This window comes from Oncorhynchus gorbuscha, linkage group LG08 (genome assembly GCF_021184085.1).
Source record: "Oncorhynchus gorbuscha isolate QuinsamMale2020 ecotype Even-year linkage group LG08, OgorEven_v1.0, whole genome shotgun sequence".
NCBI classification, from domain to species: domain Eukaryota; kingdom Metazoa; phylum Chordata; class Actinopteri; order Salmoniformes; family Salmonidae; genus Oncorhynchus; species Oncorhynchus gorbuscha.
This window is the reverse complement of record NC_060180.1, coordinates 46,037,610-46,181,788: the sequence shown is the minus strand read 5'-3', so window position 1 is coordinate 46,181,788 and position 144,179 is coordinate 46,037,610. Positions and strand designations below refer to the sequence as shown.

Here is a 144,179-nt window from a genome sequence, read left to right as displayed (position 1 = left end):
TTTTTTTCTCTTCTCCAGCAGGTGGTCAATGAGAGAGTGTCGAATTTGGTTAACAAAAACATTTATGAATTTGCTATGTGTGGCTTATTTGATCAAATAGACGTTTTGTAATACTTAGATTGTTACGTGTGTACTAATATAAGTAGGACACGTGACATCCCGGCAACATTGAGAAAAAACACTTTATATCAGATGTGTGCCTGTTGTTCCCATACATATCTGCCCACTCATTGGCTAGAATGGTCCCACCTGATATTGCCTTCTCCCGACAGTCTTCCATTTCTTAAGAATCTTTTTAAATTGTTAGAGCGGCCACTTAAGTATCTGATCAATATAATGGATGATCTGTGATCATGGTGATTCAGGAGTATCATTAAAACAGGTTGATATGCCCCACCAACATTAGACAACTATACAGAAAGCCCTTAAATTGTATAAATAAGTAATTAAATCAATGATGAGGGAATTAAATGACCACAGATATGGTGGCATAGCAGGAAGTTCTGAATGTCATGAACCAAGAGCCGGTGAGTTCGAAACCCAGATGAGGACATTGAACAATAATTACAATATAAATAAACATGCACAATGTAATCACGTATGTTAAATACTGTGTGAAAACACAGTAACAATGTGTAATAAAACACCTTTTTTTGGAATGGAATGTTCTTCTAACCTTCTGAATACTGAACACATGAATGTTCTTGCAACGTCCCATGAAATGTGTGTAAAACATTAATAGTGTGTATTCTGAGAACATGGCAACCATGTTCTGTGTTTGTTTGGTGGAATGTTGATGGAATGTCCTGATAATCCCTCAGTAAACTGGACGCATGGACTGATCGTATACTACAGGAAAGGTGAGCTTCCTACCATCCAGGACCTATATACTAGGCGGTGTCAGAGGAAGGCCCAACAAATTCTCTAAAACAATGTTGGAGGTGGCTTATGGTAGAGAATTAACATACAATTCAATAGCAACAGCTCTGGTGGACATTCCTGCAGTCATTCTTGCACTCCCTCAAAACTTGAGACATCTGTGGCATTATGTTGCGTGACAAAACTGCGCATTGTAGACTGGCCTTTTATTTTCCCCAGCACAAGGTGCACCTGTGTAATGCTCATGCTATATAATCAGCTTCTTGACATGCCACACCTGTTAGGTGGATGAATTACCTTGGCAAAGGAGGAATGCTCACTAACAGGATGTAAACACACTTGTGCACAACATTTGAGAGAAACAAGATTTTTGTGCTTCTAGAACATTTCTGGGATTTGAATTTCAGCTCATGAAACATGGGACCAACACTTTACATGTTGCATTTATATTTTTGTTCAGGGTGATATGATATGTTACTTTACATTAGGTTACATTACATTAGCCTCATACACTATAATACAAATTGTAGGATGTATAGTGTGCTACGTCATTTGACCTGTTGACCTGATATGTTTTTTAGGTTGGGGTTAAGGTTAGGATTAGTGGTTGTGTTAAAGGGTTAGGGGAAGGGTTAGTTAACATGTTTAGTAGTTGCAAAGGAACTAAAAAGTAGTAAGTTGTCAATTAGCTAAAATGCTAAAGTTGTCCGTGATGAGATTCGAACATGCAATATTTGGGTTGCTAGACAATCGCGTTATTCCCTCCTTTCGGCTTTACCTTAAGTAACCTATTGTCCATACCAAACGTAACACATCATACTAATTTCAGTATCCTGGATTTACATTTAAATGAATACCTGGAAATGAATTATGCCTACCAGAAATGGTCTACTTTCAGCACCATGAGCTGTCCATTTCTCAATTGATTGTGCCACGGCTGCTGCTTTAAGTTTCATCACCACAATATAAGTTAGACGAATCTGTTTTATTGTGAGGTCAATTACTCTGATAAATATACATCATGGGCAAGAAACATATTATGTTTAATAAAATCTATTACAAGTAGTAGCAAGCTATCAAAGCTAACCTCCTTCTCATATTCACTCTGTCCTTCTCAAACAGAACAGAAGATAGACTATAGACTAGTCCGCTCGCAAGATTAGGCCTAGTCAACAAACCTTCAGAAGACGCGTTTGAGTCTCCTGCTGAACTGCCACCGTAGACCTACACAGCACAGCCAATGGTTAGACAGCACACAACATTTTTTGAACTTCAAGAGCAGAGCAGGCCGGGGCTCAGGGTTGGAATGTCCATTGCAGTGTGTAGCGCAGCCTAGTTGTATTTACACCATCCCTGCCGCTATCTCAGAAAGATAACGTTGCCCTGTGCCTCTCCGAGCATGCACTTCGTAACCTATTGCCTATGGACCATTTGATTGAGACCACGTGAAATAGCCTATAGGTGCACTTGATATGCTGAGAGTCAGAGATGAGGGGCGGCAACTAATTCTAAAACACTGAGAAATATAGACATTTCATAAATTGCAAATGACATGACCTTCCCTCGGACTAGACATAAAAATAACTAAACCCTCCCTTTGACTGAAACTGAAAAAGCATGACCCTCCCCCATTTTCTCCCAGGTAATCATTCTGTGCATTTTTAACCATCTCTGAATTATATTTCACTGACACGTGTTGTGTCCATGTCTGTTCTTAGCAGACACCTTTGTATTGTATTGTGGTTTACTTTCAGAGGCCAGATGCAAAAATAAAGGTTTATTTTTATGTGCTGAAAAAGCTCTGTTTGTTGGCATTTATTCATCTCGATACAAAGTATTTTAATGCATTCTAATTTAACATCACGTGCTGACAACATTGACAAGAGCTGTGTGCCACAGACTTTACTGGCTTTCTTGCACTTGTGTGGTGTAGTTACATCTAAACGAAATGAATGGACACAGGCCCAGCTAGTAATTCTAGCAAGAGATAACGTTTTTGTAATGTTACACGTAAAGTTCTCCTAATGTTTGAGTGTCCAGTTTTCCGTTAGTTAGTGGAACATTCTATCTTTATTAGCAAAAACCTCCTGAGGAACTTTTTTGTGTGTTTTAGTGTTAAAGGTAGGAGAACATTCCCTTAAAGTCAAGCAGAACTTGTCTAGAATGTGGTTGCTATGTTCTCAGAATATATACAACATTAATGTTCTAGACAAGTTTTATGGGACGTTGCAAGAACATTCCTATCAAATCAAATGGTATTTGGCACATGCTCGGATGTCACGACTTCTACCGAAGGTAACTCCTCTCCCTGTTCAGGCGGCGCTTGGCGGTCGGCGTCGCCGGTTTACTAGCCGCCACCGATCCCTTTTTCCTTTTCTGTTTGTTTTGTCTGTGATTCTTTTCACACCTGGTTTCATTTGCGTTTATTTCTGAGCACTGCTCGGACACCTCGTGTGAGTCGGCACCAGGCTCACCCAGAGCCCCCTGTTGGTCAAATGTATGTATTGATTGTTTTTCCTGAATTTTCCCCTCTTTCTTGGCATAAGGCGCTAGTAGATTCAGGCGTGCCAGGGAATTTTATTGACCGCGATTTAGCACACAGGTTAGGGATCCTCCTTGTTCAGCTTGACAAACCCTTCCCAGTGCACGCCTTAGATAGCCAACCATTAGGGTCAGGGCTAGTCAGGGAAGCCACAGCTCCACTGGGCATGGTCACGCAGGAGGGTGGTCCTTCTGTAGCTCAGTTGGTAGAGCATGGCGTTTGTAACGCCAGGATAGTGGGTTCGATCCCCGGGACCACCCATACGTAGAATGTATGCACACATGACTGTAAGTCGCTTTGGATAAAAGCGTCTGCTAAATGGCATATATTATTATTATATTATTATTATTATTATTATTATTATATTATTATTATTATAGGGTCATTAGGAGAGAATTAGTCTCTTCCTCATTGATTCTCCTGCATTTCCGGTGGTGCTGGGGATCCCCTGGTTGGCCCGTCACAACCCCAGGATTTCGTGATAACAGAGGGCTTTACAGGGGTGGTCGGAGGAGTGCTCAGGCAGGTGTATAGGAGTTTCCATCGGTGCTACAGCGGTGGAGATTCCAGACCAAGTCTCTACCGTGCGCATTCCCTCAGAATATGCGATTTGGCTATCGCCTTCTGTAAAAAGAGGGCGACCCAATTACCACCTCATCGACGAGGGGATTCTGCGATAAATCTCCTGGTAGGCGCTGCACTTCCCAGGAGTCACATGTATCCCCTGTCCCAGGAGGAGATGGTGGCTATGGAGACATACATATCTGAATCTCTGGGGCAGGGGTACATTCGGCCCTCCATCTCACCTGCCTCCTCGAGTTTCTTTTTTGTGAAGAAAAAGGAGGGAGGGCTGCATCCGTGCATTGACTATAGAGGTCTAAATTCCATCACGGTGGGGTATAGTTACCCGCTACCTCTCATTGCCACGGCAATTGAGTCATTTCACGGGGCACGTTTTTTCACAAAACTGGATCTCAGGAGTGCATATAACTTGGTGCGTATACGGAAGGGAGATGAGTAGAAGACAGCGTTTAGTACCACATCCGGCCATTATGAGTACCTCGTCATGCCGTACGGGTTGAAGAATGCTCCAGAAGTCTTCCAATCGTTTGTAGACGAGATTCTCGGACCTGCACGGGCAGGGTGTGGTGGTTTACATCGATGATATTCTGGTCTATTCCGCTACACGCGCCGCACATGTGTCTCTTGTGTGCAAGGTACTTGGGCGACTGTTGGAGCATGACCTGTACGTCAAGGCTGAGAAATTCTTGATCTTCCAACAGGCCGTCTCCTTCCTTGGGTATCACATTTCCACATCGGGGTTGGTGATGGAGTGTGACCACATTGCAGCCGTGTGTAATTGGCCAACTCCAACCACGGTAAAGGAGGTGCTGCAGTTCTTGGGGTTTGCCAATTACTACCGGAGGTTTATCCGGGATTTTGGGCAGGTGGCTGCTCCCATTACGTCACGGCTGAAGAGGGGCCGGTGCGTCTGGGATGGTCGGCTGAGGCAGACAGGGCTTTTGGTCGCCTGAAGGCTCTTTTTACCTCGGCTCCCGTGCTGGCGAATCCAAACCCCTCTTTGGCATTCATAGTGGAGGTGGATGTGTCCGAGGCTGGGGTTGGAGCCGGGCTCTCCCAGCGCTCGGGTACGCCACCGAGCTAAACTATGACGTGGGGGATCGGGAGCTGCTGGCTGTTGTCAGGGCCCTGAAGGTGTGGAGACATTGGCTTGAGGGGGCTCAACACCCTTTTCTCATCTGGACTGACCACTGTAATCTAGAGTACATTCGGGCAGCAAGGAGACTGAACCCTCATCAGGCAAGGTGGGCCATGTTTTTCACCCGATTTAGGTTTACCATATCCTATAGACCAGGCTCCCAGAACACTAAGGCAGACGCACTGTCCCAACTATATGATACGGAGGAGCGGGCCATCGATCCTGCGCCCATCCTCCCGGCTTCTTGTCTAGTAGCACCTGTGAGGTGGGAGGTGGACGCAGACATCGAGCGAGCATTGCGTGTTGAGCCTACTCCAGCACAGTGTCCAGCTGGACGGGTGTATGTTCCGCTGGAGGTTAGAGACAGGCTAATTTGGTGGGCTCACACGTCTACCTCCTCTGGTCACCCGGGGATTGGTAGGACGGTGCGATGTCTTAGTGGGTACTGGTAGTCCACTTTAGCCAAGGACGTGGGGGTTTATGTGGCCTCCTGCTTGGTGTGCGCTCAGTGCAAGATTCCTTGGCACCTGCCCAGAGAGAAGTTACAACCCCTTCCCGTTCCACAGCGGCCTTGGTCACACCTGTCGGTTGACTTCTTGACCGATCTGCCACCGTCACAGGGCAACTCCACGATCCTGGTCGTTGTGGATTGTTTTTCTAAGTCCTGTCGTCTCCTCCCTTTGCCCGGTCTCCCTACGGCCCTACAGACTGCGGAGGCCCTGTTTACTCACGTCTTCCGTCACTACCGGGTGCCTGAGGGCATTGTTTCTGATCGGGGTCCCCAGTTCACATCCAGGGTGTGGAAGGCATTCCTGGAACGTTTGGGGGTCTCGGTCACCCCGAGAGTAATGGGCAGGTGGAGAGAGTGAACCAGGATGTGGGTAGGTTTCTGCGGTCGTATTGCCAGGACCGGCCAGGGGAGTGGGCGAAGTACATCCCCTGGGCAGAGATGGCCCAGAACTCACTCCGCCACTCCTCTACGAACCTGTCGCCCTTCCAATGTGTGTTGGGCTATCATCCAGGTCCTGGTACCATGGCATCAGAGCCAGACCGAGGCTCCTGTGGTGGACGATTGGGTGAGACGCTCAAGGGAGACCTGGAAGGCTGCCCACAGGTACCTTAAACGGGCCGAAGGGTGGCAGAAACCTGGCCCTCCGCCTGCCCTGTCGGAAGCTGTGTCCGCGGTTTGTTGGGACATTTTGAAGTCCTGAGGAGAATAAACGAGGTCCGTTATAGGTTACAGCTCCCCCTTATTACCGTATTAACCCCTCGTTTCATGTGTCTCTCCTCAAGCTGGTGGTGGCTGGTCTACTTCAAGAAGATGGGGGGAGCGCTGGCGTATGTAGTTCAGTCCATACTGGACTCGAGGCATCGGGTGGGGGGCCTTCAGTACCTCGTGGATTGGGAGGGGTACGGTCCGGAGGAGAGATGCTGGGTGCCGGACGTTCTGGATCCACCTATGCTAAAGGAGTTTCACCGCCTCCATCTGGATCGCCCTGCGCCTCGTCCTCTGGGTCGTCCTCGATGCCGGCTTACCGAAGGTAACTCCGCTCCCTGTTCAGCAGCGCTCGGCGGTCGGCGGCCCGGTTTACTAGCCGCCACCGATCCCTTTCTCATTTTCTGTTTGTTTTGTCTGTGATTCTTTTCACACCTGGTTTCATTTGCATTTATTTCGGTGTGTATATAAGGCACCTGTTGCCTGCCTTAGTTCGTGCGGGATTAGACTTGTGTGTATTGCGCTCGATTGTATTTGATGTTTGTTGTTTTCACTATAATTCACGTGTATGTAAAGTGTCGGGAACTATGTTTGTTCCTCCGTGCGTATGCACGAGTTTCTGAGTATTCGAGAGTGTAGTTTTGGGATTTTTGTCTGTGCCATTTTTGTATTGGTGGATTATATTATTAAACACGCTTCTCAGACATCCCTGCTCTCCTGCGCCTGACTCCTACACCTCTCACCGAGACGCACGTTATCACATCCGAATACAACAGGTTACCATGAAATGCTTACTTACAAGCCCTTAACCAGCAATGCAGTTCAAAAGATAGTTAAGAAAATAATTACTAAATAAACTAAAGTAAAAACAGTCAAATAAAAACAAAGTAACACAATAAAAATAACGAGGCTATGTACAGGAGGTACCGGTACCGAGTCAATGTGTGTGGGTACAGGTCAGTCGAGTTATTTTGTACATGTAGGTACAGTAGGGGTAAAGTGACTATGCATAGATAATAAACAGCGAGTAGCAGCAGTGTGTGTGGGGGGGGGGGGGGGGGGGTCTCAATATAAATAGTCCGGGTGGCCATTTGATTAATTGTTCAGCAGTCTTATGGCTTGGGGGTAGAAGCTGTTAAGGAGCCTTTTGGTCCTAGACTTGGCGCCCAGGTACTGCTTTCCATGCAGTAGCAGAGAGAACAGTCTATGACTTGGGAGACTGAGGTAAAGGAACTTGAAACTCTCGACCCGCTCCACTACAGCCCCGTCAATGTTAATGGGGGCCTGTTCAGCACGTCTTTTACTGTAGTCCACGATCAGTCCATGTGTCCAGTTCTCAGAAGGTTATCAGGCAGATGGCAGGCAACGTGTATGGTGTCGTGTGGGCAAGCAGTTTAAAATGTCAACATTGTGAACTGAGTTCCCCATGGTGGTGGTGGGGTTATTGTATGGGCAGGCATAAGCTACCGAACACAGAATTTAATTTTATCGATGGCAATTTGAATGCACAGAGATACCGTGACGAGATCCTGTGGCCCATTGTCGTGCCATTCATCTGCCGCCATCACCTCATGTTATAGCATGATAATGCACGGCCCCATGTCGCAAGGATCTGTACACAATTCCTGGAGGCTGAACATGTCCCAGTTCTTCTATGGCCTGTTCTTCCACACTAGACTAGTCACCCATTGAGCAACTTTGGGATGCTCTGGATAAATGTGTACGGGGGCGTGTTCCAGTTCCCGCTATCAAAGATTCGCACAGCCATTGAATAGAAGTGGGACAACATTCCACAGGCCACAATCAACAACCTGATAAACTCTACGTGAAGGAGATGTGTCGTGCTGCATGAGGAATATGGTGGTCGCACCAGATACTTACTGGTTTTCTGATCCACGCCCCTACATTTTCCAAGTCCTGTATTCTCAGTCCTTGGGGCGGCAGGTAGCCAAGTGGATTGATTGTTTCAATGTCATTTGTTAACATATTGTGACATGGAATCTATGTGGAAAATACATTTTATTTCACAGGAAATATGTCATCATTGTAACACATTTTAATTATAGGAAAAACCTTGTATAACTTACACTTTATAGACAAAAGTATGTGGACACCCCTTTAAATGAGTGGATTTGGCTATTTCAGCCACACCTGTTCCCGACAGATAAAATCGAGCGTACAGCCATGCAATCTCCATACACAAACATTGGCAGTAGAATGGCCTTACTGAAGAGCTCAGTGATTTTCAACGTGGCACCGTCATAGGATGCCACCTTTCCAGCAAGTCAGTTTGTCAAATTTCTGCCTTGCTAGAGCTACCCAGGTCAGCTGTCAATGCTGTTATTGTGAAGTGGAAACGTCTAGAAGCAACAACGGCTCAGCTGCAAAGTGGTAGGACACACAAGCTTACAGAACGGGACCGCCAAGTGCTGAAGCGAGTAGTAAGTAAAAAGAATTGCCTATCCTCGGTTGCATCACTCACTACCGAGTTCCAAACTGTCTCTGGAAGCAACGTCAGCACAAGAACTGTTCGTCGGGAGCTGGGTTTTCATGACCGAGCAGCCGCACACAAGCCAAAGATCACCATGCACAATGCCAAGCATCGGTTGTAGTGGTGTAAAGCTTGCCGCCATTGGACTCCGGAACAGTGGAAACACGTTCTTGAGTGATGAATCACACTTCACCATCTGGCAGTCCGACGGACAAATCTGGGTTTGGCGGATGTCAGGAGAATGCTACCTGCCCAAATGCATAGTGCCAACTGTAAAGTTTGGTGAAGGAGGAATAATGTTCTACATGCTACAGCATACGATTTCTGACATTCTAGATGATTCTGTGTTTCCAACTTTGTGGCAACAGTTTGGGGGAGGCACTTTTCTGTTTCAGCACGTCAATGCCCCCCCCCCATGCACAAAGCGAGTTCCATACAGAAATGGTTTGTGTCTAGTAGAAAGCCTTCCCAGAAGAGTGGAGTAACAAAGGGTGGACCACATACTTTTGGACGTAGTATATATTGAATTTTTACTTGAAACCATGTCACATTTTTTATGTTGTATCTAATGTAATGAAACAGGCAGGGAGCAGGTCTCGAACCCTCGACCTTCTAGCCCAAGGTCCGGCGCGCTATCGACCCAGGGTCGTTACACTATTTTTCCGAAGAAAAAACATTACGCTTGGTAGCAACTCTTACTGGAGTTTTAACTAAGGCTAGTCATGTTTATCTTTGATACTTATCACTGACTACTACCAATGTGTTATCATGAGAATGATTATTATTCTTTAACTTGTACGTACTTTTGGTTGAGGTAGAGATGTGAATCCAAAATATCAATTATTCATTTTTAGACAAACTAGATATTGATTTATGTTTGGTTGTGAGCACAACCAAATATCAATCATCTTCTTTTTGGATAGTTCCATCTGTCCCACTGACTTAGACTGGCTTTCATTTCCGTTTGTCCTCAAATTAAGAATTGATATGTTGGAGTCACGTCTCCATCTCAATTAAAAATTGAAGTTAAACCACTTTAAATGCACTTTTTGTTGTGTTCTCAACCAAACACAATTCTGACTTTTGTAAGACAGTAAATAGCCCAAGGTTATCTTGCAAACTAATGTAACAGTATTTATTCAACCTTAAAAGAATTACCACATCCGTGGCCACATTTTGAAGTTAAATGTAACTGTAAATGTATTATGGTGTAATCATGGAAAGTCTGCATGTTCAAGATAGCATGCCAAGGCCGTAGCTCTGTGGAAATCTTCACAATTGTTCTAAATATATGCTCATAATCTCAAACGCATTGATCGCTTGTATAATGTACTTTTAATGTAATCTCAACTGTAATCCAGGCCATTTTGGCTTTTTAATTTTTTTAAATTTAACCTTTATTTAACTAGACAAGTCAGTTAAGAACAAATTCTTATTTACAATGACGGCCTCGGAACAGTGGGTTAACTGCCTTGTTCAGGGGCAGAACGACAGATTTTTACCTTGTCAGCTCTGGGATTGAATCTAGCAACCTTTCGCTTACTGGCACAACGCTATTCGATGAATTGGTTGTGCTATTAGATGAAGTACAGTGATAATACATTAAGTTAAATATCTGACACTGTATTCCCATTTGAACCTTGGGCTAGATCAGTGGTGGAAAAAGTACCCAACTGTCATACTTGAGTAAAAGAAATGATACCTTAATAGAAAATGACTCAAGTAAAAGATTTAAAACATATATTTTTTAAGTAAAAGTAAAAGTCTAAAAGTATTTGACTATTTTCCTGTCCTGCTAAGCATTCAAAATGTAACAAGTACTTTTGGGTGTCAAGGAAAAAGTAAAAAATACAGTTTTTTCTTAAAATGTAGTGAAGAAAAAGTCAAAGTAGTCAAAAATATAAATAGCAAAGTAAAGTAGAGAGACCCAAATAAACTACTTAAGTAGTACTTTTACTTAAGTACTTTACACCACTGAGCTAGATCCCGGCTAGATCCCGGCTAGCCGACAGCCGCATAGTGGTTGTTTTGGTGGTATCTCAGGTGGAACTGCTTTAGAGCTGTCAAATCCACAAGGAGCTCCCGGCATCATACCAAAAGTGGACATTGCCATTGGCTGCACAGAGTCACATTATGAGAAATCTCATGCAGCCTTGTTTACAACCCACTGGGCACACATTGGTTGAATCAACCTTGTTTCCACAACATTTAAATAAAATGGCATTGAACAAACGTCAGGGAAGGAGGCATGGGTAGGCCTGGGTGGACACCCCACCCACAAATTAATTTATGCCTTTATCCCCTGACCAACGTGGAATAGACATTGAGTTGACATCTTTGCCCGGTGTTATTAAGTACGCACACTGGAATGTGAGATCTAATCTACTCCTCGACTGAGCTGATAGAAATCCTCATTATTTAGATTAATGATTAAATTGACTTTTTCGTTCTGAACTTCTAACACGAGTGGGACGGGGTGTTGCTTCGTGACAATGACCACACGAGCAGCCGCTCTGATTTGCCAGCTCTAAAGCAGTTACACCACTACAGCAAAAAGTCCAAAGAAAAAAAGGAGGTAAGTGCAGACGAGGGAGGGGGGAAAATGAGAGAGGGATAGAAGGAAGAGAAACGAGAGACGGATGGGAGGAGGGGAGAGAAAAATAGGGAGAGGGAGACTAGTAAAAGAGGGAGGGTTTTCTCATTAATTCAGCAAGCCATTCCCTTTTGACTTTTTCAGAGCCTGCCCCCCTGTCATTATCAGCAGAGGCCATATAAATGCAGCCTGTTGATGATGTTTTTGAGTTCCACTGACACACCACACTACATCCCATCTCCGAGAGGAACATCATAGGCCCAGGTTGCAGCCAAGATGAGAGAATTCAAGAGCAAGGCTTTCTGGAGGGCCGTACTGGCCGAGCTCGTGGGGATGACCATGTTCATATTCCTCAGCATCTCGGCTGCCATTGGGAACTCAAACAACACTGCTCCTGACCAGGAGGTGAAGGTTTCTCTGACTTTTGGTCTGGCCATCGCCACGCTGGCCCAGAGTTTGGGCCACATCAGTGGAGCCCACCTGAACCCAGCAGTGACACTGGGCATGCTCGCCAGCTGCCAGATCAGTGTGTTCAAGGGGGTGATGTACATCGTGGCTCAGATGCTAGGCTCTGCACTGGCCAGTGGTATTGTCTATGGAACCCGGCCAGAGGGAAATGCTGCACTGGGGGTCAACGCTGTGAGTGGCACTTTTTGTTTCATGTTTTATGTAATGCAAATTTAGATATATGTGGTTTATGTGTGTCCTTTTCAATTGAACAATTTACTGGTGTTTCAGTAGAAATGTTGGCTTTCAATTCCATTTTATGGGAAGTGTTTGATCAATTCATTTCTTGATCAATTAATATTGCATCTCATAGTCGTTGGCCGAGAGTAATGCACATGAACCTGCGTGCACTGCATTGATAAATGAGTTGATTGAACTTAGTTTAATTATTTTTAAAGGGACTCAAACGGGGTGCCATTCATGGTTGATTAGAGTGTGCTTTGATGCACCGGCTGCAAATAGTTGACAAACAGAATCATGTGATGTTGTTTATGATCACACTAACGCGTACTCAGCGTAGGTGCTTCTGCTGTCCTCTAGCGAATATAGGGTGTACTGTTGCATGGTAATTACTTTCCCATGCATGCAGAACCTCCACACCTCCTATAGACACAAATGCATGTTATATGTGATTTATTGAGCTATTCATATAGAGGATCATCATATCTATTTGCATTAAAGTAATTCAGAAGTATTTAAATTGGGCATGAGCAAAGTCTGTGAGAATATATTATCAGTGATCGACATTTATTTTAACCGTGTAAAATTTCAGTGAGTGAGAATAGTAAGACATTCAGACTTTGCCAAATTAGAGTTAGACTATAATCAGCCCGTTAGAAGTTTAAATGAAAATGTTTCCTCCTCATCCTCCACTTCAATAGAGAAGCTTTTGCTTTGCCAGATATTTACAATGGGACGTGGCAGTTGAGAAAAACATAACGCTTATCAACACTGACAAATTGCTTTTGTTCGGCTCCCCCTTTTGCCCTCCTCATTCCCTCTCGTAGCTAAATGGTGTCTCTGCCAGCCAAGGCGTTGGCATCGAGCTCCTGGCTACCTTCCAGCTTGTCCTGTGTGTCATAGCTGTTACTGATAAAAGGCGGCACGACGTCACCGGCTCTGCCCCCCTGGCCATTGGGCTCTCTGTCGCTCTGGGACACTTGGCAGCCGTAAGTAACTTATAGCAGTTTGTAAACGAGGTAACTCCTCTAAAACACACATCTGTTTCACAACGATAGATTTAGCAACAGTATTATTATGATGAATCGCCACTGAATTAAAAAGCTACATTTTACTCAGTGGAAAGGTTGAATCCATTTAATTTGCCCCTTAAGCCTTAGGCCTAACCCTACAACCATGTCAGAAACGATCATTTCCACTGATTTCACATCCGATCTTCTCATCCCTCATATTGACTTAATACATGTCTCTGTTTTTTGTTGTTGTTTTGCAGATCAGCTACACTGGCTGCGGTATCAACCCTGCCCGATCCTTTGGACCTGCTTTGATCATGAATGATTACACAAACCACTGGGTAAATTGGAGTGGAGCAGTGTATTTAGTGTGACATCAATGTCATGACCAGTGAATTCAATAAACCTCGAAAATGATTGCCAAAGCTGAGGTACTTTCAATAAAGTAGTTACTGAGTGACAGCATCGCTATTGTTTCATTGTACGGTCCAAGTTAAGATAAAACTATTGAGAACAAAGTTAAAGTTAACCCTGAAATATTTGTCTTTAATCTGTTCTTCCATTGATTAATCGATTGGCTTATTTGCACCTTGCCAGGTGTACTGGGTGGGGCCAATGTGTGGAGGTGTGGCAGCTGCTCTGGTCTATGACTTCCTGCTGTACCCCAAGTTTGATGACTTCCCTGAACGCATGAGGGTCCTGGTCAGTGGCCCTGTGGGAGACTATGATGTCAATGGAGAAGACACCGCAGCAGTAGAAATGTCATCAAAGTAGTATTGTGAGAGAAACACCATAGAGTGTATAGTACCTTGGATATCTAACTATACTCCTGTAAAGAAAACATTTACATTTCCTTTAGAATGGGAGCAGGGTATTTGTTATTTCAAAATACTGATCATGAATTTGAAAGAATTCATTACTGAACTACCGATTAGTATCCAAAATGAACTTAAGTAGCCTATTCACTAACATTTATTAAACATATTTCTTTATACAAGAGTTGTTGGAACATCTTGCTCTTTGTTAAAATATTTCCCCCATCAGTATTCTATATACTGTACAGAGTCATTTGTTTTTGTATATTTTCTATATTACTGTTTTATGTATAAACATTTTATTTCTTGATGTATAAAGTTTATATTTCTGTTTGCAATCTTGAATTGTCTTTCACTTTTGTAAGTAAATAAAACACCAGATGTACCCCTCCTGGCATTTTTCTCTTCATAAACTGTATCCGGTCTATAACAGTGCCCTTTTTATTTTCATTTTATCTCCATAGTACGTAGAGCCAAGACCATTAATTTGGAAAACACATAAACAATTTAGGTGTTTCTCAGAGGGTGAGGGCCGTGGAGAGATACAGATAAAAATATTTTCACTAGCAAAACATAAGATAATAATAATAATATATGCCATTTAGCAGACGCTTTTGACAGCAACACCTGTGATCAGGTTACATTACATTACATTTAAGTCATTTAGCAGACGCTCTTATCCAGAGCGACTTACAAATTGGTGCATTCACCTTATGACATCCAGTGGAACAGTCACTTTACAATAGTGCATCTAAATCTTAAAGGGGGGGGGGTGAGGTTAAGAAACAGGAACCTTGCCATCATCAGTCCATTTCCTTAACTCAAATCAAACTTTGTCACATGCGCCGAATACAACAGGTGTAGACCTTACCGTGAAATGCTTACTTACAAGCCCTTAACCAACAATGCAGTTCAAGAAAGAGTTAAGAAAATATTTACCAAATAAACTAAACCAAAAGATTCTAAAAGGCAACACAATAACAATAACGAGGCTAAATCCATGGGGTACCGGTACCGAGTACCGAGTCAATGTGCGGGGTTACAGGTTAGGCATGGTAATTTATACATGTAAGTAGGAGTAAAGCGACTATGCTTAGATAATAAACAGGGGGGTCAATGTAAATAGTCCTGGTGGCCATTTGATTAATTGTTCAGCAGTCTTATGGCTTGGGGGTAGAAGATGTTAAGGAGCCTTTTGGTCCTAGACTTGACGCTCTGGTACCACTTGCCGTGCGGTAGGAGAGAGAACAGTCTATAACTAGGGTGGCTGGAATCTTTAGGGCTTTCCTCTGACACCACCTAGTATATAGGTAGGATGGTATGGTAGGAAGCTTGGCCCCAGTGATGTACTGGGCCACACGCACAACCCTCTGTAGCGGCTTACGGTCAGATGCCGAGCAGTTGCCATACCAGGCAGTGATGCAACCGGTCAGGATGCTCTCGATGGTGCAGCTCTAGAACTTTTTGATGATCTGGGGACCCATGCCAAATCTTTTCAGTCTCCTGGGAGGGGGGGTGGATTGTCGTGCTCTCTTCACGACTGTCTTGGTGTGTTTGCATTGGAGTCATGCTTGGCCACATAGTTGTGCGTGAACGGGAAGTACAGGAGGGGACTAAGCACACATCCTTGAGGGGCCCCAATGTTGAGGATCAGCGTGACAGACGTGTAGTTGCCTACCCTTACCACCTGGGGGTGGCCTGTCAGGATGTCCAGGATCCAGTTGCAGAGGGAGGTGTTTAGTCCAAGGGTCCTTAGCTTAGTAATGAGCTTTGTGGGCACTATGGTGTTGAACGCTGAGCTGTAGTCAATTAACATCATTCTCACATAGGTGTTCCTTTTGTCCAGGTGGGAAAGGACAGTGTAAAGTGCAGTAGAGATTGCGTCATCTGTCGATCGGTTGAGGCGGTATGTGAATTAGAGTGGGTCTAGGGTTTCCGGGATGATGCTGTTGATGTGAGCCATGACCAGCCTTTCAAAGCACTTCATGGCTACCGACGTGAGTGCTACGGGGCGGTAATCATTTAGGCACGTTACCTTCGCTTCCTTGGGCAAAGGGACTATGGTGGTCTGCTTGAAACATGTTGGTATTACAGACTCGGTCAGGGAGAGGTTGAAAATTTCAGTGAAGACACAAGCCAGTTGGTCCGTGCATGCTTTGAGTACGTGTCCTGGTAATCCGTCTGGCCCTGCAGCTTTGTAGAAATGTGGTAAAATGGATTTAAGTTTGCCTGCATTAATGTCCCTGGCCATTAGCTGCGCCGCCCCTGGATGAGCATTTTCTTGTACGCTTATGGCTTTTTACAGCTCATTGAGTGTGGTCTTAGTGCCAGCATCTTTTAGGTGTGGTAAATAGACAGCTACGAATAATATAGATGAGAACTCTCTTGATAGATAGTGTGGTCTACAGCTTATCATGAGATACTCTACCTTAGGTGAGCAATACCTCGAGGCTTCTTTAATATTAGACATCACGCGCCAGCTGTTATTGACAAATAGACAAACACCCCCCCTTAACGAGAATGAGTTATCCTCTCTTCTGGGTTCTTTCGAATCCACTGTGTGCATGGGTCATGAGTATGTTCACTGGACAACCCAATCTGCATTTTATTTGGTTACAAAAAATAAAAACAGAGTGTGTAAGAGAATACAGGATTCAAAACAACTATTTGATTGTTAACCATTGTTAAATTTTTATTAAAATGTTTCCCTTCTTTGGGTGGGATGAACAAGAAATCTGAGGTGTGGGTTTGACTGATTTCTCATTCTGGCCTTGTACAATGAGTATCTCATTACCATAGTTACCAAAGGCGGCAGCGTAGCCTAGTGGTTAGAGCTGTTGGACTAGTAACCGGAAGGTTGCAAGTTCAAACTCCCGAGCTGACAAGGTACAAATCTGTTGTTCTGCCCCTGAACAAGGCAGTTAACCCACTGTTCCTAGGCCGTCATTGAAAATAAGAATTTGTTCTTTAACTGACTTGCCTAGTTAAATAAAGGGGGAAAAAAATTTAAAAGCACCAATTGATGGGTGGCTAGAGAGAGCTAGAATAGTTATGGGTGCATGGCTCACCACAATATTGTGTATCAACAGATAAATCATTTTCAATCAACGTAATTAACCTTAATTCAATATCATTAATTGAAAATATGATTGGCTTTATAATAAGAGAAAGGGGAAAGACATTCATTTCATAGTCAAGGCATTTCAATTGGCTTGCTCCTCACAACCCTCATGTCTGGTCTATGCAGCACATTTCAATTGGCAACAATACATGAACGTTTCAGAAGAAAAACTCAACGGAAAAAGACGGTGGGGCAATGGTCATGTTCCCCTGCTCAAATGTTGCTGACACACACCAGGCCTTACAACGCCTGGACAGATATTTTACATATCAGCTAACCACATATTGTATAGCAATCTGGTGTCTGACGGCACAGTTGATGACATGGCACGCAACCATTGGTTGATGCGTGCAGCGTATGAGTAGGGGAATGCGGCCATTTATATCACCTGCCCAATGATGTCTAATCAGTGATTACTTCAAACAAAAGGGGTAAGGAAAGGTGAACTTTCAAATGATTTTTTAACTCTATGGCATGACTCTCAGCTGATTCCAATTAAACTCCAGCCAACCAATGTACTCAAAATTAACTGTTGGATGAGATGTTAGCTGCAGGGCTGAAACTTGTGAGGGTGTATCTTACAAATGTAGCATACCAGCTTCAATAGTGCTGCGTAATACCATTGACCTAGTGCCCATATGAATTGGCCCCAACTATATATATGTGTTTTATATGGCTAGTGCTATAGTGTTGGAAGTCAGGCCAAAAACCACAGATTCAAATCAAATCAAATTTTATTTGTCACCTACACATGGTTAGCAGATGTTAATGCAAGTGTAGCGAAATGCTTATGCTTCTAGTTCCGACAATGCAGTAATAACCAAAGAGTAATCTAATCTAACAATTCCACAACTACTACCTTATACACACAAGTGTAAAGGGATAAAGAATATGTACATAAAGATATATGAATGAGTGATGGTACAGAACGGCATAGGCAAGATGCAGTAGATGGCATCGAGTACAGTATATACATATGAGATGAGTAATGTAGGGTATGTAAAACATAAAAGTGGCATTGTTTAAAGTGGCTAGTGATACATGTATTACAACAATTTCCATTATTAAAGTCGCTGGAGTCGAGTAAGTATGTTGGCAGCAGCCACTCAATGTTAGTGGTGGCTGTTTAACAGTCTGATGGCCTTGAGATAGAAGCTGTTTTTCAGTCTCTCGGTCCCAACTTTGATGCACCTGTACTGACCTCGCCATCTGGATGATAGCGGGGTGAACAGGCAGTGGCTCGGGTGGTTGTTGTCCTTGATGATCTTTATGGCCTTCCTGTGACTTCGGGTGGTGTAGGTGACCTGGAGGGACAGGTAGTTTGCCCCCGGTGATGCGTTGTGCAGACATCACTACCCTCTGGACAGCCTTAATGGTTGTGGGTGGAGCAGTTGCCATACCAAGCGGTGATACAGCCCAACAGGATGCTCTCAATGGTGCATCTGTAGAAGATTCACTTGGTGTTAGTAAGTTAAGTGTGCTGCACGTGATTCCAGTCTATGGGATTAATGATTAGTAATTGAAAGGGTGGCGTGTGATGTATGCGCCATACATTTGAAAATTGAGTGTCTTTTGGGGAATTGCTGCTTCAAATTTAAAAATGTATGCAATTCTAACGAGGGACATCCTCTACAATGTTTCTCATAAGATAATTTACATTGTACAATAGCCAAGTTATTTGAAATGACATGTAATTGGTTTTCTTATGGAACAATCGCTCAGGCCTCAGTACAGGAGTTCCAATATGTTGACAAGATTTAGATTTCTAATTTCCTTCAAGATGTTAGCTGTATATTAGCCCTAGATCGTGACTCTGTTCCATTACATTAGACATAAGTCATTGGATGAAGGCATGTTCTGTAAGGGGGGAGTTTTAAGAGCACAGACGCTCAGTTTGAACCTTAACGTGCATTGATTGTGTTGCGCTTTTGGAAGCATAAGGACCTTATCTTTCATATATGACAGTGAGAAATCATTTTCAAAAAGGGTAAATTGATACAGAATCGATTCACGTTTTAGATGGAGTAGCTTACAGGTCCTGCACAGCCACCCTATTTCCCAAATAATAATATATGCCAATATATGCCATTTAGCAGACACTTTTATCCAAAGCGACTTACAGTCATGTGTGCATACATTCTACGTATGGGTGGTCCCGGGGATCGAACCCACTACCCTGGCGTTACAAGCGCCATGCTCTACCAACTGAGCTACAGTTGGTAGCAGTTGGTAGCTCAGTCAAAGAGCCTTTGAATGACCAAAACATTACCCATAATATTGGTACACTATTAAAATGCTCAGAATTAAAGAAACACTACCTTTTCTCTCATCTCTAAATATCAGGAAGCCTGAAAGAACAGGCTGGGTGGGCGGGGAGCTTATAGTCATGAGCTCGCCTTGACTGACAGCTCTTTGAAACACCCTTATTGTCGTGAGCCATGTAATTGATGACAAGGTAAAAAATGTGCCACGTCATTCCGAGACCAAATATACTGATCAAAAATATAAAACGCAACATGTAAAGTGTTGGTCCCATGTTTTGAGCTGAAAAATATCTGAGAAATGTGCACATATTTGTTTACATCCCTGTTAGTGAGCACTTCTCCATTGCAAAGATAATCCATCCACCTGACAGGTGGGGCATATCAAGAAGCTGATTAAACAGCATGATCATTACACAGCTCCTCCTTGTGCTGGGGACAATAAAAGGCCACTCTAAAATGTGTAGTTTTGTCACACAACACAATGCCACAGATGTCTCAAGTTTTGAAGGAGCATGCAGTTGGCATGCTGACTGCAGGAATGTCCACCAGAGCCGTTGCCAGAGAATTTAATGTTAATTTCTATACCAAAAGCCACCTCAATGCTGTTTTGATTCGTACAATTTGTAACACTCATCTCCTGCCCTAATGCTTGAAAAAAAGAAATCACACAAAAGTGAATTTCTTCGGCTTTAGGAAATGCAACCAACTACAGAGATTGATGGGGAGGGGAGCAGGAGAGGAGGGGGACCCATGTACCCCACTTCAATCAAGAAAGCTTCAGTCACCCATCTGGCATTGGTCACCCCCAAGATTGAAGAAAAGAGACAAATCCAGCTATGGCCTCCTCCTGGGCAGACAGTGGTCCTGGGATGGACAGCTTGCACAGCTTCTCCACATATGGCACTGGACCAAGGGTGACCTCTTTGAGGAGATCCAGGAGCCTATCAACGTAGCCTGTAATGTTTTTGAAAAGGGAAATGTTTGATAAATGGGTAGTTAATTGTATGTACTGGTCTAAGTTATGATGCTATCAATTTTGAAATATGCAATCTTTGGTTGAGCACTTTTTGGTAACTTTTCAATGTTTCTATTTGGAATATGTGTGCCTGAAATGCTCAAATGACTTGAAATGATCTGTCTTCACAGGCTTCACAGCATATCCCCTTTACCTTGGGAAAGCTGATTTTGTGTCACAGCATTCCTGCTGCGATGGTTGCCTGAGAAGCTGTGCAGACAGTAAATGACAAATACTAAACACAGCAACTGCTTTTGTGTCCTGAGAGTTGAGACTCAATGTAGGGAGCTTAGGGATGGATGGAGGAAAAAAAACATATAGTGACCATCCGGTGTGTTACAGAGAATATACAGTCCACAAGTCAAAACAGCTACGGCCACAGCTAGGTTATTTCCAAGCAAAAGACTGCCAGCCTCACAGTAATTGGCAGTTCATTAACATAAACACATGTAGCATTCCCAGGCCTGGAGATGCTGAACGTGTTGCTGTAACACACCTGATAGCGCCTCTGGAATATCCTTATTATTTAAAAAAGCCCAATAAATCCATTTAAAATACACCACAATAGATCTATTTTAGGTCGGTGTAAAGACATAACAGAATAAGAGTTGGCCTACTCTCTGTTATCTGGCTATGCTCCATTCCGTAGGCTGTAGGCTAGTTCCTTTAGCAGACAAGATATACTCAGGTCCTGTGCCTTTATTATATACTATGATTTTATAGTAAGAAGAATATAATTGAGCTGAATAAAAATAGAAAGTATATTTTTCCCATTCTGGAGCATGTGTGCATATGAAGTGGTCATTTGAAACAGACCCTATGCTCTAGACGTAGAGTTACTTGTCAACTTCAGTTGTGAATGATACAAACCTTCAGATGTCAGCAATTTAAAAACATACAGTTGTGTATATATAGTGTATGTGGACACCCCTTCAAATGAGTGGATTCGGCTATTTCTACCACACCTGTTGCTGACGTGTATCGAGCACACAGCCATGCAATCTCCATAGACAAACATTGGCAGTAGAATGGCCTTACTGAAGAGCCCAGTGACTTTCAATGTAGCACAGTCGTAGGATTTCTGCCCTGCTAGAGCTGCACCGGTCAACTGTAAGTGCTGTTATTGTGAAGTGGAAATGTCTAGGAGCAACAACGGTTCAGCTGTGAAGTGGTAGGCCACACAAGCTCACAGAACGGGACCGCCTGGTGCTGCAGTGTGTAGTGCGTAAAAATCGTCTGTCCTCGGTTGGAACACTCACTACCGAGTTCCAAAATGCACAAGAACTGTTCGTCAGGAGCTTAATGAAATGGGTTTCAACGGCAGAGCAGCCGCACACAAGCCTAAGATCACCAGGCGCAATGCCAAGCGTCGGCTGGAGTGGTGTAAAGCACGCCGCCATTGGATTCTGGAGAAGCGGAAACGGGTTCTCTGGAGTGATGAATTGCACTTCACCATCTGCCAGTCCGATGGACGAATCTGGGTTTGGTCCCTTAGTCTGGGTTTGTCTCCCCCCCCCCCCTCTTGGATGCCAGGGGAATGCTACCTGCCTCAATGTTGGTTCGGGCTAGGACCCTTAGTTCCAGTGAAAGGAAATCTTAACGCTACAGCATACATTGACATTCTAGATGATTCAGTACAGTTTGGGAAGGCCCTTTCCTGTTTCAGCATGACAATGCCACCGTGCACAAAGTGAGGTCCATACAGAATTGGTGTATCGAGATCTGTCTGGAAGAACTTTATCGCCCAACATCAGTGCCCGACCTCTCTAATGCTCTTGTAGCTAAATGGAAGCGCCCGCAGCAATGTTCCAATATCTAGTGGAAAGTCTTCACAGAAGAGTGGAGGCTGTTATAGCAGCAAAGGGGGGATCAAGTCCATATTAATAAACTCAAGCAAACAGCTAAATTTGCTTTCTAAAACAAATAAAACAACACCTAGCCCCTCCGCTAGCTGACCTAGTTGTAATGTCTGTTACATTGAAAAACATTGAGTTTGTCCTGCAGTATGTTGGTGGTTTTGTTTTGGATATATTTCAAACCTAGGGTTCTTACATTTTCTCCTAATAATATTTTAGTATTTTTTCCCACATATAAATACAGTATGTTTTGTTATTAAGTAATATATTTCAACACTTGTAATTATTTATTTGAACTTTCCTGGACTGAAAGGCCTATTGTCAGCCACAAATCTGTATGGACTCAACTCAGTGTAATGTTCAATAGAGTACCTCATTGACCTCATTACATCATATGTCCATCATCCAGGAAACACCACCAAACAGTAGTTGGCATCAATTAACCTTGACTTCAAGGTCATCAGAAGTATGGCACAGGTCCTTTTACTATTTGAAGAATTAGCTGGATGTCCCATGGAGTCATTCCAAGGTATCTACAGTAACAACATGAGGATGAGGATCTGATAATGGGACATTAAAAGGCTATACATTTTGCACCAGAAAATGAAAGATGATTCCAGCATGGAGAGGATACCCACTGTGGAGAAGATACCCACTGTGGGGAGGAGATCCAATTGTCAAAAACTGGTTGAATTAACATTGTTTCCACATTTCACCCCCCCCCCCAAAAAAAAAAATATGTGATGAAGTTGAATCCATGTGGAAAACTCATTTGGAGTTGCAAAAAGTCAAAAGTAAGGGCATTCTGTATGTTTTTTTTTCACCAAACTTTTAACCTAAATCCAATGACATGGTGTCATTTCACGTTGAATTCAGAATGACTTGACAACTCAACCCAAATGTAAATCAAAACTTGACGTTGAACTGACGTCTTTGCCCAGTGGGTAGGGAGGTTGCATTTTTGTTATGGGTATTTAATGGTCCCTAGCCCACACCCTGGGCCTGCGCTAATCATTGAGTAACGACCAAATTACTTTAGCTTTGCCTGTGGAGTCAATCTGAACAGATAGGGACGTTGGACTGGAAGTAAATACATCCATATCCAGCCAGTGGCCCCAGTGAATACTAACTAGTAAGTTATTCTTGGCAGAAGCCCCAATCAGAGGCAGGAAAAGCTCTGTGCTTGAATAAACATCCTCTCGTTGACTGCTCCTATTATTTTACTCTGTGCGCGGGGGATCATTAACCTCTAATGTTTTCAACCCAATTACTATTGGAGTCCCCTGGAGGATAGTCAAATGGAATAAGGTGTACAATCTAGCATGTACTGGATGTGTCTGTTTGTTCTACATCTCAATTGGAAACAAGACATCGCAGTCTGTTACGGCAACGCCGCTGACCGCAAGGCTGTACGGAGGGTGGCACGCTCAGCCGAACGCACCATTGGGTGCCCACACTGCCTGCCCTCCAGGACACCTACATCAGCAGGTGTCGCAGGAAGGCCAATAACATCATCAGTGAACTCAGCCACCCGAGCCACGACCTGTTCTTTCCGCTTTCATTACTGGAGTATCGTGGCAAAGACTGTAAGACTGGCCAATCACTTCTACCTGCGGACCATCAGACTGCTGAATACCCACCACTAGGCAGCTACCCGTTCCCCCTGCCCCCCCCCCCTGCCCCCAGTCTTCCTAGTGTTATTGTTTCATTCACTTCTTTTTGACCTGCCCTGTTGGAGCTTAAGAAAATCAGTGTAGCCCTGCGACTACATCTGCGACCCTGTGCATGTGACTGATAAACTAATCTAAACATGTCGCCCCCTACAAATGATGCAGCGTCCCCCCTTTGGGCCAATTTCGAACGAGTGTGACTAACACACTGTTGTTAATTACTATACAGTGCATTCTGAAAGAATTCAGACCCTTTGACTTATTCCACATTTTGTTACGTTACAGCCTTATTATAAAATGGATTCATTGGGGGGGGGGGGGGGATTCTTATCAATCTACACACTAACCCATAATGACAAAGCAAAAACAGGTTAAGGCATTTTAGCAAATTTGTTAAAAAAAAATGAAATATCACATTTAGATATGTATTCAGAACCTTTTCCTCAGTACTTAAGGAACCTTTGGCAGCGATTACAGCCTCGAGTCGTCTTGGGTATGACGCTACAAGCTTGGCACACCTCTATTTGGGGAGTTTCTCCCATTCTCTGCAGATCCTCTTAAGCTCTGGCATGTTGGATGGGTGCCACTCAAGGACATTCAGAGACGTGTCCCGAAGTCACTCCTGCATTTTCTTAGCTGTGTGCTTATGGTCATTGTCCTGTTGGAAGGTGAACCTGCACCCCAGTCTGAGGTCCTGAGCAGGTTTACATCAAGGATCTCTGTACTTTTCTCCAATCATCTTTCCCTCCATCCTGACTAGTCTCCTAGTTCCTGCCTCTGAAAAACATCCCCACAGCCTGATGCTGCCACCACCATGCTTCACCGTAGGGCTGATGCCAGGTTTCCTCCAGACATGAAGTGGCATTCAGGCCAAAGAGTTCAATCTTGGTTTCATCAGACCAGAGAATCTTGTTTCTTATGGTCTGAGTCCTTTACGTGCCTTTTGTCAAACTCCAAGCGGGCTGTCATGTGCCTTTTACTGTACAGTGGCTTCCGTCTGGCCACTCTACCATAAAGGCCTGATTGGTGGAGTGCTGCAGAGATGGTTGCCCTTCTGGAAGTTTCTCCCATCTCCACAGAGGAATTCTGGAGCTCTGACAGCGTGACCATCGTGTTATTAGTCACTTCCCTGACCAAGGCCGCCCAAACCTCTCCCGATTGCTCAGTTTTGCCAGGCGGACAGCTCTAGGAAGAGTCTTGATGGTTCCAAATCTCTTCCATTTAAGAATGATGGAGGCCACTGTGTTCGTGGGGACCTTCAATGCTGTAGAAATGTTTGCATACCCTTCCCAGATTTGTGCCTCACAATCCTGTCTCAGAGAACTACGGACAATTCCTTCGACTTCGTGGTTTATTTTTTTGCTCTGACATACACTGTCAACTGTGGGACCTTATATAGACAGGTGTGTGCATTTCCAAATAATGTCCAATGAAATGAATGTACCACAGGGGGACTCAAATCAAGTTGTAGACACAATAAAAGGATGATCAATGGAAACAGGATGCACCTGAGCTCAATTTCAAGTCTCATAGCAAAGGGTCTGAATAATTATGTGTATTCAGTACCAGTCAAAAGTTTGGACACACCTACTCATTCAACGGTTTTTCTTTATTTTTTACTATTTTCTTAGATTGTAGAATAATAGTGAACACATCAACACTATGATATAACACACATTGAATCATGTAGTAACCAAAAAGGTTTAAACAAATCCAAAAATATTTTATATTTGAGATTCTTCAAAGTAACCACCCTTTGCATTGATGACAGCTTTGCACACTCTTGGTATTCTCTCAACCAGCTTCATGAGGTAGTCACCTGGAATGTGTTTCAATTAACAGGTGTGCCTTGTTAACCTAATTTGTGGAATTTATTTCCTTCTTAATGCATTTGAGATAATCAGTTGTGTTGTGACAAGGTAGGGGTGGTATACAGAAGATAGCCCTATTTGGTAAAAGACCCAGTCCATATTAAGGCAAGAACAGCTCAAATAAGCAAAGTGAAGCGACAGTCCATCATTGCTTCAAGACAAGGTCAGTCAATCTGTAAAATGTTAAGAACTTTGAAAGTTTCTTCAAGTGCAGTCGCAAAAACAATCAAGCCCTATGATGAAACTGGCTCTCATGAGGACCACCACAAGAAAGGATGACCAAGAGTTACCTCTGCTACGGAGGATAAATTCATTAGAGTTAAATGCACCTCAGATTGCAGCCAAACTAAATGCTTTACAGAGTTCAAGTAACAGACACATCTCAACATCAACTGAGGAGGAGACTGCGTGAATCAGAGGAGACTGCGTGAATCAGGCCTTCGTGGTCGAGTTGCTGCAAAGAAACCACTACTAAAGGACCCCAATAAGAAACTTGCTTGCTCCAAGACAAACAAGCAATTAGACCAGTGGAAATTTGTCCAAATTTGAGATTTTTGATTCCAACCGCCGTGTCTTTGTGAGACGCAGAGTAGGTGAACGATCTCCACATGTGTGGTTCCCACCGTGAAGCATGGAGGAGAAGGTGTAATGGTGTGGGGGTGCTTTGCTGAAGACACTGTCAGTGATTTATTTCCAATTCAAGGCACACTTAACCAGCGTCACTATCACAGCATTTAGCAGCGATGTGCCATTGTCACGCCCTGGTCGAAGTATTTTGTGTTTATCTTTATGTATTGGGTCAGGCCAGGGTGTGGCATGGGGTTTTTGTATTGTGGTGTGTTTTGTCTTGGGGTTTTGGTATATAGTCGGATTGTAGCCAGTTGGGGTGATCTAGCAGAGTCTATGGCTGTCTGGAGTGGTTCTCAATCAGAGTCAGGTGTTTATCGTTGTCTCTGAATGGGAACCATATTCAGGCAGCCATATTCTTTGGTTGTGTTGTGGGTGATTGTCCTTAGTGTCCAGATGTCCTTGTTCTGTGTTAGTTAACACAAAGTATAGGCTGTTTCAGTTTTCGTTACGTGTAGTGTGTGTTTTTTCGTGTCTACGTTGTTTATTAAACATGGATCGCAATATACACGCTGCAGTTTGGTCCGACTCTCCTTCACCACATGAAAACCGTAACAGCCATCCCATCTGGTTTGCGCTTATTCTCACTATCATTTGTTTTTCAACAGGACAATGACCCAACACACCACCAGGCTGTGTAAGTGCTATTTGATCAAGAAGGAGAGCGATGGAGTGTTGTATCAGATGACCTGGCCTCCATAAACACACAATCTCAACCCAATTGAGATGGTTTGGGATGAGTTGGACCACAGAGTGAAGGAAAAGCAGGCAACAAGTGCTCAGCATATGTGGGAACTCCTTCAAGACTGTTGGAAAAGCATTCCAGGTGAAGCTGGTTGAGAGAATGCCAAGAGTGTGCAAAGCTGTCATTAAGGCAAACGGTGTCTACTTTGAAGAATCGAAAATATTTGGGGATTTGTTTAACACTTTTTTGGTTACTATATTATTCAATATGTGTTATTTCATAGTGTTGATGTTTTCGCTATTATTCTACAATGTAGAACATTTTAAAAATAAAGAAAAACCCTTGAATGAGTAGGTGTGTCCAAACTTTTGATTGGTACAGTAAGGTATTTCTGTTTCTTATTTTTTATAAAATTTCTAAAAACCTGTTTTCGCTTTGTCATTATGGGGTATTGCGTGTCGATTGATGAGAATATATATATTGAATCCATTTCAGAATCATGCTGTGACGTAACAAAATGTGGAAAAAGTAAAGAGGTCTGAATACTTTCCAAATGCACTGTTGCTCCCACATTTGGCCAATCAGTGTACGCATCATTGACCGAAGTTTCATCAAAATGGGGCCAGTGCTGTCTGAGATATCACGTGACTAACGGACAGAGACAGATCCACAGTCCCCTCCCCGATTTCATCATGGGGGACAATGAACAATTGCCTGCAGCAGAGTCAGATATCAGTCGAATTACATAACAACAGAAAGTAGGCTAATTTGGTGTAAACTCGTTTCCACTGCTCCAGAGTCCAATGGCGGAGAGCTTTACACCACTCCAGCCGACGCTTGGCATTGCGCATGGGGATCTTAGGCTTGTGTGCGGCTGCTCGGCCATGGAGACCTATTTCATGAAGCTCCCGACGATCACTTCTTGTGCTGATGTTGCTTCCAGAGGCAATTTTGAACTCGGTAGTGAGTGTTGCAACGAAGGACAGACAAATTTACATTTACATTTAAGTCATTTAGCAGACGCTCTTATCCAGAGCGACTTACAAATTGGTGCATTCACCTTATGACATCCAGTGGAACAGTCACTTTACAATAGTGCATCTAAATCTTAAAGGGGGGTGAGAGGGATTACTTATCCTATCCTAGGTATTCCTTAAAGAGGTGGGGTTTCAGGTGTCTCCGGAAGGTGGTGATTGACTCCGCTATCCTGGCGTCGTGAGGGAGTTTGTTCCACCATTGGGGGCCAGAGCAGCGAACAGTTTTGACTGGGCTGAGCGGGAACTGTACTTCCTCAGTGGTAGGGAGGCGAGCAGGCCAGAGGTGGATGAACGCAGTGCCCTTGTTTGGGTGTAGGGCCTGATCAGAGCCTGGAGGTACTGAGGTGCCGTTCCCCTCACAGCTCCGTAGGCAAGCACCATGGTCTTGTAGCGGATGCGAGCTTCAACTGGAAGCCAGTGGAGAGAGCGGAGGAGCGGGGTGACGTGAGAGAACTTGGGAAGGTTGAACACCAGACGGGCTGCGGCGTTCTGGATGAGTTGTAGGGGTTTAATGGCACAGGCAGGGAGCCCAGCCAACAGCGAGTTGCAGTAATCCAGACGGGAGATGACAAGTGCCTGGATTAGGACCTGCGCCGCTTCCTGTGTGAGGCAGGGTCGTACTCTGCGGATGTTGTAGAGCATGAACCTACAGGAACGGGCCACCGCCTTGATGTTAGTTGAGAACGACAGGGTGTTGTCCAGGATCACGCCAAGGTTCTTAGCGCTCTGGGAGGAGGACACAATGGAGTTGTCAACCGTGATGGCGAGATCATGGAACGGGCAGTCCTTCCCCGGGAGGAAGAGCAGCTCCGTCTTGCCGAGGTTCAGCTTGAGGTGGTGATCCGTCATCCACACTGATATGTCTGCCAGACATGCAGAGATGCGATTCGCCACCTGGTCATCAGAAGGGGGAAAGGAGAAGATTAATTGTGTGTCGTCTGCATAGCAATGATAGGAGAGACCATGTGAGGTTATGACAGAGCCAAGTGACTTGGTGTATTTGACATGCTACGCGCTTCAGCACTCAGCAGTCTCGTTCTGTGAGCTTGTGTGTCCTAACATTTCGCGGCTGAGCCGTTGTTGCTTGTAGACGTTTCCACTTCACAATAACAGAGCTTATAGTTGACCCGGGGAGCTCTAGCAGGGCAGAAATGTTACGAACTGACTTGTTGGAAAGGTGGCATCCTGCGACGGTGCCACATTGAATGTCACTGAGCTCTTCAGCAAGTCCATTATACTGCCAATGTTTGTCTATGGAGAGTGAATGGCTGCATGCTCAATTTTATACACCTGTCAGCAACGGTTGTGGCAGAAATAGCCGAATCCACTAATTTGAAGGGTCTATAAGGTCTATATTTATGTATTACTTCTGTGTTACTGCAAGGGACAAAGAACCATTTGGTCATGTTTAGTTATCAAACATGGCAACCACAAATGGACTCAAATTCATGTACAGCTCTGATCCTAACCCCTCCGAAAGACACACAAACACACACAGGTTGAAGGTTGGAGAGGTTCATTTGAAGTGTTCCAGCTAAATCTATCCCTGAAGTGGCGACAGATGCTTCCAGTAGAAGGTTTATTGTGTTCTTCCCCTCGACACGCTTGCTACATGCATTACCTGGTTCTCAAAAAGTCACATTCACAGCTTACCATCTTTGATACCAGGAAATGTGGCAATAATCAAGTTAATATCAGACAGCGATCTGCAAACAAACAAGGTAAAACGTTTGTATTAGATAAGGTTAACAGTAAAGCATGTTTTGTACACAATTGTTCGTAAGCCAGTGAGGTTGAAAAGCCTTGGTTATTCTGTATTTGCTAAATCAATCAAATGTAGATCACAAAAAAAAGGTTCAAGCGAGTTCCTGCTGCTACTTTGTCTCGGTTCTTGTGATTGCAGTAAATGTGCTCACTGAGGCCAACTAGCACATGGAATATCAACCACTACTGTGAAGGGAGCAGAGAACCCTTACCTAGTAGTATCACTGCTCCCTATCATCTGTCTCAAAGAATCATTTGGACGTGTTTTCAAAAGATTCAACGATTCAATACTGTAGCTTATATTAATTGTGCTAGTATGGTAGTGGAGATGTGCTGGCCTGCTCAAGTTAAAACGTTCAGCCTCCATGCCTCTGTTCTGTCTGATGGCAGCATCTTCCCCTGCCATCGTCCCCTGCCATGTGAAGGGCCTAATAGCCCCTATTTCCTTTGTGTGTTCAACTTCTGAGGTCATTGCATTGTGTGTGGCTTCTGTTTTTTTTATGTTTGCCTTCCACGGCATGAACCATGCACTTTTTGTTATCGTGTGTGATGGAATTCATCTCGTCATGTTATTTGACTCATGTAAGAGGTCATCATAATTTGTTTACGGAGGCTGGGTAGATACAGTAAATGGATGGATGGATGGATAGGGATTTAGCGATTCTACTGTGGAGCCCTGACTGTATCCTGTGCAGTGGCGATTTAAGCATGTACATGTTGCACTGAATGACGAATCGCCACTGTGGCCTAGATCCTTCCATATTCCCTTTTGTAGGTCTGTGTGGCTCAGTCAGTAGAACATGGAGCTTGCGACGCCAAGGGTCATGGGTTCGATTCCTGCTGGGATAACCCATACGTAAACCACTTCTGTAAGTTGCTTTCAATAAAAGTGTCTGCTAACTTGCATAAATGATTTGTCACTTATTCCTACCATATTGAATTGTATATAAATGCATATAGAAACACATCCGTATAGAACATTCCCTCTATCTTTGACCCTGTGCATTGAGACATTACCTGGTTCAAACAACAGTATTCATTAGTAGTGCTTAGCCTCGGCCTCGTCATACCCTCTCCATAATATCCCAACTGTTTATTTCTAATCTGTGTCCTCCAGCAGACACATGCCCCACCACCTGATGTCCACATTAATGGTGTTGAGCAATGTCGAGCCCTTATCTGTGACCCCAGAGAGACATGATGCATGCATTCCCTCTCTGCTTCTCATCAGTTACTGGTAAACGGTCAGAACCCGCTGTGGCAGATGGGGGAGCGACACTGCTGAGGTATGTAACCTAGTAGTTGTTTTGAAGTTGGAGGTGAAGTTCATTTGGCCATGGCTATCATCATCTGTGATGAAGGGGACGAAAGAAGAGAACTGTGTACAGTCAAATTTAGGAGGAACGAGGTGCCACTCAACTGCTGGGTCAAGCAGTCATGACTTAATATTTTATTATTTGTATGTTTTCTTTTAGACATTTCACACCAAATAGAAACATACACATATGACTACATCTCCTCTGCCCAGACCCACACGCTCACACCCCCATCCCTAGTGTCTGCATTATAAATAGCCACATGGCCTTAAATTTGACCAATTTGTTTTTCTCGATCGCCCATACTATTTCAATATATCAATAATAAATAAATGGATTTATCCATTGTGTTAATGATGGCAGGTTAATTGATTTCCAAGTTTTTAATATACGTTAAAAAAAAGAGTGATAAGAGAATGGTCCAGCCCATTGTGTATCTCACAACACCCCCACACAGTATGCCTGTCTTGAGATATGCAGACAGGCAGATTAAAAGTACGTTTACATTGTAACACTTCTGACATCTGTCTTTCTAGCTCCGCCCATAACTTTTGGACTTCATAGCATTCCCAGAAAACATAGATTATTGAATCACTGTTAGTTTTACACTTAAGACACGACTCTGCTGTTGTGCTGTAGAATTTGTGAATTTTGTCACTTGTATAATACATTCTATACATTGGTTTATACCGGATTAAGCGTATACTTTCGTTAACTGTAATTGCTTTAGTTATGCTCCAACTTTCCCTCCATCTTGTGCCAACATCAGTTATTTTTAAGTCTTGGTTCCAAAAGTTGATTTTTTTTCTAAGAGATTGTCAGTTGGATAGGCTCTCTGCAAGGTTTTATATAGCTTACCTATCATATGAACATCCTTTTCTGACTCAAATAAAATTCCCTCAAGGTTGCTAGAAGATTTCCAATCTAAATTTTGTGATATGTAACTTTTAAGTTGCATGTTTTTGAAACTCTACATTGGTCAGTCCAAAATATATTTGTAATTCTGTCATGGCAATAAATGTATTTCCTGTTACCACGTCATTTATGGTTTCTATGCCTTTAGTTTTCCATGTGGATCAATTTATAGGTCAATTCTTAAAAGCTATCCAAGGATTGTTCCATAAGGTTGTGTTTTTAGGGAGTGATATTGCTTCTTGTAGAATACGTTTCACTTTCTTCCATATTGTTTTAGTGTTCTTAACTATCTTAACTATCCGCCTTATCTCAGCTCACTGGTCACCATAGCAACACCCACTCGTAGCACACGCTCCAGCAGGTATGTTGCAATGTCAATCCCCAAAGCCAACACGTACTTTGGCCGCCTTTCCGTCCAGTTCTCTGCTGACAATGACTGGAACGGTTTACAAAAATCTCTGAAGCTGGAGTCTTATATCTCCCTCTCTAACGTTAAGCATCAGCTGTCAGAGCAGCTTACTGATCACTGTACCTGTACACAGCGAAATCTGTAAATAGCACACCCAACTACCTCATCCCCATATTATTACTTACCCTCTTGCTCATTTGCGTCGCAGTATCTTTACTTGCACATCATCATCTGCACATCTATCACTATTATTTATCACTATAATCAGTATTAATGCTAAATTGTCATTAATAGTGGGGCTACTTTGTCCCAAAATGTTGAATAGAATTCTATGGGAAAGCAATCCATTCCTGTTGCTATTCTCTGTGTGAATGTTTTTAACAGTATCTAGTATTTATTCTTAGGTGATTCTCTTTTTTTAGTGATGATTTTTTTGTCTGCTGATAATTGCTTCAGAGTTGTTGAGTCTAAGAAGGCTATAGGAACCATTCAACTGTTCAAATTGGATTGATATCGATTTTCATAGAAGATTTTAAAGTTGTCATTAATTGCATTGTTTTTCCTTACTGCTTTTGTACCTGTATCTTCAAAGATAATAATTGGTTTAGCATGTATTCATTTTGTGAGAGCTGCGAGATATTTACCAGGTTTATTTTCCATGAAGTAATATGCTTTATCTGAGTAAAACCTGTAGTTGTTGGCTCTCTTCAAAAGTTATATGTCGCATTAAAGGCATCCCAAATTATATTGGGGGTTGGCTTTTCTCTGTCCACTGTCTACATGTGTAATGGTAAAGGTTTAAAATGTTTAGTTTCTGTATTTAATACGTTTTGGTTCCAGAAAATGTACTCTGTTCATTCTCAAAACTGTCGCTAAGTATATTGGTGTAATTAAATGGAGGATGATTCGATATCTCTATATCATGAATTTTTGAATCCAGAAAAATGGAGTCAATTCTTGAATAGCTTTTCTTACTTTGAGGGGAAAAAAAGGAATAGTCTTTTGTAGTTGGGACTCATATTTTCAGTCTCTTTGGAGGCCCCCTAAATGTGCCCTATTTTCCAGCCACACAAGCAGAGTGATTTGTTTCTTAGCCTTGTCTCCTCGGTGAGATATCAACACCTCCTGGTCCACCATTTGCAAAGTTTAGTTATAAGTGTCTCTCATTTTCGAAATGTGCTGCACTGCAGAAACCCAACAAAATGTTCCTAGTCTGTTAAACACATCAGCATACTGGACTCTTGCTTCAAACATGCCTCTGGTGCTGAGAGCAAATATGGAGGCTAAAATATGAACACATCCAACTATAGAACATTGGTCAGGTTATACAAAGTATCAGACCCAACTACAAATTAGCTATGCAACAACAATTGTCAAATGTCACACACCACACAATGTCACACACAGCAAAATGTTCATATTGATCATATCGGAAGTTAATGATTAAAGATGCACGCCAGCTATTTTGTATTTATACAGTAATGTTCACACACTTAAGGGTCTTTTGTAGACACAACTGCAAACTTCAGGACTTGGCAATTCAAGGATTTGGTCTGATGGGTTTACTCTGATGTCATCGCCCCCCCGACAATAAAATCATGGCATTGACTCATGTCACTGAACCTAAGTACATTCCATAGAGAGGATCAATCTGACAAAAGCACTGGCTCGTTTTGAAACGACACGAACCTTTCTTGCAAAAACACAGCACTGACGATGGTGGTAAAAAGAAGCTAGAAATTCCACTGAAGTGTTACTTTTATAACAGCTGATTAATGTTAATGTCCACTTAGCCCATTCTCTTCAGAAGGCCCTGCCAGCTGCATACCGGAGCCGACTAAAAGTTGCACACAGAAGCAGTTGTCTTTACTTCAGAGAACACATCATTCATCTAAGAGACACACATGAGCACGCACGCACACACACACACACTCAAACAAACACTTTACCAGCTACACACTAACCAGTAGTCCAGTGTGGCAATGTAATGTACAATTTCTCCTTATCTATTTGGTTTCTGTCCACCTCCTTCTGGAGGCATGGGAACAGGCCTCGGAGTATCTAACATCACACGTCAGCCTGGCTTGACCATTGGACAGATTATTATGGGGTTATCTTCTTCTTCACACAATGGCAGGGGAAATACAGGGGACTAAAAGCTTTCAAAAGACTTGAGATTATTTTAAATGTCAGGAAATGTGCGGTCTGAGAACTGGGAGATGGGGACAATGTTCCTAGGGTTTAATCATTTGACGTCATCCTGTCATAGACTACAGCCCGACTGAGGGCAGAACATGCGGAACATGCAGTCATTCAGACAATGAGACTGCACTCACGGAGAGCACGCGCATGTAATTGTTGTTCAATTTTAGAGGTGTATTAGTGCCATCATCTGGCCTCATGTAAAACTACACATCCATCAATAAGTAGGCTATTAATTACAATTAACATCCAGGGAATACACGATAAATCATCCATGTTGAACTGGTTATAAAAACAACGTTTTTGCACAATATCTAAAGGCCAGCAATGTATTGGATTTTGCCATGCCTATGCCTCGTTTTTAACAGTGAGTTGACGGTGGTTTTCAATTTATACCTGTGTTTATGATGATCTTCCTAGTAAACTTTGACAAGCAAATGTCACAAAATCTAAATACCGGCAGAGCAGAAGACTCAAGAAGAAAATTGTATTTCTGTTACATAACTGTAACATTACTTTTTGAACCATGCGTTTCAATGTTGCCATCCTGAATGCACCCCATTTGAACCGGATCTAAAACTTCCGTCGGGGTCACGCTTATTGTGAGGAAATAGCTATGTCTCCTCCGATCTTATTCAACTTCAACGATGCAAAAGATACATTTACTGTAAGAACCTGTCTTCAATATGGTGTATTTCAGAATCTCTTCTATGCTTAAATGAAGTTGTTTATCACATCTTTTTTTAGAAACGCTTACAATAACTTTGCAAGCCGAGCATGATATACATACATTAGCCACGCGTTAGCTAGCTAGCTAGATAACGTTGGCAGATTATGTGTAGTCTCAAGAAAACTAAACTAGTATTCTTTGTTGATTTGTTATATATCTCACCTAGGCCGCAACCAGAAGTGCGTTGGACAACAAAACCAGCAAACCCTTGATAAACGCATTCAACCAGATCACTGGAAAGTACGTTAAGTAAATACAAACGTTAGCTATCTAACGGACTATATTAATTAAATGATCTCTAGGCTATGCCTCTTCTGCCCACCTCACGACCGTGCCTGCCTACTTGTCTCTCCACAGTGAGACAGAGAAGAAGACCACCCTTGACCAAGCTCTAAGGCAGGTCCTGGAGGGGCAGATTGTAAGTTGAAAGTGTATTTTATCTATGGTATATTGAATTTATTTGGGTCAACGGACATATACAGCAAAATGCACAATGAGGATATCACTTGAAAGTATTAATTAAAATGTTTTCTTCCAAAGTGGTCCTCGATGGTGAAATCAATAACACATAATTATTTAAAAGACGAGACAAAATTACATACATTTATATAGACATCCAAAAAAGTGGCACTATTCACTGCACTTCTCCCTAACCTTGAAAATAAACCATATTAATTTCACATTAAAACAATCTATTAATTGCCCATCATACCTGTCCTTCAAATAAATACACCTGCCGGCAGTGGAGTGATTTACTTACTTACTTACTTAAACAACCTTGTTCAAATGAAAAATGTTGCTTTTTACTATTGATCTCCAAGGGAATGCTATTCCATAGACAAATGCCTGTATGGAAAAACGTGCTCCTCGCGGTACTGTTTACTATTGGGATTTTACAAGATATAACACTAGATCTGGTATTGTAACTGCAGCAAATCTGTATAAAATAAAACAATGAATTGACAAAGGGAGTAAAAATGATTTGGTCAAAATAGACCATATCAATGTGGTTTTTCATATAACCTGGGGCGCGATCATTTTAAGATGTCAAACATATGCTTAAGTTTAAGTTTGTCAACACACCCATCTTCCAGAACTCCTGTACCCCCATGTGGGTCCTAGGGGGGACATTCAGCATATACCTGATATCATTATTTTGCATGACCTGCATTCTCTTTTTCAGCTTTTTTGATAGCCCACTAGACCAAGCAGAGAAGGCATAAACAAAATGACACGGAATAAACAAGCAGTTTCTTAACGTTAATGTTAAAGTATCTAGTGTTACGATATAAACATTTTTAAATAGGTTTTCTATTTTAGAAAGAATTTTAGCAGCAATCAGGTCTCCAGAAAGGGATTGATCTAGGAACACCAAGATGCACTTGTTTTAGATTCAATCTCCTTGCCTGCACAGTTTACCGTTACCCTGTCAGCCCTAGGAAATCTACGTTTATCCCAAATGTAGTGACAGTTCGTTGTCAGACAAACCATCTCTAACAAAATGCAATTCCTTACTCAGGGTCTCCTCTATGTAAACTAAACTCAACAAAAAAGATACGTCCTCTCACTGTCAACTGCGTTTATTTTCAGCAAACTTAACATGTGTAAATATTTGTATGAACATAAGATTCAACAACTGAGACACAAACTGAACAAGTTCCACAGTCGTGTGACTAACAGAAATGGAATAATATATCCCTTAACAAAGGGGGGTCCAAATAAAAAGTAACAGTCAGTATCTGGTGTGGCCACCAGCTGCATTAAGTACTGCAGTGCATCTCCTTCTCATGGACTGCGCCAGATTTGCCAGTTCTTGCTGTGAGATGTTACCCCAATCTTCCACCAAGGCACCTGCAAGTTCCTGGACATTTTTGGGGCGAATGGCCCTAGCCCTCACCCTCCAATCCAACAGGTCCCAGATGTACTCAATGGGATTGAGATCTGGGCTCTTCGCTGGCCATGGCAGAACACTGACATTTCAGTCTTGCAGGAAATCATGCACAGAACGAGCAGTATGGCTGGTGGCATTGTCATGCTGGAGGGTCATGTCAGGATGAGCCTGCAGGAAGGGTACCACATGAGGGAGGAGGATGTCTTCCCTATAACGCACAGTGTTGAGATTGCCTGCGATGACAAGCTCAGTCCGATGATGCTGTGACACACTGCCCCAGACCATGACAGACCCTCCACCTCCAAATCGATCCCGCTCCAGAGTACAGGCCTCGGTGTAACGCTCATTCCTTCAACGATAAACGCGAATCCGACCATCACCCCTGATGACACACAACCGCGACTCGTCAGTGAAGATAACTTTTTGCCAGTCCTGTCTGGGCCAGCGACGGTCGGTTTGTGCCCATAGGTGACGTTGTTGCCGGTGATATCTGCTGAGGACCTGCCTTTCAACATGCCTGCAAGCCCTCAGTCCAGCACCTCTCAGCCTATTGCGGACAGTCTGAGCACTGATGGAGGAGAATCAGGAGAATATCATGGTCCACAGTGTCAACAGCTTTCTGCAAGTCTAACATGACCCTACCTGTATAGTTCCCCTTCTCACTTTCCTGCTTAATGTGGTCAAAAAGGTGGATAATGCAAGTATGAGTGGAATGAGCTGTTCTAAAGCCAGATTGTAGTTCATAAAGAAGTTTTTGCTCAAGAAGGTATGCCTCAAGTTGATTAAAAACAAATCTCTCAACAACTTTGGATAAGGTGCTGAGGATAGACACCGGCCTGTAGTTTCCTACATTTGTTCTACTGCTCTTCTTGTGGAGTGGAACCACCCGGGCTGTTTTGAGATCCTTGGGAAATGTACCACTACTAATAGAAAGGTTCACAATATGTGTTATCATTTTAGCTGTGATACAAGCACTATCCTTTATGAATCTCGCAGGAAGGTGATCCAGCCCAGTTGATTTGTTTGTGCTCATTAAGCATTGTTGATTGGAAACTTTGTCCTCTGTTACCATGCAAAGCTCAAACAAACCATTTGTGATACCTTTGCTATGGTAAAAGTTGTTCATGAAAGGCTGGCCATAGTGTCCAGATCAGGTGGGTGACTTCTTAACTATGGTGGTGGGGAAAGAAAAACAAATGTGGTAAAATAATTTGCAACCTTTGCCTGGTCATAACATAAAACATATCCAGGCCAATACTGCAGGATTTTACTTTATGGGGAGTTTTTGAGCCAATGTCCTATTAAAAAAGTTTCCGAGGCTGATGTAAGTTGTCATTAACGGTGCCTATATAATGTTGGGATTTTGCCTTATCCATTTTGTATCTTGCTTGGTTTCTACAGTTAATATAGGTATACTGCTAGTACGTGGTCATGTTTATGCTCAATATGCTTTACGAATAATTAGTGAGAGCTATAGCTGGAGTCGAGTAACATTCTCCCTTTCTCTCCTTTTCCTCTACAGGTGGAAAAGAAAGCACTTGTCGATGACTTCCTGTCTCTCATCTATCTCAGCATTGATGGAGTCACTGAAGGTAAGCAGCAGGCTCAGTGAGGCTGAGCGTCACTTCATAGAATCGTTACATCTACCTCTGTTGTACCTCCTTGGTATTTAATTGATATACATGTCGGACAGCAAATGATGTAGTAGTTGTGTAGTAAAGTCCCTTGTCCTTGCAGGTATCTGCTCCGCCACTACTCCTTTCCTACTTTTGGGAGATATTCTGGACTGTCTACCTCTTGACCAGTGTGATAAGATCTTCTCCTTTGTTGAAGAGAATGTCTCCACCTGGAAGTCTGTGAGTAGCTTAGTCTGCGTTTCTCTGCGCCGTTTTTAAAAGTACCTTCAATGTAACTCCAGAAGATCTTTCCTTTGGGTATTCAGGAAGTAACGCCAATAATGACTTTCTCTTCTTACTTCCAGAACTCCTTCTACACTGCTGGGAAGAACTACCTGTTAAGGATGTGTAATGGTGAGGATAAAGTCACAGTTAGTTTGTTTGTTGTTGTTCCCTTGATATGTGCAGATATTCCATCATGAAACACCTTCTGAACCTGCAGATCTTTTGAGGAGGTTGTCCAAGTCTCAGAACACAGTCTTCTGTGGGCGGATCCAGCTGTTCCTGGCTCGTCTCTTCCCCCTGTCAGAGAAATCAGGTGAGAGGATTACATGGATCTCAAATCACTACAGGAACGAAGCTAATTTGCGTTTAATCGTGGATGTGGACACCCTTGTGTTCTTTTATGTGTTCCTATGTGTGTTTCAGGTCTGAACTTGCAGAGCCAGTTTAATCTCGACAACATCACAGTGTTCAACAAAAACGAGCAGGAAAGCACTCTCGGTCAAAGGGTAAGGCCTCGTTCTAAGGATTACAGATACTGTATAGCGTGTGAGCTGTTGAATGATATTATAGATATTGTATGTGTGCTGTTGAATGTGTTAACGATGAATTCACCCTCAACACTAACTCTGTGTTGTATTCTACAGCCCACAGAGGAAAAAGAGGATGGGATGGAGGTGGAGGAGGGGGAGATGGGAGATGAGGAACCTGGTGCACCTGCACCTTGGTTAGCAACATGAGTCCTTGTTCTATCTATCACAATGCTTGGAATCATCATGAACATAGCTATTACACAGAGCCCTATGCCGGCAACTTTTGTTGAACATCTTTTTTTTTTGCAGCTTGCTTAAACAGGTTTCCACCTATGACATTGCTCCCTTTGTTCGTAGTTCCATCCCCATCGACTACAACCTATACAGGAAGTTCTGGACCCTGCAGGACTACTTTAGAAACCCTGTTCAGTGTTACGAAAAGTTCTCCTGGATTACTTTCCTCAAGGTGACTCTTCTGCCATCTAACATTTCCTTCTAAAAAAAATTGTAGGCCATTTAAAAACGTTTTTTATCTGACTAAAAGTATCACACTTTGCTTTAAAATGTTTCTTGTTCAAATCACACACACTGACCATATTTGTTCCTTTCGAGAAGACCATGAAAATATGTTTGAGTTCATGGAAGTGTTCTGTATGTTGTCTGTAGTATTCAGATGAGACGTTGGCGGTGTTTAAGAGCTTCAAGCTGGACGACATGCAGGCTTCAAAGAGGAAGCTGGAGGAGCTGAGGACAGCGGGAGGAGACCACGTCTACTTCGCCAAGTTCCTCACCAGCGAGAAGGTTGCATATCTCACCCTCCTAATCATAAAATAATAGAATAGATCTATGCATGGGTGTTTGAGATTGACTACATTGCAGTGAGGGTGCAGAGTCACTTGGTCGACAAAATCACAGTGCGTCCCAAATAAGTCATCATTATGTGCAACTCTGTGCCTCGACTTGTTTAAACGGATCCCCTCATACGCTGAGTCTCTTTTTGACCATCTAGCTAATGGACCTGCAGCTCAGTGACAGTAACTTCCGACGACACATCCTCCTGCAGTACCTTGTCCTGTTCCAGTACCTCAAGGGACAGGTCAAGTTCAAAAGGTGAGATGGCCCAAAAAGATGACCCCCCCCCGTGCCAGTCCGTCATACCCTATGGCAGTTTGTCTGGCAGAAGAAGAAGAAATCCATAATACGCTTTGACTGCTGGTTTGCCTAACTATTTGTCTGTTGCCACAGCTCCAGTTGTGTCCTGAATGATGACCAGTGTTTGTGGATGGAGGAGACCACCAAACTGGTGTACCAGGTCTGTGTGTTTGTTTTCTCTTTCTCTCTAGTCCAGAGATGGCACATTGTTGGGCATGTTGTACTATCCTGTCTAACTTGTTTCCATGTAGCTTCTCAAAGAGATCCCACCTGATGGAGACAAGTTTGCCACCATGGTCGAGGTAAGCCTAGTCTGAATATTCTGGTGTTCCGGACATCTTTGTAATTCCTGCTCGTTCAAACGTTTTCTGAGTAACATCACAACACGTGGCCAACTGTTTGACAAGCCAAGGTGAGACCGGTAAAGGGTTATTGATGACGATGAGTCCTCTCTATAAGTCTATAAGTCCTCTCTTATATTTTGACAGCATGTCTTAAACACAGAGGACAACTGGAACTCGTGGAAAAATGAGGGATGTCCGAGCTTTGTGAAGGACCGGTATGGAATCCTATGTTATAAAAAATATTAATTGTCAAGACAAAGTACAAATTGAAAACTCATATCATACATTCAAATGAGGAATATATACAGCGTTAACCTCATGAACGATACAAATGTACCCCCCCCCCCCCAGACCAGTAGATGACAAACCCAAGAGACCCACGAGGAAAAGACAAGCTCCAGAAGATTTCCTGGGTAAAGGCCCTGACAGGAAGGTCTTCATGGGGAAGTAAGTAGCAATTCTAACCTGTCCTCTGTATGGCAGTGGTAACTGGGACAGCCTAGTCATGTGTTCTCCAAAACCATCATTGGTTTAGGACGGTTTATATGCCCAGTAGGATTATTGACAATGTCCAGCCCTCACATTTGGGAGTCTTAATGAAAAGTCTTAACGAGTGGCTTCTCTTGCACTTGGCTTTTTCTTGCAGTGATGAACTTACGAGACTTTGGAATCTGAACCACGACAATATGGCGGCTTGTCAGTCCGAGAGCAGGTGAATGATCATGCGCCACTGTGCAAGCTGGTCAAATTTACAAAGATCACATACCTACATAGGTTTTTGTGTATAACTTGCTTGTTGTTCACCCGGTTCAAAAAACATTTTTTTTTTCAGTCAACGGTTTGTTGACCCTACATAATGTAAATGTCTTTACGACAGGGAGTTTATGCCTTCTCTGGAAGATTTCTTTGAAGAGGCCATTGAACAGGCAGACCCAGCCAACATGGTGGAAAATGAATACAAGTATGCAAATGATTTGGAACTGATGATTGCCCAAAGACATAACCAATGGTGTAAAGATCCTGCCATGAGAAAAGTGTTCTGATGCGATATTCTTCAACTAACCTCCACCCTCCATGTCACGTAGGGTGGTTCATAACTCTAACTATGGATGGCGAGCCCTGCGTCTGCTGTCCAGGAGGAGTCCTCACTTCTTCCAGCCTACCAACCAGCAGTTCAAGAGCCTGGCCGACTACCTAGAGAGCATGGTCATCAAACTAGCCAAGGAGCTGCCGGTGAGAAGTCTTGTCTGGAACCACGGCTACTCAAACATTTCATGACGACTTAGGTGGTCATCTTGGAGTCCATGTCTCCACCTCACTCTTGATTGATCCCTTTGCCCCGTCATCACAGAAGGACCTTCCGTCTGAGGAGATAAAGACCGGGGAGGAAGACGATGAAGACAACAGTGACACCCTACTCAAGGAGAGCAACGACAGTGTGTTCTAACTTCATAAGACTGAAGTCTATATCATCTAGATATGAGTTAGTTGTAAAATATTGTTTATCTTTTAGATTTTACAAAATCATCACCTGATTAATTCCTTCATTTTGTGTGCCCCCAGGTCCGAGCATGCAGAACAAGCTGGTGTCCAACCAGCAGATGGATGAGATAGCAGCCAAGCTGGGTGCCCAGTGGAAGAACCTGGCTGGCCAGCTGGAGATAAAGGCCGCAGAGATCCGGGAGATTGAGACAGACAGCGAGGATGTGGACATGCAGGCCAAGCTGCTGCTGGTGGCCTGGCAGGACCGCGAGGGGACACAGGCCACCGTTGAGAGCCTGGTTACAGCCCTCAATGCTGCTGGCTTCCCCAAGATCGCAGACATCCTCAATGAGACATAGATCATTCCCCCCCCCATCGATTTCTCCTTTAATGTACCTCTCCCTGACTTGTCAAGGCTTTCCTTATGTTGGTCTGTAGTTATGCTTAAGGGACATGAACTGTAATTTTGTCCTCTAGAATCTTCAATAAATCTTTTTTCTAAATAAATGCTCTACTTCGACCCCTCAAGACATGGTATACTTTATTGTAATGTCTTCTAGCCATACAGGAAGGGCATTTAGATTCATAACACAAATGGGGCACCTCAACCCCCGCCCAATGTATTTTAACTAGCACTTGACACCCCCATAACTATGGATGCAAGGACTGACCATGATCATTTAAGCATGTTCACAATGGAGTAAAATTATCATTTGGGTTCTGATGTTAAAGTTGAGCTCATGGCATATCAATAAAAGTTTTTAAAATGTAGCAATCACATTTCCCCCTTTAAATGAATCAAAAAAGTTTGGCATAACGGTTTACTTTGACCATTTATGAAAAGCAATGTCAACTTGGAGACCGTCAGTCTTACATGGTAGTTGGCAGGATAAATGACTGCATGTACAATGAAGCGTTGCAGAGATGTTGAACTGCTCGTATGATGCAAGGGGGTGTTCCTCCAATACATTTTATTTGAAGGGAAGGTTCAGGGTCTCAAGACACCTTAAAACAATGTTGCTTGGCCAAAGACTTTTCTGTACAAGTGGATTAGTTATGACATAAGCACCTTGTTCAAGGCTTTAAAAAAAATATATACAATGTTTAAAACTTAATGAAACTGCAGAACTAAATCTAGCAAAACCTCTCAAGGATCCAGTCCAGAGATGGCCTGGCTCTTATAATAAACCATTTAAACCCTTGCTTCGATAGATAAACTACCTCATGTTGATGCTGGATGGGTTTACAAGCATGTGTCAAGTAAACATTTTTTTTTTTTAAATAAGGTAATCAATTTTTGTAAGACACCCAGAATTTATTGCACATCCACACAGAGTAGACAGTGCTTGGAAATGGCATGTGTGTGTAGGTTGGCTAGATTTTATTTGTGTTAATTAAGGTTGGTTACTGTTGCTCTTCAAGTATTTCCAGTCGTCTTGGTCCGTATAGTAGAACGTAGGCTATATGCCAGTCTCCTCCACCGGACAGCCTCAGTATATCTTCTGGAGATACCACGCTTACTTTGTCGTCGTCAAACTTCACCCACTCATCTATGATGGGAAAAACACGAGTTATATTATTCACCTGAACCTCGATAAAAATGTATGTTAATTAATACAGTCGTTTGTTTCACTCATGTAGTCTGCATGCACAAGGTAAACAGCAATATCGGGCTGACTTCCACGACAAATAAGAGCGTGAAACGCGAGGCTAAACTTTTGATGTTTCGGTCCCGCAGCTACCACGCTGCAGCAGAAAGTGTACATATGCATATACTCGAGTGCATCATGTTGTGTCGCGCTCATCTGCAATATCGGCCGTTCGTCCGGCTGCTATGTGGTCATATCGCGATCCCCAAAATCAATGTGTTCAGACCTCAAGTGGTCTACACGTGTCTGGGTCCATATCCCACACCCTCTGGTTGTGTTGAACTGACTGAGGTGAACTATTCCTTTATATAGGGATAGTTCACCCAAATTACATGTTGGTTTACTTAACCTGTAAGCAGTCTATAGACTAGGTATAACACAGAAATCCATGCTTTGATTTAGTATCCCTGGCACTTTCTACATGCTAACGTTTTAGCCTTTGCCGTATGAATCCCATTCAAGTCATGAGACCGATATATTAGCATTTTTCACTGCATCATGCCCAAATCATCCAAAGGTATCTCAAATAGATTAAGCTCAACAAAGTCACATACAGTACATGACCTAAAGTATGTGGGTACCTGCTCATCAAACATCTCATTCTAAAATCATGGGCATTAACATGGAGTTGGTCCCCCCTTTGCTGCTATAACAGCCTCCACTCTTCTGAGAAGGCTTTCCACAAGATGTTGGAACACTGCTGCAGGGACTTGATTCCATTTAGCCACAAAAGCATGAGTGAAGTCAGGCACTGATGTGGGGTTAATTTAGGCCTGGCTCTCAGTTGGTTTTCCAATTCATCCCAAAGGTGTTCGATGGGGTTGAGGGCAGGGCTCTGTGCAGGCTAGTCAAGTTCATCCACACCAATCTTGGCAAACCATTTCTGTATGGACCTCACTTTGTGCTTGGGGCATTGTTATGCTGAAACAGGAAAGGTCCTTCCCCAAACTGTTGCCACAAAGTTGGAAGCACATAATCGTCTAGAATGTCACTGTATGCTGTAGGATTAAAATATCCCTTCACTGGAACTAAGGGGCCTTTTTGTATTTATTAAGGATCCTGGGTTCCAGCAACATTAAAGCAGTTATATACAATAAAAATATGACATTACATTTGATAACACTTCTCACAAAACATTAAGTGTGCCCCCTCAGGCCACGACTATACTTCTGTGTGTGTCCCTTCACAGTCCCCGCTGTTCCGTAAGGTGTATTTGTATCGGTTTAAAAACAAATATGATTCTACTACTGCCAGTTACCTGATGTGGAATAGAGTTCCATGTAGCCATGGCTCTATGTAGCACTATTTACCACTTGAGGAAGTGGGAACTCAAAACGCAAAGGCATTAACTACCATTGTTGCTGAGTCGGTGGTGGACAGCAGTAAGGCGAGCGCAATCTGGTAGGTAGCTAGGACTGTGATAGATTGAACTGCATTGCCCCCTATCGGTCATATGCAGGATCATCTCGGAATTGTGAGTTAGTCATTTTATGATTTCATTTATGATCGTTTAAACAATTTTTAACACACACGCGCGACGCGCACACACACGCGACGCGCACACACGCGCGACGTGCACACACACGCGACGTGCACACACACGCGACGTGCATATGGATTGCTCTAAGATCTTGAAAGTGGCCTAGAGTATTATTTCATGTTCAAATCTTTTTTGTTGCCATGGAGGCAACAATTAAGCAGCGGCACAATAACGGTAACACTGTAGTCATCTACGTCGCATTTTTTAAGACCTGTGACATCTTATCCATAGACTGCTTACAGGGTAAGGAAACCAACATACCATTTTGTAATTTGGATGAACTATCCCTTTAAGGAACAGACTGACATCTATGAATCATGTCGATTGCACTGACTGACTGGCCTCTTACACAGCTGCTCATTGTCTGGCTGTATGCTTTGATGAAGGTCTACTGTGACTGAAAACGTTTCACATTAAACGACTTGTGTGCAGAGACTTTTGTTAATGCTATCGCGGTCACCTTCTTTCCTCTTGACCCAGGCGACGTAGTGTCCGGAGGAGCTCGATCTGCCCTGGTGTGTCAGCACTCCCTGCAGGTCGTAGTAGCCACTGTTGTTAGAGCCCAGGTCTGCAGGCAATAGACAGGCACACGCTTAGAAACATATTCCTTAAGTTACCGTGTGTAACAACCTATCCCTTACACGTGTGTGTGTGTGTGTGTGTAAATGACTGACTGATGCCTTGTTTGTAGGGGCAGGCCACAAATCCATATGATGTAAAGTAACCAACCGTCGGCGAATGAAAAGGGCTCGTATTTCACTTCTTTCGGCTCGTCTCCCACTTTCCTCTCCACCTGTTTGATGCACAAAGGGAACAATGTAAGCTAATCGGACTACACTAATGTTCGTTCACACTGAATTACTTTGTTTGGTCAGGGAACAACACTGAGCAATGTATTTCTTGGAGGTTTAGGTCTACTTCGTAGAGTATACATTTGCAGTTCAAAGCTGATTCGCGACGGACAAAGTAGACAAGCGATTCAATTCATTTCTACCTTCTGCGACTGTTTCTCCAGCTTCTTGTCCTCAATCTCCTTGAACTTTGACCTAACGGCCACCATCTTCTCCTGCAGCCCCGAGGTACACAGCTCATACACGTCCAGCATCAGTGGGAACTTTACATCCTGGAACATTAAGTCAATGGGGGGGAAGAAAAGTATCAAGACAATATTCTTCCTTCCACTTGCAACAGTATTCTGATGATAATCCCATCGATTAGGAGGACATTCCTATAACATCAGAATACATACCTTAAGGACTTTTGCATTGACAGACTCCTTCTCTTTGTAGAAAAATCTAACCATCTGAATGGTTAGGTAGGCAGGGAGGCGGCTGACTTTAGACTAGATGAAGAAAGGGAGACCAAGTGAACCAACCAACTAAAAAAGTACATAACAATAAAACAAATGCCACACCCTCTCAGTGGTTTATAAAAACCTTAGGGGCCCATGCCAAACTTACAGATTTTATGTACAGGGCATTTCTTTGCAAAGACGGAGACAGCTTGGTGATTTCTTCCTGCAGTCTCTGAAGAGAAAGAAACAAGAGACACGTGATGGGGATTAGATCACTGTTGCCATGGTGACCGACCACATTGGAGACCTCACAGTGTACGTGCGGGCTGTGCATGAGTCTGTGTTCCTGTGCATGTGATTGTGAGTTGCAGTGGTACTACTCACCAGCCTGAGGCCAGTGGCCAGGTACTTGACCTCCTGGTTGATGAAACAGCTGAGTTGGAGCTGGCTCTCTTTACCTTTGGCTGGCTCCTCGTCCTCAGACTCTGTACATTTCATACTGTGGAGAGGGGTTAAGGAAGGAACTGAGAGAGAGACAGGAGACTTATTCTTGGGAGGAGAAAGCAAAGGTTTGTTGAAATAATATAACATTTTGGAAGCCATTCTCCATTCCCTAATAGGTCATGCACTCATCTGAACTTCAATGTATCAGGTGTTCAGACTGCCAGGATACGTGGTTTCGAACTCCACTCCAAAATACTGGTCAATAAAGTTCTTCTTGGCAGCTCCACTCTCAGTCTGGAGGTGGAGGAGAAAGTTAGGACAACACTCACATCTGTAACTAGCTTGATAGCTTACATACTTCCATTTACACATACTTCCATGGGAGAATCTGTGTCTTGTGGCTCCAACTTCTGCTGAAGGACCCTCATCATCTGCAACCAGCACTCGTTGGCATCCTAGAGGGGCAGAAATTGACAAATAAAGCTCATTTCTACTCTTCAGACCACTTTTAGTATCAACGAAAAACGACTAAAAACGTAGCAATCAATGTGGTTCATTGGAGTATAGGATGTGCAGTACCAAGCAGTGATCGCAAAGCGGCATCTTCTGATGGTGAGTGAGTGACTGGTGCCAGTCAGAGGCCATGGTCTCACCTGCTGGAGGTACTGTCCCTGATCTCCCTTCTCAGCGAACTGGGGGAAGGCAATGTGCAGAAACTGCAGCAGGATGACGGGGTGTATGCTGGAGGAGGTCTTGTCCATGATCTTGTAGAGGTCACGGAGGGCTGGTGGGAATACAATGGTAATTTAGCAGTTCTAACATGGCCATTTAACAGGCGCCTCTTTTATACAAAGCAGTTCATAGTATATGGCCCACAACGCTGGTGTAGCCTGCACCATGCCCTGGCTCACCGAGTCCTACTATTACCATCTACACTAGCAGATAACAAAAAAGGCAGAAAATAAACATACAGAGACTAAAGGGAAATGACAAACCTGCTGTGATGTACTGGGATGGTACACCGGCCCCAGAGGACCGCAGAGCACCTGTATACCTGTAGAGGGAGACAGAGGGATAATAAGTAAGAGCAAAGCCAGCCAAACAGGGACAGGCAGATACTTCCATAACAGGAATCAACATAATGCATAGGCTATTACTGTTGACCAAATAATGGTTTTAGAACAACCCGAAAATCTGCAGGAACGTTGAGTAACAAAATCACTGACCATCGGTAAGAAGGCAATGTGGTTGTCTGTAATTTTCAGTTTATCGTCCCAACTCTAACGAAGCCTGCGTGATCTAATTCTCAGTTGTATCATTGCATAGATATCAAATGAATAAGAAATCTATTTTATCATCAACGCTATAGATCCAACAAACGATGATTGCATCTTCACAGATTGGCTTTAATGCAATATCAAGGGCCCACCTTCCGAGGGCTCCTTTGAGCTCTGGCACGGAGCGAAGACACTGCACTGTGGCGTTCATATAGCAGCTGTTGCCCAGGTTGGTCAGTCCACAAGGCATCGCCATCTACACATCGGATCAGACAACAAGCAAAATTGGGTTAGTTTCTCTATGACTGCCTGCACTGGCAAACCCAGGCAGCATCGATTCCATTAAAACAAACACATCCAACGACTAAGTCATACATTGTAAAGTCTCAATTTCCATCAGGGCTAGTAGAAATGACAGACATCTGTGGCCGTTCATAGCACTACTGTGGAAGGCATTAGCCTGAACATATCATACAGTTCCAGACGGACTAGACACTGGCCCCGAGAGCCAGCTTGAAAACAGTACTCGACATAGCTATTAAAGAGCCAGCTAGTGAACATGAACTCACAGCTGAGGCCAGCTGGTCTTCAGTCATGTCCTCGACAAACATGGGCCTGACTGCAGGCTCCTCGGGCAGGGCCTCGGCTGAGCCCATCATCAACAGAGTCATCCCCTGGGGAGGAGAGGGGAGGGGAGGGGAGAAAAAGTGTCACATTGCATTCCATCGGATAACTGGAGATGGTAATCGCCAGCAGCATTAGGTTAGATAACATGCATCATAAATCCATCCCACTAAAATGACAATGAAATCAGCCAATATATCATAGCCTACTTTGCACAATCTGATGTCGATAGTAGGGCCGGGGCGACACCTGTACCGCGATACTCGCTAATCTCGTGGCAAGGAAACAAAACGCAAAGCGGATTTGACTTCTTTAGGACAATAGCCATAATGTTGGAAACAAACAGCTGTCATCCAGTGTCACATATTTTTTCAAGCAATAACACACAATATTTTAAATACAGCAGGTTTTTAAATGACCAAAGAGTTATGACTGCTTCGTGTTTCCATGATTGCCATTGAAAAAAAGTGATATTGGTATCATCATAGCAATTACAGATAACAAATCTGAAAAAAATATAATAATTTTTCTTGAATCAGTCAATGTGCCCTTGAGCAAGGCACACTGCCCTATCCCATTTGGACAAGAGGAATACCTATGTAAGAATGCTGTTCAATGACTACAGCTCAGCCTTAAACACCATCGTACCCTCGAACCTCATCATTAAGCTCAGGGCCCTGCGTCTGAACCTCGCCCTGTACAACTGGGTCCTGGACGGGCCGCCCCCCAGGAGGTGAAGATGGGCAATAACCCCTCCACTACACTGATCCTCAACACAGGGGTCCCACAAGGGTGGGTGCACAGCCCCCTCCTGTGTTCCCAACAAAATGAAGGAGCAGATAGTGGACTTCAGGAGACAGCGGAAGGAGCACGCCCCGAACCAGATCGACGAGGCCACAGTGAGAAGGTGAAAAGCTTCAAGTTCCTTGGCATACACATCCCTGACAATCTGAAAATGGTCCACACAGACAGTATGGTGAAGGCAGTGCAACAGCACCTTTTCAACCTCAGCAGGGTGAAAAATGTGACTTGGCCCCTAATACCCACAAACTTTTACAGATTTAACATTGAGAGCATCCTGTCAGGCTGTATCACCATCCGCAACCGCAGGGCTCTCCAGAGGGTGGTGCGGTCTGCACAACTGGCCAAGAAGATCAACAAGGACTTCCACCACCCCGCTACCATTCAGAAGTCGAGGTCAGTACAGGTGCATCAAAGCTGTGACCGACAGGCTGAAAAACAGATTCTACCGCAAGGCCATCAGACTGTTAAATAGTCACCACTAGCCAGCCTCCGCCCAGTACTCTGCCTTGACCTTTAGTCAACCCTGCACCCTAGAGGCTGCTGACCTCTGTACATAAACATGGAACACTTTTGTCACTTTAATGTTTACATACAGTTTTAACGAATTCATATATGCATATACTATATTCTAGTCAAGGCCTATCCTATTTAACTATTGCTGTACATACACTATTCTATCCTACATATTTTTCAGATATACCACATATTCTATCCATATTGTCTATACATCCCATCAAAGTTGTGACGTGTCCATTTTGGTGTCCGAAACATAACTTCGGTGTTGTAAAAATACTTTTATAAACACTGCACTATAAGATGTAACCTTCCCCTATATATCAGCTTATAAGAGTACTCATTACGAATAATAGGAACTTTGGGAGCAAAAGAGCTAATAACCTCCTCTGTATGGGCATCTGTATGGATCAGATATTCCCAAACTGGGGTACTCGTACGCAATGCAAAATAAAAGTATTCACATTAAAAACGTTTTTTTTTTCAAATTAAACTCTTCACATTTTCAAACAGTACATTTATATTTTCCAACGGGGCTACACATTTGGGTGAGGTTTTTTTCCTTGCCTGAGTAGCCTGTAAGATGGCTAAATAAAGAGCAAAAGTATTATTATTATTGGTGCCCTGGTCCTATAAGAGCTCTTTGTCACTTCCCACGAGCAGGTTTGTGACAAAAACCTCACTCATGTTTAAAAAATGTATCATATAGTGTGTGTGTGTGTGTGGTAGGCCGACAATGATGGCAAAAAACAACATTTGAAAGTGCACTAACCCTGGTATGCAACTGGAGGTTGAATGTTTGAAGGGGTACGGGACTATATATATATATATATATATATATATATATATACTACGCCGCAGCCCGTCTAGTGTTCAACCTTCCCAAGTTCTCTCACGTCACCCCGCTCCTCCGCTCTCTCCACTGGCTTCCAGTTGAAGCTCGCATCCGCTACAAGACCATGGTGCTTGCCTACGGAGCTGTGAGGGGAACGGCACCTCAGTACCTCCAGGCTCTGATCAGGCCCTACACCCAAATAAGGGCACTGCGTTCATCCACCTCTGGCCTGCTCGCCTCCCTACCACTGAGGAAGTACAGTTCCCGCTCAGCTCAGTCAAAACTGTTCGCTGCTCTGGCTCCCCAATGGTGGAACAAACTCCCTCATGACGCCAGGACAGCGGAGTCAATCACCACCTTCCGGAGACACCTGAAACCCCACCTCTTTAAGGAATACCTAGGATAGGATAAAGTAATCCTTCTCACCCCCTCCCCCCTTAAAATATTTAGATGCACTATTGTAAAGTGGTTGTTCCACTGGATGTCATAAGGTGAATGCACCAATTTGTAAGTCGCTCTGGATAAGAGCGTCTGCTAAATGACATAAGTGTAAATGACATAAATGACTATAAAACGTTTGGGAAACACTTGTATAGAAAAATAATGATGAGGATCCTAAACTTCATTACATTTTTATGCTTGAAGACTTAGGTCCCTACTTTGGGATTTCATTCAATATAACAGACATCCATGAGCCATTTCAGACCATAATGCTTTGCGATGGTCACGACCGTATAGTGCATCAGAAAGAAGAGCCAGAAGGACCCCCACACAGCGCAGAAAGGTCAGTAAGTCTCCCCCTAAAAAATGATAATTTCACATTTTCGGTCACTGGTGCACTATGATACAAAATCCTGTGGCATACGGTAAAATACCTCCAAAAAACATGTAGAATGTTGTTTTATTTTAAAATGGCATATTTGATGTGAAAGATACCATTAAGAAACTGTAGATCAAGGTAATTGTATATTTCCATATGTGGCCAAGCAATTTCCTGTAGAATAAGTGAACTGTTTGTCATACAGAGTAACGATTATGTCATTCTGTATAACTGTTATACCACGTCATTCGTTACTCCGCCTGACGTAGTTTTTCTATTCTTAAGCTTTAGGGAATGTAGTGTATATTTGTATGTTTCATTAGTAACATGTATCTTCATGTGTTAAGATAGACAATATATGTATTATATATATGTATTACATTGTGAAAGACAAAAGTAATGACAACATGGTAATTTTATTTTTGTGAAGTGACTTATTCAAGTCATAAGCGCTTAATTATCATAATATTTTATTCATGCTCTATCACCACTACAGTTTTGATGATGTCGAGGAAATATCTGTCCTTATAGATGCCTCTATCCAACAAAGAGACGACTGCAAGTTCAGGGCCCGGAAGAACACAGATCCACAAGTTAGGATAGAGTGGCTTCTGAGCAGGAAAGCAAGGTGATGCAGTTAACTGACTGGGAAAAAATTTGGCAGATGCATGCTGTGATGAACCTCACTACATGGATGGTGAAAATCTTGAGCACCCTGAACAACAAGCCCTTACAGTTAGGTAAATACAACATGGCAGTAATATGAAAGAGAATACCAGCAATGAAGAAGACATTCACAACCTTTGTGGAAACAACAAAAGTCAGGAACATGGCAGGATCTGAACAAAAGCTTGAATCAAAAACACGACATGCTCGCCAAGCACCATTTCATCTGGCTTCATCAAGTTGAGTGCCCAAATCTTAAGGAAATCATCGGTGACAATGAAGTAGTTGTTCACATGGACTTCTCAGAAAACAATGCATGTAAATTGCAAACAGAGGTTCAGGCTTTCCATTTTGGTAGGAGCAGAAAGCAGGCCAACATACAGTTGTAGTTGGGAGTTTACATACACTATAGTTTTGGCAAGTCGGTTAGGTCATCTACTTTGTGCATGGCACAAGTCATTTTTCCAACAATTGTTTACAGACAGATTATTTCACTTATAATAAACTGTATCACAATTACAGTTGGTCAGAATTTTACATTCACTAAGTTGACTGTGCCTTTAAAACAGCATGGAAAATTCCAGAAAATGATGTCATGGCTTTAGAAGCTTCTGATTGACTCAAATGATGTCAATTAGCCTATTGGAGGTGTATTGGTGGATGTATTTCAAGGCCTACCTTCAAACTCAGTGCCTCTTTGCTTGACATCATGGTAAAATAAAAATAAAACCAGCCAAGACTTCAGAAAAATAAATTGTAGACCTCCACAAGTCTGGTTCATCCTTGTGAACAATTTCCAAACGCCTGAAAGTACCACGTTCATCTGAACAAACAATAGTACACAAGTATAAACACCATGGGACCACGCAGCTGTCATTACCGCCCAGGAAGGAGACGTGTTCTGTCTCCTAGAGATGAACGAACTTTGGTGCAAAAAGTGCAAATCAATCCCAGAACAGCAAAGGACCTTGTGAAGATGCTGGAGGAAACAGGTACAACATGATCTATATCGACAATAAAAACGAGTCCTATAAACGACATAACCTGAAAGGTCGCTCAGCAAGGAAGAAGCCACTGCTCCAAAACCGCCAAAGATCATCCTCTGGTCGGATGAAACAAAACGATTGGCCATAACGACCATCATTGTGTTTGGAGGAAAAAGGGGGACACTTGCAAGCCGTAGAACACCATGATGTATGATGACCAACCTTTCATTGGACAAGTCCTTGATCCAGTGGGGAATGAAATTGAGGTGAGCTGCAGGAGACAAACGTTGGGAAGAACTCAGACATGTGGCCAGAAGCGATGTGATCTTTTACTAGTTATCTGACGTGAAAGCAGTCACCTCAGAGCCAGAGCCATCCACCAATCGAAGTTCAAAACTACGCAGCCCTGACTGGAAACAATTCAAAGAGGTGATAACTCAAAGGCTCCACCTAAAACAGGGAGAGTTCACCAGACTGGGTATTTTGCATCTTGACTTAAAGTGATGGTTACAAGGCCATATAAAAGTCAAATGTGAAGAGAAAATATAAAGTTATTTTTAAAAATAGTTATGCATTTAAGTTTTAAACCAACATTCCAAATGATAAACATGGAGTGTCATTATTTCATATCATCCTCAGTCTTGTCAGTAGGATAAAATGTCAACCAGGATTTTATTCATTCGATTTTCAATTCAAGTTCAAAACGCGATTTTCTTCAAGTGCAGTCGCAAAAGCCATCAAGCGCTATGATGAAACTGGCTCTCATGAGGACTGCCACAGGAAAGGAAGACCCAGAGTTACCTCTGCTGCAGAGGATAAGTACATTAGAGTTCACTGCACCTCAGAATGTAGCCCAAATAAATGCTTCATAGTTCAAGGAATAGAAACATCTCAACATCAACTGTTCAGAGGACACTGCATGAACCAGGACTTCATGTTTGAATTGCTGCAAAGAAACCTCCACTAAAGGACACCAATAATAAGAAGAGACTTGCTTGGGCAAGGAAACACGAGAAATGGACACTAGACCGGTGGAAAACTTATTTTGGTCTGATGAGTCCAAATTTGAGACTTTTGCTTCCAACCGTGAGACGCAGAGTAGGTGAATGGATGATTTCTGCATGTGTGGTTCCCACCGTGAAGCATGGAGGAGGAGGTGTGATGGAGTGCTTTGCTGGTGACTGATTTATTTAGAATTCAAAACACACTTAACCAACATGGCTACCACAGCATTCTGCATCAGATGACCTGGCCTCCACAATCACCTGACCTTAACCCAATTGAGATGGGTTAGGATGAGTTGGACAGCAGAGTGAAGGAAAAGCAGCTAACAAGTGCTCAGCATATGTGGGAACTCCTTCAACACGGTTGGAACAGCATTCTAGGTGAAGCTGGTTGAGAGAATGCCAAGAGTGTGAAAAGCTGTCATCAAGGCAAAGGGTGGCTACTTTGAAGAATCTAAAATATTTTTGGATTTGTTTAACAATTTTTGGTTAATACATGATTCTATGTGTTATTTAATCTACAATGTAGAAAATAGTAATAAAAAAAAAACTTGAATGAGTGTGTCCAAACTTTGACTGGTACTGTATATTTCAACAACTAATGAAAGTAGAAAGAACTTAACTAGCATTTAACCCCCCCCGCGCATTTTGAAATCCTTATTTGTTATTGACCCATCTGATATGGCTTGCCCTAATATTTCCTCATTCCAGTCTATTACTGTGTAGATGTGTGTATTGTTTGATATAATTGCACTGTTGGAGCTAGGAACACAAACATTTCTCTACACCTGCTAAATGTGTATGGACCAATAACATTTCATTTGCTCCATACTGTAACGACCCTGGGTTTATAAGCGCAGAAATCGATCATGCCGCACGAGCATGCTTTTGCGGCACAGTCGATAGTGCGCCGGACCTCGGGCTAGAAGGTCGAGGGTTCGAGACCTGCTCCCTGCTGTTTCATTACATTGGCATCAGAAGTGGGATCGGAGTTTGCATCCACGACAGTGCATGTGCTTAGCCGGAGAGCACGTTCCTGTAAGACGTAGAGTCACAAGCTAGCGCGAGGACGCGCTCTTTGAAAGGAGGGAGTAGTGTAAGGACCCTGGGTTTATGAGCGCAGATATAGACCCTGCCGCACGAGCACGCTTTTGCCACGCACGAGCACGCTTTTGCCACGCACGAGCACGCTTTTGCCACGCACGAGCACGCTTTTGCCACGCACGAGCACGCTTTTGCCACGCACGAGCACGCTTTTGCCACGCACGAGCACGCTTTTGCCACGCACGAGCACGCTTTTGCCACGCACGAGCACGCTTTTGCCACGCACGAGCACGCTTTTGCCACGCACGAGCACGCTTTTGCCACGCACGAGCACGCTTTTGCCGCACAGTCGATAACGTGCCGGACCTCGGGCTAGAAGGTCGAGGGTTCGAGACCTGCTCCCTGCTGTTTCATTACATTATTATTATACTATTATGGCTAACCCTGTAAAACAACACATTTTACTGCAGCTATCCAGTGTGTGTGACATCTTTTTATTATTTCATAACAAACTCAGACTATACTTACATTCTTCAATTTGATGTTTTCCCAGTCATCATCCTAAAAATATATACACAAATTATTAAGTATTATTGGAAATAATTAATGTATTGATTACCTGTGGTCCAAATTCATTGATTGTAAACTAAAACGTGACAGCAACTTTACCTTGAGTGTGCCTCCCTTGACCATAACCTTCTGTCTCTCTGGTTGTACCCCTGACAAGGCAAAGAGCTGAGCCTTGAAGACCATTGGAGGTTCTTCTGTGTTCAGCTCTATTGCATCAAACTTCTCCTTACCCCATTTCACATTCACTGAGGAAATAAAAGAGAAACAAAAACACAGATATATGTGAAAACCAAGCCGGCATCTGGGAGTGTAGGGCATCTCTGATGCATCATGTATTGTCAAGTCATGAATGATACAGCACAATCATATGTTATAGTGATAACCTTTGATGCAGAGAATGGCTTGAAATAGGAGTCGAATGTTTTTCTTTATGTTAGTCTTGATCACCTGCTAAATAGACATGTCCACCCTCACCTTATATGCTAACGTTAGCTATCTAGATTTTAGGGATAATGAAGGCTGGCAAGCTTCCTTGATGTGATGTAACCTTTTTCAGTTACACTGTTTTAACATTAAGTACCTCCATAATGTTAACGTTAGTCGAACATAAGCAAGTGAACCACTGCGGCTAACGTTACTGTGCTGACAAAGCGTTAGCATACTAGCTAACCTGTAGCTAGCTAAACTCGCTTACTAAGTACCATAACGGTCTTGCTAATTAGTTACCTGGCTAGCAAAAGAATCACACAAAAATCCATACATTTAGCTGTAACCAATTGGCTAACGTTTGACTAGGTACTTGTTTAGCTACATCTGGTCCCCCCCAAAAAACGTGCAAACGTTGCAGCAGAGTTTTCATAGCTAGATATGAACTGTCACAGAGTCTATCTGGCTGGTTTAGCAGTTAGTAGGCTAGCGTAGTAAGCTAAATATTGACGTGAGTGCGGGAAGTTAGTGATGCTGATGGAATTTGTTAGCATAACATATAGATACCGTAGGGTAAATTAGTTATTTTGTTTGGTAGTTATGCCCACAAAACCAACACGGATCTGGTTTAGCTAGTTAGCTTGTAAATAGTTGGTTAGTTTTTAATTGAGTATTTTCTTAAAATCGGAGAACACTCCCGAATCGTTTATTTTTGTCGGCCTATGATGCTAAATTGCTAGCGTTCCAATAATGATCACTAAAACACGTGTATAAATAGTTCCGGGAAAAGTATTATCAAGGGAAGTGGTCACGTTATAGGGTTAACATACCTGAAAACATGGGCATATTTTAGGCAGTTTTGTTGGTTAATGTCCAATTCCAGTCGCCGGGACGCGAATTCGCTGTCCGGTGCAGGTGGCTACGTTAGGTTTCGGACGAGCTAGTCAGCTAGCTACACCGACACAGAACTTCATTTAAGCAGCTCGCACAATGACGCTGCAACTGCATGCCAGTGTGCACGCTGAAACATTATCGATGCGTTCTGCCTGCAGCTATCCAGCCTGGTTCAAATAGTATTTTTGTAATCTCATCAAATACCCACATCAGACACAGCCGATTTAATTGTAAAAAATATATATATATTTTTAAAAACGCGCACAAAATAATTTAACCAGTTTCCGTCTCCAAGGTTGACTCTCCTGATGAATCATGATCGCTAGAAAAATGACAATCCCTAGCCTAAATCTACCCATTTGTTAAATTCCAAGCCTGGGAAACTCGTCCCCCCCCCCTCCCCCCCATCCCTTGGACATCCATTGAGTCCACTGGTCTCAATCACACAGAACTACCCTCCAGCAACAAGTGAGGTCCAGCCACACGACAACCTGCCCACTTGACCCAATCCCGTTACATTCTCCATCTCTGGAGACTCTCCCATTCCTCAATTCCCTCATCCCTGACTGCATCCCCTCTGACTTCAAGAAAGCCACAGCCTCTCCCCTCAAAAAACAAACATCTGACCCATCCAATGTCAAAAACTACAGACCGGTATCTCGCTCAGAACAAACCTCTTGACCCTAACCAGTCAAGCTTCAAGACGGGTCAATCAACTGAGACTGCTCTCCACACTTTCACGGATATCTATCCACTGCCTTCGACACTGAACCATCAGATCCTCCTGTCCCCCCTCTCGGGGCTGGGCGTCTCAGGCGCTGCACACTCCTGGATTGCAACCTACCTGGCAGGTCGCTCCTACTTGGTGGTGTGGAAGGGATCGGTGTCTGCACCACATGCTCTCACCACTGGTGTCCCCCAGGGCTCAGTTCTAGGCCCTCACCTCTTTTCTCTATATGCCAAGTCACTCAGCTCCATTATATCCTCTCATGGTCTCTCCTGTCATTGCGATGCGGATGACAACTACTTTTCTCATTCCCACCTTCTGACAAACAGGTGACGACACACATCTCTGCGTGCCTGGCAGATATCTCAGCTTGGATGTTGGTCGACCACCTCAAGATCACCAAGATGGAGCTGCTCTTCCTCCGGGTAAGGCCTGTCCGCTCAAAGGCCTCTCCATCACAGTTGGTATTCCCCTCCCAAAGAACTTTGACATGACCCCGGTCACTTGCTCCTGCAGGTTAGAGTACCCCCTTTCCACACACAGGAAGGGCGTATGTCCTAATCCAGGCACATGTTAAATCCCATCTGGACTACTGCAACTCTGTTGGCTGGGCTCCCCGATTGTGCCATCAAACCCCTAACTTATCCTGAATGCCACAGCCAGTTTGGTGTTCAACCACCACAAGTTCTTCCATGTCACTCCACTTCTCCATTCACTCCACTGGCATCCAGTCGACAAGACCATGCATCCACTAAAATACCATGGTGCTTGCCTAAGGAGCAGCAAGGGGAACAACCCCTCCCTACCTTCAGGGTATCATTTATTTTCCTAGGCAAGTCAGTTAAATTCTTATTTACAATGACGGCCTACCAAAAGGCCTCCTGCGGGGAAGGGAGCTGGGATTTTAAAAATAAAAATATAGGACATCACAACACGGTAGATGCACAAAACATGGTACAAACATTATTGGGCACAGACAACAGCACAAAGGCAAAAAGTTATAGACAACTATGCTCAAACCCTGTATCCCAAACCACAGAACTCCATTCTGCCACCTCTGGTCTCTTGGCCATCCCACCCCTACGGGAGGTCAGCTCCCAGGAACCAGCTTCGCCCTGATGCAGGGACAGTAGAGTTCCTGCCCATCTTCCGAAAACCCTAACTCTTCAAAGACTATCTTAAAACTAGACACCGGCCTTATATACCCCCCCACACACACACACACACACACACACAAAAACACCTTGCACTTGTCTTTTCCAACTAGCATCAACTTTGCTGTTAACTTCTTTATTGAGGACAATGTACTTACTAAGACTGATATTTGGTTGTCTCACCTAGCCATCTTAAGGTGAAAGCACTAAGTCACTCTGGATAAGAGCATCTGCTAAATGACAAATGTAAAAGCAGCACGTCAGTAGTTAAAAACCTTCTTTACCTTGTGCTTTGTCATTGCCTTCCTGCCAATCAACAGTGATGCTCATCTGTCACACACCTCTTCTGTTCCCAGTACTGTGATTGTTGAATTACATTTACATTACATTTAAGTCATTTAGCAGACGCTCTTATCCAGAGCGACTTACAAATTGGTGCATTCACCTTAAGACATCCAGTGGAACAGTCACTTTACAATAGTGCATCTAAATCTTAAAGGGGGGTGAGAGGGATTACTTATCCTATCCTAGGTATTCCTTAAAGAGGTGGGGTTTCAGGTGTCTCCGGAAGGTGGTGATTGACTCCGCTGTCCTGGCGTCGTGAGGGAGTTTGTTCCACCATTGGGGGGCCAGAGCAGCGAACAGTTTTGACTGGGCTGAGCGGGAACTGTACTTCCTCAGTGGTAGGGAGGCGAGCAGGCCAGAGGTGGATGAATGCAGTGCCCTTGTTTGGGTGTAGGGCCTGATCAGAGCCTGGAGGTACTGAGGTGCCGTTCCCCTCACAGCTCCGTAGGCAAGCACCATGGTCTTGTAGCGGATGCGAGCTTCAACTGGAAGCCAGTGGAGAGAGCGGAGGAGCGGGGTGACGAATTACTAGCTACAATCACAGCCCTGTGATTGGTAAATCACTTCATTAGCCACAAGTCAATATGCAGTTGCTCAGAACAAATGACTGTACAGTGGGGCAAAAAAGTATTTAGTCAGCCACCAATTGTGCAAGTTCTCCCACTTAAAAAGATGAGGCCTGTAATTTTCATCATAGGTAATCTTCAACTATGATAGGCAAAATGAGAAGGAAAAAAAACCTGAAAATCACATTGTAGGACTTTTAATTTATTTATTTGCAAATTATGGTGTTAAATAAGTATTTGGTCACCTACAAACAAGCAGGATTTCTGGCTCTCACAGACCTGTAACTTCTTCTTTAAGAGGCTCCTCTGTCCTCCACTCGTTACCTGTATTAATGGCACCTGTTTGAACTTGTTATCAGTATAAAAGACACCTGTCCACAACCTCAAACAGTCACACTCCAAACTCCACTATGGCAAAGACCAAAGAGCTGTCAAAGGACACCAGAAACAACATTGTAGACCTGCACCAGGCTGGGAAGACTTCATCTGCAATAGGCAAGCAGCTTGGTTTGAAGAAATCAACTGTGGGAGCAATTATTAGGAAATGGAAGACATACAAGACCACTGATAATCTCCCTCAATCTGGGGCTCCACGCAAGATCTCACCCCGTGGGTTCAAAATGATCACAAGAACGGTGAGCAAAAATCCCAGAACCACATGGGGGACCTAGTGAATGACCTGCAGAGAGCTGGGATCAAAGTAACAAAGCCTACCATCAGCAAGGGCATTGAAGAAGAAACGTGGCTGGGTCTTTCAGCATGACAATGATCCCAAACACACCGCCCGGGCAACGAAGGAGTGGCTTCGTAAGAAGCATTTCAAGGTCCTGGAGTGGCCTAGCCAGTCTCCAGATCTCAACCCCATAGAAAATCTTTGGAGGGAGTTGAAAGTCCATGTTGCCCAGCAACAGCCCCAAAACATCACTGCTCTAGAGGAGATCTGCATGGAGGAATGGGCCAAAATACCAGCAACAGTGTGTGAAAACCTTATGAAGACTTATAGAAAATGTTTGACCTCTGTTATATACCCTTTGTTGGCAATGACAAAGTATTGAGAAACTTTTGTTATGGACCAAATACTTATTTTCCACCAAATAAATTCATTAAAAATCCTACAATGTGATTTTCTGGATTTTTTTCTTCTCATTTTGCCTGTCATAGTTGAAGATTACCTATGATGAAAATTACAGGCCTCTCATTTTTAAGTGGGAGAACTTGCACAATTGGTGGCTGACTAAATACTTTTTTGCCCCACTGTATATCAAAATCACTCTCATTGCCTAAATACATAACAAAAGAGAAGTCTGTAGATTATAGATAAAGATATGTTTATTGACACATATCCATCAGTGCGGCCTCCAATGCAATTAAACATGCGATTCATCCAAGACAAAATAGAGTAAGTAGGTCATAGTTCCAGTGCTTCCCCCTCACCCTCTTTTTACGTAAAAAAAAAAAAAAAAATGGAATTAGCGGTTTATTCATGATAAAACATTTTTGTATCTTCAAATGATGTACACAGCTGGATTTGCGTGAATGGGACGTTACCATATGAATATAATTATAACTGCATTTTTAACAAGCCTTCGTCAAGGTACACCATCCAGAAACTTTTGTGAAATAGATACTGGACTCTGGGTACTTTGTGTTGACACATTACACTATTGCAATAAGTCTATAAAGAGGCATTCAAAATATACTCCAACCAGACAGGAAACGTTCTGATAAAACCACAATGAAGTAGATTTTTTTTTTTTAAGAAAAAAAAAATGGAAGAGTTTGGATTTGTCTTGTTTTTGGAGATAAACACAAAACAGATATGGCAGTAAATTCATTATCCAAACATTAAGGCACTAGGTGGGCCAAATGCTACACCTGGTTAAGTCTTCTACAAATCATTTACAATTCAAACAGTGCAGTTTTACATTTGTTAACTTAATGTTTTCCTTTTGAGCCATTTATCTATGAGTCAATGTAAGGCAATACATACAAAAAAATACAATATTACAGAAAACAATGTACCCAATGAATACACAAAGAAAAAGAAAATACTTTTTAGGTCTCCTATCCGCCATTACAATGGAATTTGCTTATGGCTTGGAGCAATTACAATAATTCATAAAAAATAATGCATAGATTTAAATGATCCTGCACGTTCCTCACACAATACTGAAAAACATCTAATACTCAGTTCCCAATACATACTCTGTCTCAACTGACCCCTGATATAGCCGGAGTGCCAAGTAATGAGGGATCGAAGCAAAGGCCACCAGAGTCCATCAGTCAAAGGCATTGAAGTCAATTTAGATGGAAACAGAGTATCTGTTTTCTCAGGCGGGGGGACACACATTTACTTTCCCCCGAGATGTACCCATTCTCCACAGAGTTAAGCCAATCCCTGTACCACAGTACCTCAACGTTGACCATGTTTACATGCAAGAGTCCCAGCAAAACCTTCAGTCATTTATTCAACCATAAACCCTTCCTATTCCTGACATGGAAGATGTACTACCCACAGCATGTCACGAGCCCCTCGCTCTGTCTTTCCATCTCCCATTCAGGTCCCAAGTCCCACGTTTTGGAACGACGAGCCACGCCATCTTCTGGAAGAAACAAAGAGTTGCAAGTATGTGGTGGCTGGATGAGGGAGTCTTAGTTGAGGTTCCAGGGTGAGGGTGAGGGTAGGAGAAGAGGGGGTGAGGGGGGAATAGCAGGCCTTTTCAATGTCCCTGATGCCTTATGTCAGATCACTATCCCAAATTTCCAGCGCTGGTCAGATTGCTTTAATTGACTTTGATATCAAATAGGGACCCTCCTGTTTTTGTGAGGTGGGAAAGAAAAAAAACACAAAGTCCCAATAGAATCCAATGGTTCAGATGGTTAGCTGGAAGAAAGAGAAAACAGGTGTCCAGTGAAAGAGTAAGACATTTGACACTTGGTTAGTACCCCCCGGTAGATGTTAATACATTACATAGAAAAACAGGTTTGACATAGCAACTACATCTCCATTATGCATTCCATGGTCTCTGGCGTCATACTTGGTCGAGGGAAACGCTTCAGGAAAGGTTGCATAGAGGCCTACGAGTTAGTCAATGGAAAAAAAAACAACACTTTAGTGTCAAATTAGATTGAAAGAGTTCCAGGTCAAACGGGAAAGAACCACAAAAGGACAGTACCACTGCCGTTAGACACACCATCAACACAGTCTGTTAATAATAAATAATCAAGCCAAAAACAGTAAGGAGACAATAGTGTAAAGAGTTAAGACTTCTTCTGTAAATTTGGTGAGGAGGAGTTGTTGTTGTCAATGTCAACAAGTGCTGGATGTTGCGTCTGCTGCTTGGAGGCTGGAGGCTGTGGTAGCAGAATGAGACTGCGACCTGGTTGTTACACAGGACAGGAGAAAACAAAATAGCAAGTCACGTGGCTGACTGGACGACAACGGTCACAGACAGTCCACCAGCAGCAGCAGGGATGAACAGAGGACTTCTGGACCGGAGCACAACCTCCCTTATCGTCTCTTAGCCTCAATGTTCTGTATAGGCCAAAACAAGCCTCAAGCTATGGAGAACGAGTGTGGCTGCTAAGGCAGTACAAGGAGGTTGGAAAGGGCTGCCCTGTGGGACCACATTACCTATATAGTGCACTACTTTTGACCAATCGTAATGCACTATATGGAGAATAAGATGCTCTGGACAACTGTAGTGTACTACTTTATAGAAGGAAACAGATGCCATTTCAGGCCCAGAGAGTGTATGTAAGGTTACCTTGGCTTGCCTGTGATGCTTTTGGGGTTCTTGCGGAAGGACTGGTTGGGTGCGGGGCGGGTGGACATGGTGCGAGGCGACGCCCTCAGGAAGGAGGAGGGCGGTGTTTTGGGGATCTTCTTGCCCAGGTGGCCGATCCATTTTTTCTGCTCTTCTTGGGTCAGAGCTAGCAGGAGCATGTCCCGGGCAGAGGTCACGTCGTAGTTCACTGTTAGAGGAGACAAAAGCAGGCAGAACACTGAGAACACAAACTCAGGAAGCACTTACCCCTTAACGAAAGCCAAATCAAGTTATATTAAATTCAATTTAACCTGTTTTTCTTTCTCGCCTTTATTTTGGTGCCGAAAACCAGGATCAAGCAGTTGGTCTTGTAATTTTTTTGTATATTTTCCCCAACTGATTTAGGTTTCTTCAGTCTAACCTAAACTCTGCGACAGTACCTTTGCAGGGGGCAATGACGTCCTCCTTCTTGTCGAGGTGGTCCTGGTGGCACTTGACGTGGCAGCGGCGGCACTCCAGGGCAGGTGGGGGCTTGAAGACGTTCCACAGGGGCTTGGCGCAGGCCTCGCAGTTCGTGGGGAAGTGGTAAAGCGTGGGGATGAACTCATGACCTTTGTGGGGCAGGCAGTTGGTCTTGTCGCCCTGCGAGACCGTCTCCATGTCCGCCTCCTTCCTGCACTCCCCCTCATTGGCATACAGGATCTAAAGGCGGGAGACGAGAGAGAGTAAGAGTCACTTCAAAACATTTCTGCGTTTTTATAAAAGGGATAGTTTGAAGTGGGGCTTTCAGGGTTGTATACTACTGAATCAGAAAATCTAATTGAAAGTCTCTCTGGGGTAAAAAGGAGTCTGCTTAACTAATTGTCAATGTAGACTGACGTGAACTCAAGACAGGTGTCAAAATCTACAATGGGATTGTAATCATCTGTTTGAGCAGGCAGGTATGTCACCCAGTATTCGACGTCTGTCCATGTCTGAGGACGTCAGGAGAGGTGGAAACTGCCCACTAGGGGTCAACGGTGAGTGATACCTTTAAAATCGGTTTTGGTTTTGCTCGGATGTTGTGGACAGGGATGGTGGCCGGTGTAAGCATCTGCCTATGGTTCCAAAGGTTGCATGTTCGAATCCAGCGATAGGAAGTTGTTTTTCATACTTGTGGTTTAAGCCTATCCCAAGCCTTAACCATTCTGAATACATGCCTAAACGTAACCTTGGAACGATACAGAGAAGTAACCAAACACTTCAAAACATGGCTGAACGTCTAATTCTGACAGACTGTGAGAACTTGTTTGAGAATGGGCAAGTAAGGTGATTGTAGACCTAAAAAAAAATACTGAGCTGGTTAACTTGATTGGTTTAGGTCAGAAGGCATCGTCCTCCGACCGATGGGGGCATTCTAACACGAACGCGTTGCCACGAACCAGTAGTGCAGATGGCCTCCGTGCTTTCTGACGCAAGATAATGGGTCAAGAAGGTCGATTGGTTAGGTCAGAAGTTTCCTTCTTACCTGGAATATCCTGGGGATCTCCTCGGTCTCTGCACGGTACACATCACCCTGGGTGACTGGACGCACGTGGAACAGTTTGCTGCACAGAACAACAAGCCATGTGTGATTATTGGGGGATCAGAATACACTGCCTCAGACACTGTTACACGAGCTCTTACAACCCAAGTAATAATCCTCACATAAAACAAACTCATCTAAGATGGTGGATATTCCGTCAGTGTTAAAACAGATGGCGAGTGTAAAGAACGATTTTTTTAACGAAATCCACAGAACACGGGTACTTACTCGATATCTAGTACCATGGAGGGGTTGGACTGTTCTTTGTCCTGTTCATCGTTGTAGAACAGAATCTTCTTGCTGCTCACCACCACATACTGAGGAGAAATAACGTTAGGAAGAATCATGTTGGCCCTAAGGAGTAGGCACCGAGGCAGCACCATCAGTACGACCCGACCCGTACTGTGCCATTGAATCTGAATCAGTAATGTCAGGAAATCAATTCAAAAGCGTCCAGGTGACATACCTGCTTCTTCCAGCCATATCGTTTGATATTAGGTTTATTAGGAATGGACAGCCACCCTTCCAGTCTGGATTCTACACAGACACAAGACAGACACAAATGAAAACCAAGCCTGTGGGTAACACTGTTCCCAAAACACCATGCAGTGATTCAATTCAAACTCAGCTGGAGGGGAAGAACAAAAAACAAAAAAAGTCATGTGACAAGGCCGGGCCATAATAAATCATTTCAAGTTCAACTCAAGTTCAATTTCTCTGCCCAGGTTACACTTCAAAATAACTGTAGTTCTACAATAGCATGTGACCGACAGAGTTAGAATATCCCATACGGTTACTTCAAGCTCAGTAGTTTTAGATCTCATGCATAAAGGAGCATTACTTCAAAGGGATATATAGGACAGTATAAATGTCTTCACTAAAAGCAAGTCACATCCACGTTATTTTTTCCCAGCCAGTTAGATATCATGGACTAGCTTAAACTCCATGGTGGTCTAGATAGATGTGTGGCGTACAGCTATTTTCTACTCAGTCAACGGCTGACCAAGCATGGCCGTTCCAGCCAGAGAATTATGAATCACTTATCAAATTCTAATTCAATGGATCTGTCCATCCAACATGGGGCTTCTGATGCCTCAGTCACATAGCAGGGAACTGTATATGGTTGGGAATATCCTTCCATTGTGTTAAAAGTTTTACCGACTCGACACAAAGAGCATGCTTTGGCGCAACGCAAAACAAGCTACAAAAGAACAGTGAATTGATCAAAAGCTCAACTAGAGTTCCTTGACTCTGAAAAGGAGACGCTTCTGTTCTGAGGTGAACATGCCAAAACAAAACTTTTAAAAAAAGGAGTGTTTGTTTGAAGCACAAGGGACAGAGGCTCAAAAGGAAGGGTGTGGATCGTGGTTTCCAGACACGTTTTGAAAGGTGCTCAGAGTGATGGGTTAAACCACACAGTGCTGTTGTAGTCTAGTGTTACAGTAGCTAACCTCTCATGTAGTCACTTTAGGAGTCACTCAGATTTTATGATCGCTTGCCCTGCCGCAAAATAAATGTACAGCTGACAACATTGAAACTGATTACCTACAGAAGACTCATTCATAGGGTACAGTTAGAATTTGTACTGAAATAAATGTTAAATGAAGTTCTATACTGTAAATGGTTCATTTGCACCCTACAAATGGCTTATGTGAATTATGATTCACGGTTAGTACATGAAAATGCCCCCCAGCATGGCACAACTTGGTTCAACAAAAGCCAACTTGCTTAAAATACCCTAAAAAGGGGCTATAACTGCTGTCACTCGGAATGGCCTTTCAAAAGTGTTGGCGAGAGCATACAAGGAGGATGGATACCTTTCTCGCCCCAAAAAACAAAAACACAAGGGATGCGAAAGACATACAGTAGTACAGCCTAGGCCAGGCACAATTGGGGTCCTCAACTCCGAGTTACTCACAGAAGGAAAAGAACAGAAGATACTAAGATAGGGGGGAGAGCAAGGAGAACCAACTGGAGATGGGGGAATAAGAGATGAGAGAGGACTTTAACCACAGGCACATCAGGCATTCAATGTACAGCAAACATTGTTGGTAGGTCTCCAAAGAAAAACAGTCATTTTAAAATGGACTATTCAAGTTGACACTTGAACCAGGTGGGTTAGGAAATATGAAAATCAGCAATCTCCTATACAGTGCATTCGGAAAGTACTCAGACCCCTAAACTTTTACCACTTGGTTACATTACAGCCTTATTCTAAATTGGAATAAATATTTTTCTCAAACTACACACAATACCCCCAAAATGACAAAGCGAAAATAGGTGAAGATTTTTTTTTGCACATTTAAAAATTAAAAACAGAAATACCTTAATTACATAACTATTCAGACACTTTGCTAAGAGACTCAAAATTAAGGTCAGGTGCATCCCGTTTCCGTCCACCCTTGAGATGTTTCTACAACTTGATTGTCCACCTGTGGAATATTCAATTGATTGGACATGAATTGGAAAGGCACACAGCTGTCTATATAAGGTCTCACGGTTGACAGTGCATGTCAGAGGAAAAAAAAACAAGCCATAATGTCGAAGGAATTGACCGTAGAGCTCCGAGACAGTATGGGGAAGGGTACCAAAAAATGTCTGCAGTACTGAAGGTACCCAAGAACACAGTGGTCTCCATCATTCTTAAATGGAAGAAGTTTGTAACCACCAAGAGCTGGCCGCTCGGCCAAACCGAGCAATCGAGAGAGAAGGGCCTTGGTCAGGGAGGTTACCAAGAACCCAATGGTCACTGACCGAGCTGCAGAGTTCCTCTGTGGAGATGGGAGAACCTTGCAGAAGGTCAACCATCTCTGCAGCACTCCACCAATTAGGCCTTTATGGTAGTGACCAGTAAAAGGCACATGACAACCCACTTGGGAGTTTGCCAAAAGGACCTAAAGGATTCTCCGACCATGAGAAACAAGATTATCTTGTCTGATGAAACCAAGATTGAACTGTTTGGGAATGTTTTTCAGGGGCAAGGACTGGGAGACTCGTCAAGATCGAGGGAAAGATGAACAGAGCAAAGTACAGAGAGATTCTTGATGAAAACCTGCTCCAGAGTGCTCAGGACCTCAGACTGGGGTGGAGGCTCACTTTCCAACAGGACAACAACCCTAAGCACACAGCCAAGGCAACGCAGGAGTGGCTTTGGGACAAGTCTCTGAAAGTCCTTGAAAGGCCAAACCAGATCCCGGACTTAAACCACGGTCAAACATCTCACGACAGCCCTGAAAATAGCTGTGCAGCGACGCTCCCCATCCAACATGACAGAGCTTGAGAGCATCTGCAGAGAAGAATTGAAGAAACTTCCCAAATACAGGTGTGTCAAGCTTGTAGCGTCATATCCAAGAACACTAGAGGCAGTAATCACTGCCAAAGGTGCTTCAACAAAGTACTGCGTAGAGGGTCTGAATACTTATGTACAGTTGAAGTCGGAAGTTTACATACGCCTTAGCCAAATACATTTAATCCTAGTAAAAATTCCCCGTCTTAGGTCAGTTAGGATCACCACTATTTTAAGAATGTGACATGTCAGAAAAATAGAGGGAATGATTTATTTCAGCTTTAATTTCCTTCATCACATTCCCAGTGGTAGCATTGCCTTTCAATTGTTTAACTTGGGTCAAACGTTTCGGGTAGCCTTCCACAAGCTTCCCACAATAAATTGAGTGAATTTTGTCCCATTCCTCCTGACAGAGCTGGTGTAAATGAGTCAGGTTTGTAGGCCTCCTTGCCCGCACACGTTTTTTCAGTTCTACCCACAAATTTTCTATAGGATTGAGGTCGGGGCTTTGTGATGGCCACTCTAATAGCTTGACTTTGTTGTCCTTAAGCCATTTTTCCACAACTTCAGAAGTACGCTTGGGGTCATTGTCCATTTGGAAGACCCATTTACGACCAAGCTTAAACTTCCTGACTGATGTCTTGAGATGTTGCTTCAATATATCTACATATTTTATCTTGCTCATGCTGCCATCTATTTTATGAAGTGCACCAGTCCCTCCTGCAGCAAAGCACGCCCACAACATTATGCTGCCACAGCGGTGCTTCACAGTTGGGATGGTGTTTTTCGGCTTGCAAGCCTCCCCCTTTTCCTCAAAACATAATGGTCATTATGGCCAAACAGTTCTATTTTTGTTTCATCAGACCAGAGGACATTTCTCCAAAATGTACGATCTTTGTCCCCATATGCAGTTGGAAACCGTAGTCTGGCTTTTTTTACTGCGGCTTTGGAGCAGTGGCTTCTTCCTTGCTGAGCGGCCTTTCTGGTTATGTGGATAGAGATACCTTTGTACCATCTTCACAAGGTCCTTTTGCTGTTGTTCTGGGATTGATTTGCACCTTTTGCACCAAAGTACGTTCAACTCTGGTGTTTATACTTGCATTCTGTTGTTTGTTCAGATGAACGTGGTACCTTCAGGCGCTTGGAAATTGCTCCCAAGCCTGAACCAGACCTCAATTTTTTTTCAGTGTTTTTTATTTTTTCCTATGATGTCAAGCAAAGAGGCACTGAGTTTGAAGGTCGGCCTTGAAATACATCCACAGGTACACCTCCAATTGACTCAAATGATGTCAATTCGCCTATCAGAAGCTGCTAAAGCCATGACATAATTTTCTGGAATTTTCCAAGCTGTTTAAAGGCAGTCAACTTAGTGTATGTAAACTTCTGACCCACTGGAATTGTGAATTATAAGGGAAATAATCTGTCTGTAAACAATTGTTGGAAAAATTATGCACAAAGTAGATGTCTTCACCGAATTGCCAAAACTATAGTTTGTTAACAAGACATTTGTGGAGTGGTTGAAAAACTAGTTTTAATGACTCAAACCTAAGTGTATGTAAACTTCCGACTTCAACTGTATATGTGATACTTACAATGTGGGGTCTGAATACTTACCGAATGCACTCTAGGTACTTCACTGCTTCAGAACAATACAGTCATAGCTCAACCAGTCATGGAATGGTTTAATAACTTGGAATGGCTAGGATTAATAAGATTTAAATAATGTCAGGGTTCGTGTTGAATCATTAAAGCTAGCCTGATGGACCAAGCATCTAGTTCAGTGATCCAAAATCCTGCTCATTGAGAGCTGTAGTACTGTAGATTTTTGTCCCAGCTTAGCATCATCCCCCCTTCGCTGAATCATGTGTGCTGTGGCTCATCACGAATGGGGTTTGAGGATGTTTGGCCTAGACCGTCCTTTGACACAACTGCCCTCGGGTCAGTTGACCCGCGCGGTGAACTTACCGGCGATGTTGCTGTCAGTCTCGTCCATCTGCAGGCTGGTGACGCTGGAGTTGTCCATGCGCAGCTGCAGGTCATTGAGCCTCTCCCTCAGCTGCTCGATGTCACTCTCCTTGCTGTCCAGCTGCATTTGCAGCTCATTGCGGTACGTGCACTCCTCGGACAGTTGCTTTTGTAGAAGAGGAGAGGCAAACAGTGAATATGCAGTCACTTTAGGGAAGATCAGAAGCACCGTCGAGGAGGAATGTAGCACTGCCTTTCACTATTGACTTTTAGCTCTGTTCTAAATTAGGAATGTATTTGACTACATCTTCCCAACTGTCCTATTACCTCACTCTTTTACCTAAAAGGGTGCTTTTTTTGTACTATTTTAAAGCATACTACTAGTTAAATGTTCCCATGATCATCGTCAGATGATGTTCAGACCAATTTGACCCCACTGTTCAATTGACAATGTATTACTGACCGCCTGCATCTCACTGAGCTCCTTCTGGTACTTAATGGCCATGTGGTTGAACTTGTCCTTCTCCTGTTTGAGCTCAAGCTGCAGCTTGCGGTTCTCCTTCTCCTTCTTCCTCAGGTCGGTCGTGTTGCCCTTCTTCTTGGTGTCCAGCTTCATATCCTTCCTGTTCATGATCTCTGCCAGCTTGTTCACCGCCTGGAGACACAGTTGAGGGTTGGGATCAAATAGGGTAACCAGTTGAGGTAAGGTTAAGGTATAACAAATTGGGGCAACTGGTTGAGGTGTTTTGGATGTAAATAAGGATAACTATTGATGTAGAATTCTGTAATGTAAATTGTGGTGTAAGGATGAAGTGTCTTCACCTGAGTCTTGAGCGTGCGCTCTGTGCTGAGAACCTTCTCGTAGTTGGCCTTGATTGCGTTTGTAATCTCCTCTTTCTGGGAGGCATACTCTGCACGAAAGAAGGGTACAGCCTGAGGAAACTAGGCAGTCTTACAGGGATCTAACTAACCCATCGGGGACATACAATGGCCTATGTTGACCTTACCCATAGACCTAGAATATAGTAATTACACCAAATTAGGACAATTGAGTCTTGGCGTTACCTTCCTCCTGAATGCGAAGTTTGTTGTTCAGCTCGGCCTTCTCCTTGCTGAGGTTCTCCACATCTTTGGTCAGGGTTTTGTTGGAATCCTCAAGCTGGGGAGAGATGCATTCAGAGGTTTAAAATGTAGGTGTTCTACAGCTGTCTGAGACACACAAAAACAATCATTAAATATCCCAATATTTGAAAGTATACCAAGCTGTTGTTTCCTCTGCGCCCCCATTCCTGGGTAGGTATGCATTTCCCCTGACATTCATTTACAATGCAGGAGAGCAGTGTGAAGTGAGGCACGCTGTAACTGACCCGTGCGATGGTGGCATCCTTCTCGGTGCCCTCCTGCTTGTGTCTGGCCGTGGTCTTCTTGTTCTCCTGGCTCAGCTCAAAGTATTGCTCCTCCTGGAGCGCCCTGGCCAGCTGCTCCGACTCCGCCTTGGTCACGGTCAGATCCAGCTGGGCCAACAGGGAGTCCCTGGTGGGAGGGAGGATGGACACACACGGTTTAAAATGGAATAATAAATCACTCTGCATGGAGATTTGAAAGGAGTGGTGGGGAAAAAAAATGCACGCCATATTTGAAGTACAACGTATGATTGCAATACACATTCTTGCTACATTGACAAATGGCTGATTTATAACGGTTTCCATTTTGTGATTTGTTACCTTTCGCTGTGCAGCTCCTGCACCTTCTTTTGAACTTCCTGGACCTGCCGGTTCCTCTCCTCAATATCCTCTTTCAGTTCCTTCACCTGAGTTTTATAAAGCGTCTGGGAGAGGTAGAGAGAGGAGATATGGCAATTAAGTTAGCCACCGAGCCAGGTTATCGGAGAGTGGGGTAGATGGGTCCTACTCACTGAGAAATACTGTTCGGCCTCAAGCTGGTCCTGAAGTTCCCTCATCTGTCCCTCGTTGCCCCTGTACTGCCTGGAAGACAGACACACAGACCACATGATTTAACATATTACAGTTTCAAAACAACCAAATCAGTGTTGAAAGGGAAATTCAGATAAAATCATCAAGAAGCGATCAAACTTGTCAGCCCCATAATGTGTGTATATATTATGAACCTAATGACACTGTACTATCCAATATGTCCCAGGGCTGTAATTAGCTGGGGAATACCACCACCACCACTGCTTGCAGAGCTCCGTAGGCGGAAACCTACAGAACGCTCTGCAGCCGGATTAACAGTCCAGTCAGTCTGGTCTGGTCTGGTGGGAGGAGCTGGACTGCAGGCTAATCCTTAATCCTGTGGTGTAAACATTGTCAGAGGGCAGCTTTGCCACAATTACCCCCTAAGCTGGAATAAGAGCCTTTTTACTGGAATATCAACCAATTGTAGGGCCATTTAACGTCTCGACTCCCAAAGCGGTATTAGCTAGCTGCAGGAAGAAAAAACGTCAAACTAAAAGACTGACAGAATGTTAGGCTTTTAGAATAGAGTTGAGCTAATGAAGATTGATAAGTGTGGCTGAAAGGTATTGCACACATTTGGAAGGGAGGTAACATGCATTGAGACGATGCTCAATGTGGGCCTGTTAAGAATCCAAGCTAGAAGTTACCCACAGACCTAGGATCAGATCACCCAACCCCCATCCCAACTATAATAAACATTAGGGGGATGGAAAGATCTCTGACCCTTGTACGAGTGACTAGTGGTAAACTCGACATACTCTATTATTTGGGGTAAGTCAAACTGTGGTGGGCTTCGACAACATGCGACTAGTTTTGGAGGGTTTTCTCACTTGGTGAGCTGTGCGAGCTGGAACTCGAGCGACCGTTTGCTCTCTAGTGCCGTGTTGATCTCCTGCTTCAGCTGCTTCTCCGAGCCCTTCAGCCGGTCGGCCTCCTGCGAGCGGCTCTTCAGCTCGTTCTGGGCCAGCAGCCTCTTACTGGACTCCTGCTCCAGCTGCATCCGTAGACCTTTCACCTGAGAGGAAAGAGGGAGGGAAACCCATGTGTTAGGACACAAACAGTATGTCCTAACTATACAGGTTATACCAGGAGATTGTCTTGGGTAAAAAAATAAATAAAATAAAAAATACAATTAACAAATTCGCCAACGTTCACAGTGGGCCTTGAATCCTAACTACTGTGAAATTTGCCATTAGTAACCATTCATGACTGACGTCTGATAAGTCCGACGGTTGAACGAGTGATGCAAAGTTGAAGGTTATCAGCACGTGACCGTGGGCATCCACCCCAGCCAGTACGAGTTAACATCCGGTGGTGCTCACCTCGTCCTCCAGCCTCTCCTTCTGCTTCATCAGCTGCTCCATCTTCTGCACTGACTGCTTAAGGTCAAACTCCAGCATGGAGCACTGCTTCTCCACCTCCACCACCCTGCTCTCCGCTCGCATCCTCGCCCCGCTCTCCTCCGACACCTTCTGCTGCACCGCTGGAGGGAAGAAAGGAAGACGTGTCACTCAGTTGCAACTATCCATCCATCATTCTATGGAGGATCTTACCAACAGATTTAATAGGACATTCGTGCTCAGTCATTTCAAATAAACTACATTGAAAAAGGTCAGGACTACAACAACTGCTAGAAGACAAGTAAATGTGGCTTCAGTGCTAGACAGTCTCAGTCATTTCTGGTTTTTGGAAGGTGGGATGTGGTCCAGCTTTTTAACACGTAGGGGGGGGGGGGTAAAGTCTCGACATGCCACATGGAGGGGAGTGGAGTACATTCCCTGAATTCCGCCCCTTTCCATTCAGTGCCCCCTGGGTAAGAGTGGTGCAGGTGGGGCGACAAACAGAAAAAGGAGAAAGATAGGGTATGCTCCAACACAGGCTCAGAAATACCATGCATGGCAGCTGACTTGGCCTCTTCAATGGACTCGTATTTGTCAGTGAGCTGGGCCCGCGTCACTCTGTGTTCTGTGTGCTCCTGGTCCAAACGCTGCTGCAGAGTCTTCAGCTTGTAGTTCAGGTCAATCTCCAGGTTGTTCTTCTCCTGTTGGGAGACAACACTGAATTGCATAAAGAATCCCAAGAATGGACATTTGCATACGAGCAGCGTGTCCATCTTGATCCGGAAAAACAGTCATTCTGCTGATATTTACTTTGTCAAGATTGAAAAGAAAATAAGCTAATACAGCTATTTATTTTTATACTTCCATTTTGACCCCCACTGACAGTAGGTGGACTTCACAAGTAACTGGATATCAACGGCAGGTTTTGTGTTAGCAGGAGAACGCATAGTATGGGTTTGTATGTGACGTGTGGAGAGACTTGGGAGGGCACAAACCTTCTCCAGGTTGTTTCTCCTCTCCTGGGCCTGCTTGCGTTCCGCCTCCACTTTGGACAGGCAGAGTTTCAAGTTCTTATTGTCCTCCTGAAGACCAGTCGTCCGCACTACAGACACGCACACGCACACGCACACACACACACACACACCGTCAAAACAGGGGTTTGTGCAACGTGCTCAACGCACCAGAATGCATAGCTTTAAGACTTGGAAAACTATATCTGTACATCTACAAAAGTCTGGACTGTAAGGACACTGGACAATAAAGTATTTTTTCTAGTCAATGTGGACTTCTGTACCACTTCAAATTCAGTCAGAATTAAGAGCAATATCTCAACACAATCCCTCAGATATATTCACCCCCGAGCCTCTCCTACTGTACAAAGAGTTCCGTAGGCATTGGACAGTGCCTGGGCATGTCTAATGTGATGAATGAGAATGTTTAGAACTGGAGCTAATAATCCCCAGCTGTCTCTTAAACAGCGAGTGAGTTCACTTCAGATCATTTGAAGTTAGTTGAACAGCTAAGTAAGAGTGACTGAGGTATTACTGTAAAGCAAACTAAAATGGGTGTAGGCGACCACATGAATCCATTCTAGTTCTAACACATGCAGTCAGACACCTCGTATTTACTCAAACACAGAGTCATGTCGTAGTCACATTTAGTCATAGAAAATGAGTGCAGTCTTTGGGCCCGAGTGTCCAAAATCGCCACCCTTTTCCTTGTCTGGTGCACTCCCCTACATAGATTTAAGAGCCTTTGATTGGTGTAATAGACCATGCTTAGCTGAGTGCTTAGATATGTATTTGTTGTTGTATGTATAAACGCGCTTCTACACCTGCATTGCTTGCTGTTTGGGGTTTTAGGCTGGGTTTCTGTACAGCACTGAGATATCAGCGGATGTACGAAGGGCTATATAAATACATTTGATTTGATTTCGTATAGACCGCAGGAAGAGTAGCTGTCGGTTAATGGGGATCAGAATAAAGATTAAAAAGTGCACACTTTAGGGAGAAGTGTGGAGAATTAGGATGTAGCCAAATGGTACCTTGCAGCTCGTGGATCTCCTCTGATCCCTGGCTGTAGCACCTCCTTTCAGAGTCCAGCGTGCTTTGCAGCTGCAGCAGCTCCTTCTCCAGCTGGGCCCTCCCCCCGTCAGACGAACGGCACTTCTCCTGCAGCTCGCGGTTCAGCCCCTCCAGCTGGCTCATGGACTTGGCCATCTCCGTGTGGCTCTTCCTCAGCCGCGCCGCCGTGTCCGACTCTGCCCGCAGCAGGTCATTGGCCTCCTCCAGCTGCCAGTCAAGGAAACGACCATTAGGGAAAGCTCGGAGTCAATATTACTTCCGGACACAGACGATCCACTCAGTTGCTGCAGAACGTTGATTGAGACAGTTGGGTTTCTTAACCGACATGTGGGAGGACGTCTAATGTTGTGAACAGACTGATATCCAATCATAAGCTTCTAATAATACCTAATAGGCAAAGACTACTTTTGTGCTCTGAAAGGTCTATACCAGTCCAGTCTGAGGCCTTGTTTCTATAGTCTGAGGCCTTGCTCTATAAAAATAAAAAGTGACTTCAATTTGCTGATAAAAATCCAGTCATGTAATGGAACAAAGCGTTAGTGTAATGACACCGGGTCAGATATTGTTCATCCTTGTCATGGTTACGGTTCCGATTTAGAGTGGAGTAATCTGATCCTTGATCTGTGGTTAAAACCTGGCCTGCCCTCTCCTTGACCCGTCTCACACAACCCTCAAAACTAACATCCCTCACACATCCCCTTCACCGTCTGTACCGTTGACCCCAGATTCTGAACTTTGACAGACATTCTGGCTCTTTGATTGGATGAGCCGACTACTACATTGACACAGACCTCAAACAACCCCGACCCCTGTGCTGTGTGGATGGTAATCAAAGAGAGCAGTGTGTGAGATACTGTACCTGATTTTGCAACTGTAGGATCTTGTCATTCGAGGCCTGAGAGTTTTGGCAGATTTTCCTCATGTCCTCAAGCTGCTCCTTCAGAGTGGACACTGAGACGAGAGAGAAAAAGAGGAGTCAATCAAAGATTAAGTAAATCTTCACACACACACACACACACACACACACACACACACACACACACACACACACACACACACACACACACACACACACACACACACACACACACACGTCCCTTTCAAAACATGACGCTACACTAAACTAACTGTATCAAGAACCTGTTTTTTTGTGCATGGGACTTGCTCACGCGTTGCATTTAAAGTGCTCCGTTTATGGTACCGGATCTGGTTGTGCTTGAATTCACAGCGAGCCACTGGTCCCAGTCAATGGGAGGGTCTCAGATGATGTGTGTCTGGGTTAAGACCGCTCGTCAGAGGGACAGAGACGAGCAGACAACCAGACTAGTGGGTCAAGCAGCTCTAGTCTTGCTCGGCCAGGGTGAGTAGTAATCCAGTTGGGACAAACATCTGTTCGGGCCAGATCAAGGCTACGCCCTGAATGGCGCCCTATTCCCTACGGGCCCCGGTTAAAAGTTGTCCACTTTATATGGAACAGGGTGCCATTTTGGGACGCTTTCTAACTTCAGGGAGGAGAGGGATGCTACAAAGGTTTATATGCATTGTCACATACACCGGACAGGTGCAGTGAAATGTGTCGTTTTACAGGGTCAGCCATAGTAGTACGGCGCCCATGGAGAAAATGAGGGTTAAGTGCCTTGCACCTTAACAGATTTTTAACCTTGCCAGCTCGGGTATTTGAACCACTACAGCACCAGGGGGGGGAGAGCTTTTCATGGATTATACTGTAGCATTAACCCTGTACAAACCCTATCAATATAATGGCCCAACCACTTGTATACATTCTGTAATACATTCTATACACACCTATGATCATATTTGTCCATAATCAGTGTTAAAAACACATGTTATAGACATGATTAATAAAACAGAGGTTTGGACTTAAACGGGGGCAGATTGAAAAGAGATGAAATGATCGGGTGAATGAGAGAGGACAAAAAACAATCCTTACCCTCGTTCTCCAAGTTGCGTCTCTTCTCGGCCTCCTGGTCGGCCTTTCTTTGGTACTCGGTGGCTCGGTGCTGGATCATCATCTTGTCCTTCTCCAGCAGGGACATGCTGGCCTCCACACCCTTCCTCACGTTGCCCTGGGAGGGAAGGGAGAACAGGAGTAAGTCCTCAAAGTACAGAGCATTTCGGCCCTATTTTATGTGTTGTTTTTTTAAACACATTTTGTCGACTACCGTAGATCGTTATCCATTCGCCTACATTTGTGTCGCAGAATCCGAGATATTCACTCACCTCCTCGTCCAGCTCTTTCATGATCTTGTCAAGCTTTGTGTTCGAGGCCCTAAAAAGACAGACACAGATTTGCACTTTTAAAATTGCTTTGCTTGGTCTTCTAAAACGGGGACGACTTGAGATCAAGCGCATTGTTCTTTGAAAAAGACAGACGGGTTGTTTTCTCTCTCTAAACCAGCATTGTGTATTTGTCTAGCTGGAGATGGAAGTTATCGGAACTGATTGGCAGGTTGTGTACCTGCACTTCTGCTCTATTTCGTCCTTCAGCTGCATCTCACTGTGGAGTTGTTCTTCTAGCTGGTAGATCCTCTTCTGCAGGTTCTCCAGCTGAACGATAAACAACGTATAACACGTTAAACAGATACTCTTTGTCTTCTAAATGACAAAAACGTCAATAAACTAGGGTCATGATGCAAATGCACATGGCAGAAGTAGACTGCTTTAACCCGGTGGTTTGGAGTAATGGCAACAGTGAGAAAGAAGTCCTATTTTCGCCATCTATAGAAATGATTCTGATACCGAAAAGGTTTTCTGGTGAGTGTTTTGTCTTGATCTGTGTCAGGTCCTGTGGAAACTGCTAGGTGCGTGCCTTTTAATAGCTATTGTAAGGTCGGAAATAGCAGCAGCAGCTCAATGCACCATTACAACATTCATATTTTATTGAATGAACACTTTTCAATGCGATTGTGTACCCTTGTAGGTAACAATGTCTCAAGGATAACTTAGACAAAGCTTTTCCCATTGCTAAAATAGGCCTACACTTATTTGTATTTATTTATTCCTGAACCCACTCAAGTAATCTAATACTAACATCCGTTCGGATATTCAATTAACAGATTAACCGTGCCCATCCCAATAAACTTGCCATCTTTTTTTTGCCTATACAGAAAGTAGTAACGCAACTGCAGACGCAACTGTGTCTTCGTTTTAATATCCAAGTGAGTACTCACATGGCTCTTGTCTTCCTTGGTGGAGCTGCTGCGTTTGTCAACACTCTTGGTGCTGGAGCTCCGGGAAAACCTAGAGAATAGACCACAACAGGAGGATCAGATCTCGTCAGAGGCAACAGTAGGACCACACTTCCCTGACCTGAGCCAAGGATGACCTGACCACACCGCGAAAACACATCCCTTTGGGTCAAACATGTTGTGGTTGTTATCTAGGTCAGGTTACCTAGTCTGCGGTTTGAGACGTGTGCAGGTCTAACAAGCTCTGGGTGATTTAAACAGGTTACATTATACACTGCTCAAAAAAATAAAAGGAACACTTAAACAACACAATGTAACTCCAAGTCAATCATACTTCTGTGAAATGAAACTGTCCACTTAGGAAGCAACACTGATTGACAATACATTTCACATGCTGTTGTGCAAATGGAATAGACAACAGTTGGAAATAAGCAATTAGCAAGACACCCCCAATAAAGGAGTAGTTCTGCAGGTGGTGACCACAGACCACTTCTCAGTTCCTATGCTTCCTGGCTGATGTTTTGGTCACTTCTGAATGCTGGCGGTGCATTCACTCTAGTGGTAGCATGAGACGGAGTCTACAACCCACACAAGTGGCTCAGGTAGTGCAGCTCATCCAGGATGGCACATCAATGCGAGCTGTGGCAAGAAGGTTTGCTGTGTCTGTCAGCGTAGTGTCCAGAGCATGGAGGTGCTACCAGGAGACAGGCCAGTACATCAGGAGACGTGGAGGAGGCCATAGGAGGGCAACAACCCAGCAGCAGGACCGCTACCTCTGCCTTTGTGCAAGGAGGAGCAGGAGGAGCACTGCCAGAGCCCTGCAAAATGACCTCCAGCAGGCCACAAATGTGCATGTGTCTGCTCAAACGGTCAGAAACAGACTCCATGAGGGTGGTATGAGGGCCCGACGTCCACAGGTGGGGGTTGTGCTTACAGCCCAACACAGTGCAGGACGTTTGGCATTTGCCAGAGAACACCAAGATTGGCAAATTCGCCACTGGCGCCCTGTGCTCTTCACAGATGAAAGCAGGTTCACACTGAGCACATGTGACAGAGTGTGTCAGTGTGTTCCTGCAAGAGGATGGCAAGAGGAAGGCATTGATGCTATGGACTGGCCAGCCCGTTCCCCAGACCTGAATCCTGAATCCAATTGAGCACATCTGGGACATCATGTCTCGCTCCATCCACCAATGCCACGTTGCACCACAGCATGCCCAGGCGTTGTAGGGAGGTCATACAGGCACGTGGAGGCCACACACACTACTGAGCCTCATTTTGACTTGTTTTAAGGATATTACATCAAAGTTGGATCAGCCTGTAGTGTAGCTTTAATTTTGAGTGTGACTCCAAATCCAGACCTCCATGGGTTGATAAATTTGATTTCCATCGATCATTTTTGTGCGATTTTGTTGTCAGCACATTCAACTATGTAAAGAAAAAAGTATTTAATAAGAATATTTAATTCATTCAGATCTAGGATGTGTTATTTTAGTGTTCCCTTTATTTTTTTGAGCAGTGTATTTCTGTGGCGGTATAAAAATAAATGGCTAATGGCTCTAGTACAGGGGTGTCAAACTAATTTGGTCCTGCTGACCGCATTCGTTCACCGAGGTCCGGATGGCCTCACTTAAAATTGGTTATATTTCCTCGCCTCTCTAAATTAGCAATAAATAGTCCCATATCCATGGCTTTTAGAATTTCCGACACTTCCTGACAGTCTACCATTCGTCACGATGACCGTTAGCAAGCTGGGCAGAGTGAAGAGACTATAAAAGTAGGTCCATTATAAATCCCCAAAACTTGTTTTACTCAAACTGCCCGCGCGCCCAGATAGAATGTGTTTACGGGCCAGAACCGGCCCACAAACACGCCTGTTCTAATAGGTGCAGCCTAGAATGTGATGACTGTGGTTAGGGGCCTTGATGTTTTTCCTGACCAACTGAGCTGACCAGGAAAAGCCTAGGAAAAGACTAACAGTGTTGACAGTAGTTGATGAAGCCTGGCTAATCAGACAGTGCCAATACATGCACTGGACACCGTTTTGGACTAAGATGGAAATTCTCCAGGAAAAAAGGGCCTTAAGAGCATCACTGATGATTGCTGTAGTAGTTTGAAGCCTGGCTATGCGGAGTAAGACTTACTGATGACTGCTGTAGTAGGTGAAGCCCACAAAGGGCAGCTGGTTGCCCACGAAGGCCTTCGGTATGGGGAAGGTCTCCTCGTCTCCCCGGTCCGCCTCGATGTCGTCAAAGTTACTGGTGTCGATGTCGCTGCTCAGCTCAGGCACCACCGGGGCCGCTGCTGGAAACACGGATGGACAGAAGGTGGAGGAGAGAAGAGAGAAACATGACTCACTGCAGATGGAGAGGTATTCTACTAGTTTTCTATGAGTTGGTGCAGAGCCACACTGAGTTGAGAGCATGTTGTAGCGGAAATGTCCGTCCTAAACTGAGGCAAGAAGCACCTCTACTGTCAAATGTCAGTCTATCTCCCCCATTATATCATATAAAACAGTATCTTGTCAATCTAGCATACATTTGGATGCAGGCTAGGTTGCTTGGAGATCAAATGCATAAACTATAAAACACCAGCATTCAGTCTGACAGTTGACACAGTACTACGTATTAGCTAAGACAGCTGGTGCCATGGCAGAGTAGGCCGGAGCAGGGCCAGTGGGTCCCAGCCAAAGCGTTGACCGCAGCGCTTCAGATTACTTCATATAAACCCGGTAAAGAGCCAGGGGTCACAGTCACGCAGAATTCAAACTTTTTATATTTAAATAGACCCGCTGCAATTATCTGAAAAGTCTCATCCATCCTCCCCAACCTCTCGCTGACAACCACTCTCTCTGCAGGGAGGGTGTGCCCGGCTGGTGTCTCTGTCAATGGTCTTTGCAACGTGTTCCCAGCACACGCTCAGCTCGGGGAGCTTTCTGTGGTCCTCCTCAAGTCCAGTGTTCCCACTGAAAGGGGTTGCAGCTCCCAGAACCCACAGACACAAATTAAAATTTAAAATGGGGGCACCGTAGTCCCGAATTTTTGACTTTGATAAGGCACAGACCATTTTTGACCAGGCTGCCGAAAGGAGAAAATCGAGAAAAACGGAGGGAGTGGAAGTAAGATAGGATGCGTGAGCACATTCAGAACGTTTGCTATGTCGCCGTTTTCACACTAGTTTGTTTGCTTGGGTTCGAACCCGTGTTTGATTAGCCAATTTTCGTGAGTGTGTCAACACTTATCTAATTTTTACTTTTGGAGGGGCGCAGAACCCAGAGTCTCTGGTGGCACAGCTTGCACTGCGATGCAGTGCCTTACCCGGGAGGCCCATTTTCCTGCATTCTAGAACACTGAGAGGACCCATGTATATGAAATCTATTAAAAACGCAGCTTTTTGGTTGGTCTGCGTTTTGAAAATGCAGACTTTTGAAAGCTCAAGCGATCCTGAGAGCTGCTACAGCCACTCGATTTACATTTAGCCTCCCGCCTCTAATCTCTCTGTTGTAGCCGGAGACCACATGAATACCGATGCCAGGCTCCTGTTCAGTAGGGTACACCGCAGCAAAAACTATTTGCAACAGAAATTAGCCATTCTTATTGGACAAGTTTAGGTAGTACCTCCCAGTTTCAAAATGTTTTTTTTCTCTACCTACTGGACATGACCGAGGAAAGCTTTCCTCCCCATTCTCACCCTCAAAATCAACCATCTAGGTTCACACAATGAAATCGTGGAATTCAGTGGTTGTGATACTGAATGAAATGAATGGTCCTTATTCTGAATTTTCCTGTGACTGTCTTTAGTAGGTCAATTGGAAAACATGGTATTATAGCATGTCTGGCTATCTGTAACATTTGTCAACAGAACAATACAGAATGTAATGCCCCTCCTCCCCTTCAAAGGAAGCATGAAACCTGAATGGAACTCACTGTCTCGGATGTTCTCCCATGTCCACTGGTCGTTCTTGAAGAAAGGATGTCTCTTGATCTCATCCACCCCGTTGCGACCCAGTCTTACCTCCCTGGTGACAAATTAAAACATAGGAACAGAGGACGTACAGTTTAGCGATTCTGCCGTCCACCGATAACGTCCATTATTAATCAAAGTCTATGGCTTTGCCTCTAACAGTCTCCGGGCACAACCCAGTGAAAGCATTTAGACATGATTGACAGCTCTTCAAAAGATCACTGCTCGATGTTTAAGTCATTTCTCAAAGACTTAAGTCGAATCCAATCAATGAGAGTTCATAACACTATTCCCTTTCTAGCTATGTGTTCACCTGGAAAATCATTGGTGAAACAGAGAGGGATAGTGCGAGATTGGGTAAATAGATAAAGGGCTTAATTGACAGTCAGATGAACTTCTGGATACAATTGTGTTGTCTGTGTGCAGTTTGATGTGTTGGCGCAATGCTAACTAATCCCATAAACTTCCAGTCATTGCGCTAACTAGTTAGCAATTGCGTGCAAAACTACTGTTAACTTCCTCCAATGAGTTAAGCTGACTGGACAAGTAGATAAATCTCGCACTCTTTTTCTAAGTCAGGCCCCTCTGAACCACCATCATCATCATCATCCTCCTCACCTGTCAGTCAGGAAGGCACAGATAAGGTTCTTGGCATCCTTGGAGATGTCGCTGTCATCAGGGAAGGTCAGGGCGTTCTTGTGGTTCATGATCTTACTGTACGTTCCCACCAACGAGTCAGCATAGAACGGTGTGTCACCTATAGGCACACAAAACCAAAGGCATTGGGGTTAGCTAGTGCAGTGCATTCGGAAAGTATTCAGACCCCTTTTCTTTCCCACATTTTGTTACAAACTTATTCTAAAATTGATCAAATTGTTTTTCCTCATCAATCTAAACACAATACCCCATAATGACAAAGCAGAAAAGCACATTACAAATAAAAAACAAATACCTTATTTACATAAGTACTCAAACCCTTTGCTATGAGACTCGAAATTAAGCTCAGGTGCATCCTGTTTCCATTGATCATCCTTGAGATGTTTTTACAACTTGATTGTCCACCTGTGATAAACTCAATTGATTGGACATGATTTGCAAAGGCACACACTTGTCAATATAAGGTCAGAGCAAAAACAAAGCCATGAGGTCGAAGGAACTGACCGTAGAGCTCAGAGACAGGATTGTGTCAATTCACAGATCTGGGGAAGGGTATCAAAAAAATTCAGTAGTATTAAAGGTCCCCAAGAACACAGGGGCCTCCATCATTCTTAAATGGAAGAAGTTTGTAACCACCAAGAGCAGGCCGCTCTGCCAAACTGAGGAATCATGGGAGAAGGGCCTTAGTCAGGGAGGTGACCAAGAACCCAATGGTCAAGCTGACAGAGCTCCAGAATTCCTCTGTGGAGATGGGAGAACCTTCCAGAAGGACAACCATCTCTGCAGGACTCCACCAATCAGGGCTTTATGGTAGAGTGCTAGACAGAAGCTACTCCTCAGTAAAAAAGGCACATGACAGCCCGCTTGGAGTTTGCCAAAAGGCACCTAAAGTACTCTCGGACCATGAGAAACAAGATTCTCTGGATGCTAGATGTCACATCTGGAGGAAACCTGGCACCATCCCTATGGTGACAGCATCATGCTGTGGGGATGTTTCTCAGCGGCAGGGACTGGGAGACTAGCTAGGATCGAGGGAAAGATGAACGGAGCAAAGTACAGAGAGAGATCCTTGATGAAAACCTGCATACTTCGGTAAATGTATTTTCAGTTGTTTATTATTAATACATTTGCAAAAAAAAATCTAAAAACCTGTATTTACTCTATCATTATTGGGTATTGTTTGTAGATTGAGGGGGGAGGGGATATTTCATCAATTTTAGAATAAGACATTAACGTAACAAAATGTGGAAAATGTCAAGAGGTTTGAATACTTGACGAATGCACTGTATATACAGCCAGAATTTCAATGGTTCACAAAGGTGGTTTGCTACCTCCTTTTAACTTTACGTCGACCTTTCACCTTAACCAATTTTGATCCATATGCCGAACCATAATCTTTGGATCTGCCGGTTAAACATCCACTTCTTTTAGGTTACTGGAATGTCTACAATAAGTTCCGACAAAACCATCACAAATAAACATACTGGAAAAGCACACGCGACAAATAAACAACACTGGAGCCCAGGGTCATTCCAGAGGTCACATCCACCCAGGTTCAGTGTGTGTGAAATGTTGTTTTCTTGACCTAGATAGTTTGTGTGTATGCATTGATATCTATGCTACGTGTGCCTTTAAAAATATATATATATGTAGTTCTGTCCTTGAACTGATCTTGTCTATTGATGTTCTGTATTGTCATGTTTTGTGTGGACCTCAGGAAAAGTAGCGCTGCTTTTGCAACAGCTAATGGGGATCCTAATAAAATAAATCAGGCATGTGATATGCAACCAGTGGCCAATGTGAAAACACATGATAGTATTATTTTCAACTTCATCATTGTATAGTATGGATTCATGGTTCCTTTAGTGCAGGGTTATGACAAAACAAGGGAAGGATGTTAAGTACTAACCAGGAGAATTTTGTTATGTCCTGTCTGCGAGATAATGGGAATACTCTGCTCCAGAACTACAACAAGTTCATATGATCAGTTTGTTTCCCATCGTAACAGTGTGAGAAAAAGGCACGTATTGTGACTCACCAACGAGCATTTCGTACAGGAAGACTCCCACGGACCACCAGTCACACTCCCGGCCGTAATATCCATCTCCTCCCTGGGATTTTAGTACCTCTGGCGAAATATAGTCTGGTGTTCCCACTGCTGTGTCGCATCGTACCATACCATCCTGAAACACAGCCTCATATTATACTGCTATACTACCGTATTTATAAAACACAGCCGTGTCTCGCATCGTACAATGCTTAATGCGATCTGCATAAAATGCATAAGCTGTCAGTACAAGAAAGCAAAAAAATTGTACGCCTACGTAGCTGATATGTATGAGGAAAAATGAGTAAATGTGTTAAACTGCTAAACCGTTCTAAAGATTGATGCACGGTTAAATCGTGCTACGCATGGCAGTCAGTTCAGTCAAATGCATTAACATCTCTCCGCCGCCGGTCTGCCTCCGTCTCTCGGTCTGGCTTGAGCTCGCTAGAGAAAACGTGCAACTAGTGTTGTCACGATTCCAGAATGTTGACTTCGATACCAGGTTTAGTATCACGATACCAAAACAAATACCACGGCACAAAAAAGAAGACTAATTAGCTCGTCTCAGATGGCACTTGATCCAGACAGATCTTTTGAGTTCCATATCAATGATTAGATTATTTTATGTATGCATTAACAAATCAATTATACGGTCAAACAATCAATTAGACTGGTAAAACAAAACAAAAAAACATTTATTTGAATGGTAAATCTCTAGGCTATTGATTAACTGGGTCATGTCCGATAAAATTCTCCACCGTCTCGGACATATTTTGGTTTGGATCTGGTCTACCTCGGATCCGATATTATCTTAAAAAATATATATATTTTAAAGGGTCCCTGTTGATGTCGGATGGAAATTTTGCAGATCCAATTCGGTTCGGATCTCAATTTCGGGATCCGAGAAGACCAACAGTCTACTCTACAAGGTGTCGAACTGTCAACTAACACCTCATTTTCAGTCGTGGTGAATTGAAAGGCTAGTGCGATAGCTACCTTGTTCATTTTCATACAGGTCCCAAAGTCTGCCAACTTCAAGTGGCCCGCTTTGTCTAGCAACATGTTATCAGGCTTCACGTCCCTGAAAAGACAGACACAATAATATAACAAACCAACACCTCTCGAACCGAAGACATGATATTATACAACCAAAGCGTTCTCAAACCAACAACGGTACATTAAACTGCCATTTTCAAGACCCAGTCAAGAGAAAGAGCGGCTTTCTCCAATTCAGGGAGGCTTTGGAAGGGTGGCGAGAACTGCCACGACAGAACTGACATAGAAGTGGAGACATTCAAGAGCAACCTTTACAGTGGAGGCGAAGAGAAAGAGAAGCCCTGTAAGTATACCTGTGTATGAAGCCCATGGCGTGGATCCCGTCCAGAGCCAGCACCACCTCAGCGGTGTAGAAACGGGCCCACTTCTCGGGGACGTCATAGTTGCTCATCAAGTTGACCAGGTCTCCACCGGGCATATACTCCATCACCATGTAGAGGTAACGGTCATCCTGGAACGCATAAAACAGCTGGGGGGGGGCTTAGGGTTAGTGACCAAACATAAGTAAGAGGAATGGACAGTTAAAAGCCCCAAAACTAGAAATTGCATGAATATTCTGTTACATGAAACTCAATCACCGGGCTTCCTTGCAGACTGTTCCTAGTAGGCAAAGTGAGGACGACACTAGGGAGTTGCTATAAAAAAATAAACTGTTATTCAATTATCTATACCTGCACAACCCAGGCGCTGTTGGCAAAGGCCATGATGTCCCTCTCCTCCCAGAAGAAAGCAGAATCCGACCTTTTGATCATTTCAAACTTGCTAAGCAGCTTCATGGCGTACACCTTCCTGGTGGCTTTGTGTCTTACCTGGGAGAGACGGGAGAACAGTCTTCTTAGGATGTGCACTGGGCTTCCATACAGATGAAAACAAAGACCTAAGCCATATAATTACTTCATATGTCTGCACCAGATTTATAAAAATGGGCAAGCAGACAGACAAATGACAGTTGATGTAATTCACTGGAGGACAAATTAGCATAACCATAATGGTTATCCTCACCAACTGCACTTCTCCAAAAGCACCCCTCCCGATAACCTTGACCACCTCATAGTCCTCTGCTTTCATCCGCAGGTCCCGGATCTTACTGATGGTGTCCTTATCTGAGGAGGAGAGATGACATGAAGAGGAAACCAGTTAGAGCAGGGCAAGGGTTTATCATTAGTAAACTGGGTTGATTAGTGAGTATGACTAAAGGAGGCTTTTGTCCACTGACTGAGAATTCAGAATAGGAAGAGAAAAAAAAGGCTCAACAGCAGATGAAAACCTGTCAGTGCCCTCACTGAATATCTGAAGTACACGACATGACCAAAAGTATGTGGACACCTGCTTGTCGAACAGCTCATTCCAAAATCATGGGCATTCATTCCCCCTTTGTTGCTATAACAGCCTCCACTCTTCTGGGAAGGCCTTGTACTAAATGTTAGAACATTGCTGCGGGAACTTGCTTCCATTCAGCCACAAGAGCATTCGTGAGGTCGGGCAACGATATTGGGCGATTAGGCCTGGCTCGAAGTCCAGCTCATGTTCCAACTCATCCCAAAGGTGTTCGATGGGGTTGAGGTCAGGGCTATGTGCAGGCCAGTCCAATTCTTCCACACATTCTTCTCGAAAAACCTGTATGGACCTCGCTTTGTGCACGGGGGCATTGCCATGCTGAAACAGGAAAGGGCCTTCCCCAAACTGTTGCCACAAAATCGGAAGCACAGAATCGTCTAGAATGCCACTGTAATCCGTAGCGTTAAGATTTCCCTTGCCTGGAACAAATGGGCCAAGCCCGAACCATGAAAAACAGCCACAGACATTATTCCTCATCCACCAAACTTTACAGTTGGCACTATGCATCGGGGCAGGTAGAGTTCACCTAGCACCCGCCAAACCTAGATTATTCCGACTGATTTCCAGAAGGTGAAGTGTGATTCATTCATCCAGAGAACACATTTCCACTGCGCCAGAGTCGTGTCACCGTATCCATATCACAGTTCAACTGATCTACAAAATGAAGCCATGGACCATTAAAATCAGAACATTTTGATGCAGTCATTTCCAGCAGTTACAGTTTCAAGAAGGTAAAGAACATGATCCTTACTTGAGAAATGGTATTGAAAAAACGGGATTAAAATACATTTTGAGAAGCATTTAAGCCGAGATCCGCATAAGGTGAACCAACACCACTGGTCGCCCCAGGCTCATTGTCATTGTTTTGTTTATGTAAACAGAGCAGAGGCGATTCGTGATAAATATTTTTGTAGTAAATACTCTTCTGTTCCATCGCGCAATGATGTGCAATGATGCCCGAGGGGAAGAAAACTGTTTGTGGTTTGAAGTAATATAATATCCTAAACGGGCGTGGTAGTTTCACCACTACGGATTCCAGCTTTAAATCATGTGTTTGTGCTGTCGGCTAATGTGACTGAGTCTATGCGTATAGGCTTATGTTTGATAAAGAATAGGATTGGACTACATGTCATTGGCTAGCAGTTTGCAAGAAAGAGAGCAGTAGCAGTACAAGGAGTACAGAACCCCAGAGGGGAAGCATCCCATTGGCATCGAGGCCTCTCCAACACTTGGCTGTTGAACTTATTTTTCTAATTAATGTTATTTTATGTTTTTGAATAATAAAAGTTGAAAATATGCTTTATGAGTAGTTCATGACACCAGGGTGGCAACACACAGTTTTATAATGCTCAATCCAACAACAATATTGCAGCATTTTAACCAATTTCTGCATTTCCTGGACTTTCGTTTTAATTTCCACACGCAGAGCTGCATGATATGGGCAAAACAAATAATTATTGAGTCGATGTGCAAGGAGTTGAGCAATCAATTATTTTGGAGTCGACACTTCACCGCTACATCCAGGCTGTATCACAACCGGCCATGATTGGGAGTCCCATAAGGGCGGTTTGGCCGGCCGTCATTGTAAATAAAAATGTGTTCTTAACTGACTTCCCTAGTTAGCATCGTTATCAGTTGGAACAATGGCAGAGAAAGGCAAGCGACGTCAGCAAAGTCCTGTATGGCAATACTTTAAGAAGTTAAACGAGAAAGAAGTGTTAACTTTGCCCGTTGAAATTGAGGTACAGTAATGGTAGTCCAGGTGCAACGCATAACCATCCGAAAGGGACGCGTCATGAGACCAAACTGTTGCTCTAGCAGCAACGCTGGAGTGTGAATTCACGTGGAATTATATTCCTTTCTTATAATTTTAAGGGGGGAAAAAAACATTTTTTTTTAAATGTCAGTTTAAACATTCAGAAACATTTTCCATTGTTCAGATCCCTACTAGCTAGCCGGCTAACACAATTACCTTCAGCCAGCATTTGCTAAGAAAATAAACTAGCAGACAGATTTATCCACTGAGGCAAAAAGGACTGTCGAAATTCAATTCAAAAAGACAAAAGCTGGGAAAAGAGAGTCAAAAATAAAGAGAAGGCAGGGCCATAAAATGTTTTGAAAAGATTTGAAGTGGTAAAAGAGGATGATTGCGAGGCACTATAAAAATTTGACAGTCACAAGACGGGACTTCAAATAGGTCTATGGCATGTCAAGGAAACCGTAGCATACCGCTAAAATGGGTTAAATGGAAATTGAAATCTGGGCATTGACTAACCTGAAAAACCTACCGTTTTTTGGCAAAGTCCTCTGATAATACTCGTGCCGTGCGAATCGACATAAATGTCTAAGTTTTACAGGTGTTTCTCGATATTTGAGATAACGATTCGATAAATTGAATGAAATGCTGTGCATAGCTTATATATGACGGGCCTACATGTATCAACTTTTGTTGCAAGACCTTGTTGCAACTTCACAATGAATGCTTTTGTTTATACGTTGTGGGAATGACTTGAACATCGCCATATGCGTCATAAAAAAAGTTGTCCCTATTTACCTTCAGTCAGCATTTGCTAAGAAAATAAAGTAGCAGACATAAATTAATAGCGTGCTTGGGGTTTTAGGCTGGGTTTCTGTACAGCACTTTGATATATCAGCTGATGTAATAAGGGCTATATAAATACATTTGATTTGATATTTAATGCAACCCCTGCTTTTAATAGATCGCAAAGCAGCATACAACTGAGCTAAACATTTGGAACAAATTCACTTTCTCATCCATAGCCTAATTTTTTTTAAAGTATCTTCACTGACATTTTCAAACTTTCCCTGTCTGAGTCTATAATACCAACATGTTTCAAGCAGACAACCATAGTCCCTGTGCCCAAGAACACTAAGGTAATCTGCCTAAATTACTACAGACAAGTAGCACTCACGTCTGTAGCCATGAAGTGCTTTGAAAGGCTGGTCATGGCTCACATCAACACCATTAACCCAGAAATCCGAGCCCCACTCCAATTTGCATACAGCATCAACAGATCCACAGATGATGCAATCTCTATTGCACTTCACAACGCCCTTTAACATCTGGACTAAAGGAACACCTATGTGAGAATGCTATTCATTGACAACAGCTCAGCGTTCAACACCATAGTGCCCTCAAAGCTCATCACTAAGCTAAGGACCATGGTACTAAACACCTCCTTCTGCAACTGGATCCTGGACTTCTTGACGGGCAACCCCCAGGTGGTAAGGGTAGGTAAACAACACATCCGCCACGCTGTTCCTCAACACAGGGGTCCATCAGGGGTGCGTGTTCAGTACCCTCCTGTACTCCCTGTTCACTCATGACTGCACGGCCAGGCACGACTCCAAATACCATCATTAAGTTTGCAGATGACAACAGTGGTAGGCCTGATCACCGACATCCCTATGGGAGGTCAGAGATCTGGCCGTGTGGTGCCAGGAATAACAACCTCTCCCTCAAAGTGACCAAGGACAAAGGAGATGATTGTGGACTACAGGAAAAGTAGGACCGAGCACACCCCCATTCACATCGATGCGGCTGTGGTGGAGCAGATTGAGATCTTCAAGTTCCTTGGTGTCCACATCACCAACAAACTAACATGGTCCAAGCACACCAAGACAGTCGTGAAGAGCACGACAAAACCTATTCCCCCTCGGGAGACTGAAAAGATTTGGCAAGGGTCCTCAGATCCTCAAAAGGTTATACAGCTGCACCATCTAGAGCTTCCTGACTGGTTGCATCACTGCCTGGTATGGCAACTGCTCGGCCAACGCAAGGCACTAGAGGGTAGTGCGTACAGGCCAGTACATCACTGGGGCCAAGCTTCCTGCCATCCAGGACCTCTAGATCAAGCAGTGTCAGAGGAAGGCCCTAAAAATTGACTCCATAGACTGTTCTCTCAGCTACCACATGGCAAGCGGTACTGGAGCGCCAAGTCTAGGACCAAAAGGCTCCATAACAGCTTCTACCCCCAAGCCATAAGACTCCTGAACAACTAATCAAAAGACTACCCAGACTATTTGTATTGACCCCCCCTCTCCTACACTGCTGCTACTCTGTTATTATCTATGCATAGTCACTTTTATAACTCTACCTACGTGTACATATTACCTCGACTAACCGGTGCCCCTTGTATATAGCCTCGCTATTGTTATTTTACTGCTGCTCTTTAATTATGTAAATTTCATTTCTTCAATTTTTTTTGTATTATATTCCTTGTTAATCTTTTATTATTTTTTAACTGCATTGTTGGTTAGTAAGGGCTTGTAAGTAAGCATTTCACTCTAAAGTCGAAACCTGTTGTATTTGGTAAATAAAATGTGATTTGTAGTTAGCCGTTTAGCTCACATCTGAAGGCTGGGGGCATTTAGGATGTCTACTGCGGATAGCTAAAATATCCTAATGATATTGATCACACTTCCTCAATGAAAATATGTTGGCGACACTATACCCAATTACAGGGGGCAGGTTGGAAAAAAACTTATCCCGTCAAATCCTTCTCTGGAATAACAGACATTCTGGGGTAACAAATGCATAACCAACGTTCTCTGGTAATATTCGTACCGTGCAAACAGGGCTATAGTCTTAACCTCTGCCGAATTAAGCATTTCTTGCAGTAAAATTATACACCAAATGAGGAACATTTTTACTTGGGAACAGGAGTGGAGAATAATGATTCATTTCTTTCTGCATCTTGAGAATGCAATGCTCCGTTAGATACGATCTGTAGAGGTGCGGTCTTAATCATAAAATATGATAGTATTTCAACCACATTCTGTTGAGCAATGGTTTATTTCGTCTTCTAGGGCAACATATGACAAAAGAGAAGCTATATGTATCTAATTATAGACAAGTTGAATAACAAATAGCCTACCAAAATGTCTGAAATCATAAGCAGAAACATATCTAAATGACAAAACAAAATCCTGCAACCCCTGTCCCAAAACTTTAAAAAAATTAATTATATATATATATATATATATATATGAGGGTTAGGTGCAGGCCTCAGCTTTACACTACCACAAATAGTCAGGCGTTTTCAGATGCGTTATTAGTCTTTGCAGGCAGGAGCAGGTGAACAAACAGCTGACCTGCACACCACTACCGGCGGTTCCTCCTGAGTTGCGTGAGCATGTCTCCATTGAAGTAAAATAAAAAATGATTTAAAATAATTGAAAACATGTACTTCGACTATCCGGATATCATTATGTTATTCAAATACTGAAATAATTTCAAATTTCCCATCACTAGTTGTCACCAACATCTTGTCGCATCTATCTGACCATGAAGAAGTGAAAATTGAAGGGAAAAAAGTGCTCATGACTCCCTGGTTGAGCAACTGCTCTCTCCTTGAGTGACAGGGGGCAGGGCGTGGTGTGGGAAGTGGTATGCAGCAAGAGGGGGAGAAAGATGACCAATAGCAAATGGAGGAAACTATAAAAACAGACACTACACACGCTGGACTTCCGTATGACATTTCATTTTTTTTAAACATTAAAAATACCATTATAGAAAGTAAATTAAAAACCCAAACTGGTCTGTGCAAGAATACTGGTATATAGTAAAATACGGGTATATCACCCAGCCCGAGTTGAATGTGAAAAAAGTACCAACTAGACTAATTCAACAATAGTTTGTTTCTAATACAATGAACAGTTTGAAGAATTGTCATCATAGAGACACTAACACAAATGACGAGAGTCCATGTGTAAAAATGCCATAGCATAAGTTTTACAGTCAAAGAGGGTGTAGTGGTGAAGGGAACGTGTCATGACAGACACCATGTGGGTCACCAGCCACTCATGAAAGCCCCTTTGTTGGGGACCCTGAGTGGGCTAAGCTGCAGACAATTATACCCGGGACTGGACAGAGGCGAGGCAGTGACCTAAAAACAGCCTCCAATCTCTCCTGCCGCCACTGCTAAATCGTTGCCGCGAATCAAAATAAAAAAGTGTAAACTTAAACGACAAAAGCCAGATAAATCATATAGAAAAGATAATGGAGCGCTATATTATTTTATAACATCATCAGAACTAAAATCACCAAAATAAAAACAGGCATCGCAGGCGTCACTACAGACCCGGGTTCAATACCGGGCTGTGTCGCAACCGGGAGACCCATGAGGCGGCACACAATTGGCCCAACATCTGCCGGGTTAGGGGAGGGTTCGGCCGGCCGGGATGTCCTTGTCCCATGGTGCTCTAGCGACTCCTGTGGCGGGCCGGGCGCATGCACACCGAGACAGTCGCCAGGTGTACGGTGTTTCCTCCGACACATTGGTTCGGTAGGCTTCCGAGTTCAGCGAACAGTGTGTCAAAAAGCAGTGCGGCTTGGCGGGGTTGTGTTTTCGGAGGACACACGGCCCTCGTCCTTCGCCTCTCCCGGGTCCGTATGGGAGTTGCGGCGATGGGACAAGACTAACTACCAATTGGATATCACAAAATTGGGGTGAAAAAAAGAACAATCGGGGAGAATCTAAAATGGTCATGGGGCCCCTATTGATTTTGTTGTTATGTTTTAGTCACTCAGATATTTTGCCATGGCTCATGCTGTGTAGAAATGCAGAAAATTAGCTTTAAAAACAGCAAATTTTCTCAACCCCATGGCAAAATGTGTAGATTTGCAGGAACTTTTCTTTGAAAAAGCTCAATTGTGTCTCTGCAGCCAAGAGGAAAGCCTCTAAAAATGTTGATCAGAGATTGCGCCATTGGCCACGCTCACCACCACCCCCCACCTATGCTAACTTTGTTGCCACTGCTGAACAAAAATCCTAGGGGAAACACTGGTGCGCATGTTCTACATGGTGGAAGTCACAGATTCAAAGGAAGGATGACAAATGGGGAAAAGAGCCTCGTATGGGCTAGTTACTTACATCTATTCAAAAAGTTGTCGATGCTTTTGTTTTTCCTCAAGGCTGGAAAGTCAAGGTCGTACACCAACGCATCCAAGCCATCCTAGAGAGAGAAGAGAAGCATTAATAAAAAGGTATAGTCTTCAAGGCCTAAGGCCACAACTGGAGCAACTACTCTACAATACTGTAACCAGCTCTTAGCTGGTCTGCAATAGAAGAAATCTATGGCGTCTTACCTGGAGGCTATAGGCTATAAACCAGCTATATACCCAAACCTTCACAATAAGCAACCCTGCAAGCAGTAGCCCCAAACTGGCTTAGCCAACAGAGGCCAGGGTTTTCAGCAAATCAAAAGATCATATTTCTGTGCCACTTGTAGCCTAAATGGTTGCAATTTAGTTTAACTGATTAATAGCTGATCTAATGACAGATTGAAAAGGGTTTTGTTTCACAACTTTATCCATCTTTAAGGAGTTTCAGACCACAGAAAAAAAGCATCAAGGCAGGGCTCTACAGTGGTGACCAATTTACTTGCAAAAGCAGCTAAATATTTTGCTGTTTGACTTGGAATTTTCATTTAGGAGCACCAATGCACCTAAAATTAATTATCTGAAATATTTTTAATTGAGCTCTAAAATGTCTTTATGTGCGCCTACATTTTCCAATGTAAGTGCACACATCCTCCTTGTAAAAAAAGAAATGGACAAAAAAAAGATGGACAAAGCCTGTTCAGTCTGACTTCACAGCTCATTCCCCTTACAGCAAGATAGCAAATCTATGTTCATAAGAAACAAATTATTTATGGACAGGTTCGACACAGGCATTGGACGTCACACTCGCAAGCATTGAGATTTCATTTAACACCAGCCACTCCTTAAGAACAGTAACTGAGGAAACTGAAGAATCAGAAAGCACTACAAATCGAATGACGTAAAACAGTGGGTTGTAATAATTGCCTGAATTTCACAGGTCAGGGAGCTCTCTTCAATGCAAACCTGTCTGGTTGACCGAGTTGCTACCTTAAGTCAACTTGGCAAGGCTTAGACAATTAGCACCTCGACTCGAATGGCAGTAGATAAATGGTGGAAGGATTACGTCAATGTCAACACTGCAGTGAAACAGTCCTCTCTACATCTCAAGACATGAGGTCATCCATATGATGTTATTCCAACACGATGATTAATTACTAAAACATATTAATCCCCAGTCATCACCCGGGTGTGAACAAAATGGACCTCCTCAGAGCCTAGGTCGGTCGGGCCATACTGGAGCAGAAAAAGAAGTGCCGCCGGCCAGCCAACTGGCGGGATTTAACCTAATCTTCCCTAATCCAGGATGTCTCACACAAGAGGGCAGGGCCACATGGAAGAGAGACGTTTTAGCCAGGCCTGTAGCAGGACCGAATCGCTGCTGCAAAGCGTTATATTTTACAGCGAAAGCTGCAGCAGAAGCGAACTTCTTTGTCTGTGACTCTTTCGTGTGCTCAATTGACTGGGGAACAGCTGCCCCCATGAGAGAATCATAAAAGGCAAAAACATTATTTCACACCTTGATATCTAGGGCTATAAAAAAAGTTATCCGAGCTGCATGCAACTGAACAGCAGCATGACGTGTGTGGTTCTTTCCTTGGCTCCCAGACAAGTAAGGAGGAAGCATTTGAGTCAAGTGTGATGGACTGATAGAGTCAGGCATAGATGTCATATATTCTGTTCTGTGTCACGTGAGCACAGAACCTTGTCCTTTGTCTACCTAGTTATGACTTGATCAACCAATCTGTGTGAAATAAAAACAATAGATGATTCTACTGAAAGATATGGGGAAACATAGTGAATCGGCAGCAGCTCAGACAAGAGAGGAATGCTCTTAAAGTGACGATGGCTCCGGATGGCGGACAGGATTGGGCAAAAATATCATGTAACTACATAACACTTGTATTTTGAAATGCATTTAAAACAAAAATACATGTTGTTTTTTAAAATACAGAAATGCATTTGCAAGTAGCTGTCCTGAACAGCAACAACATTCTCAGAAACAGTTACAGACCATGTTATTTGCTATGAATGTGATGTTTATCTACCTCAGTTGAATGCACGGACGGTAAATACACGTCATTATATATTACGGTAAATACACGTCATTATATATTAACGCAAAATGTAAAGTGTTGGTCCCATGTTTCATGACCTGAAAAATAATAATAAAATGCTCCATAATCACACAAAAAAACTTCTCTCAAATGATGAAGACTATTTGTCTGTAAAAATGCCATTTTGTGGGGAAAAAGCTCATGAACTCCCAGGTACAACCATGGCTGCACCCATGCCCAGTCATGTGAAATCCATAGATTAGGGCCTAATGAATTTATATCAATTGACTGATTTCCTTATATGAAATGCAACTGCATGTTGCGTTTATATATATTTTGTTAATATAGGTAGTCACTTTGGATAAAGGCGTCCGCATGCTTCCCAGCCGAAACAGTTCGGAAGAGTTCATGCATACACTACCATTCAAAAGTTTGGGGTCACTTAGAAATGTCCTTGTTTTTGAAAGAAAAGCACATTCATTTTTTGTCAATTAAAATAACATCAAATTGATCAGAAATACAGTGTTGATATTGTTTATGTTATAAATGACTAGTGTAGCTGGAAACGGCTGATTTTTTTATGGAATATCTACAAAGGCACACAGAGGCCCATTATCAGCAACCATCACTCCAATGTTCCAATGGCACATTGTGTTAGCTAATCCAAGTTTAAAATCCAAATAATTTTAAAAGGCTAATTGATCATTAGAAAACCCTTTTGCAATTGTGTTAGCACAGCCGAATACTGTTGTTCTGGTTAAAGGCCTCCTGTGGCCTCCTGTGAAGATGTGAAGAAACAAATAACTTTCTTCTGAAACTCGTCAGTCTATTCTTGTTCTGAGAAAGGAAGGCCATTCCATGCGAGAAATTGCCAAGAAACTGAAGATCTCGTACAACGCTGTGTACTACTCCCTTCACAGAATAGCGCAAACTGTCTCTAACCAGAATAGAAAGAGGAGTGAGAGGCCCCGGTGCACAACTGAGCCAGAGGACAAGCACAGGGTGTCTAGTTTGAGAAACAGAAGCCTCACAGGTCCATTTGTTTTTGGACTTGTGAGATTTTTATTTTATTTTCTAATCGGCTGTTCAGGAAGACAAGATTCTATCTAAAGGCAAGCCGAAGTTCGGAGCCGAAGTATACGCCCCTTCGTCGGTGATTGGTCAACAGTACGGAATCTTCAATAAAGTACTTGTCATTCAATGTGAGAAGACTGGTTTTAATGCACATTTTTTCGTCGAGAAATACTGCACCAAACATCTGAAGTAAAATTGCTCGACTAAGATCTCCTCGGCAGATTTCTTTAGTTATTTTAGATTCATTCTGACAATTTTGAGGCAGTGAGTATTGGATACAACGTCTCAAAATGGGCAAAGTATTATTGCAGCTTTTCCTAATTTTTCAAGTGACAGTCTTAAGGGAATATGTGAGCACACCTGTTCGGTTAGAAGAGTTCAGCTAGGCGCCAGCCGAACTGAAGCATGCTGACGCCTTAAGAGTGTCTGCTAAATCACAAATTTAAATGTACATGTGAACATAGCTAAATGAACTGCAACACCCACTAGGTATTCATTATTGGGTTTGTTTTGGGGCAGAGCTCATTAGAATAATACTCAGCATGCATTGCGATTGTTAATTTTTACATATACATACATTTAGTTAATTTAGCAGATGCTCTATCACACCATAGTGCCAGACTTCTGATACCAACACAGGGTGAAAGGGGGCCACCAAATGGTGTGCCTTGATTAAAGTTAATTTATGGAATTTCTTTCCTTCTTAATGCGTTTGAGCCAATCAGTTGTGTTGTGACAAGATAGGTTTGGTATACAGAAGATCGCCCTATTTGGAAAAAGATGAAGTCCATATTATGGCAATAACAGCTCAAATAAGCAAAGAGAAACGACAGTCCATCATTACTTTAAGATATGAATGTCAGTCAATCCGGAAAATGTCAAGAACTTTCAAAGTTTCTTCAAGTGCAGTCTCAAAAACCATCAAGCGCTATGATGAAACTGGCTCTCATGAGGACCGCCACAGAAAAGGAAGACCCAGAGTTACCTCTGATGCAGAGGATAAGTTCTCCAGCTGCACCTGATGCCCTATATGACTGCGACGGCACACTCAATCACCAAGGACTGGGAGCTGGAGTCAAAATGCCTGGAAACGACACTTTAGGCAATATAGCAGAGGGGCTAAGCTTGGCCATGGAAGAGTGGGTGAGAAGAAGATATCCTGCATTACAACTGCAGGGGTCACAATACAAAATGTGTTTTTCAAACAATATATAAAATATATAACCCATAAGAAAAATCATTCTGCGTTTTGTAAACGCATATCTAAAACGCTCCTTATGGTCATTTCTGATCGGCATCAGACTCACTTTTGTACTTCAGCTGCACTTCTCCACTCGGATGAGAATTCACGAACGGGCATTCTATCAGTCTCTACTTTTCTTCGGTACTTGTCAGTGTAGCCTACTTTTCTCCAGAAAAATGCAAGATTAACGCCGAGCAAAACAATAAGAAATGTAGCTGGTTCCATTCTCCCTGTGATGAAACAGAAATATGATGGCCATGCATTGTTTATGCAAAACGATGCAAGCTAATTTACTTGTGAACGTTGCACTTCTGTTTTCTGATGATAATAAATCTATTTTTTTCAGCCAAATAAGTTGCACTAATGTATTTTCATTTTAGAAAAACTATATTTGCAAACCTAGGGCTGTGGCAGTCATGAAATTATGCCAACCGGTGAATGTCAAGCAAATAATTGCCGGTCTCACAGTAACTGACCATAAATTAACATACACATTTAGCATCTCCTGGCTTCCACGCATAGCCTACAAGCCACTGAGATGCAGACCTTTGGAACATCTACATTTTAACAAGTCTAATAAATCCATGTAATTATAGCCTACACCATCACAATTAACCCATTATTTATTTTAGACAGGTCTAAAGAAACATAAGGAAATGTAGTCTATTTCAGAAGAACAGAATGCATACTCTGACTTGTCCTTATGTTAGGCCCTGATCTGGCTATGCCATATGGCTGTAGGCTACACTAGGCTCATTTAGCAGACAAGATTTGCTTAGAATTACGTGGCATTATTTTTAATAGTATGAAGAATGCAATTGAACATTGCCGAATAAAATAGAAATGATATTTTATCCAAACGATTTTAGGCAGTGCACACATGCGGCTATTCTGTGTTGAGCGGTTAAGAAATAGGTACTCCTATATGCTTCATTTAGGATTATGTAACTTTAGTTGGGATACAAATGTTGGGATATATGTTTTGAATTTTAAAACATTAAGGCGGCAAGATGTGACTAATGGTGATTTTTTTTTTTTTAAGTTGCATGAGAAGGCATGAGGTCTGCTTTGTTTTTTCCGCAGGCTGCACACACTTCAGTCTCATTTGACAAGCCTCTAATTTCCCGGCTGCATCCCTGTGTGGCGATAATCCCCCTAAAAAAAACATGCCTTTTGCCACCAGTGGCTGAATAGAATTCTCTTCTCCCAACTGCATGCCGAAGAACCTCTGACGCACATGGCCCTCAGTCACGTGATTGGGTCTTTTCTCTTCAACAAGTGAAGACAGACACATATGGGAAGCAACTGCACGCGTCCTTATCAAATTCTGAGGAGCATATTGAAGATATTGGAAGAACTGTCCACATTTAATTTTCGGCAGACAACAAAGATGAGTAGGCCTATATAACAGCAAGAGCACTACCCTATGTCAATCTACAATACCCATAGTACAAAAGTTGACCTATTCTAGTCTGTGCGAGAAATAAATATTCCAAAACATACTCTTAGACAGTTGTGGGATGCGATAGATCCCAAATCAATTCAACCAAAAAGTTTTTTTTTTTTTAACTGTTTTAAGCAATGAGCCTCAATCAAATCAAATCAAATGTATTTGTCACATACACATGGTTAGCAGATGTTAATGCGAATGTACCGAAATGCTTGTGCTTCTAGTTCCGACAATGCAGTAATAACCAACAAGTAATCTAACTAACAATTCCAAAACTACTGTCTTATACACAGTGTAAGGGGATAAAGAATATGTACATAAAGATATATGAATGAGTGATGGTACAGAGCGGCATAGGCAAGATACAGAAGATGGTATCGAGTACAGTATATACATGAGATGAGTATGTAAACAAAGTGGCATAGTTAGTGGCTAGTGATACATGTATTACATAAAGATGCAGTAGATGATATAGAGTACAGTATATACGTATACATATGAGATGAATAATGTAGGGTCTGTAAACATTATTATATTAGGTAGCATTGTTTAAAGTGGCTAGTGATATATTTTACATAATTTCCCATCAATTCCCATTATTAAAGTGGCTGGAGTTGAGTCAGTGTGTTGGCCACTCAGTGTTGGTGGTGGCTGTTTAACAGTCTGATGGCCTTGAGATAGAAGCTGTTTTTCAGTCTCTCGGTCCCAGCTTTGATGCACCTGTACTGACCTCGCCTTCTGGATGATAGCGGGGTGAACAGGCAGTGGCTCGGGTGGTTGTTGTCCTTGATGATCTTTATGGCCTTCCTGTAACATCGGGTGGTGTAGGTGTCCTGGAGGGCAGGTAGTTTACCCCCGGTGATGCGTTGTGCAGACCTCACTACCCTCTGGAGAGCCTTACGGTTGTGGGCGGAGCAGTTGCTGTACCAGGCGGTGATACAGCCCGCCAGGATGCTCTCGATTGTGCATCTGTAGAAGTTTGAGAGTGCTTTTGGTGACAAGCCGCATTTCTTCAGCCTCCTGAGGTTGAAGAGGCGCTGCTGCGCCTTCTTCACGATGCTGTCTGTGTGGGTGGACCAATTCAGTTTGTCTGTGATGTGTATGCCGAGGAACTTAAAACTTGCTACCCTCTCCACTACTGTTCCATCGATGTGGATAGGGGGGTGTTCCCTCTGCTGTTTCCTGAAGTCCACAATCATTTCCTTAGTTTTGTTGACGTTGAGTGTGAGGTTATTTTCCTGACACCACACTCCGAGGGCCCTCACCTCCTCCCTGTAGGCCGTCTCGTCGTTGTTGGTAATCAAGCCTACCACTGTCGTGTCGTCCGCAAACTTGATGATTGAGTTGGAGGCGTGCATGGCCACGCAGTCGTGGGTGAACAGGGAGTACAGGAGAGGGCTCAGAACGCACCCTTGTGGGGCCCCAGTGTTGAGGATCAGCGGGGTGGAGATGTTGTTGCCTACCCTCAACACCTGGGGGCGGCCCGTCAGGAAGTCCAGTACCCAGTTGCACAGGGCGGGGTCGAAACCCAGGGTCTCGAGCTTGGAGGGTACTATGGTGTTAAATGCCGAGCTGTAGTCGATGAACAGCATTCTCACATAGGTATTCCTCTTGTCCAGATGGGTTAGGGCAGTGTGCAGTGTGGTTGAGATTGCATTGTCTGTGGACCTATTTGGGCGGTAAGCAAATTGGAGTGGGTCATGAGTGTCAGGTAGGGTGGAGGTGATATGGTCCTTGACTTGTCTCTCAAAGCACTTCATGATGACGGAAGGGAGTGCTATGGGGCGGTAGTCGTTTAGCTCAGTTACCTTAGCTTTCTTGGGAACAGGAACAATGGTGGCCCTCTTGAAGCATGTGGGAACAGCAGACTGGGATAGGGATTGATTGAATATGTCCGTAAACACACCAGCCAGCTGGTCTGCGCATGCTCTGAGGGCGCGGCTGGGGATGCCGTCTGGGCCTGCAGCCTTGCGAGGGTTAACACGTTTAAATGTTTTACTCACCTCGGCTGCAGTGAAGGAGAGTCTACAGGTTTGGTAGCGGGCCGTGTCAGTGGCACTGTATTGTCCTCAAAGCGGGCAAAAAAGTTATTTAGTCTGCCTGGGAGCAAGACATCCCGGTCCGTGACTGGGCTGGTTTTCTTTTTGTAATCCGTGATTGACTGTAGACCCTGCCACATACCTCGTGTCTGAGCCGTTGAATTGCGACTCTACTTTGTCTCTATACTGACGCTTAGCTTGTTTGATTGCCTTGCGGAGGGAATAGCTACACTGTTTGTATTCGGTCATGTTTCCGGTCACCTTGCCCTGATTAAAAGCAGTGGTTCACGCTTTCAGTTCCACGCGAATGCTGCCATCAATCCACGGTTTCTGGTTTGGGAATGTTTTAATCGTTGCTATGGGAACGACATCTTCAACGCACGTTCTAATGAACTCGCACACCGAATCAGCGTATTCGTCAATGTTGTTGTCTGACGCAATACGAAATATATCCCAGTCCACGTGATGGAAGCAGTCTGAGTGTGGAATCAGATTGGTCGGACCAGCGTTGATCAGAACTCAGCGTGGGAGCTTGTCTTTTTAGTTTCTGTCTGTAGGCAGGGATCAACCAAAATGGAGTTGTGGTCAGCTTTTCCGAAAGGAGGGCGGGGCGGGGCAGGGCCTTATATGCGTCAAAGAAGTTAGAACAGCAGTGATCCAAGGTTTTGCCAGCCCTGGTTGCGCAATCGATATGCTGATAAAATTTAGGGAGTCTTGTTTTCAGATTAGCCTTGTTAAAATCCCCAGCTACAATGAATGCAGCCTCAGGATGTATGGATTCCAGTTTGCAAAGAGTCAAATAAAGTTAGTTCAGAGCCATCGATGTGTCTGCTTGGGGGGGAATATATACGCTGTCATTATAATCGAAGAGAATTCCCTTGGTAGATAATGCGGTCGATATTTGATTGTGAGGAATTCTAAAATCAGGTGAACAGAAGGATTTGAGTTCCTGTATGCTTTTGTGACCAAACCACGTCTCGTTAACCATAAGGCATACGCCCCCGCCCCTCTTCTTACCAGAAAGATGTTTGTTTCTGTCGGCGCGATGTGTGGAGAAACCAGCTGGCTGCACCGACTCCGATAGCGTCTCTCCAGTGAGCCATGTTTCCGTGAAGCAAAGAACGTTACAGTCTCTGATGTCTCTCTGGAGACATCCCTTGCTCGGATTTCATCAACCTTGTTGTCAAGAGACTGGACATTGGCGAGAAGTATACTAGGGAGTGGTGCACGATGTGCCCGTCTCCGGAGTCTGACCAGAAGACCGCTACGTTTCCCTCTTTTACGAAGTCGTTTTTTGGGTCGCCGGGTGGGATCCATTCAGTTGTCCTGGGTGAAAGGCAGAACACAGGATCCGCTTCGCGAAAGTAATATTCTTGGTCGTACTGATGGTGAGTTGACGCTGCTCTTATATTCAGTAGTTCTTCTCGACTATATGTAATGAAACCTAAGATGACCTGGGGTACTAATGTAAGAAATAACACGTAAAAAAAACTGCATAGTTTCCTAGGAACGCGAAGCAACAGATCAGAAAGTTTAGCTTAAAATGTTGATAAGGTATCAGGCTATTTCTAAACATTACGGAGCGCAGAAATGCGCACAAGGCAGTAGGCAATATGCGCAAAACATTTTTCCATTAGCATGAAAGCAACATTGTCAAAAGTGACCACAATTAAGAATATGCATGTAATACATATTATAAAAGGTGCATTTCTATGGTGAATATGATCTTCCCCAAACTATAAACTCACGTGCTGCGCATGTACAGTGGGGCAAAAAAGTATTGTCAGCCACCAATTGTGCAAGTTCTCCCACTTAAAAAGATGAGGTCTGTAATTTCCATCATAGGTACACTTCAACTATGACAGACGAAATGAGAAAATCATATTATAGGATTTTTTATGAATTTATTTCCAAATTATAGTGGAATATAAGTATTTGGTCACCTACAAACAAGATTTCTGGCTCTCACAGACCTGTAACTTCTTTAACAGGCTCCTCTGTCCTCCACTCGTTACCTGTATTAATGGCACCTGTTTGAACTTGTTATCAGTAGAAAAAGTCACCTGTCCACAACCTCAAACAGTCACACTCCAAACTCCACTATGGCCAAGACCAAAGAGCTGTCAAAGGACACCAGAAACAAAAATGTATACCTGCACCAGGCTGGGAAGACTGAATCTGCAATAGGTAAGCAGCTTGGTTTGAAGATATCAGCTGTGGGAGCAATTGTTAGGAAATGGAAGACAAACAAAACCACTGATAATTTCCCTCAATCTGGGGCTCCACGCAAGATCTCACCCCGTGGGGTCAAAATGAGCAAAAGAACGGTGAGCAAAAATCCCAGAACCACACGTGGGGACCTAGTGAATGACCTGCAGAGAGCTGGGACCAAAGTAACAAAGCCTACCATCAGTAACACACTACGCCGCCAGGGACTCAAATCCTGCAGTGCCAGACGTGTCCCCCTGCTTAAGCCAGTACATGTCCAGACGCGTCTGAAGTTTGCTAGAGAGCATGTGGATGATCCAGAAGAAGATTGTGAGAATGTCATATGGTCAGATGAAACCAAAATAGAACTTTTTGGTAAAAACTCAAAGAATGCTGAGTTGCATCCAAAGAACACCATACCTACTGTGAAGCATGGGGGTGGAAACATCATGCTTTGGGGCTGTTTTTCTACAAAGGGACCAGGACGACTGATCCGTGTAAAGGAAAGAATGAATGGAGCCATGTATCGTGAGATTTTGAGTGAAAACCTCCATCAGCAAGGGCATTGAAGATGAAACGTGGCTGGGTCTTTCAGCATGACAATGATCCCAAACACACCGCCCCGCCCGGGCAACGGAGGAGTGGCTTCGTAAGAAGCATTTCAAGGTCCTGGAGTGGCCTAGCCAGTCTCCAGATCTCAACCCCATAGAATATCTTTGGAGGGAGTTGAAAGTCTGTGTTGCCCAGCAACAGCCCCAAAACAATCACTGCTCTAGAGGAGATCTGCATGGAGGAATGGGCCAAAATACCAGCAACAGTGTGTGAAAACCTTGTTAAGACTTACAGAAAACGTTTGACCTCTGTCATTGCCAACAAAGGGTATATAACAAAGTATTGAGATAAACTTTTGTTATTGACCAAATACTTATTTTCCACCATCATTTGCAAATTAATTAATTAAAAATCCTACAATGTGATTTTCTGGATTTTTTTCCCTCATTTTGTCTGTCATAGTTCAAGTGTACCTATGATGACAATTACAGGCCTCTCATCCTTTTAAGTAGGAGAACTTGCACAATTGGTGGCTGACTAAATGCTTTTTTGCCCCACTGTATGTAAAGTGGCTTAATGTGCTTCATTCCATTAAGTGTGCAACTATGACTTGAAAAGTTGCCCAAAACAAAGCATGCACCGTTTGCCTTAGGCAGGACATTATAATATATAATTCACAAGTGATAGGCTAATATTGTCACTCATCACACTATATTTGATTTAATCTTGTCTTTACAGATAGTAAATAATGTGTGACATTATTTTAGAAGAAGAAGAACGCACCATTATCATGCACGTCTCGAAACAGGGGCAGCGGGGGAAGAAAAAAAACATGTCATCTATGCACTTAATTAACAAATGGAGGACACTTTTCCCGCGGTTCATTTTCATGCCAGCCAGGTAGGCTATACTCCTGTTTTAAAGAGAAGCAATGTGCTTAATATTAGGAAGGTTGAGAAAAAAATATAGGCCTAGCCTATAGAAAACTCTTAGAGGACGTCAACATTTTCTCACACAATTGCACAGCCTATAGAAATGTTGAGCAACATGAGCTCACTGGCACTCATTTAGTGCCAGATTTTGATTTGCGATGACATTTGCATAAGAGTGATTAGAGGGAAAATAAGAGTGCAGAGTACAAGGCAGTTAGTAAGTTTGGTAGGCTAATGACCATCAGCAGCGTCAGAGCTTGGAGAAGCCTATTTACCATGACTAAACAGCCACGTGGAATTTGACTGCCGTCATGACTTGTGACCGCAGGTGTGGCGGTAATATGGTCACCATGCCAGCCCCTTCAGAAAGTATTCAGACCAGACGACTTACTGCACATTTCGTTAAGTTACAGCCTTATTCTAAAATGTTTTTTTTTGTTTGTTTTAAACTCTGCATTCTATACACAATACCCCATAAAAGACCAAGTGAAAACAGGTTGATTAAAAAAAAAAAATGTTAATAACTTATTTACATAAAAGTATTCCGACCCTTTGCTATGAGACTCGAAATTGAGCTCAAGTGCATCCTGTTTTAATTGAACATCCTCGAGATGTTTCTACAACTTGGAGTCCACCTATGGTAAATTCAATTGATTGGACATGATTTGGAAAGGCACGCACACACACACACACACACTTGTCTATCTATATATGGTCTCCACAGTTGACAGTGCATGCCAGAGCAAAAACCAAGCCATGAGGTCAAAGGAATTGTCTGTAGAGCTCCGAGACAGGAGTGTGTCGAGGCACAGATCTGGGGAAGCGTACCAAACAAAATGTCTGCAGCATTGAAGGTCCTCACCCTTGACTTTCAATTTAAAAACACAGATTTGTTGTCAAACTCGCTATGAGTATATACTGAATAATAGGCTTATAATAGTAACCTAACAATAATAATATAAAACATAACATGTCTAATATAGGCCTAATTATGATACATTGAGCAAAAATATTAAAAACGCAACATGTAACCATTTCAGTTCATTAGGTCCTAATCTATGGATTTCACATGACTGGGAATACAGATATGCATCTGTTGGTCACAAAAAAAGTAGGGGCGTGGATCAGAAAATCAGTCACTATCTGATGTAACCCCCCATTTGCCTCATGCAGTGTGACATCTCCTTCACATAGAGTTGATCAGGCTGTTAATTGTGCCCTGTGAAATGTTGTCCCACTTCTCTTTAATGGCTGTGCGAAGTTTCTGGATATTGGCGGGTAACTTCAACACGCTGTCGTACAGATCGATCCAGATGTAGGTGACATGTCACCCACATAGGGATCGATGTGTACGACAGCATGTTCAAGGGGTGACATGTCTGGTGAGCCTGCAGGCCATAGAAGAACTGGGACATATTGGATAAAAGTAGAGACTCCGAGCTAGAAAATGGTATATCATACACTACAGTTGAGGAACAATGGGAAAGTAATTCTGCTTTGAAGGTTGATAAACTTGTAAACTCACTTTTGAGAAGATGAATCAAATGTTTTGGTACCTACTGGAGAGCTTCGTCTACACCCATTCAGCATCATACAAACCCTTTGAAGCTTTAGCCCCAGCCATCTCTTTAAGGATTCACTGTGGGGCTATGTACTAAAACAACCAAGGTTTTCTAGACTAAAAGAGTGGTTTATACTACGGGTGTTTTCGTAGTCTGGAGTGCCAGTATGTTCTTTGGGTTCGTAAACTCAGAGCGTTGTCAGATTGTCCGTTCTTAACTTCAGAGCGTTGCGGTCTCTGCGTGTTCAGGACACACACTGGACGCAGTCAAGCACCCATACTAACAGACTAACGTTGGCTAGCTACTTCCAGACACAAATGAGGGAACAGCTCACTCTGACCATTTTACTCACCCTAACAGAGCTGGTTCGGCTGACGCCAGCCATATTCTGAGGGAATTTACCAGCTATGTCTGAAATGTACATGTTGCGTTTATATTTTTGTTCAGTATAATATTAACTCAGAACAAAAATACATATTAGCCTAAGTGTATATACACACACGTTGTCTTCAGATACACCAACCCAAGGCATAAGCCCAGGTATGCATTGTGGAGGAAAGAGATGGAACCCAGGTCATCCATGCACCAAACAGTGATGCGTGAAACGTCTTTTCATGGGCAAAAGTCACAGCCGCTGTTCTGAGAAAACCGGTAGCTGTGTAAACCACAGTGACTTTACTAGACCTACCGAATAATGAAGGCTCTGGTTTCAAATCCTGTGCAGAAAGCAATGCACCAGGCAACCAGTGTTGAGCAGGGCACAGGCAGGGATTGACCTGAGTTTATCCATCTCTCCTGTCTCCGTCTGGCTACATGGAGAAGACAGGAACACAGGGCCAAAAAAGCCTCTGCCACCAATGCACTGATTGACACCTTTCACGCCATCATCCCAACCCGAACGGATCGCTTTTCTTTACACTTTTTAAATGCCTTTACGCCGACCGGAATCATACGGTGCGGTTTCAAAGTTTGTGTGTCAGACTGTCCTTTCGACTGCCATTATGATGGATGCGTAACCAGACCAGCATAGTACAGCTTGACTCAGCTCATCTCAGTCATGCAAGAAAGGTATTAGAGCACCAGAGGTGTGCAGTCTGATTTCCAGGCACAGGAGGTGACTCGTGCAGCGACCATCAATAAATGCATAACAAACAGAAGTAATGACAATAAGTAGTAAGCAATATGGCCAGCTGGTAATATTTTAGATTCTCAGCATACGAAGGATCTAGGCCAAATAACTGCTCTGTATGGCACTGTTGCTTGACAGATTCAGACCAAGGTAAAACAGACCAATTGTATACTGGGCTAAGCCTAACTCTTCAGACAAAAAAAAAAAAAGTAAGCCTAGGTCTATAGCCAGAGTCATGTATATGGCTCTAGTCCATAGGCTATAGTTTGCTTCACTCCACAAACTGAAGAAAATCAAACCTCTACCAATCACATATGGCGGTTTGGGGAAAATGGCTAGAAAAGCAGACCGAGGAGAGCACTGCATTGCATCTCCTGCATTCTGCTGATGCTGTAGGGAAGGGTGACATCCATCCCGAAGATTGCTAAATAATAACACAAAAAGCACACTACTATTGATGAAAAGGACATTCATAAGTGCAAATAAAAATCTGTGGTTGACATAACATGGCAATTATTTATATTATGCTGAAAGGGAGTTGAAATCTACACATTTAGTCAGACCACCACTTTTTTTTCGGCAGACATTTCAGTTGGAGTTAGTTTCCATGGGCGACTCAACCACATCTTCCTTCTCTACATACCAACGCTGGGCACTGTGGACAGGCCAGGCACAGAAGTTTAACTGTAGCCTTACCTCTCATTTCCCTTTGCCACCTAAAAGAGGTCACCCACACACACACACACACACACACACATTAGCAATACAGACGCAGAAGAAATTCGGTATCTATCAAAAAGGCCAACTAAAACCAAACCGTGCCGATGGCGGGCTCTCGGTCTGCTTAAGCCTTGGCCGATCGAATGAATAAAAATATATGAAATGCCTTTTTTGCATACGTCTACTGCAATGCATTGACAATGGGGGAAAAGCCAAATAATGGGAATGAATAAGAAAATTCCCTGTATGCAGGGACGTACAGTTGAAGTTTATATACACCTTAGCCAAATACATTTGAACTCAGTTTTAAACAATTCAGAGTAAAATGTAACCGTCTTAGGTCAGTTAGGATCACCACTTTATTTTAAGATTGTGAAATGTCAGAATAATAGAGAGAATAATTTTTTCAGCTTTTGTTTCTTTCATCACATTCCCAGTGGGGCAGAAGTTTACATACACTCAATTAGTATTTGGTAGCATTGCCTTTCAATTGTTGACCTTACGTCAAACGTTTTGGGTAGCCATCCACAAGCTTCCCACAATAAGTTGGGTGAATTTTGGCCCATTCCTCCTGACAGAGCTGGTGTAACTGAGTCAGGTTTGTAGGCCTCCTTGCTCGCACATGCTTTTTCAGTTCTACCCACAAATTTTCCATAGGACTGAGGTCAGGGCTTTTTCGATGGCCACTCCAATACCTTGACATTGTTGTCCTAAAGACATTTTGCCACAACTTTGGAAGTATGCTTGGGGTCCTTGTCCATTTGGAAGACCCATTTGCAGAGATGTTGCTTCAATATATCCACATCATTTTCCGACCTCATGATGCCATCTGTTTTGTGAAGTGCACCAGTCCCTCCTGCAGCAAACCACCTCCACAACATGATGCTCCCATCCCAATGTTTCACAGTTGGGATGGTGTTTTTTGGCTTGCAAGCATCCCCCTTTTTACTCCAAACATAACGATGGTCAATATGGCCAAACAGTTATATTTTTGTTTCATCAGACCAGAGGACATTTCTCCAAAAAGTACCATATTTGTCCCCATGTGCAGTTGCAAACCATAGTCTGGCTTATGGCGGTTTTGGAGCAGTGGCTTCTTCCTTGCTGAGCGGCCTTTCAGGTTGTCGATATAGGACTCGTTTTACTGTGGAAATAGATCATTTTGTACTGGATTCCTCCAGCATCTTCACAAGGACCTTTGCTGTTGTTCTGGGATTGATTAGCACGTTTCGCACCAAAGAATGTACATCTCTAGGAGACAGAACGAGTCTCCTTCCTGAGAGGTATGACAGCTGCGTGGTCCCATGGTGTTTATAATAGAGGTCGACCGATTATGATTTTTCAATGCCGATGCCGATTATTGGAAGACCAAAAAAGCTGATACCGATTAAATGTTTGTTTTTGTAATAATGACAATTACAACAATACTGAATGAACACTTATTTTAACTTAATATAATACATCAATAAATTCAATTTAGCCTCAAGTAGATAATGAAACATGTTACATTTGGTTTAAATAATGCAAAAACAAAGTGTTGGAGAAGAATGTAAAAGTGCAATATGTGCTACGTAAGAAAGCTAACGTTTCAGTTCCTTGCTCAGAACATATGAAAGCTAGTGGTTCCTTTAAACATGAGTCTTCAATATTCCCAGGTAAAAAGTTTTAGGTTGTAGTTATTATAGGACTATTTCCCTCTATACCATTTGTATTTCATTAACCTTTGACTATTGGATGTTCTTATAGGCAATTTAGTATTGCCAGTGTAATAGTATAGCCTCCGTCCCTCTCCTTGCTCCTCCCTGGACTCGAACCAGCAACACAAAGACAACAGCCACCACATCGAAGCAGCGTTACCCATGCAGAGCAAGAGAAACAACCACCCCCAAGGCTCAGAGCGAGTGAAGTTCGAAACGCTATTAGCGCGCGCTAACTAGCCGGTCATTTCACTTCGGTCAGACCAGCCTCATCTCGGGAGTTGATAGGTTTGAAGTCATAAACAGCGCAAAGCTTGACACACAACGAAGATCTGCTGGCAAAACGCACGAAAGTGCCGTTTGAGTGAATGTTTACACACCTGCTTCTGCCTACCACCGCTCAGTCAGATTATATGCAACACAGGACACGCTAGATAATATCTAGTAATATCATCGACCATGTGTAGTTAACTAGTGATTATGATGGATTGTTTTTTATAAGTTTAATGCTAGCTAGCAACTTACCTTGGCTTACTGCATTTGCGTAACAGGCAGTCTCCTTGTGGAGTGCAACGAGAGAGAGGCAGGTCGTTATTGCGTTGGATTTGTTAACTGTAAGGTTGCAAGATTGAATCCCCCGAGCTGACAAGGTGAAAATCTGTCTTTCTGTCCCTGAACGAGGCAGTTAACCCACCGTTCCTAGGCCGTCATTGAAAATAAGAATGTGTTCTTAACTGACTTGCCTAGTGAAATAAAGATGAAATAAAAGGTGTTATATATATATATATAGTAAAAATAACGATTTCCGATTGTTATGAAAACTTGAAATCGGCCCTAATTAAAATCGGCCATTACGATTAATCGGTCGACCTCTAGTTTATACTTGCGTACTATTGTTTGTACAGATGAACGTGGTACCTTCAGGCGTTTGGAAATGGTGAACCAGATTTTCTGAGGTCTTGGCTGATTTCTTTTGATTTTCCCATGATGTCAAGCAAAGAGGCACTGAGTTTGAAGGTAAGCCTTGAAATACATCCACAGGTACACCTCCAATTGACTCAAATGATGTCAATTCGCCTATCAGAAGCTTCTAAAGCCCTGACATCATTTAGTGGAATTTTCCAAGCTGTTTAAAGGCACAGTGTATGTCAACTTCTGACCCACTGGAATTGTGATACAGTGAATTATAAGTGAAATGATATGTCTGTAAACAATTATTGGAAAAAATTACTTGTGTCATGCACAAAGTAGGTGTTCTAAATGACTTGCCAAAACTATAGTTTGTTAACAAGAAATTTGTGGAGTGGTTGAAAAACGAGTTAATGACTCCAACCTAAGTATGTAAACTTCTGACTTCAACTGTCGGCCAGAATATTGGGCAACTGCTTGCCAACCAACAAGGGCCATACTAAAAGCGAGTTTGTCCTCAATGCCTTAACAGAAAGAGTCTTTACGTACAGTGCTGACAGGAAATCACATTTACCTAGAAAGACCGCATATCTAACAAGCATTGTGTATAAATGGCAATGACAGTGAACCCAGGCATGGCGAACCAGGGCATTCCATTTCCTTATGAGGCCCCAGTGAGTTGTACTGGCTGTCAAAGGCTTTCACATCAAAATATAATTGAGTTATTCCAACAGAGAGAGGAGCACTGCTCACAAGTTCCTTAGTACAGATTCTAAGATTCTCAAGGCAAAGCAAAGCAAACTCAACCATGGTTGCCTGCCTTGCCTTGGCAGGATCCTGACCTCACCCCAGAGATAACCTGGCCCAACTAAACAATTAATTAAACATTGTCCTGGGGCTGGTAGAGCTGCAGCTCACTCGACTGAAGCACACAGACAGCACAGCCAGGGCATGCAGAGGGGATTCCTTGGTTTGTGGGATACAAAGAAAAAGAACAGTAAAGAGGAAAAATTAAAGGGAACAAAAAAAACAGGAGGAAATTATGTTAAATTAAATAAATCAAGGGAGGAGGAGAGGACTGTGGGTTGGGTTGCCTATCTAGTAAAGGGCCTGGATCTGCATCCTTTTAGTCTGCATTCTAGCTAGGGCTGTCCCTGACAAAACAAAATATTGGTCGACCAGGAAGCACCTGTTCTTTCGACCAATCGATGTCAATTTTTAAACGTGTATTTTTCCATATATACACACCCTGTGTTATAATAAAATCAGCAAAAAAAAGAAACGTCCTCACACTGTCAACTGCGTTTATTTTCAGCAAACTAAACATGTGTAAATATTTGTATGAACATAAGATTCAACAACAGACAAACTGAACAAGTTACACAGATATGTGACTAACAGAAATGGAATAATGTGTCCCTGAACAAAGGAGGGGGGTCAAAATCAAAAGTAACAGTCAGTATCTGACGTGGCCACCAGCTGCATTAAGTACTGCAGTGCATCTCCACCGCATGGACTGAACCAGATTTGCCAGTTCTTGCTGTGAGATGTTAACCCACTCTTCCCCCAAGGCAGCTACAAGTTCCTGGGCATTTCTGGGGGCGGGGAATGGCCTTAGCCCTCACCCTCCAATCCAACAGGTCCCAGAAGTGCTCAATGGGATTGAGATCCGGGCTCTTCGCTGGCAATGGCAGAACACTGACATTGCCGTCTTGCAGGAAATCCTGCACAGAACGAGCAGTATGGCTTGTCATGCTGGAGGGTCATGTCAGGATGAGTCTGCAGGAAGGGTACCACATGAAGGAGGAGGATGTCTTCTCTGTAACGCACAGCGTTGAGATTGCCTGCAATGACAAGCTTAGTCCCGTGACGCTGTCATACACCACCCCAGACCATGACGGACTCTCCACCTCCAAATCGATCCCGCTCCAGAGTACAGGCCTCGGTGTAAAGCTCATTCCTTCGACGATGAATGCAAATCCGACCATCACCCCTGGTGAGACACAACCGGCGACTCGTCAGTGAAGAGCACTTTTTGCCAGTCCTGTCTGGTCCAGCGACAGTGGGTTTGTGCCCATAGGTGACGTTGTTGCCGGTGATGTCTTGTGAGGACCTGTCTTACAACAGGCCTACAAGCCCTCAGTCCAGCCTCTCTCAGCCTATTGCGGACAGTCTTAGCACTGATGGAGGGATTGTGCATTTCTGGTGTAACTCGAGCAGTTGTTGTTGCCATCCTGTACCTGTCCCGCAGGTGTGATGTTCGGATGTACCGATCCTGTGCAGGTGTTGTTACACGTGGTCTGACACTGCGAGGACGATCAGTTGTCCATCCCGTCTCCCTGTAGCGCTGTCTTAGACGTCTCACAGTAGACATTTTATTGCCCTGGGCACATCTGCAGTCCTCATGCCTCTTTTGCGTCCTAAGTTTTCATAACTGTGACCTTACTTGCCTACCGTCTGTAAGCTGTTAGTGTCTTAACGACCGTTCCACAGGTGCATGTCCGTTCTTTGTTAATGGTTCATTGAACAAGCTTGGGAAACCGTGTTTAAACCCTTTACAATGAAGATCTGTAAAGTTATTTGGTTTTTTTCACCCATAATATTCTTTAACTACTAAAACGTTCAAAATTGAAGAAATTTTTAACTTCTCGCATCTAGATCAGGAAGTCTTAAAGAACAGGCTGAGTGGGCTCACCTTGATTAACAGCTCTTTTAAACACCCGTGTGGTCATTGCCAGGTAACAAGGTAAACGATGAGCCACATGTCATTCCAAGCCTAACTTATATGCCTCACTCCCTTCTCTCTACAAAATGCTCTAATGGTCAACAGAGCTGATCATGGACTGTTGAATATCAGACAAACAGCAGCAATACACAATTGCATTTCTGTTGTTTCGTAACTAAATTAAATACAGTTTACTGACACACTTCTTCACAAGAATTAGTAAAGGGTCGGCAAACCTTTTTCCATGTGGACTGACACTTCACAATTTACCTTTCTACCGATCTGTGTGTCAGTTATGCTTTTCATTCGCAGCTTTTCTTGGAACAGTTTTCAATTAAATAATCATGTCTTCCTATCTAAATCTACTTTAAATCCAAATGAAAATGATACAAATGTAAAAGTTTAAACTAGTTTAATGCAAGAGCGCCTACCTCTGCAAAATACACATTGTAAGATACACCGTGAGAAATTGGCAGCTAAAAGGACTCCGCTAAAAGCAGAGAATATACATACTATGGGGCAAAAAAGTATTTAGTCAGCCACCAATTGTGCAAGTTCTCCCACTTAAAAAGATGAGGCCTGTAATTTTCATCATAGGTACACTTCAACTATGACAGACAAAATGAGGGGGGGGGGGAATCCAGAAAATCACATTGTAGTATTTTTTATTTTTTTATTTTCAAATTATGGTGGAAAATAAGTATTTGGTCAATAACAAAAGTTTCTCAATAATTTGTTATATACCCTTTGTTGGCAATGACAGAGTTCAAACGTTTTCTGTAGGTCTTCAAGGTTTTCACCCACTGTTGCTGGTATTTTGGCCCATTCCTCCATGCAGATCTCCTCTAGAGCAGTGATGTTTTGGGGCTGTTGCTGGGCAACACGGACTTTCAACTCCCTCCAAAGATATTCTATGGGGTTGAGATCTGGAGACTAGCTAGGCCACTCCAGGACCTTGAAATGCTTCTTACGAAGCCACTCCTCGTAGCTCGGGTGGGATCATTGTGGTCCTTCTGTAGCTCAGTTGGTAGAGCATGGCGCTTGTAACGCCAGGGTAGTGGGTTCGATCCCCGGGACCCCCATACGTAGAATGTATGCACACATGACTAAGTCGCTTTGGATAAAAGCGTCTGCTAAATGGCATATATTATTATATATTATTGTCATGCTGAAAGACCCAGCCACGTTTCATCTTCAATGCCCTTGCTGATGGAAGGTTTTCACTCAAAATTTCATGATACATGGCCCCATTCATTCATTCTTTCCTTTACACGGATCAGTCGTCCTGGTCCCTTTGTAGAAAAACAGCCCCAAAGCATGATGTTTCCACCCCCATGCTTCACAGTAGGTATGGTGTTCTTTGGATGCAACTCAGCATTCTTTGAGTTTTTACCAAAAAGTTCTATTTTGGTTTCATCTGACCATATGACATTCTCACAATCTTCTTCTGGATCATCCACATGCTCTCTAGCAAACTTCAGACGCGTCTGGACATGTACTGGCTTAAGCAGGGCGACACGTCTGGCACTGCAGGATTTGAGTCCCTGGCGGCGTAGTGTGTTACGGATCGTTGGCTTTGTTACTTTGGTCCCAGCTCTCTGCAGGTCATTCACTAGGTCCCCCCCGTGTGGTTCTGGATTTTTGCTCACCGTTCTTGTGATCATTTTGACCCCACAGGGTGAGATCTTGCGTGGAGTCCCAGATCGAGGGAGATTATCAGTGGTCTTGTATGTCTTCCATTTCCTAATAATTGCTCCCACAGTTGATTTCTTCAAACCAAGCTGCTTACCTATTGCAGGTTCAGTCTTCCCAGCCTGGTGCAGGTCTACAATTTTGTTTCTGGTGTCCTTTGACAGCTCTTTAGTCTTGGCCATAGTGGAGTTTGGAGTGTGACTGTTTGAGGTTGTGGACAGGTGTCTTTTATACTGATAACAAGTGGAGGACAGAGGAGCCTCTTAAAGAAGAAGTTACAGGTCTGTGAGAGCCTGAAATCTTGCTTGTTTGTAGGTGACCAAATACTTATTTTCCACCATAATTTGAAAATAAATTCATAAAAAATCCTACAATGTGATTTTCTGGATTTTTTTTTCTCATTCTGTCTGTCATAGTTGAAGTGTACCTATGATGAAAATTACAGGCCTCATCTTTTTAAGTGGGAGAACTTGCACAATTGGTGGCTGACTAAATACTTTTTTGCCCCACTGTATACACACACACACACACACACACACACACACACACACACACACACAAATGCAACTAGGTACGAATATCCTACATAAAATCAACAAATATATTACTGGTAGAAAATATCCTGCTAAAAACAAATATCCTATTAATCACATCGGCTATGCATGGCAGTTTGTTAATGTTCTTGCAAATCGCATTCATCTCTCTACCGGTCTGTCTGCAACAAACTCATCTACACTGGACAAAAATATTTTTAAAAATGCAACATGCAACAATTTCAAGGAATTTTAGATCGACTTCATATTCAGTCTCCCCCTTCTCAAAAGGCCTATATGGACAATGTCGTTTTCACTGATCTGTTTGTCAGTGTCAGCAGATTAGGCAACCCTGTAATTAGTCATATAAAAACATTCTGCTAATGTCTCCAGTCAAAGTGGAGTAGAATTGCATGAAATGGGTTTATAAAAAGGCCCCGTTTTTTCCCCATGCAAAAGATAGAAGAAACGTATCTGATATAGTCTAGGCCTACACTACACCACACACACACACACACACACACACACACACACACACACACACACACACACACACACACACACACACACACACACACACACACACACAGAACAGTGAGTTATATTATTAGCCTAAATTATGACTATCCGATCTACTCATCACATTACGAATACAACGCTACAAGGCATATGCAGACTTATGATGCATAGAATGTTTTTTTTTATTATAATAAAATGTGCATTTGTTTTTTTGTTGTGAAAATGTACTTCCCCAAACTTGAAACTCACGCCCTTGTATACCAGGTTGTAAAGCGGATTTATGTGCTTCATTTTAAGAATTGAGCAATAAATATAGCAGCAGGAGAAAGCTGGGATCCTCTTTTAAATAGTGGGTAGTCAAAACTCATTCCATGTGCGATTGCACAATGACTGGGCTTAAAAGAACACCCGTCACTAGGCTCTGTACGCTATCTGCTCTCTAAAGCTGTTCCAGGGGTCCTAGGCATTTGCATTGATGTCAGAGTGATTAGAGGGACAACAGAGCGCCGAGTACCAGGCTAATAGTGACTGGACGTTAGCATGTTTGGTAGGCTTCTAATGACCATCAGCAGCATCAGAGCAGTTTTGGAGAAGCCTAGTCACCGTGACTAAAAGGTCACATGGAATTTAACTGCGGTCATGACAACTTAACAGACCTACCGCAGTATTTTTGCCCATGTTTCTGCACATCATAATGGGAACACTAATAAAGCAGCTCGCAGTTTGAACGTATGCATTGTTTTTTGTTCGCACCGAGAAACGCATGGCAGGATCAACTAGGGCAGTGTTACCCAACTGGCGGGCCACAGGTCATTATATTTGGTCAAGTTGCGCAAAAATAAAATATATACATTTTTCCATTATGGGGTAGTGTATGTAGATTGATGAGGAAAAACATATATTTAAATCGATATTAGAATCAGGCTGTAATGTAACAACATGTGGAAAAATGGAAAGGGCCTGAATACTTGCCGAATGCACATGATAGCATATTCCTTGAGAATTAATGACTTTCTTGACCATTAAGAAACATGGGGTTTTCCATGCTAGTAATTGTGCCTGCATGTCACACTGTAGCAACATAACTTGAACGACAGAAAGATTGCTCGAAATGATCTTTCACAGCTCCTTCTTCAATGCATTTTTGTTCAAATTAACCTGGCATTGTTATACACAGATGCCATCTCTCCGGTGGGCTTAAAATTACTCTATACAAAATGTAAAATGACAATAATTAAATAACTGTTCAATGCTAACTTCGCATCATATTTTATGAGTAGAGACTTTGCTATTCTGTCTTTTTCACCATTAAGCCCAGTACGCTCCTATTAAGCCCGGTTTGACTTGAAACATGGGGATAGTGTTGCTCTCCCTAATATACATTGAACATGAGCATACATTTTTTCCCAGATTGAAGTAATTTAGAGTACACAAAAAACTACAGTTATGCGTGTAGCCTAGGGCTGTTGCTTTGACCGTATTACCGACACTCGTTGGTCTTGACCTCAGGAAAGTCACAGTAATCTCAATTTATGCACCCTGAACATGCATTGGTGGTACCCAACTCACTAACGATCATCAGGTCGCTGATGGCCTGGTCCTCAGGGCTCCATTGTCCATCTAACATCAATGCAAATACAATCTAAAACCACACACACTTCATGAAAACAGTATTTTTCTTTTAAAAATCTCACCTCACTGATAGATCAATTTGAATTAAGTAGCTCAACAGGTTGAAACAGAGGAAAACATGGTCGTTGTGGATGTTTTAAAGCCTAAATCGACAAAGCTTTCTACGCTGAAGATAAGAAAAAGAACATACGCATATTAGTGTTTACACAGGCATAATGAGCCCAAGCACCCTCCAAAAAACCAGACTTAAAATTATGATTGTGTCGTTATACAATACATAGCCTACCGCATATTACACACTTTTTTTTTTATATTTAAGAAGTGTTTGGTACATTTGATGTAGCCTATCCTCCAAAATAAACATTTTTAGTAATGGCTTTTGAGTGTGTACTGAAGTATTACGCATACTGGATGGACTGGTTGACTTATGCTTCGCTCCAAACTTTCTATCCGTGAGACTGGGAGAGAATGTATAGACCTAGGCAATGGGGTGGTACGTAGCCTAGTGGTTAGAGCGTTGGGCCAGTAAACGAAAGGTTGCTAGATTGAATCCCCGAGCTGACAAGGTAAAAATCTGTCATTGTGCCCCTGAACAAGGCAGTTAACCCACTGTTCCTAGGCCGTCATTGTAAATAAGAATGTTCTTAAATGACTTGCCTATTTTGTAAATGATATTGGTTCCTTGATTGTGCAAGGCGGCTAACAGAGTTTGCCTACAATTATAGTGCATTTCTATATGATTTTGAATAGCCTAGTAAATAGGGCATTTCTATATGATTTTGAATAGCCTAGTAATAGGGCATTTCTATATGATTTTGAATAGCCTAGTAATAGGGCATTTCTATATGATTTTGAATAGCCTAGTAATAGGGCATTTCTATATGATTTTGAATAGCCTAGTAATAGGGCATTTATATATGATTTTGAATAGCCTCGTAATAGGGCATTTTTATATTTTAAAAATTAAGCTGACATTACCTTAAGCTACAGAATCTCACCACCATGCCTTTCCTTCTTTCCGTCAATTACCGTGAGACTGGTAGTCTTTTGCATGACAATAACCGCCTGGAAAAACATCATGACCACCACAGCCCTAATCTAGCAACAGTGCCTTTACCAAGATTAGAAACCTCTGTACTCTCGCCAAGATTTTTTGGAAAGGACAGGTTGATGCAGAGAGAGAATAAGATCAGGCTTGAGGGACATTAGGAATAAAAGACCTACAAGTGGTAGACTAAAATGCAAACAAATGAGGGACAAGAATATAGACTACTGGGTGACGACTCGTGCACTATTGGGTGGGGACACTGTCATATTGTTGTCCTTCATTCATCCAGGTGATTACATTTTTTTGGACCACCACCTGTACCTTGGTAAAATAAGAGTAGAGCTTATTCTTCAGATATGCTTTAGAAAGACAATTAACAAGAACAGCCGTACAGCAAATGTGAAATCAGCTTTCAGAAAATTCATTGAAAATTGTGTGTGTTATCTTTCTTCTTATCCTCAGAGGGCCAGTGTGGGTGCAGGTTTGTGTTCTCACCAAGCAACAACACACCTGATTCAACTAATCACATATTGAATCAAGTCTATGATTAGTTGAATCCGGTTTGTACACTGGTTGGCAAAAACAAAAGCCTAAATCCACATTGATCTCCGTGTGATCCGATTGAACACCCCCGTTATGTGCCATCTTCATGATCAACAATAGTAGTGATCAGTTTATTTTAATAACTTTAAGGAATATTAATATGATCCAATTTTACATAAATGTCAGTTTGTAAGTTTTGAACATTTGGAAATTAATTATAATTTATAATTTAAGAGGTGGGCTTATTTGGAACACCCATGGGCCTAGTACGGACTTCTCAAACACACTATATACACACACACAAACACACTTTCAAATTAGTGCAGTTGGCGATTTCTGCCACACCCATTGCTGACAGGTGTATAACAATCGAGCACTCAGCCATGTAATCTCCATAGGAAAACATTGGCAGTAGAATGGCCTGACTGAAGAGCAGTGACTTAACGTGGCACCATCATAGGATGCCACCTTTCCAACAAGTCAGTTCGTCAAATTCCTGCCCTGCTAGAGCTGCCCAGGCCAACTGTTATTGTGAAGTGGAAATGTCTTGGAGCAAAGACGGCTCAGCCATGAAGTGGTCAGCCACATGATCGCAAAACGGGAGCGCAAAATTCGTCGGGAGCTACACTAAATGGGTTTCCATGGCTGAACAGCCGCACACAAGCCTGAGATCCCCATGCGCAATGCCAAGCATCGGCTGGAGCGGAGTAAAGCTTGCTGCGATTGGACTCTCGAGCAGTGGAAACGCGTTCTCTGGAGTGATGAATCACGCTTCACCATGTGGCAGTCTGACAGAAAAATCAGAGTTTGGCGGATGCCAGGGGATTGCTACCTGCCCAAATGCATAGTGCCAACTGTAAAGTTTGGTGGAGGAGGAATAATGGTCTGGGGCTGTTTGTCATGGTTTGGACTGGGCCCATTTGTTCCAGTGAAGGGAAATCTTAACACTACAGCATACACTGAAAACATGCTTAAAACATGCTCTTTCCATGACAGACTGACCAGGTGAAAGCTATGATCCCTTATTGAGGTCACTTGTTATATCCACTTCAAAATCAGTGTAGATGAAGGGGAGGAGACCAGTTAGACAGATTTTTAAGCCTTGAAACATGGATTGTGCAACATTTACCACCCTGCATCCCACCGCTGGCTTGCTTCTGAAGCTAAGCAGGATCAATCCTGGTCAGTCCATGGATGGTAGACCAGATGCTGCTACACGTGGTGTTGAAGGGCCAGAAGGAGGCACCCTTTCCACTGGTCGGAAGATATATATCCCAATGCCCCAGGGCAGTGATTGGGGACATTGCCCTGTGTAAGGTGTCGTCTTTCAGATGGGATGTTAAACGGGTGTCCTGACTCTCTGGTCACTAAAGATCCCATGGCACTTATCGTAAGAGTAGGGGTGTTAACCCTGGTGTCCTGGCCAAATTTTCAATCAGGCCCTCACACCATCATGGTCACCTAATCATCCCCAGATTACAATTGGCTCATTCATCCCCCCCTCCTCTCCCCTATCACTATTCCCCAGGTCATTGCTGTAAAAGAGAACGCAACGCGTTGTCACTCAACTTACCTGGTAAAACTAGCCACTTTAACAATACCACTTTGTTTACATACTCATCTCATATGTATATACTGCACTCAATACCATCTACTGTATCTTGCCTATGCCGCTCTGTACCGTCACTCATTCATATATCTTTATGTACATATTCTTTATCCCCTTACACTTGTGTCTATAAGGTAGTAGTTTTGGAATTGTTAGCTAGATTACTTGTTGGTTATTACTGCATTGTCGGAACTAGAAGCACAAGCATTTCGCTACACTCGCACTAACATCTGCTAACCATGTGTATGTGACAAATAAAATTTGATTTGATTAAAATAAAAGGTTAAATAAATACAATATTGTGTGCGTGCCATTCTGAGGGTGAATGGGCAAAGAAAAAAGATTTAAGTGCATTTGAAAGGGGTATGGTAGTAGGTGCCAGGCGCACTGGGTTGTGTCAATAATTGCAACGCTTTTACTTTCAACAGTTTCCTGTGTGTATCAAGAATGGTCCACCACCCAAAAGGGAATCCAGCCAAATTGACAACGGTGGAGTGAACATGGGCCAGCATCCCTGTGGAACGCTTCTGACACCTTGGAGATTCCATGCCACAATGAATTGAGGCTGTTCCGAGGGCAAATGGGGCTGCAACTCAATATTAGGAAGGTGTTCCTAATGTGTGGTATACTCAGTGTATGTGAAAGTATACAAATGAAAGCAAAGTTTTAAAGGATTGTTTTAGTCAAATATACGTTTGGGCTTTTTGTGGCCAATGTGCATGTTCCGGCCCGCTGACCATCCGCTCCAGGGAAAAAATATTATAATAAAAATCAGCCCATGGCTCAATCTAGTTGAACTCTGAACTAGGGAATCAGAGTGTAATGTCAGCACCCAAGTCCTGGAGTTGAGGATGGATGGAATGAAAGATTTGGTACAAGGAAAATCTAGAAATGTGAGCACATTAAAAATCAGCTAGGCATTAGCTCAAGGAAGAGGCAAAGCAGACTTATGCTAGGCTAGGGAGCCCAATGTGTGAAGTGTCTAAAAATAAAAAATTAACTGGGTGGTTTGAGCCCTGAATGCTAAATCGGCTGACAGCCGTGGTATATCAGACCTTATACCACGGGTATGACAAAACATGTATTTTAACTGCTCTAATTACATTGGTAACCAGTTTATAATAGTCTTTATTTAAGCAATAAGGCACCCTGGGGGTTTGTGGTATATGGCCAATATACCACACCTCCTCAAGCCTTACTGCTTAAATAAAGACTGAGCTATGGCAGGAACAAAGGCCCATACCAGGCAAGTTCCAACAGATCCTTCCAGCCATCCCATTCTGCCAGCCGGTGAATTAGTTCTACCAAACATGTGATCAAACTCAAGGAAACTACCAACTAGCAATTAGGATTTAAATATAACATTCTGTTACTAGAATGCAGCTTTTGTTAAAAATGCTATTTCAGACAGCTTCAGGCTCCTATTCCAGGATTTCCAGGGCATGACACTTTTTTAAAACTAAGCCTGTGTACTATCAAAAGACCTATGGAAAAACACACATAGCTCACTATATAGACGATAAAAAGAACCCTTAAAATGTCAGCGAGCTTTCCCATCACAATGCCAGGAATTCTGGTGGTTCGGAGAGGCTCTCAGGAGCAGGAGCCTGCCTGGAGCTGTGGTGAGGGCGGGCAGTGTGATACAGATAAGGTTCCATCTCTCTCTCCAACAGAAATTATTTCGGGAGAAGATAAGCTTGACAGGGCTGGAACATAGTGTCTGAGTGGTAGGCTACCCCTGAGTGCAGGACGAGGGCAAAATATCACAGTCAAAACAAGAAATGGGCAAAAGAGCAACATCACTGCTTTCGGCTAAGGTCAGCGGTCAAACTAGGCTGGGTGCCAGTCTGTTCCTGCTCTCTTGACAACATTTGGCATGGCAATTCCATAGGGAGTTGGCAAGAGAGCAAAAACAGATTGGAACCCCAGACCCCGCCAGAGCTAGCGGAAAAACACCACAAAAAGTCAAATCAGGTTAGAGTCAGATAACCATAGCATCCTTAGAAAACAGCTAGCATTGTGTTTTTTGATGGAACCGATTAGCCTACTCATAACCTAGCAGCCAAACATGTTGGAAACTGCTTTACGAGTTAAATGTTACAGGCAAAGCTCTCAGAAACATGAAACTACCACGGCCCACATAATTTTGGTTTTATGGGTGGAGAGAACACACCCAGCTAGCTACCTCAGAGCAGAGGCCGGGCAAGCAGCTCTGACTCTCTCCAGGCACAGGCAGCACGTACAGAATGGCTTTGGGACACACAGGGGACTCCAGGCCAGTCAAAGACAAGAGGTTATTTGATTAGCATGGAATTTTATTAAGCTGTGGGTGAAGAAGCAAAGTGGTGGTGGAGAGGGGGTTGAAGCAAAGGCTTCCATTCATTGAGGGAGATTGCAGCTAAGGGGGAAAAGAGGAACAACACCCTTGTGTGTGTGGCTGCCCTGGGCTTGAGCTTCGGAAAAGTCGCCACAGCTTTTTGCCATTAAGTCAGAGCAAAGCCGGAGTGTGTGCATTAGGTGAGTGCCTTTCTCTAGGATAGGCAGGCAGGCAGGCCAGGGAGACTAAACAACAGTTCTTCTTTAAAAGGGAGTCGTTTTTAATATGGCTAGCAGCCCTGGCACCCTCCATGTAGATGATGCCCTTTAAAAAAGGTCCTACCTACTGAATAGTGTCTGTTCAAGGTGTGTAGGAGCCAAATAAATAGAACCACAAACCATAGAAAAAAAGGAAAATCCAAAACCGAGGCATGAAAGCAAAATAAAAGATGTTTATTGAACCATCACGGTGCCCCCAAAAAAACATAGCGCAAGAAAATGCATAAAATAAAAATAGGTGAAAACAAACGTTTTTACCTCAGGTCATCAGTGGAAATTGTCAGCACACACCTGGCTTGTATTTCAAGGTTAATTGCATGAGTCACATGATCAAGCAAGAAAAACACTGGAAAATCTATGAATCAGTATCAAGTACAATAGAATAGATGATCTAGATTATATACAAAAGCGAGAAATATCAATTATTAGGGAGCTTTTTTTGGCCACGTTTCAATAAACATCTTTATTTTGCATTCAAGCCTCGGTTTTAAACAATTATTTTTTCGACAGTGTGCGGTTTTATTTATTTGAACTCCATGTAGAGAAATGCTTCCCCCATCTGTATTCGGCTTAGCCTAATACCTGCTAGCTTAATTTAAAGCTGCAATATGTAACTTTTCGGGCGACCCGGTCATATTCACATAGAAAATGTTTGTTATAGCTCTGTCACTCATTAAAAGCAAGTCTAAGAAGCGGTAGATTTGTTTTTTGTGCGCCATTTCTTTGCCTCCCGTTTATAAGTTTTGTTTATGGGGGGGGGGGGGGGGTATCAGGATATTATTATGGACGACATATTTTTTCCATTCTAGCTTGTTCTTCATATTTTTAAATAGTTAGCCAATTTGTTTTCAGCACTAATTACCATGACTGATCAAAATAAAAAAACTCATGCTCTCTCGTCCCTCGAATCTCAACCAATCTAAAACCGTGAGAATCACAATACATATCGGCACCTAAGTATGGTGATGATATTGTATCGTGAGGCCCCTGGCAGTTCCCAGTCCTATTCATACTTATCACACATTTTAGGCAACTTGCTTGTGGGTCTTTCTATAAATAATTGGGCAAATTTGACACACTAGGATCAAAATTTAAAATGGTTGGAAACAAAAATATATATATTTTGATGTAGTTATAAGTGTGTAGTTAAAGGAATATATGCAAATTTTCCCATAACTCCACCTATACACAACATAGATCTAGGCCTATTCACAATTTAAGCAGGGTTCATACAGACATTGGCAAGTCAAATTCAAGGACATTTTCAAGCACTTAATTGTAATTTAAGGACCTCAATGTTAGACGATTGTATAATTTATATAACTCTACATATGGGGCACAGTTAAACCCCTCCTCAAAAAGCATGCAGCGTAAAAAAAAAATGTTTAAAGTTTAAATTAAATAGGCCATTATCACAAAGAGTTTGTTAAGGCCTTACCAACAAATTGATATTCTAATTATAATTACTACATTGTAAAATATGAGGCAAGTTGGAGCCAGCATTAGATGTTGTCATCCTCATAACAGCACGTGGTTTTACCGCAACAGAGTTTCGCAACACCCTTCAACTGAAGCGCCAGGAAACAAACGAAAGTGGCAGATATAATCACAGATAAGGGAGAATGAAAACGTATAAATTGCCTACGATAATTACAAGCACAAAAGTAAGGAAACATCAGATTTTCAAGGTAGGCCTATTCCTGTACTTGAACTTCTGAGCTCCAAATTCCAGATTGAGTAGATACAGTAGATTACAAGCCCCTTGTATTGTTTAAACTAAAAAAGGTGTAACATGGAAAACAAAATGTATGACATGTAAATCAACAGAACATATTGTGAAGACGAACACGAGGCTATGTAATTTGTTGCCATTCTATTCAGAATGATTAAGAAGAACAGCGTTGGGTGTTGCACAATAGTCTATCCTACACAATTGCGCACAGTAGACTTTGTGTCCAATCCGAGCCACAAAAAAAATGAAAATGACCTCATCACCTGGATGCTACCTCTGTTAAATCTAACAAGACCCTGCTGTAAATCAAGCAGTAGTGCTGAGCGATAGGTGTTTTTTGCAGTCGGTCCGGTTTGGATAAATTAAAAAAGAAACCAAAGCTAAAAATAGTTAACATTCAATTGCCAAAACATTGATCATATTTTTTTTTTTTAAACAGTCTGTCAGGTCCAGATTGATGTCGACCCAATAGATAACTAGGAAATAATAAAATATGATTTAGTCATTTGATGACTATTATTTTTCATTGCTTAAAGTAATCATCTCATCTCTGCTCAGACAGTAGCAGCCAGGCCAAATAACGTTGTGCTCCCCATACAGTACTATCTTTAGTCACCCTATTTGGCTAGCATGCCTATCATGCTGCAGAGCTGTCTGACGAGATCATTTTACTAGTTCCTCAAAGTAGGTATGGCATACTTTAACAAACTGTCTTGGTGTACATTACTCTTTCACACGGTTTGTGTGTGTGTACCTGACGTATCAGGCGTAAAAGTGTATCCGTCCGCAGATCAGTATATATTGACGAGATGCTCATGTCCACACCCTAACAAATGGGAGGGGGGGGGGTCATCCCAAAAGCGGGAAGACAGGAGACAAACTTAAGTCTAAAGTAAGGTTGAATATAGTCATTGTAGTTAATTACGTTTCGACGCTGGCCTAGGTTGAAAATTTGCTTAATCAAAACTACAACTCCCTTCAGCCCAGCATCCCACATTGTAGTTTCCTCGATTACTCTCGTGAATTATTTGATTTCTCTACAGAAACGGCGCATTGGTCACAAAAAAATCTGGAGCAAACAGAATTCAAGTAATTGAACTGATGTTGGTAAAACAAAAACGCCAGTTAACTGAGCACTATCAAGCATAGAAAAACATCAATTCGCTAGACATATTAGATCCAACATGCATATAGGCACAATTGTCTTCACTGGCGAAACAAATTACCTTTTTTCAAGCACTTGGGCTGTTTTTGCATCGCATGTGCTATCACAACAGCTGTTCGTCTATTGACTGTCATTCAGAAAATTCCTTCCTGGATCAGATAATGACGCGGCTTGAAAATATCAGTGTAATTAAACAGCTTGACACCAAATGCGCATCATACAAGTATTATGTATAGTACAGTTAACCATGTTTACACACACAGAGTATTATGATTAGTACATCATATCCCACTTAAATAAATGCAACAAAAATGTTTCATGAGCTGAAATTCAAATCCCAGAAATGTTCCATAAGCGCAAAAAGCTTATTTTTCTCAAAAGTGCACAAATTTGTTTACATCCCTATTAGTGAGCATTTCTACTTTGCCAAGATAATCCATCCACCTGACAGGTGTCGCATATCAAGAAGCTGATTAAACAGCATGATCATTACACAGGTGCACCTTGTGCTGAGGAGAAAAGGACACTACAATGTGGAGATTTGCAACACAACGCCAGTCTTAAGTTGAGGGAGCGTGCAATTGGAAAGCTGACTGCAGGAAATGTTAACCAGAGCGGTTGCAAGATAATTGAATGTTCATTTCTCTACCATAAGCCACCTCCAATGTTGTTTTAGAGAATTTGGCAGAATCACTTTTTGAAGTAATTTCTTTGACAATCAGATAAAAGCATCCTCACACAACACCCATGATAAGAGAAATAGCCTGCACAGACCGCGAAAAACATTAAAACGGGAAAAGATGATTACATGCCACAGTATCATGTCTAAGATAAATATTTCCCAGGCATCTTAACCCTGGTTTCTCATAACCGCGATATAATCTTTATTCGGGTTATTGCAAAACTCGATATGCCACTTATGTTCGTCAACTCAAAAACAGAATACTTGAGTACCCCGGAAAATAGGGGGATATGGGTGTGCATGTAAACATGGTCAGTGAAGAACCACGTTAATGACAGTATCAATTGACATTTTAATTATCAAGTTAAGGTGATATTTTTAGAAGCTCTAGATTTTGCCATCACAGATTTTTGGAGAGTTGTCCGTCAAAAAAATAATAATATCTTCACCCTGTAATATAAGGAGACAAAATGTTACACTGCATTTCTGAGATATATACACTACCGTTCAAAAGCAATTACTTTGCAATTATTTTAGCACAGCTGAAAACTGTTGTTCTAATTAAAGAAGCAGTAAAGCTGGCAGCATCATTGAATAGTACCCGCAAAACACCAGTCTCAATGTCAACAGTGAAGAGGCGACTCCGGGATGCTGGCTTTCTAGGCAGAGTTCCGCTATCCAGTGTCTGTGTTCATTTGCCCATCTAAATGTTTTATTTTTATTGGCCAGTCTGAGATATGGCTTTTTCTTTGCAACTCTGCCTAGAACACCAGCATCCCGGAGTCGCCTCTTCACTGGTGTTTTGCGGGTACTATTTAATGACGCTGCCAGAACAAGAATAGACTGACAAGTTTCAGAACAAAGGTCTTTGTTTTTGCCCGTTTTTGAGCCTGTAATCGAACCCACAAATGATGATGCTCCAGATACTCAACTAGTCTAAAGGCGAACGGTTTTATTGCTTCTTTAACCAGAACAACAGTTTTCAGCTGTGCTAACATAATTGCAAAAGGGTTTTCTAATGATCAATTAGCTTTTTAAAATGATAAACTTGGATTAGCTAACACGATGTGCCATTGGAACACGAGTGATGGTTGCTGATAATGGGCCTCGTACGCCTACGTAAATATTCCATTTTTAAAAAATCAGCTGTTTCCACCAACAAGTCATTTACAACATTAACAATGTCTACACTGCATTTCTGATCAATCTGATGTTATTTTAATTAACAAACAAAAAAAGTGATTTTCTTTCAAAAACAAGGACATTTCTAAGTGACCCCAAACATTTCAAAGGTCATGTATATATATAAAAAAAACTAAAACTGTCCGACAGCTAGATCCAGGATTCAAGTTCAATGGGTAATTTAACAGATTAATGCTTAATATATGATATAACTTACACTGCCATGAATGCAAGGAGAGAAAAGTAATGCGTTTCATGTCACACGACTTTGGACCAATACTTCAAGACACCTACCATGACAGGGTTAAAAATAGGTTTTAAATCAACTCCTGAATTTGATTGAATATAGATATGTTCAACCCTTATAGCTGAATGTAATGACAAGAAAAAACCTGTGATTATTATCAATGACTTATCAACAGCTGTAGCAAGTTGTCCAGCGTACCAAAACCTCAACGGTACCCTAGTTTATAGAAAGGCCCTTATAGGTTCACACCTGTCTGCATAACGTTGTCGTTGCTTAATACAACTACAGGAAATTCAAGCTAGTGCTTTCCATTGAGATACATTTACATACTGCTTCACATGGGATTATTGAATGATCCCAGTCCTCGGGAAGCAGACAGTAAGCGATATCCTCAAAGCCCAATTCACCAAAAAGGATAGTTACAGTGTAACCACACATATGGACTACTTAGATGTCACACTGGCTAATATGCAGAGGCTTTCGACTACCATGTGGATCGAAGACATCCAGCCTTCACTAGAATGCTCTGAATGATATTAACAGAGACAAAGGCTGTGTTCCAATATCCACACGTGATTGTCACTAAAAATGCATGCCCAATACAATGTTTTATTCTAAGTGGTATGGACATTCATGGGAACATAGGCAGACACGAGACAGTCCCCGACTGACACGCACTCAAGGAGGCTACATCACTGTCTTCTCTGGGGGAGAAACCTCAACAACAGTTTTGTTTTCGGTTTGCCAAAGAGAGTAGGGCTATACATTTGTTCTAATATTGCCTGTACATCACAAAGGAGGCCTTCAGGCAGACAGCCACAACCCCTGTCACATTTGGTCCACTCTGCCTTTTTACATGCCTTTCCTGTTTTGGTTCTATGCACTATGATTGACAACCAAAAGCCCAACCTGGCCTCGGAGCATTTCGTATCATTCTGTACATAAATCTGAGACACTCCATTTAGCTTATGTTCCATTTCTTATGGTATGTATTAATTTGTGGATGTCCAACACCCATTTCGTATGTGTTACAAGTGTACAAAATGTCTATGTTACTAACTCTAGCTAAGTGGCTAGCGTTAGCTACGCTAGGGGTTAAGGTTAGGGGAAGGGTTAGCTAAAAGTATTAAGGTTCCTCGTTTGCTAAGTCAAACGACACCGCTGGTTCTGCTCACACTGCCCTACCCTGTGCTCTGACCTCTTTCTCCCCTCTCTCTCCAGATGAAATCTCGCGTCTTGTGACGGCCGGCCGCCCAACAACCTGCCCGCTTGACCCTATCCCCTCCGCTCTTCTCCAGACCATTTCCGGAGACCTTCTCCCTTACCTCACCTCGCTCATCAACTCATCCCTGACCGCTGGCTACGTCCCTTCCGTCTTCAAGAGAGCGAGAGTTGCACCCCTTCTGAAAAAACCTACACTCGATCCCTCCGATGTCAACAACTACAGACCAGTATCCCTTCGTTCTTTTCTCTCCAAAACTCTTGAACGTGCCGTCCTTGGCCAGCTCTCCCGCTATCTCTCTCAGAATGACCTTCTTGATCCAAATCAGTCAGGTTTCAAGACTAGTCATTCAACTGAGACTGCTCTTCTCTGTATCACGGAGGCGCTCCGCACCGCTAAAGCTAACTCTCTCTCCTCTGCTCTCATCCTTCTAGACCTATTGGCTGCCTTCGATACTGTGAACCATCAGATCCTCCTCTCCACCCTCTCCGAGTTGGGCATCTCCGGCGCGGCCCACGCTTGGATTGCGTCCTACCTGACAGGTCGCTCCTACCAGGTGGCGTGGCGAGAATCTGTCTCCTCACCACGCGCTCTCACCACTGGTGTCCCCCAGGGCTCTGTTCTAGGCCCTCTCCTATTCTCGCTATACACCAAGTCACTTGGCTCTGTCATAACCTCACATGGTCTCTCCTATCATTGCTATGCAGACGACACACAATTAATCTTCTCCTTTCCCCCTTCTGATGACCAGGTGGCGAATCGCATCTCTGCATGTCTGGCAGACATATCAGTGTGGATGACGGATCACCACCTCAAGCTGAACCTCGGCAAGACGGAGCTGCTCTTCCTCCCGGGGAAGGACTGCCCGTTCCATGATCTCGCCATCACGGGTTGACAACTCCATTGTGTCCTCCTCCCAGAGCGCTAAGAACCTTGGCGTGATCCTGGACAACACCCTGTCGTTCTCAACTAACATCAAGGCGGTGGCCCGTTCCTGTAGGTTCATGCTCTACAACATCCGCAGAGTACGACCCTGCCTCACACAGGAAGCGGCGCAGGTCCTAATCCAGGCACTTGTCATCTCCCGTCTGGATTACTGCAACTCGCTGTTGGCTGGGCTCCCTGCCTGTGCCATTAAACCCCTACAACTCATCCAGAACGCCGCAGCCCGTCTGGTGTTCAACCTTCCCAAGTTCTCTCACGTCACCCCGCTCCTCCGCTCTCTCCACTGGCTTCCAGTTGAAGCTCGCATCCGCTACAAGACCATGGTGCTTGCCTACGGAGCTGTGAGGGGAACGGCACCTCAGTACCTCCAGGCTCTGACCAGGCCCTACACCCAAACAAGGGCACTGCGTTCATCCACCTCTGGCCTGCTCGCCTCCCTACCACTGAGGAAGTACAGTTCCCGCTCAGCCCAGTCTAAACTGTTCGCTGCTCTGGCCCCCCAATGGTGGAACAAACTCCCTCACGACGCCAGGACAGCGGAGTCAATCACCACCTTCCGGAGACACCTGAAACCCCACCTCTTTAAGGAATACCTAGGATAGGATAAGTAATCCTTCTCACCCCCCCTTTAAGATTTAGATGCACTATTGTAAAGTGACTGTTCCACTGGATGTCATAAGGTGAATGCACCAATTTGTAAGTCGCTCTGGATAAGAGCGTCTGCTAAATGACTTAAATGTAAAATGTAAATGTAAGGTTAAGGGACAAGTTAGCTAACATCTTAAGTATTTGCAAAGTAGCTCAAAAGTAGTAAGTAGTTGAAAAATTGGTTAATAGCTAAAATGCTAACTTTGCCCATGATGAGATTCGAAGTAGCGGTCTTATGTCACAGTAATTTGAGTGTTCTGTGAACCTTTACTGTGTTACGTCTAATCTATGAGACCAGGCTGCAAAGTCACCATGGTCAAGGTTGGACTGTCTGTCCATCTTCATGGAAACAAAACTACACTATACAGTTATTTATTAATATTTCGACTGCAAAATACCCTCAGGTTCAAATAGCATAGCACCTTCACTATCAACAGCGTTGACGATTTTAAAATAGCTACTAGTAGTAGTGAAATGTGTCAATTGTAATTATATCAATAATGAGACATAACGGTATTCAACTTAATTAAAATATTCAGGCATTCTAGCATCGATGACTGATAAGAAGTTAACATGGACATTTTAAAATATATATTTTAACTAACGGTTCCCGGAAACAGTAAAAAAAATGTACTGGAATGACGATATAGATACCTTTTATTTCCCTGGCTGATCAAAACAGTCACTCGGCAGCAGACATAACTTTAGTGAGCAATATGTTTGGAACATCAAATCGCAATAAATAAAAAAACACAACGTGTTATTACAATAACGTTACATATAATGTAGAATCGCTATACATATCGTTTAGGCACGTAGTTACATATCGTGATAACATCGTATCGTGGGATCCCTGGCAATTCACAGCCCTACTAACGTTACATCTCATGATTGTTTTGGATGCCACTTGTTCAGCTTGTTAGCCAAATAACGTTAGCTAATCAGCTAACAGGTAGTCAACGTTAGTTAGCTAACGTTTACAATGTAGCAAGCTAATCTTCAAGACGTCGGCTGGCTAACAAATATAGCCTATAGCAGGCAGCTATTCATATAGCTGCCTACACCAGGTAGCTAGAAAGTTGGTTAGCAAACTAACTTCAGTTATTTAATCTAACGTTAGCTAGCTAATTTAATCAAACCAATTTCAGCTTGGCTAACGGTAGCTAGCTTACTAACACATTCATTACCTAGTTAGCTAAATTATGCTAATGATAGTTAGCTAATTCAATAACATATCTAGCTAACTTTAGCAAACTTTGGCGAGCCAAGCTTATCGTCAGGTTAACGCTGGCTAGTTTACTTACCAAAAGGCAATCCGTGTTTATTTCCGACTTCGGGTCCTTCAACATGGCATCGATTTTCTCAAAACGAGCTTCCAAACTTTCTCCAGCCGACATTTTTGCAGACAAGTAGAGTTCCACGCCGGTGCTATAGCTAAATAAAACGAGTTAGCAATCTAGCTCAAGTGCTAACGTAGCTATTTAGCCTAATGTTATTTCCTTTGCGTGAACTCAAGTGTTTAGAAAGAACCCGCAGATTCAATCAAAGAAACGTGTCTCTTCTCTCTTTTTCACTGACCATGAAACGTTTAAAGTGGCGTTTGATGTTCAAAAGCCACATTTTCATTATAAATATTAACCCAGTTCAGACAGGTTTTGCAGACAACTTCAGCAATTCAAAAGAAGATAATTTAGCTAGCGTTAGCAAGTTAACTTGGCTAAATGCATCAACAGATTAGTCGGCGTCCACAGGATGCCGCAGATGAGTTGTGCAGAATTTAAAAATCTATCAATACATCCAAAGAGTAAAACTTAAATACAGTTTTTAAAATCCGATAGGCTGCAAAGTAGCCACATTACTCCCAGGCTTGTGTCCATATATCAGTGTAAGGCCCTGGCAAAAAAAAAACAATAAACGAGTCTGACAGCTGCAAAGTAGAAGTGGCGGAAAAACAATGATCCTTCCAAATTTTGATCAGTTTAAAACATCGTCTTGTTACAACATTTCATTGCCGTCCGTTCGCTGTAAGCCTCACATTGTCATCGGCCATCAATATTGACCGATACAGAAGGAAAACTTTCTGGTTCTACATAGATAAATCTGGTTTTGATCTAACGTTAGCTATGTTATTTTTCGAAAAACAAAACGATGCCCGATTTTCTCCCACCGCCTGACCAACATGTCCGCCTTCCTGTTCAAACACCCGGAGAAGCAACTTTGAAACGTCAAGTACTGCGCATGAGCCCCGGTAGAGGCTCATTGAAGGAGTTTACCACCATAGACGGTATGGAGTTTACCCAGGCTGGGCTGTTGAGCGCACGATCATGATGATGACAACATGTTGTAGGGCCCAGCTCAAACACGCCCCTCTTTACAATATACATGTCAATGTAAATTCCACATAAGGAGGCCCGGCCAAACCCAATTCAAAAGTAGGCAAATACATCCTGCTTTATCTAGCCTTTCAGATTTCCACTCAGCCAGGACTTCAAAATCAAATAGAGATTTCCAATCCATCTACACCGGTGTCAGCACTCAACAGTGTAAAACCCCAGTTTGCAAAGGAGTTTGTGCATGGGCAAATGCCAATTTCTCTCAACCAGAGATATGGGCTTTGGTGGTAAAGCGTTGATGCTGCCCTGTGATAAGCAGTGTCCAAATATTTTTTTATTGTCTATTGTGCTCCCAAGTAGCGCAGCGGTCTAAGGCAATGCATCTCAATGCTAGAGGCGTCACTACCGACACCCTGGTTCGAATCCAGGCTTCATAACAACTGGCCGCAATTGGGAGTTCCATAGGGCGAAGCCCCATTGGCCCAGCTTTGTCCGCTTTTGCCCGGGCATTGTAAATAATAATAATTTGTTCACTGCGGTCTCCACCAACGTTCCGTCACAAAAATAAAATCCAACACTAATCGTGTAGCAGATATAGGATATAGTAGAAAGAGTATGTAGCCTACAGGCTGGAGATAAAGGTATGACAATGTAATGAGACGGACACTTTTTACATCATGCAGGTTTATCCGATCAAATAGCCTAACCTTCAAAATGCGCCTAACCTAAAAACAGGATAGGTCAGTAAAATGTCCAGGAGTTTCACCCAATTGTCATGATCAGTGGTTTCAAGTTGTATCTGTCCATTTCTACTCATGGCGAAAAATAAAATCATTATGCGTTTCCGGTTGTGTAATCACATTGCAAATAGCCTCACGATAACACCTGATAAAGTTGGGTAGCGGCTTTTCAGAGCTTAAATAGCCAAATTGATTAGTCACATGAATCAGGACTAGTAAAGCCAATGCAACGGCCTGTTTAGCAAATGGTGGGGCTACCACATGGATTCATAAAATTTCATTGTGGGCTGACTTGGTAAAACTAGACCTCAGTAAGCCGAGCTGACTTCTTTTGGACATCTTTTTTTGGTGTTTTGCAAACGGTAAGCTTACCACATAGATGGGCAAAATTCAATTTCAGGCAACAATGTAGGCTACTCCTACAGCGGCCGAGGGACGTGCATCTCAGTGCTGGAGGCGTCACTACAGACCCTGGTTTGATTCCAGGCTGTATCACAACCGCCTGTGATTTGGAGTCCCATAGGGTGGCACATAATTGGCCCAGCGTCATGCAGGTTAGGCCGTCATTGCAAATAAGAATTTGTTCTTTAACTGACTTGCCAAGATAAAAAAAAATGTAAAAGTTAAATAAAAATGTAATAAATGAGCACAGACCAACTCACGCCATCTTTTTTTGGTGCAGTCTGGACCAACGTTGATTTCCACATACATGGACATTGATTTTTGATCTAGTCCAAAACAAATTTGAACCAATCAAAGACATCTATAAATGTCTTCACAACTTTCATTCAGAACCAAAAATGAGTCTGATTTCAACATCCAGAAAATACATATTTTCAACATCGGGAAAATACTAATTTACTTGGTCTGCCTAGGGCGGAAAAATAGCAAGAACATGCTCATGTAGCCCAGGTATTCCCCCTAGGGGTACACCAAATAAAAATGTGATTCACATTTAAATATATATATATATTCCAACAGGGTTATGCATTTGGGTGAGTTTTTTCTCTCGCCTGAGTAGCCTCGTTTCACTGCCAAAAATACAATTAAATCATCTAAAATAAAATTAAACCATCTGGGTGTTCAGCGAAATAACAACACAAAGTCAAATACATGTAGCCTGGTCAAATAATTAACATCCAATCACATTAACCGTTACTCTCACGCGGGAATTCTACTAACGGTCCATATGTAGCTGCTGCTCATGTTGGAATCTGTACTGATGGCGCAAAAGCCGAGACAGGGAGACATAGTGGAGTGGGAACACGCGCGCAAGCAGTTGCTCCCGACGCCACTTGGGTATACTGCAGCATCCACCGAGAGGCTCCTGCTACCAAGGGAATACCTGACAGCTTGAAAGATGTTTTGGACACTAAAGTGAAAATAATTAACTTGGTTAAAGCAAGGCCCCTGAACTCTCGTGTATTTTCTGCACTATGCAATTGTAACCAACTTCACATAGCCCCCCCCAGAAGAAATGCACACGGACACCCACACTTCAGGTTGACTTGTTTTTTTCAGCAATAAAAGATATCAAACAATGATGACAGGCATTGACAGGACGATCATAGCCACACATTCACTGGTTAGGTAGAAGACAAGATATCTTTTAGATAGGAGCAACAGCAATGATACATGCCCTCAATGTGAAGTGATATTAATCCATAAATACAGAGCACAAGTACAACCCTTTTCATATAAACCTTTTAAGGTAGTAAAAAAATAAACACTCACTTAATATTTCAATAAATCACCTGGTAGCAAATCACCTGGTAGAAATAGCTAGCTTGACATTACAGTGCACTGGACTGACAACGGTGCTAGTCAGCTCGTCATTAACATGGCTAGCTTAACCAGCAAAAACTTGGTTAACTTGTCGAAATAGGCCTTAAATACATTATCGGTGAGATAAATATATATAGTCACATTCACTATTGAATATGAACCCATTTTCCAAAGACACTATTGTGTTATACAGTTTTAAACAGTTTTTTATGTACAGAAGAAGGAGACACGAACCTGCTCTCAGAATATCTCTCTCAGACTGAAGAGCAGGCAGACCAAATCAAATCAAATGTATTTATAAAGCCCTTCTTACATCAGCTGATATCTCAAAGTGCTGTACTGAAACCCAGCCTAAAACCCCAAACAGCAAGCAATGTAGGTGTAGAAGCACGGTGGCTAGGAAAAACTCCCAAGAAAGGCCAGCACCTAGGAAGAAACCTAGAGAGGAACCAGGCTATGAGGGGTGGCCATTCCTCTTCTGGCTGTGCCGGGTGGAGATTGTAACAGAACATGGCCAAGATGTTCAAATGTTCATAGATGACCAGCAGGGTCAAATAATAATAATCACAGTGGTTGTCAAAGATGCAACAGGTCATCACCTCAGAGGTAAATGGCAGTTGGCTTTTCATAGCCAATCACTCAGAGTATCTCTACCACTCCTGCTGTCTCTAGAGTTGAAAACAGCAGGTCTGGGACAGGAAACACGTCCGGTGAACAGGTCAGGGCTCCATAGCCACAGGCAGAACAGTTGAAACTGGAGCAGCAGCACGGCCAGGTGGACTGGGGACAGCAAGGAGTCATCAGGCCAGGTAGTCCTGAGGCATGGTCCTAGGGCTCAGGTCCTCAGAGAGAGATAGAGAAAGAAAGAATTAGAGAGAGCATACTTAAATTCACACAGGACACCGGATGGGACAGGAGAAGTACTCCAGATATAACAGACTGACCCTAGCCCCACGACACATAAACTACTGCAGCATAAATACTGGAGGCTGAGACAGGAGGGGTCGAGAGACACTGTGGCCCTGTCCGACGATACTCCCGGACAGGGCCAAACAGGCAGGATATAACCCCAACCACTTTGCCAAAGCACAGTCCCCACACTACTAGAGGGATATCTTCAACCACCAACTTAACATCCTGAGACAAGGCTGTGTATAGCCCATAAAGATCTCCACCACGGCACAACCCAAAAGGGGGGGGCAACCCAGACAAGGAGATCACGTCAGTGACTCAACCCACTCAAGTGACGCACCCCTCCTAGGGACGGCATGGAAGAGCACCAGTAAGCCAGTGATTCAGCCCCTGTTAGAGGCAGAGAATCCCAGTGGAGAGAGACAGGCAGAGACAGCAAGGGTGGTTCGTTGCTCCAGTGCCTTTCCGTTCATCTTCACACTACTGGGCCAGACTACACTCAATCATAGGACCTACTGAAGAGATGAGTCTTCAATAAAGACTTAAAAGTTGAAACAGAGTCTGCGCCTCTCACATGGGTAGCTAGACCATTCCATATTAATGGAGCTCTATAGGAGAAAGCCCTGCCTCCAGCTGTTTGCTTCGAAATTCTAGGGAAAGTTAGGAGGCCTGCATCCTGTGACCATAGCGTACGTGTAGGCATGTACGGCAGGACCAAATCGGAAAGATAGGTAGGAGCAAGCCCATGTAATGCTTTGTAGGTTAGCAGTAAAACCTTGAAATCAGCCCTTGCCTTGACAGGAAGCCAGTGCAAAGAGGCTAGCACTGGAGTAATATGATCAAATTCTTTGGTTCTAGTCAAGATTCTAGCAGCCGTGTTTAGCACGAACTGAAGTTTATCAATTTGTAAGTCGCTCTGGATAAGAGCGTCTGCTAAATGACTTAAATGTAAATGTATTTAGTGCTTTATCTGAGTAGCCAGAGAGTAGAGCATTGCAGTAGTCTAACCTAGAAGTGCCAAAAGCATGAATTCATTTTTCTGCATCATTTTTGGACAGAAAGCTTCAGATTTTTGCAATGTTACGTAGATGGAAAAAGCTGTCCTTGAAACAGTCTTGATATGTTCATCAAAAGAGAGATCAGGGTCCAGAGTAACACAGAGGTCCTTCACAGTTTTATTTGAGACGACTGTGCAACCATCAAGATTAATTGTCAGATTTAACAGATCTCTTTGTTTTCAAAAAGAAAGGAGGACCAAGACACTCTTCATATAATTGACTAAAATGCCCTTTTTTTTAAACATACGCATTTCAGCTGCATGGCCTTCGTCAGGGATTACAAAAAAAAAGGAATACAATCCTCTTTTTAACAGCTTTTCAATTAGCCCTAATTGGAAGGGGGAGTGGTTACACAATTGATTGGACACACCTAGTAAGCAATACTACACACATTAAAAGGTGAAATACTGTAGCTATGTTATCATAAAAATACAACTCCAAACTAGAAGTATCAGAATACTAAAAGGTAGTAACCTTAAATGTGACTGGGAGAAGTGTCAAGAATTAGAAAGCTATATATTCCATAGTACACTAGAACACAGCAAAACATGAACAACAACAGTCTAACCATAGCTGAGGGCAATTGAGCAAAATGTCCACTAGATGACAGCAAATGGACCCATCACGACCCTACAGGAAGGGTGAGAAATCCATATCTTCACTTAAACCAGGGTATTTAGTGACCTGTAGTTTGTAAATCCAAAAACCTTCCCTTTGGTTTAACTGTTTAAGACGGTCCTCTTTTCTAATAGAGGCCGGAATATGATCAATACCCATAGCTTGTAGGGAGGCAGGGTTGCCATGGTGTAGGGACTTGTAGTGCCTTGCCATGGGGTAATCTTCATTACTCCATTTTGGAAGCTGTGGCAACAAAATACTTCTTCTGAGCAATATTTCTGCAATGGTTGCAATGGTTACATTTAAAAGAGCCCTTGGGTTTGTGGTCAAGCCAAGTTTTTTGAGAGTCACCCGGAAGACAACTGTGGACTAATTTGTCATTTAGGGTAGGAAATCTCTTAAAGCTTATGACTGGTGGCTCAGGAAAGACTTGGTGTAGTAGCATATCACTTTGGATGATTCCCCAATTATTTTTAATTATTATTTTAATGCTCTCTGCTTCAGTGCTGTATCTTGTAACAAAATACACTCTCTCCGATGTATTTAAAATAAAAAAAATATTTAACAAGGCAAGTCTTTTAAGAACAAATTCTTATTTTCAATGACAGCCTAGGAACAGTGGGTTAACTGCCTGTTCAGGGGCAGAACAACATATTTGTACCTTGTCAGCTGGGGGATTTGTACTTGCAACCTTTCAGTTACTAGTCCAACGCTCTAACCACTAGGCAACCCTGCCGCCCTATTGAACCACTATCAATGAGTCCTCTTAGTTCTACTGAACCCTGCATGGTCACTGGTGCACAGAACAGACTTTCATTGGTGGTTATTCTCTTGAGTACGTTGATATATCACATTTGTGTTGCCTTGATTTGTCTCTTTGTATGAAGACATAGGTGCAGACCTACTGTACTGGTTTAAAGCTGGACCTTGATTTTTGTGGCCGCTGCCCGACTGATGCCTCTCTTCTGCCCACAAAAGCAGGAGGTTAGTCTATGGTTTGATGGCCAGGATTGTGACATTTGAAGAATAGGCCGTCAGTAAGACAGTGAGGCCGAGTGGAGTGTGCCACATCTTTCCATTTTGCACTTGGGAAGGAGGGAGACAGCTGTGCAGTTCTGCGGGGCCCTCTTGTGGCGGGGCGAGCAGCATTTTTTAATTTTTTAAAAACTGTTCCAACTGTGTTACAAATTGAGTCATTGTCACCTGGTCATTGCCACTCTGAATTCATTGAACAACTGAGGTAAGGACGGGGTGCTTTGAGTTCTCCTGTTTTTTTGGACGTCTTCCTGTAGTGTCTGATTTGTTTCCTCCTTACATCACATCTGTCATTTTGGTGGCTGTCTATCAACTCCTGAACTTCACCCACTGTCCATTTCTCCCTAGGCTTGCATCCGAATGCTGTGTACAAGTTCATGATTGTGGCAGTGCTTCCCAAACATCATGGCGACCGCATGACCCACGTCATCCATCTGTCTGCCCTGTCTTTGTCGACATTCACTAGCTAGATCTGCTACTCGGTAAAGGCGCACCCAGCAGTCTAAGCTACTCTCCCCCTGATAAGGTTTGTTTTCATTAAAATCTTGCAGCGGTGGAGTAGAGGAGATGACCTCATCAAAATACTGAAAATAACCTCAGGGTCTCTGCTGATGTTTACAAGAGGGTTGCTACGGATTCCTATCTTGATTAAATCCTTGGCCCTCCCCATTAACCTTTCCATGATTTAATTACTTTACTCTGGCATTTGGTAACCTTTATTTACAAAGTCTTCATCATTTCCTGCCACTCGTACACAGTACATTTATCTGTTCCATCACCTGTCAAAGTGGATGAATCACGCATGTCAGATTTCATGACAAAGTTTACCTTTGAACAGTCTGGCATGCACACTGGGACAGTGTCGGTGGCTACCTTGGATGGAGTGATATTACTTGCTGACAGACTTGAAACAATACTGTTACCAATCTCTTGACCCATCTGTTAGACTAAATCAAGCATAACACTCTGCTGCATATGGTATTCATCATCATTGGAGTGATTATCATCTGCATCACTCTGACCTGTTGTTTGATCAATAACATCCTCTTGTTCATTTACTGACGTTACACCAGCACGCTGAGTAAAGCTATGCTCTACCATTCCGGCTATCTGCACCCCCCTACCAATACTGGGGGTCAAATATCACAGTTAACTCCCCTAGGTTGTCACTGACCAGTAAAAGTGGTGGATCACCATTGGACTTGACAAGAGTACCTGGATTTTGTGGTGTGGACATTCAAATTGACTGTCTATTGAAGTTGACGGCAGGTGTAGTCCTCTTCTCTGGAGCGCTGCTGTATTCCCCGGTGATCGGCGATGGCTGATCTTGTGGA

General features: G+C 43.1%; 4 protein-coding genes across 9 annotated transcripts; 2 read left to right on the top strand and 2 right to left on the bottom strand.

Moving 5' to 3' along the window:
* Positions 1-11,632: 11,632 nt before the first annotated feature.
* On the top strand, positions 11,633-14,346 carry LOC124041731 (aquaporin FA-CHIP-like). The gene is made up of 4 exons (XM_046359666.1): positions 11,633-12,080; positions 12,956-13,117; positions 13,402-13,482; positions 13,739-14,346. The coding sequence occupies exons 1-4, from the start codon at positions 11,718-11,720 to the stop codon at positions 13,913-13,915; spliced, it is 783 nt and encodes a 260-aa protein (XP_046215622.1). The 5' UTR covers positions 11,633-11,717; the 3' UTR covers positions 13,916-14,346.
* A 20,902-nt stretch (positions 14,347-35,248) lies between these two features.
* Positions 35,249-43,266, top strand: thoc1 (THO complex 1). The gene is made up of 21 exons (XM_046359664.1): positions 35,249-35,375; positions 35,605-35,678; positions 35,796-35,856; positions 38,852-38,921; positions 39,067-39,185; positions 39,311-39,359; positions 39,448-39,543; positions 39,654-39,736; positions 39,875-39,954; positions 40,118-40,226; positions 40,427-40,561; positions 40,770-40,870; positions 41,006-41,072; positions 41,164-41,214; positions 41,401-41,471; positions 41,608-41,703; positions 41,903-41,968; positions 42,134-42,217; positions 42,342-42,489; positions 42,608-42,692; positions 42,820-43,266. The coding sequence occupies exons 1-21, from the start codon at positions 35,325-35,327 to the stop codon at positions 43,095-43,097; spliced, it is 1,974 nt and encodes a 657-aa protein (XP_046215620.1). The 5' UTR covers positions 35,249-35,324; the 3' UTR covers positions 43,098-43,266.
* Positions 43,251-58,272, bottom strand: LOC124041730 (ubiquitin carboxyl-terminal hydrolase 14-like). The gene is made up of 16 exons (XM_046359665.1): positions 58,065-58,272; positions 56,908-57,053; positions 56,767-56,799; positions 49,512-49,616; positions 49,095-49,198; positions 48,661-48,719; positions 48,319-48,449; positions 48,040-48,120; positions 47,895-47,959; positions 47,606-47,720; positions 47,388-47,453; positions 47,177-47,269; positions 46,922-47,050; positions 46,657-46,720; positions 46,388-46,495; positions 43,251-44,288 (listed from the first exon to the last, which is right to left on the bottom strand). The coding sequence occupies exons 1-16, from the start codon at positions 58,078-58,080 to the stop codon at positions 44,143-44,145; spliced, it is 1,461 nt and encodes a 486-aa protein (XP_046215621.1). The 5' UTR covers positions 58,081-58,272; the 3' UTR covers positions 43,251-44,142.
* A 3,959-nt stretch (positions 58,273-62,231) lies between these two features.
* LOC124041728 (rho-associated protein kinase 1-like) lies at positions 62,232-136,641 on the bottom strand. 6 transcript variants are annotated; one of them, XM_046359659.1, is made up of 33 exons: positions 135,669-136,638; positions 96,066-96,147; positions 88,834-88,934; positions 88,503-88,640; positions 88,125-88,300; positions 87,772-87,856; positions 86,767-86,911; positions 84,690-84,828; positions 84,035-84,126; positions 82,253-82,409; positions 80,094-80,163; positions 79,382-79,470; positions 79,144-79,192; positions 78,854-78,989; positions 77,762-77,853; positions 76,863-77,109; positions 75,814-75,920; positions 75,369-75,519; positions 74,801-74,961; positions 74,309-74,493; positions 73,418-73,487; positions 73,227-73,330; positions 72,870-73,035; positions 72,568-72,661; positions 72,325-72,413; positions 71,966-72,157; positions 71,503-71,668; positions 66,718-66,788; positions 66,480-66,568; positions 66,195-66,273; positions 65,128-65,389; positions 64,688-64,895; positions 62,232-64,300 (listed from the first exon to the last, which is right to left on the bottom strand). In XM_046359659.1, the coding sequence occupies exons 1-33, from the start codon at positions 135,759-135,761 to the stop codon at positions 64,231-64,233; spliced, it is 4,155 nt and encodes a 1,384-aa protein (XP_046215615.1). In that variant the 5' UTR covers positions 135,762-136,638; the 3' UTR covers positions 62,232-64,230. The 6 variants fall into 6 exon arrangements, with proteins under 6 accessions (XP_046215615.1, XP_046215614.1, XP_046215618.1 ...); XM_046359658.1 differs by having other exon boundaries at positions 82,253-82,412; positions 135,669-136,637; XM_046359662.1 differs by having other exon boundaries at positions 62,232-63,804; positions 82,253-82,412; positions 135,669-136,637.
* Positions 136,642-144,179: the final 7,538 nt, after the last annotated feature.

Excerpts from the sequence above, each read along its gene's own strand:
- LOC124041731 (XM_046359666.1), top strand. The coding sequence starts at position 11,718 with ATGAGAGAATTCAAGAGCAAGGCTTTCTGGAGGGCCGTACTGGCCGAG. Across the intron at positions 12,081-12,955 it reads CTGCACTGGGGGTCAACGCT|CTAAATGGTGTCTCTGCCAG; the intron begins GTGAGTGGCACT and ends TCCCTCTCGTAG. Across the intron at positions 13,118-13,401 it reads CTCTGGGACACTTGGCAGCC|ATCAGCTACACTGGCTGCGG; the intron begins GTAAGTAACTTA and ends GTTGTTTTGCAG.
- thoc1 (XM_046359664.1), top strand. The coding sequence starts at position 35,325 with ATGTCTCCTCCGATCTTATTCAACTTCAACGATGCAAAAGATACATTT. Across the intron at positions 39,544-39,653 it reads CCCCCTGTCAGAGAAATCAG|GTCTGAACTTGCAGAGCCAG; the intron begins GTGAGAGGATTA and ends TGTGTGTTTCAG. Across the intron at positions 41,704-41,902 it reads AGGAAGGTCTTCATGGGGAA|TGATGAACTTACGAGACTTT; the intron begins GTAAGTAGCAAT and ends TTTTTCTTGCAG.
- LOC124041730 (XM_046359665.1), bottom strand. Across the intron at positions 47,721-47,894 it reads GGAGTGGAGTTCGAAACCAC|TATGAAATGTACAGAGTCTG; the intron begins GTATCCTGGCAG and ends CCCTCTCCACAG. Across the intron at positions 47,051-47,176 it reads TCAATGCAAAAGTCCTTAAG|GATGTAAAGTTCCCACTGAT; the intron begins GTATGTATTCTG and ends TTAATGTTCCAG.
- LOC124041728 (XM_046359658.1), bottom strand. The coding sequence starts at position 135,761 with ATGTCGGCTGGAGAAAGTTTGGAAGCTCGTTTTGAGAAAATCGATGCC. Across the intron at positions 78,990-79,143 it reads TGAAAGAGCTGGACGAGGAG|GGCAACGTGAGGAAGGGTGT; the intron begins GTGAGTGAATAT and ends CTTCCCTCCCAG. Across the intron at positions 66,789-71,502 it reads GACTGACAGCAACATCGCCG|AATCCAGACTGGAAGGGTGG; the intron begins GTAAGTTCACCG and ends GTGTCTGTGTAG.